The sequence below is a fragment of the Triplophysa rosa genome, linkage group LG20, assembly GCF_024868665.1.
Source record: "Triplophysa rosa linkage group LG20, Trosa_1v2, whole genome shotgun sequence".
In the NCBI taxonomy this organism is placed as follows: Eukaryota; Metazoa; Chordata; class Actinopteri; order Cypriniformes; family Nemacheilidae; genus Triplophysa; species Triplophysa rosa.
Window position 1 is genome coordinate 3542022 of NC_079909.1, and position 144179 is coordinate 3686200.

Consider the following 144179-nt stretch of genomic DNA (forward strand, 5'->3'; position numbering starts at 1 on the left):
ATTTGAACATTCCTATAATGCCAGAAACATTTTAGATAGTAAATTATACAACAGTTCTTTCTGGTTCTGGACTCTGATTGGTTGAGAGCCATGTGATATTACACCAGTATCACCACGGGAACCGCTTCACTGTTTGTATCACTTCGCTACTAAGATAAGTTGGACTTATGAAAGTGAAACTGAAAGTTACACAAGCACATTACCATTGTCTCTTATAGCATTTCACAGCACTCAGGAATGGTTAAAAAATGACACCGCGGGATGCAAGGGTCTTGAGACATGCTTTACTGTAAACAAGTTTACATAAAAAAACAATGGAGAGTGCAATGGGAATAACACATTCTCTGTGAGTGTCCTTTTACAGTCTGTCTCTTTCATTCACACGTACATTCTGTTTCATTATTTCTCACTAATAACTCCACTGAAGCAACACAGTGCAAATTTAAAAGAAGTGATGGTTTGGAATTAGTAAAGGTTTGTTTAACTGTTATGCTGGGCTCAAATTCGTGGCGGAAGAAAGTTCCAGTTTCTTTCAAAACCGGAGGGTTTTAAAGGTCTCATGAACTGGGCTTGTTTATTGTTTTATACTGTTATATGAGGTCTATTTATGACGTTCGCGTGGTTTTTACATTCAAAAACATCAAAATCAATAAGTAATAGTCTATTTTCTAGCCGGGTTTTGAGGCCGGCTCTACAGACGATCGGTTTAAATGGGCGTGCCGCATTGAAGACTTGAAAGTAAACGCCCACTGCTATGATTGGATAGCAGTTTGCGTAGTAAACTTAGTTGGAGCCTTCTTTGAATTTGGTTATACACGTAACGTTAGGTTACACATTAGCACCATTCGCACGAGATTAGCATTATTTGAAGACCTCGTGTGATTTATAAATGACCTCCCCACATCTGTATTTCATGTGACGCATTCGTACGGGATGATTCTACTCAAATTTACTGACTTATTTCCAGGATGTGATGGCAAGGCTTTGCGTATAGTTTCTATAGCCTATAGTTGTATTGCGTTTAATGATATATGACCTTACCTCTCAGCATTTGAGACCCGTGATTGCGAACCGGACAAAAGATCACCGCGATCGAGGGTCTCAAATGTTACGAGAGTTTCCATGATAAATAAACAAATGGGAGACTCCCGGTAATTTATGGATATGACCAAGCACCCGAAATAATACCAAAACACTTCAAAACAGCCTCCATTATTCGCAAACAGTGGATAAAACCTTGAAAAATGATATATGGGCCCGCCAAATCACAGAGATCCCGATTCGCAAGGGATTAAGATCACAGACAACCTCTGCAAGTATTATAAAGGACTAGACGTCCCCAGGTAATACTAATCCCGTGCGAATAGTGCTCAGGGCATATCAAGCGATCTCTAACAAAGCAATAGTGACGCATAGTACAAAAAATGCTGTACTCACATAAATCTAATCCAATAACACAATCACCATGACTTGGCCTGTGATAGTTCATCTATTGTTCATTTGCCAGCATCCCATTCTTTGGCTGACATATTGAATTTATTGTGTAGCATCTTTTTATTAGTGTGCCAAACTTTTTCATTTTCCATTAGACACCATTATCTTTCAGAACAATGCATGCTGGGATGGCACATAGATTCACCCAGCCAAGAAATGACTAGACTACAGTATTTCCTGCAGGAGATGTGACTAAACGAACATTTAAACAATTTACTGGATTATCTTCAGGGACGGACAAACCTTCACACTTGTATGTTAACAGCATAAAGAAAACTTGAATGCACAGCATTTGACTTTCAGATATCTTTTGATATATTTACTATGCATGCCAAAAGCACGTTTTGTTAACTTTTAGGAGTCACTATGATTTTAAAGTTTACAATGCAGTTTTGATGAGACGTTAAAGTGATAGTTCACCCAAAAATGAAATTTCTGTTATCATTTGCTCACCCTCATGTAGGGCTGGGCGATATGGCAAACTCGATAGTTTTTTTCTATATTGATCGATAATGATATTTATTTCAATATATATTTAATTTAAAAACTGTATTTAAAATAATCTATTTTAAATACAGTTTATTAACAAAAGTTAACCTTTAACCAGTTAAAATTCAATTAAATTAATGCACTGTTGCAACACAGAGGATATTAGGCCATAAACAACATGTACCATTTCATTCTGTCTCATTTTGACTCAATTGACTCGTTAAGTAAAGGGAGTGTTCATTCAGTACATTCAACCAATGAAAGGGCTCCGTTACTGTGTACATTCGAACGCTATTGGCTCAGCACCTGCGCACATACATAACGCTACAATAATGTCTTGCTTATTACGGTGGGATTCATTCAATGCATTCAGTGAACCTTAGTCTTTCAAAAAGACATCTCACATAAACTGTAGTACATTTCTTTAATCATGCAAGCATCTTACATACAAGGTTCAATATTTTAATGTGCACACAAACTCACTTCATTACATCTCTAATCTGTACAGGGCATCGCTGGTTTGTTTCATAAGCACCAGCTCATGTTAGCAGATATGTTAACGATGGATATAAAAACGTTTGTGCTTGAGTTTCGAAGTAACTCGCTTGCAATTGTGCCTCAAGTTTGTTTTGTTTAACCGGCGATTGCAAAAAAAATAAGACACTTGATAAACCGCGTGATGACAACTCGAGGTTAGTTTCACCTTTGTTTCCGCTTCCAGTAATGTTTTCCTCCTCATGTTGAGTTTTCTTTGCCAAGTGCAGTATGAAATGGACTTTGTACTTTGACGCGCATGATAAAAGCTGCACGCTGACTGACTGTTGTTGCGTTTATTTCTGCGTTCTGTTAGACTGTAAGATTAATCCATATCGAGTCAAAATGCCAATAGCTTATCATCGTTTTTGAAATACATTCTATCGCGATTCGATATGATATCGTTTATCGGCACAGCCTACCCTCATGTAATTTCATACCTGTATAAATGACTTAGTTCTGATGAACACAGAGAGAAATAATTGGAAGAATTTTAGCCATTTTAACTTCTGGGAAATCATAGTAGGAAAAAATTTAATGGTTGACAAAGGTGCCCCAGAACTGTTTGTTTTCCTAAATTCTTCAAAATATGTAATTTTGTGTTCAACAGAACAAAACAAGATACAATATTTTTTCCTACTATGGTAGTGGATGATGTCCCAGAACTGAAAATTGCTAACATTCTTACAAATATATTTCTCTGTGTTTAGCAGAACAAAGACATTTATACAGGTTTGAAACAACCTGAGGGTGAGTAGATGATGATAGAATTCCCATTTTTGGGTGAACTATCCCTTTAAGAATCTTTATGTTCAATAAGATGTTATTTAAATGTTATCATATTAAATGCATTTTTCCTGACAAAATATTTTTTTGTACCAGAAAAACAAAAATATCCAAACTACTGTTACATAAAAACTGTGTAGTCCCTCCATGCATTTGTTTAAAATTGTACAACCTTAATTCAGAGTTAACCTACATGTAATTCAAAAACCCAGTTTGTGCAGTGACAGAGTTCATCTGCAGTATTCTCTGACAGAAATAAACTCCTCTGAGACTATAGATCACTGCAAAGAAAGAACCAACACTATTTCCGCAAAAAAAAAAACTGGAGATGTTTTTAATGTCACTCATGTAAAATGTTAGCAATAAAATGTTCCTTGACTTTACCTGCCATTAGTGTTAGAGAGAGTAACATTTTAGATTTCAAAAGAATTAAAGTTGACCCCTAAAGAGTTTTTATATATAGGCCACTTTTATTATTGTTTTTTATTATAATTATGTAACTTAGGTTCACCACAAAGGATACAGGCTTCTCTCTCTTAAATTATTTAGCTTGTTCAAAAGATTCCCTTTATGAGGTATATAAAATATAACACAGACAACAAAATATATGCAGAATAAATTAAATGTGAAAATACGCATTTCGTACCGAGTCACAAAATTATGCACTGTATGCATTTCACTATATGCAACGATTTGTGTTTTTGAAGTCACAAGATATGCAATGCAAGAATGCATTAGAGGCAAACTTTATCATTGCAAAGATCAATACTCGAGTATGTCCAGTGACACCTAATCCGGGTTTAAGAACAGTCATGTTAAGGATATTGAAATCATGCCCAGACGCTGTGGGAAAATGCTGAGGTTATTGTTTGTCCATGGATTGTGATCCACTCAAGATCTCCGGAAAGCTTCTTTTTCATCGTATGGCCTATTCTTGTGCTGTTTATATACGCACATGAACTTATAGACCTCCTATAAACAGTAACCAGCAGCATCTCAAGCTCTGGGATTCTTTTTTTAGACTGGAATGCTGAGTTACTTTTATAACTATATATTCTAGGCCATTTGAACCCAAATGCAATAAATGCATCAAAAAACAATCAGAAAGAATTGATAACGGAAATACATAATCCACAGAACATTACCAGTCCACTTCGATTCGCTCTCGTAGCTTATGACAAAACAACCATCACCGACCTTCTCTCCAGTTAAAGATTATTTATGTCCACTCATACGGATAAATAGAAACACTTAAGTTCTGACCAAATTTCTTTAAAACTTCGAATTTATAAAAGTGTTACCGGCTAACTGGCGATTGACACCATTTCATATAATGCTGATTTTTACTTGCATTTTTAATAATTTTATAACCACAAAACATCTACTATATGTTAAATTATAAGCTTGATAAATGTATATGAAGTAATCATATATATGATAACATACCCATAAAAATGAGCATAATAAAATATATTTGTTTAAAGTTATGGGGATTATCTGTTTAGCATGTCAGCTGAGAAATTCAATAACTTGTGGTATTAATGTTTTAGTGGTTACTGTGGTTGAAAACGGTAAGCTCCCAGTGTTGCTGCTCATGGTCATATGTCGAATCAAAGCTTTAAAACACCTTATGTATTGCCCCAATTGGGATCATTTGGATAGAATTGCAATAAATGCGCCGAACAATAAAAAAAAGGATTGAGAAGAAATACCTAAGCCATATAACCGACAACAAGTCAAAACGATGACAGGAAAGTGTCTTTCATAAATGTTCAGGTGAAGGCTCAATTCACTTTAAGAGTGAAACTGCTGCCCCATTTCTTGAAAGATGCTATTGTTTTGATGATACCGTTGTTATAAAATGATACCTTGTGATACAGTATGAATAAAGAACTGACAACAATAAAGACCGATTGCCCTGGACCAGTGTCAAGAGTTCAGCTCGCGTCTGCTTTGTCATTTATCCTAATTCACAAAATCTTAAATTTGTTGATTGTTTACAGGTGTTTTATTTTATGCAAACACAATTTTATAAGGCAATTCATTACAAGATTAATAACAATTACAACTAATAACAATTCATACAATTACAATTTGAATGTATTAGTTTGATATGCTTTTGCATATAAAAAATCATGGGATATTAATACAAAAGTGCCACCTTGTAAATGAGTTGTGTTTCATATGAGATCAGCTCATCTTGCTTCCTTAAATATTAAGCTATCCATGATATATTATAAAACGCCGTCCCCTGATGGTCAAGAGTTCTGGATGCATGAAGGATGCAGCTCTTCTACAGCATTATTCTGAATAGTTTTCAAAATGACTTTTCATATCCATTTCATTTTTCTAATTGGTACTTTGGCCTGAAATCCATCCATTGTTGCCCATTGCATTGCAACTATAGCCGGTTTTCAAAATGAATGAGAAGCATTGTGACAAAATAATAATATACCACTATCACAAACATTCCTAACTGAACAGAACGTCTCGGTTACGTTTGTAACCTCGGTTCCCTGATGGAGGGAACGAGACGTTGTGTCGAACCGACAGATGGGGTTCGTCCCTGAGAACCAATCGCTTCCGACTACTTAGAAAAGGCCAATAAAAATTGGCGAATGAAATTTGCATGCCGGACTCCGCCCCCGGAAATCCGTGTATAAAAGGGAGACGGCGTGCTTCATTCATTCACCTTGGTTCTGAGGAGCCTGAGACCTCTCACGACTGCTGCAGAGGACAGCACGTGTTGTGGCAAGAGGACACAACGTCTCGTTCCCTCCATCAGGGAACCGAGGTTACAAACGTAACCGAGACGTTCCCTTTCTGTCGGTCTCTCGACGTTGTGTCGAACCGACAGATGGGGTTCCAATGGAAAACGCCATAACACGGTGCCCTGTCACAATCTCAACGAAGCGACGGTGACAGGCCTGGGCGTGTCAGCCGTGAACGCTACCGCGAAATTGTAACCTACCAGTGGGTAGGTAGGGGGTCCCAGAGCTTTCTTGAAAGGTGGGAAGGCCCCTACCTTCGGCCTCACAGGCGGCGGCCTTGTTTCTCTAACAGCGAGAAGCCGCCCGGAACCGTAAGGCCACTGGGTAAGCGCTACTTCCTCAAGTGGGGGATGCGCTACAGAGACCACTTCCTACCGCAGGGAGGAGACTAGTGGAGATACCAACATGGTCTCACCGATGGGGGAGAACTCATGGGAAGAAAGTGCGGACTGAAGGAGTTAACCGCGAGGTGGAGGTCCACCTAAGGAGGTCATGGGTTACCAAGGTGGGAACCAGCATGAGGATACATCAGACGGAACCGCCCTACTGGGGGGTTGCAACGTCTGGTAGCACTAGGTCCGGTTAGAGCTATGTTGCGAATAACTCCGGAGATAACCGGCCTAAGGGGCAGGGCTGCTCTGCCCAGCCCGCCCGCAGGAGGTGCTTGCTAGTGATGGATGGAGTGCCTGTTCTTCACTCAGTGGGGGAAGAAGGGAGGCTAGTTAGTACGCTGACCCCCTTAGGAAAAAAGGGGGAAGGTATTGTCATAGGCGTACACCCTACCGGCCGCCAGTCTTGCCTGACTACAAGACTCGAGCCGATACCGGTTTTACGTGGAGGCTGTAGGACCTCGCGAAGGTGATGGGTGTAGCCCAACCTGCAGCTCTGCAGATGTCTGCCAGAGAGGCGCCTCACCAATCTCTGTTTGAGACAGCCCTCCCTGCTGATCTCCAAAACAGACAAAGAGCTGCTCAGAGCTCTGTGGCTCTGCGTGAGGTCTAAGTAAAGGCGCAGCGCATGTACTGGACACAACACGGATGGGGTTGGGTCTTCCTCCCCAGTGGGGAGTGCCTGTAAGTTCACCACCTGGTCCCGAAAGGGAGCGGTGGGAACCTTGGGCACGTGCCGGGCCGAGGTCTCAGGATAACGTGAGAATCCTTGGGTCCGAACTCTAGTCAGTCAGGGGACACGGAGAATGCCTGTATGTCCCCTACCCTCTTGATGGAGGCGAGCTCCATAAGGAGAACCGTCTTCATCGTGAGATGAGGAAGAGAGGCATCCCCTAGGGGCTCGAAGGGGGCCCTGGTGAGACCTGTCAGGACTACATCCAGGTCCCAAGAGGGTATGGAGCGTGGACTAGGCGGATTGCGCCTCCTAGCGCCCTTTAGGAACCTAATGACCAGGTCGTGCTGCCCTAGAGACTTCCCAGCAACTGAGTTGTGATGAGCGGCAATGGCGGCTACATACACTTTCAGTGTGGAGGGGGAGAGGTTAGTCTCGAGTCTCTCTTGTAGGAAGGACAGCACGGACCCGATCGCACAACTCCGTGGGTCTTCTCCTCGAGAAGCACACCAGGTCGAGAAGAGGCGCCACTTGTAGGCGTACAGTCGCCTAGTGGCAGGTGCCCTAGCCTGAGAAATGGTAGCTACCACTGCCGGGGGCAGACCACTCAGGATCTCCTCGTCCCGTCCAGAGGCCAGACATGGAGGTTCCAGAGGTCTGGCCTGGGATGCCATAACGTGCCCTTCCCCTGGGAAAGCAGATCCTTCGTCAGGGGAATCGGCCAGGGGGGAGCTGTCGTCAAGAGCATTAGCTCCGAAAACCAAGTCCGGTTGGGCCAGTGTGGCGCAACGAGTAACACTTGCTGCTCCTCTTCCTTGACCTTGCACAGGGTCTGTGCAATGAGGCTCACTGGGGGGAAGGCGTACTTCCACTTGTCCCGTGGCCAGCTGTGCGCTAGGGCATCCGTGCCGAGGGGACCCTCGGTCAGAGAGTACCAAAGCGGGCAATGGGTGGTTTCGAGGGAGGCGAACAGGTCTACCTGGGCCTGCCCGAACTGCACCCAAATGAGCTGGACTGTGCGGGGGTGGAGTCGCCACTCTCCGCGAGGCGTAGACTGACGAGAGAGCCATCGGCTGTCTGGTTCAGGTCGCCTGGGATATACGTGGCACGCGGGGAGCGGGTCACCTGCTGACTCCACCGGAGGAGGCGTCGGGCAAGTCGTGTTAACTGCAGTGAGCGAACGCCACCCTGACGATTGATATACGCTACTGCCGTAGTGCTGTCCAGCCGGACCAGCACGTGCTTGCCCTGCACGAGAGGTTGCAGCCTCTTCAGTGCGAGTAGCACGGTCCACAACTCTAGGCAATTGATATGCCAGCGGAGGCGGGGGGCCGTCCAAAGCCCCGACACTGCGTGCCCATTGCACACTGCACCCCAACCCTGCAGGGAGGCGTCCGTCGTCACCACGACATGCCTCGTAACCTGCCTTAGGGGTACCCCTGCCCGAAGGAAGGTCATGGAAGACCAAGGGGTTAGGGTGCGTCGGCAGCGAGGCGTAATCACCATCCGCCTACTGCCGGTGTGCCACGCTCTCCAGGGAACTCGACTCCGAAGCCAGTGTTGGAGCGGTCTCATGTGCAACAACCCGAGGGGTATCACCGCCGCCAAGGATGCCATGTGTCCCAGGAGCCTCTGAAATAGTTTCAGGGGAACCGCTGACTGCTTGAAATGATCCAGGCAGTTCAACACCGACTGGGCGCGTGCTGTGGACAGTCGCGCTGTCATGGTGACAGAGTTGAGTTCCATACCAAGATAGAGGATGCTCTGCACAGGGGAGAGCTTGCTCTTCTCTCGGTTGACCTGTAGCCCCCATCGATCTAGGTTCCGGAGCACCAGGTCCCTGTGTGCACACAACAGATCTCGCGAGTGTGCCAAGATAAGCCAGTCGTCGAGTTAGTTGAGTACCCGCACACCCTTCTCCCTGAGGGGAGAGAGGGCGGCTTCCACGATCTTCATAAAGACTCAAGGAGACAGAGACAGACCGAAGAGGAGGACTCTGTACTGATATGCCTGACCCTCGAAAGCGAACCGTAGGAACGGGCGATGACGAGGGAGAATCGAGACATGAAAGTAAGCGTCCTTCAGGTCGATTGCCATGAACCAATCCTGACATCTGCCAGATGTCAGGATGCGCTTCTGCGTGAGCATCTTGAACGGCAGCTTGTGCAGGTGTCTGTTCAGGGTACGCAGATCTAGGATGGGGCGCACCCCCCCGCCTCTTTTGGAGACGATGAAGTAGGGGCTGTAAAACCCCTTGGACATCTCGGCTAGGGGGACGGACTCGATCGCACCCTTCGCCAGAATGCCCTGGAACTTGGGCGGGTTTCTGGCAAACGGGATCGCATAGCCGAGACGGATCGTTTTCCTCAGCCACCGTGACGGTGTGGGAAGCTCGAGCCAAGCTCCCAGGGACCGCGACAGTGGGACTAAGGGTACGATCTGCTTCATCGACCCCCCGGGGGGTGGTTCGATGGCTGGCAGTGCGGGTCTCTCGCCGGGGGCGGGCCCCCGGGAAGAAGACTGGCTCTGCTGGTTCACCTGCCTGGCGATGCAGCTCCACGCACCGTCAATTTGAGAGTGCTGAGGGCTGCAATGTACATTCGATGTTGCGCCTCGCCATGACGCAACGTCGAGTTGCTGAACACCGTCATGTAGAGGGTGAGAGTGGCTGTGATAAACACCCAGAGAGAGAGAGAAAAACCTTTAGAAGTGGGTAGTTGGGACGGGGCAGGAACCGTCCCGGATTGACCAACCAGCAATGGAATGGCTGGGGTCGGGACCAAAAGGTGTTCTCGATCTCCCTCGGGTCTTCCCATGAGGGCCTCTACGGCTTCCGCCGCGGCTGCTGATGGGGTGGTGGTCTCCTCTTCGATGTCTCCCGGGGGGCTGCCGAGTGGGGGCACCAGAACCGGAGTGTCGAAGAGGACCAGGGCTGCTGGGAAGCAGAGGGTGCACGGGATCTCGATGGCCAGGGGGCAGCCGAGTCGAGGCGGGGGAGGATATGCTTGATATCCTCTGTCTGCTTCTTTTACTGTCGAGAACTGTGGCTTGGCAGTATCACCAAACAGCCCCCCCTTGCGAGATGGGTGCGTCGAGAAAGCGGACTTTCTCGCAACCCATCTGTGCAGGGTTTGGCCAGAGGTGTCTCTCCTGGACCACATGTGTGGACATCGCTCGACCCAGGGCCCTCGCGGTCACGTTGGTCGCCCGTAGAGTGAGGTCGGTGACGGCGTGGAGTTCCTGCATAAGCGCTGGGTCGGTCTTACCCTCGTGGAGCTCTCTGAACGCCTTGGCCTCAGGATGGCCATAGCGTGGAGAGAGGGGACAGCTTGGCCCGCAGCAGAGTAAGCTCTCGACATCCTGGATGCCGAAAAGCCTACGTGCTTTGGACGGGAGTCTAGGTCGAGCCCCAGGGGGACGTATCCTCTAGCTGCCCCACCATCGAGGGAAGAAAGGGTGATGGAACTAGTTGACGTGCACGCGCCGAAGGGGGCGTTCCAGGTCGTACTAAGTTCCTCATGCACTTCTGGGGAAACACGGCACTGGGGCAAGTACGGCATGGAGCCGCTCTCAAACTCGAGGTACCATGTATCCAGCCGCGAGTATTGGGAGAGGCAGTGCGGGTACTGCAACCCAACGCCGGCGGCCCGGGAAAGCATGGCTGACATTTCGACGTCCGCTTCTTCCTGATCTTGACCCCCCGAGGGAGGGAGCTTCAAGGAATCGTCAGAGTCTGATGCCAGTAAGTCACCCTCCGATGCTGCAACAGACATCTCATCATCACGTACCGTGTCCGATACGTGATTCAGGAATAAGACAGCGGGCCGTCTCATGGGGAACGGTCAGACGAGCAAGACGAGGTGCGAACGGTCCGCGAGCCAGTGGCTGACGGATTAGTGCTCACAGTAATCCTCATATCACCCTCGCTGCTCTCCGTAGCGGGCGGCAGGGCCGTAGTCCTGCCGTCACGGAACGGGAAGCAGACGAGGTGGTGGCTGAGCCCCGTGGGAACACAGCCACCAGTGACGCAACGTCTGAATCGTCAACCGCCCGCAGTGCGGGCAGGACGTATCTACAAAGGCTGCCCCAGCGTACTGGAAGCAGACCTCGTGTCCCCCCCCTCCTCGATGAGTGTGTTGCACCCATGAGAACAGCGGGACATGCCACACTGGAGAAATTTGCTCTTTTAGAATGCAGACGGTGTGGCACCGTCTGCTAGCTCGAACACCTCTGGAACCGCCGAGACGCCCAGGGGAAGTCTCCGCAGGAAGGGACCGTCCGCTGCACCACGTCGTAGAACCGGCAATCTGGAGTTGCTAAGTAGTAGCGAGAGTTGATCTTCACAAGCGAAGGCTCCGAAGAACAAAAGGTGAATGAATGAAGCACGCCGTCTCCCTTTTATTCCCGGATTTCCGGGGGCGGAGTCCGGCATGCAAATTATATTCGCCAATTTTCATTGGCCTTTTCTAAGTAGTCGGAAGCGATTGGTTCTCAGGGACGAACCCCATCTGTCGGTTCGACACAACGTCGAGAGACCGACAGAAAGGGAACTATATTTCTCAGCAGATCCCTGTTAACGTGGTAAGTCGAGGCTGTAAAGAGAAATAAGGCAAGAATAAATTCTAAAACGGCAAAACTCAAATTTACCTACTGGAGAGGAAATAGCTCTGTCCAAATTAGACTTTATACTGCACCAGAAAATTATAAACAAATCACTGTACTCTATGTTTTCCATTTGTAACTTCAAGAATATGAAAAAATGTTGCTAAAAATATAACATTATTGCCAATTAAAATCTAAAATACAAATACAAACAAGAAACTGCAATGGGTTGGAAAAAACCCTCTTGTTCTTTATTTTAAAAGGCTTTTCAAGATTCCTTTCACAGTTTTTCTCCATTTTCGCCTGTCTCTTGTTTTTCAGCCGACAAGCTTAAATCATAATTAATAAGGGCTTTCATGTTTTGAATTGCACCCTAATGCGCAAAGTACATTGTGAATATATAAGCCTGATTGCTCAGATGTTGATTTCACAATGAACAGCCAGTAAAGTGTGAATCATTTCTCAGTTGGTGCTTACATGCTGGTACAAGCACGCTTAGTAATTATTTGGCATTAAAATGATTTCAAAACGAGCGAATTACAAAGTGAAATGTCCGAATTTCACTTTTGTGTGAACTACGGCATTAAATATATCCTTAACAAACACCATACTGGCAACAATAGGCGATATGCAACCATACACTTTAAATGTTCATTATCCCGCAACGGCTCAAAAGTAAATGATTGTCTTTTGATCATTAAAGGTCCAGTGTATGAAATTTAGCGGCGTCTTGTGGTGAGTTTGAGAATCGCAACCAACGGCTCACTTCACCCCTCCCACCTCCCTTCTGAATCACTACGGTGGCTGACACAGAACTAAGATGTCGTCACGTGTACGCTTCTTTGCTGAGGGAGATAACGTATTTTTGAAACGCTTCTGTAGAGCAGTTTATTCGTTTAGGGCTACTGTAGAAACAACATGATGAATTCTGGGGACCCGTAGATAGAAATAGCTCATTCAACAAAAAAGCTCTAAAGATCCACTGTTATCGGCAAGGGAAGATGCATTAGTTCAACTAGGGCTGGGCGGAATGACGGAATATTCGGTTACCGCGGAATAAAATGTCAACCATAAGAGATTTTTCTATTAAGTGGAATGTAAATACGTAGGCGTGGTTAACTCGGGCGCTCTGCAAATTAGGCGCTATTCTGAAAAAAACTAATGAATTAATCCACCTGTAACAAATGAACGTATCAAACATTCTTTTGACCTTTCAGTCTGTAGTTTAGTGATGCGCTCCAGTCCGGCGCGTTCTCTCTCACCCGCAGTGCTCGTGCAGGGATCTGCGCCAGCGTTTAAAAAAGCTCATTCTCAACACGTATTTCAGAAGTCAGGTTGTTTTGAAAAGCTGTTAATAATTTTATAAAGTTTAACTTCAGGCGAGCCAAGGTGAAACTTGCGTTAAAATGCGCGATGATGTGACGCGCTTCTACCTTCAGTTTTGGGAGACGCGTGAGGAGTCACCAGAGACTCGTAGTGCAAAAACAAGCCCGAGAATAAACAAACCTAAAGACAGAGAGTCGCAACACACTAAAATTGCTCATCTAATAGAGAGTGAAGAGCGATAAAGACCTACAGTACAGACCCCTAGTACATAACACTAGTCATATACTGTACTCTCATTGTTTGTGCATATTCATACTTTATTGTTATATTTGTTGTCTATCTTCCTACTGTATACATATGATATAGCCAGAAGATAAATATGAATAAATAATACATCTGATTATCAGAACTTAATTTGATATCTTTAGTACATTTTCATAACTTGCCTACATTTTAACTATGGTGAGCATTTAAATGAACTGTAATAAATAAATTAGTTAAATCAATCTAAGAAAAATGAGGTATAAAATATAGAATTATAATGGGAGATTGTTTCACGTAATATATCGTTACCGTGAAATAAAATTACTCATTCCGTGAAATAGATTTTTGGCCATTCCGCCCACCTCTAAATTCAACGCAGATTGACTGGACAGGCCAGGAACCTGCATCTAAATCCTCTATTATAGACTGATTTGTGCAAAACACAAAACAATTTTAATTGTAGAAGCGTTTTTTGTTAATGTTAACACTTGAAAACAAAAGGTCAAGTCAACTAAACCTCATTTTGTGCAATTTGACTCAAAACATTGTAATTTAGCACCTCTTATAAGACCTTGTATTCAAACAAAAATAATTTACAGTCCACAACCCTAATAATACAATCTTCCAAAATATTACAAAAATCATCTAAAGTACACGCAGCACACCATGTCAACTCATGTCTATTCCAGCTCAGGTATAGCGAAATGAATGACAAACACTACATTCGTGGATTGCCTATTACGCAATGCTTGATAACTACATTTTAGCCCAAGAAAATGATATCTAAACGGTATATAATGCATACATCACACAAGAAATGAACGTCAACGATGAATTACTGTACAGTCCGAACATGCAACTGTGACGTACAGCACTCCCGCACGCGACTCCAGTGACTCCAGTGATCATATGAGTCGCGCGCTCAATGACATCAACAATCAATAAAGTGAAGGTCCGTTCGCTCCTATTTACATCACTTTACCGTCACACAAAGACATATTTATATATGACTATTTTTAGCATTATTGTGACTGTTTCCTTAAAGTCTGCATCCAGTTCATAATACATCACGATGTTTTTCCCACACACAATCATTCCCAAACTATAAACGAAACATCACCACACGATGATACCTAAACAAATGATAAGATTAACAAATATGCCACAGTACTGCAGAGCTACTGAATGCATTTAATTTCAGCTTTGAAGCTCAATAAAGCAGTTTGATGCCACTTGGGGTATTTTCTATTCGCTGACTGTGTTTTTCTGCCCCTCCGTGTGTTATGATGGTTATTATTGTCTTGTTATTGTAGCAAATGAGCTGCGATGCTCGATCACCTCGCGCTATCTGCAGAAGCGCGCGTCAGTATTTCTCAGCGCTGTCGAGATTAATATACGATCACAAGAGTCCGTATAAAGCCGTGAGCTCGATATAAAGTCACATAAACATACCTCGTGTTGTCCTCTTGCTTGTGTTTAGTGCTCCAGTGCATTGAGTTTGCAGGAGATCCGGGGGGGCTGAGAGTAGATTGAAGTGACTGAGATTTTTCCATTACGTCTCTTATATGTTACCCTGAGGGGCAAAAGCAGCTCTCACTACACATGGCGAAGTTTTCATTCATTCACAGAAAACAAGTGCCCTTCATCTACAACAAGCAGACTGCGAATTACTGTACCGTCTCCCCGTCACATTAAAGTTGTCATTTCAAAATTAGCCTACACAGTAAACTGTTTACATGATACATGATTGTTGAATAAGGATTTACATTAGCACGAAAGTAAAATTCGTTTCATTTAACACAACCAATTAAATTAGAAGTAGCCCACCAAAAAGACGAGGTAACCATAACAAGAGTAATGCGTTGTCATCGCTATGCGGCACATTTTCACTTATGTGAAAACTTATGTATAAAACATTAAAGATTTTAGAAACTAAAATACCCATGAAATTCAAATATATCTTCTAAGTGCACATTAGTTTTGTGCTGAACAATTGTGTGCAAGTAAAATAAATAAACAAATAAATATTCTTTGTAGCCTAATGTTTAATCATAATGTGCCGATCCGTCGCTGATGACGTCAGTTTGGCAATTCGCATTAAAGTCACCATGAGCATCGGATTTGTCAGTAATTATTTTTAATGGATATTGCAGTGTTTAGGCTATTGTAAATTATGTAACCACAGGCAGTGTTTGTGCACCTTGACATATGCAAATTATTACCACATTTCTACACGGAAAAAACACAATGTCATGTGTGTGTGTGTGTGTGTGTGTGTGTGTGAGAATGTTTTTATTGACAGAGGTCATATGACACACATATATATAAATATCTCATTTACATTTTGTCATTTAGCAGACGCTTTTATTCACACATCAGACAATCAGAGCTGTAGAAATCATTTTATTACATACAGAACATAATAACATGAAGGGTCTAAGTATTTGCCTTCAGAAAAGTCTTAATCCCACGCGGAATGCGGTCACTGAACTGTGTGTAGTGGGATAATTTTCGTCTAGAATTAAAGCCTCAGATATTTTGAGATCTGAAGGAGGTGTTAATCTAGAGAGGCCATAAGCATTCGGATTCGTTTCTGAAGCTAAACTCTTCTTAAATGTGTTTTTTTACCCTTAAAATCTAATGTGATGTCAGGCACTACAGAACATGATTGTGACTCATCCCTCAGTCTGAAAAAGGAAATAAAATGTTTTTCAAATAATGCAATTACAATAGGTCTGGGGCAAAGCATTCTGAAAATATGCAGCTCATTTTGTTAAACAGCCGATATAGTTTTATAAAAATGTGTTATTACATCTGAAAAGTCAATGACAAATGAACAAATAAATGAAAGGATAACAAATATAGGCTCATCAAACTATTTCAAGCGAAGAGAAAAGGCGTTTTACTGTTAAATGCTTTGCATCACACTGTACTGGTCGAAATGTGGGTCCAGAGGCAAAACCAGTTGAGAACTGTATTTCTGACATAATCTCATAATCCTTTTTTCTTTGTTTACAGTTAATAGCCATTCGCAGACAAATATGCCACATTCTGTTAAGGAATCATTCCAACAACTTCTGACTGACAAACTGAACTTATGTGGTCATTAAAAAGACACCCAAACGGTTTCATTTGTATTAAACCCAAAACATAATTTATGTGCAGACAATTCAAATGAAAGGATTTGGAGGACACTTGAGAATATTCAACAGACAGCCCAAATGAAGGTCTCATGAAGTGACAGATTTGTGTCCATGCGGGAATCTCTCAATAGTTTCATTATTAGCCGTGAAGACTGATTTTATGTGTGTGTGAGGAGCAGATGGCCGACTGGCCGCGCTCTCCGTTACTCCAGTGACTTCAGAGGGACTGACAGATGGCTGAAGGTTTGTTTAATATTCACTCAGCCACAGTGGCAGCAAAAGACCAAGTCATCGCAATTCAAGGATGTCCTCTTTCAACCGACTGAATGACAGTGAAGTGTTACCAAACACACAGTGACCAGGATCATTTAACAACACGGGTGCCATTTCCATCCCTCTTATTTGTGTTGTATTAGTAAAAGACTGGAGGTTGTGACCCTATATCTTACATGTGTCAACCCTGTTACCATACATTTATTTACAGGTTTAAAGTGAAATGGACTAATTGTGTCCTTATTTCAGAAGCACAAGGCCTTGTATGCCTGTAAGCTTTCTGTGGGAATACTTGTAGGACAACCAGTGGAGAAAACGGTTGTATAATTGTAAATTATTAGTCGTCCTGAGGTCGGGCACCATCCTGTTGAGAACCACTAACTTAACTCAAGGAACACGGAGCAATTTATCAACAATGAACTTCAACGACAAGGGTTCAGTGAATGGAAACAGTCACATCATGGCAGGCACAGAGATTAGTGACGGCTGAAAGACGACGGCATGCTGTGCTTCTACAACAGCACCTCCAGATGAGCACAGGTGGAGCATTGAATTACACTACTGCTGGGTCTACAAATTCAATCAAATCTGCTGCAGAATCATGTCTAAGCAAAGCATACAACAGAACACCAGCAGAGATATGTGGCTTGACAGACAGTGCACATGTTGGATGATTTTACAATAACAACCGTGTAAGACAGTGAAAACTACATAATTATTTTAAAGGAAAGGTTTTTCATTGGAACGCTTTATTCAACGTTTTCCAACAGAAAACCATAAACGTTCGTATTGTAAAGTACGGGGTCATTTGGTTTTGTGTTGTTGTGTGCTTCCTTTGATGATCTAATGGATGAATAAGACACAACAGGAACAGTTCTGGATTGATTTATTTGACATTTCTAATCACCAATACACAGCCCAGAAAGCACGAGTAATGAGAAACCATCATGAGCACAGATGTGGGAAAAAACGAGCTGACGTCGAGTAGATGTAGTATGTGCTTTGCTGTGATTGGTGTTGGGAGAGTGTGACATCACTAGGCTTCTGCTGTTGTGGGCAGAACGTTCACATACAGAGTCTTGGTGTTCAGCGTCTTCAGAGGAAACGTCTCCGTCAATTCTGAAAAAAACAATATTGGATTAGATTGTTAACTCGCTATATTATGACACAAGATGCTACTGGTTGCCTAAAATGAAACATTGACTGATTTCTATTATTTATAATGAGGAAGCCCTATGATTCTGCTGGCCATCTTGTTTTCTGTATGCCAGCAGAGAAGAGGCCTCTGGGATATAACCCACTTTCTTTAAGACGCCAACAAACAAATACATACTCGCGTCTCATCGATTTGGCTCTGGTCAAATAATGCGAGTATATTTGCAGACGAAAAGTGCTTTTCTGGTCTGAGGTGAGAAAACAAACAAGGGAAAAATGGGGAACATCTTTCATTTCCAGAATTCTGGCAGGTATCATCTACCGGGAAAAACACAAAGAGCTCATTCTACAAAATGGGCGTGTCCTTTATATACATGTGTGAAAAATGACATTTGATGAATAATTAATGCCAAATTCACTGTTAAGAAAGTAATGCATTTCAACTAGTTAAAGGGATAGTTCACCCAAAATTGAAAATTCTGTCATGAATTACTCGCCCTCGAGTTGTTCCAAATCTGTATAAATGTCTTTGTTTTGACGAACACGGAGAAAGATATTTGGAAGAATGCTTGTAACCAAACAGTTCTTGACCACCATTGACGCCCATAGTAGGAAAAAATACAATGGTAGTCTAAAGTGCCCCAGAACTGTTTGCTGTCCTACATTCTTCAAAATATCTTCATCTGTGTTCAACAGAACAAAAAAAAGATCAAGTAATTTTTCCTACTATGGGAGTCAATGGGGGACAAAATGTGTCTGGTTATAAGCATTCTTCCAAATATCTTTCTCTGTGTTCATAAGAACAAAGACATTTCTACAGATTTGGAACAACTCGAAGGTGAGTAAATGATGACATGATTTTTATTTTTGGGTGAAGTATCCCTTTAAGAGTGTATAGTACCTTATAGCAATACAACTCACAGTTCCATTCAACAACTTGTGTAATCGATCAGATTTGTGATTTTACACCTGGCAGGTAATAAAACAGAGAGGTGTGTACGGGCTTTTACTGGACCAGTAAGAAACCAGTTATCAGTCATCTAGCACTGCCGTGGCATTGTGAATCGTGTGGTCTTTAGAAAACATACAAATCTATTCTGGTCGTATTGTATTTTTTAACACAACATGTAACCTCGAGAGCCCAATTAGTCAGGCCTGATAAATTAGGGCTTATGGACTAAATCTTTTCCAATACTTGCAGACGCTATAATGCATTCAAGTCCAATCGGGGCTGAAATCCAGCAATGCAGCAAAATAAACATCAATAATGCACATGGCAACTTTCCTCCATGTCTTCATTTAGTTGTGTTATACTGCACAGTTATGGGTTATGTGTCACTGTATGCTGCTCTATGTTTGTAATGAAATTCAGGCTTGGCAAATATCAACCTTCATATTTGATTATCACCTCACTCAAGTTGTTAGACTATGTAACCCGGTCAAGTAAAACCTTATCATGAAGTTCAAATCCCATGTTTCCAATGAAAGAGTAGAGACTGAAATTAGATGCTTCGTACAAACATTTGAATTTCACAATTTCAACATTTTCCAAATCCGTATGGAAAATCTAAAGGTTTGCTCGACCGAAGACCTTCATGACCCTGACCTTTGTCCTCATCTGACTTCTTGAATGCCATTTATCTCTTTGTCCTCACGTCACACTGGAGACCGGACAGGGAGTGGAAGCGTTGTTGTAACCCCGGCCACGGTTAATTGGTTAGGGATTATTTATTGCAGTGGCACTGATCCCAGCTGAAGGTATGTGCTTTAGACTCCGTCTAGAGATTAAGAGTGACGGCTGTTCTTCTGCACAATCACACTTCCACAAATAAATCTGTCCACCATCTCGAAAAACATGACTGATGATTGATGACTGAAGAGCGTAGTCATTTCTCCAGAGCCTCTACATCACATTAAGAATCTCTGGAGGTTAATAGTTTCTCCATATAGTGAGGAATCAAAGAAGCTTGATGTACTGACAAAACACTGTAACTTTCGCAATTTAAAGGGAAAGTTCACCCATCATTGAGTACAATAGTAGGAAAAATTAAAATGGTAGTCGACGTGCCCCAGAACTTTTTGCCTTCTCAAAATTTTGTAAAATATAGATTTTATGTTCTGTTTAACACAAAAGAATATATTTCCTACTATGGTAGTTAGGTGCGTAACGGTTCTCGGTAAAATTTAACCGCACGGTTCTCCACCAACGGTTCGGCACCAGTGTTGTGAGCGCGTGAGTGCAGGTGAGACCTGAACAGCACATGTTGCTGTTTAAACTACACTCATTCAAGCCTTGCCAATTTAAACATTTAAGTGCAAGATGATGCATAAGAAAACTCGCTTTCGTGTTGTGAGAAGATCCGTAGCGCGCATAAGGAAATTCTCAGACATGGCGCATATATTGAGTTGTCTTTGAAGCGCTTAAACGGACAAATTCACACACGAAGTAGGTCAACATGCCCCTCTTGTCAAGTATCTTAACAAACATAGTAGGTTATGTCTTAAGTGAATGGACGAAACGGACGAAAAACAACGCATGTGTACAGTATCAGTGTACTGGATCTGTTGCATTCCTCTTAAAGCGACAGTAGCATGTTCCTGCTGTCTGTTAAAAGTCAAGGAAAACACTCAGAATTTAAATTTTTAGTTGAACTCTCTCTAGAAAATGTAATCCCTTATTTATGAGTTTATTTACTAGAACTGTCAAACGATTGATCACGATTAATCACATCCAGAATAAAAGTTTGTATTTACATAATATGTTTTTGTATATTATTTTTGTATTTATAAACACAAACGCATACACATACATGTATATGTATATTTGTAAATGTTTATATTTTTCTAAAATATATGCATGTATTAAAATGCACAATACACAGACATATATTATGTAAACACAAACTTTTATTCTGGATGCGATTAATCGCAATTAATCGTTTAACAGCCCTAGTATTTACTGAAACAAAGGGGAAAAAATCATCACATTGTTGTCTCATGTTTACAGGACCATGATGCCTATTTAAATGAGGAGAAAAACTCAGTCCGTCAGGGTGATATAGAGGTATGAAGCAGAAAGAAGAACAAATTCATTAATGTGCATTTAGCTGGTGTCGTGTTTGTGTTACTTTAAATTTACCTTCTGTAAGCTCTTGGTTCATGTAGAGCTTCAGCTTTCTGCCTCTCAGTCCAAACACTCGTGCACTTTCATGCAGCAGATCAGGATACTGTAGTCCGTTTTTACCCGCCGGGTTCATTAACAGCAGCGTCCCTACATCTCCGGTCTGACATTCTACAGCAAACACAAAAACACATTCACCCTGTGCTCTGATCATTGATTTTTCCATTGGGAAAATTCCCATAGGATGAATGCCTTTTGAAGAGCATTTTTTTCAACAAAGCTTTAATGAATATGAAAAACATATTCATGCATTTGACATTTTACATGCATTTGTTTCTCCTTAATTACTATGTTTAATTTTAAGAGTGTTGTATTGTTACATTTGCAAATTCAAAATCAACAACATTTTTCAATGTATCGCTGTTGTCAATAATGTCGTCATTTCCACCATGCCAAGCATTGTAGAGATGAATTAAATACATGGATTAAAGTGAAAAAATGTCTTCTGACTGAATTTCTTATGAGGCCAAGTCATATTCCTTTAACCGACACTTTATTTAAATAGTCAAGACCAATAGTGTTTTAAGGGGAGATGTTTTAAATCGCTTTCATATTGCCCGTTTGCGTATTTTAAAAGCTATTTTGAATCTATGAAAACATTATACTTACCTTGACAAATAATCAACCATCTACATAACTTCAGTGCATGTTTTTCAGGGTTTGACATTAAGTGTTGTCATGTGGTTGTCCTTCGGACAAGTAAATTTGTCATTCACTTTGTCATTCCGAGTACAAAAATTACTTGTCCGAACATAAAAAATATATAACTTCATATGAAGTGTCAGTATAATTGTTTCGGATTGCTTCTAAGCGTTTTACCTAGTGTCTGAAGCACAGAACGTGAGCGGAACTTGCGAAATATAGTCGGAGCGCGATCGCTCTCTCTCGCTCCGGTTCGCCAAAAATAGACTAGGCGCCTATCTTCAGCGAAGCGGCGAGGAGAGCCGCTTCTGGGACGCTTTTGAAACGTGCCGCGGTGTGTCTGGTGTAAACACAAGCATAGAATAGAATGACCACTATCAGTTCCGGTAGCCGCGTCGGAGACGTAGATGCGTGCGGTGTAAACGAGGGGTAAGGCTTCGGTTGAAAACGGCAGGTGTTAGGCATGCAGAGGAATTTTAAATTTGAGCGAGCGTGGAGCGATTTCACCGGAGCGGGATGAAATTGTAGGTGAGTGGGTGAGTGTCACCGCTCATCTCCGCTGACATGCTCTGGTCTGAAGTTGGTTATACTCTCCGTGATTGCTATAGAACAAAGGCAAGCAGTAAATATTATTAGTGGCAGGGCTGTACGTTAACTTTTACAAAGCACTGGTGTTACAGAGGTTTTGTAGCACAGGCCAAACAGTCGTAGCTAGTGTTGTAGTCGAGACCACCTAAACCGAGACCAAGACAAGACCAAGACGTTAAGGGGCCGAGACCAAGACAAGACCAAGGCAGACCGAGACCGAGTCAAGATCAAGACCAGTACTCCTAGAAGTCATCTAAAAGATCCACGTAACACTAAAAAGTCATAATTACAGAATCATGCGTTCTAAGCGTTCTTATCTACTATTCAGTAGCAAAATATCACATTTTCAGATCACGTCAGACTTTATAATATAAAGAAACATTATCTAATACAAGTACCTTTTTTGCAATCACATCTTGGATATTGTGGACCTTTGTATTAATTTTGTTGACAGATTTCTTTTAGGACAATCCCCCATTCATCTCTTACCGGCACAACAGTAACAAAATAAATCAAATTTACATTAACATTTACATTCAGTCATTTAGCAGACGCTTTTATCCAAAGCGACTTACAGGTGAAATAAGAAATACAGTAAGTCACTATTTGCTTTTAAAGCTTATGGGCTCAGTTTCACAGACAACGCTTAAGGCTAGTCCTAGACTAAAATGAATGTGAGACCTGTCTGAAAATAACTTGCCCAGAAATATTTTAAAATATACCAGGGCCATCGTTTTGTCTCAAGATGCACACCAGTAATGTTTTTTTCTAAGGCATTTTTATAAAAGTGACATAAATATCTTAATTCAACTAAGGCATAGTCCTGGCTTAATCTAAGCCATGTCTGTGAAACCGGGCCTTGAAGTTTTACATCCAATCACATTAATAATGTTAACACTTAAATCAGACAATGCACCATCATTTTATTGTAATTCCCACAGTTGTGGTCTTGACCGGTCTTGAAAAAAAATCCAGAGACCACTAAGTCTGAGACCAAGGCAAGACTGAGACCAAAGACAGTTGAGACCGAGACAACACCTAGACCATCAAAAAAATGGTCTTGAGACCAGCCTCCAGACCAAGACCGGTAAAAGTGTTTCTGAACTTTACTATAGTATACTATCTGTTTATTCTAGTTTATCAATTTACTACAAGGGCACTACAATTTTCCATAGCAAATACTATAGTACACTACAGTATTTTTTCGTCAGAGTGTTCAGTTGAACAGGACTTTTATTTTGACGACATGTCGGAAAGACGCCCAAGTTCAGAGTAGTTCACTTTCAAAATAAATGTTCATGATAATTTACTCACCCCCATGTCATCCAAGATGTTTATGTATTTGTTTCTTTAGTCGAAAAGAAATTAAGGTTTTTGATGAAAACATTCCAGGATTTTTCTCCATATAGTGGACTTCAATGGACTCCAAACGGTTGAATGTCAAAATGTTGACCCTAACCCTAACCAAATTTTGAAAGTGAACTACTCCTTTAATATGTTTTTGATGATTGCTTCACTCAAACAGTACAATGCTGGTAAAATAAACTCTTAGCAACTCTGGAGATGAAGTTCATGTGTTCATATCCTCATAGAGTGCAGACGCAGACAAATCCTAGACCAACACTTGTGTAGTATGTTAAATTCTGTACCTTATTCCCTCAGACACACAGCCAGATGACATAATTAAATAACAGGATTCCGTGTCCGCAAGTCCGCGAGTGATGCGCTATTGATTAATGTCACACACAAACAAGCACAATGACAAACGCACTTCACACAAACACGCGGCTCTGTCTAATGCACATATTCTTATTATTCTACATATATGTCGCGCTGCACAGCCCTGAGTGTTATTTTTTTCAAGTTACTTGTCCGGTCGGTCGGGCAAGTAAAATGCTCTCTTCTCTCGAGCCCTGGCTTGGTAGCAGGATTGAGTCTGTCTCTGGCTCAGTGCCAGTCAAAGCGCTGAATGTTCTAATCACACCGGTGTGATCGTACAAGGGTTAAAATCATGAAAAGTGAATTTATGACATTAAGGACAGATGGGAACCCTGCAATTAACGGCACAGTAGTGACGGAGAACTTTAATCCATGTAAATATGAAATATTTAGATTAACTACCAGCGAAGATGTTTCAAAAGTGTGCTATACTGTAAAAAAAATCCTTCTGGGATTGAATGTTTTGAAATATTTTTCATCTTTGTTATTAAAATGTAGGAAGAACAAACATCGACATGAAGTGTAAAATACCTGCTGGACTGGTGTTGATAAGCTGCAGGTTAACGTAAGGACACAGGAGAGAGTCTGCGCTGGTCACATCTTTAGGACTCGAACCCGAAGTAACCGTCAGAGTTTTCCCATTCAGAGAAATCAGATCAGCATTGGCTTTCAGCTCTGAAATAAAAAAGCAAATACATTATTAAATAGAAACTGGACAGGAATATTAATAGCACCTTAAGAGGCTCATTTGAATACGTGTAAATGGAAAACCAAGAATATTTCGAAGCATCTTCCCACAGCGTTGCTTTTGGTAACACTTTATTTCACGGTGCCCTTGTTACACATGTTACATGTATTTACTATAAATGATGCATAATTACATGTTACTAACCCTGAATCAAATCCTAACCCTATAGTAAGTACACGTAGTTCATTTTTATTACTCAGTACTTAAATGTATAATTACACTGTAACACGGGCACTGTAAAATAAAGTGTAACCTTGCTTCTCAAGTGCGACTTTTTATCGGTAAAAACCAATAACATCCATGAAATTCTCCCATATCAAACATGATGCAGGTTTGACGTCATGATATATGAGAGGTCATGAGACACGTGAGAGCCAATGACATCTGACCTCCAACCTACGCTACAGTATATTCAATTCTCGAGTTACATAATGAACGGCATGAATAATTGTAGTTGAGAGTGAACAATGACCTTTATTTCTTTCTTTTGCTCACACACAAGGCAAACAGCCAAAATGCCAAAAGATTCTTCAAATTTTTCCTCCAAAGACAACCCAACAGCATACGGGTGTGAGATGACATGAGTAAATAATGACTGAGTCCTCATTCTCTGTTCCTTTAAAACACCTTCAGGAATATCATCAAGATACACCAAGTGTGGGAAAAATTCAGATGTCGCTGGTCTGAATTTAAGAGAACACGCACTCAACACCAAACACACACGCGCACACGCACGCACACACAGCTAAACACATGACTATATGGTGACAGTATTTCAGTCAGTTCATGGACCAGTGATCTAATTGAAAACATACTCAACTGTTTCACAAAACTCCAAACAAAGACAGATGGCCAAATAAATCATCTCTGGCACACAAGTGTTCATCTGACCTCATTTAAACCAAGCTGTTATTTATAATTAATCACAGAGATAATAAGTGTCGATCCGTTTAATGGTCACTGTTCAGAAAGAATGAGAAATGTTTATACACCTACTGTACAAAGTGTTGAGAGGGATGAGGAGGCATTAGCCTCAGTAGCTATAGTTTAGTTTTATTTTCAGAAACACAGATACCAAAGCCAACCCACCAAAAATAGCTTTTTTATTTGTATTAAGATAATACAAATATTAAAATGTTCATGTTGGGTTTCCATGGTTTATGAAGACTTTTCATAGACATAATGATTTTATACTGTATATACGTATTGTATTCCCTCACCCTACCCATAAGCCTAACCATCACACAAACCGTTCTGCATTTTTACATTTTCAAAAAAAAACATCATTTAGTTATTAGATTTATAAGCTGTTTTCCTCATGTCCTGTCTGGACATTTGGTCGCCACACTCACTGTAGGGTTTATCAGGACATCACACACACACTGATAATATTTGTCCCCTGCCTGTTTTTAGCTTAACTGTCTATCAGTTCTTTACCAGCAGTTATGTCGATACATCTATACACTTTTGTGAATTTGAGTAATGATTAGATGGAGCATACGAAATTCATTTGGACGATGTTGCAAAAATGGGCGGGAGCGATTCCTCCATCTTTTACATTTCTGTACCGAGAGGTCACGCCGTGATGTTTTGATCTTCTATTGGTCTCATGCACTCACGTGATGCGAATTCGCAGGTCAGAGTTCACCAAACTTGAATTTTGGTACGCAGCGAAATATCTTTGGACGGGCTTGCGTTTCCGGTCCTTCGCATTCGCATGCATATGAATGGAAGTCAATGGAGCGAAAAGTCAAGTGTGACCGCGGCTTAAATTGTAAATTCATTTCTAAAGCTGCAATCTGTAACTTTCTGTAACTAAAGTAACTCTGTTATTTTACGTGGGTTGACATCAAACTGACACTTCCTGTGAAATAGTACCTGACATTATTATAAGCCTACTGTTGTGAATTGAGAGTTTTTGTTGAAATCATGTTTTGGTCAGTGATTTATATATACATACAGGGGTTGGACAATGAAACTGAAACACTGGCCAATATAGTGTTGTGGGTTTTATGGTTATATTTGCGCAGCCTGGTGGCCATTCTTCACTTATTTCACATTCCACCAGTAAGAGTAGAGTGTGAAGGTTGAATTAGCAAAGCAATAGCACAGCTGTACATCAAATACTGCAAAGCACACAACACAATGTGAGACATGTCTGAAGTCAAAACAGGACAAATTGTTGGTGCGTGTCTCGCTGGCGCATCTGTGACTAGGACAGCAAGTGTTTGTGGTGTATCGAGAGCCACGGTATCCAGGGTAATGTCACCATACCAGCATGAAGGATGAATCACATCCAACAGGAATAACTGTCGACGCAAGAGGATGCTCTCTAAAAGGGATGTCCGGATGATAACCCAGATTGTATCCAAAAAACATAAAACCACAGCTGCCCAACCTACTGCAGAATTAAATGTGTGGCTCAACTCTTCTGTTTGCACCAACTCTACTGTGTGTCTGGAGCTCCACAGGGTCAAAACACACATGGCCAGGCTGCTATAGCCAAACCTTTACTCACGTGGGCCAATGCCAAATGTCGTTTCAATGGTGCCAGCAGCGGAAATCTTGGACTGTTGACAATGTAAAACATGTATTTTTCTCTGATGAGTTCACCTTTTCTCCCACATCCGGGAGAGTTACGGTGTGGAGAAGAACCAAAGAAGCTTACCACCCTGGCTGATGCATGCTCAGAGTGCAGCATAGGGGTGGATCAGTGATGGTTTGGGCTGCAATATCATGGCATTATAATACTTGTGCTAGTCTCTACCAAAGACTACGGAACCATTCTGGAGGACCATGTGTACCCAACGGTTTAAACATTGTACCCTAGAGGTGGTGCCGTGTATCAGGATGATAATGGTTTGAAGAACATGAAAGTGAAGTTGAACATCTCCCTCTCTGGCCACTGTGCAGGACTTGTATCTGTCATTCCTAAAACCAACTGAACCAACACCACACTGATAAAGTATTGTGATCTCAAACGAGGTGTTTCAGTTTCATTGTCCAACCCCTGTATCTATCTCTCTCTCTCTCTATATATATATAAAGAGTTTGTTTCCAAAATGAGAACTCCGTTTTTAAATTTTTTCAAAAATCATGTTTTTTATTATGTTATCATGTTTTTATTGAGTTAGTTAGCTGTAATTTTTTGAGTTATTATTGCTTAAATCAAAACAAACCCACTGCAGTTTTATTGGTATAAATTGGAATGCACAATAAAAAAACATGATTTTTGAAAAAAGATTTAAACTGAGTTATCTCATTTTGGAAATAAACTCTTCATATATAAATTGTCACAGAATAAGAATATGTGAATCACTCAATTTTGACAAAAATGTCAAATAGAACCTTATGACTCCAAGGTGGTGGTATCTACATTCAGTATTATTATAAATATATTGGAAATACATATGATTATTTTACTGACACTTTCTAGATTTGGGTTTCAGAATTGGCCATTTGAAACAAAGTCTTATTATGAATTTAGCATATGACTAAAATATTGAGTGACCCGAAAATCAGACAGGGCGACTGACTGTCTCACATTTTGCCATTTTATGATGATAGCTATGTGTACCAAATATAACAACAAAGTAGTTCAAAACACTATTCCCACTTTTACATTTTTCATTTATCAATCCTACAACTTTTAATTTTGAACATAGACTGTTACTTCTTTGTACAAAAGGTCTGCAGCACTCTTGAGAATTCAGAACTCCTGCTGGGATTATACTGTATGGACCGTTGGGTTTGCAAGAGCCAACTCAATCATGTTGCCATTAAAGCAAATAGTGGACAAATCCAACATCAAGTTCTTCTGAAACGGTGATAGAGTAAAGCATCTATCTCACCTGTCTTCCCATTAAATATGGCCACAGGCGCTCCGTTGAGTCCAAAAACACTACAGCAAACGATCTTCAGCCGCTCCACGTCCTGTTGGTTATCACCCTTGGGATTCTCCAGCAACACTACACCCTCTGAGAAAAAGCATGAATGAAAAACGAATGGCTCGCTTTTAAAGCGCGACAACATGAACATCTGTTCACAGCTCACATCCTAAAACACAGACAGCGATAAGAACCGCCTGCGTCCGTCCACAAACACGGTCAATGTCTATAAACAGGCCCGTAGACAGGTCAAGTGACATCAAGTAAATGTGGTGCCGGTGCAAATAGAGATTCGTCTACATTACAGTTGTACTTGTTTCATTAAAGTGTTTGATGTAGACCATCATCAGGCATGTTTGGGAGTTCGGGCATACCTTGCTGTTTGTCCTTGAGAATTATTTTGAGGTTGACGTAAGCACAGGCAGCGGTGGTCAGAGGAGCCCTGGAGACGGCCACCCCTCTTCCGATAGTTAAATCCAGATCTGAGCCTTTCAACTACCAGACAAGAGAAACAATTACACATTAACCTACAAATATCTTTCCAAATATGCCATTAGATAAGAAAGCATTGCATAGGTGCTCGAACACACGGCCTGTGGAGAGAACAGGAACTGGAGTCACCAAGTGTGTCATAGAAAAAATACTTTATAGTATCTACGTTCAGAGGTGGGTAGTAACGCGCTACATTTACTTCTTTACATTTACTTGAGTAACATTTTGGAAAATATGTACTTTTTAAGTAAAATGAAAAGTGTGTACTTGTACTCTTACTTGAGTAAATTTCTAATAGAAAATCTGTACTTTTACTTCGTTACATAACTTACATTGCGTGACGTTCCTTCATTTTAAAATATGCTTTTTAAAACGCGTTGTTTATTTCAAGGTTGTCTTCTCTTTTTACGGGCATTCCCGAGTGATCGATTCTTTTGAGTCGATTCTTTTGAAAGCATTAATTGAACAATGGGCAAAACCATTTGAATAGGCTAATGAATCAGTTCAAATGATTTGTTCAGTTTGCAGCACGATCTGAATCATCGGAATCAGTATTACTCACTCCTCGTAGCGCGAAATTTAAGAACACGCAGAACACAAAGAGCGTTGGATGAAGTGGATATTAATTTATATCTACACTATCAAAACTGCAAATGTGTCATATTGTTTGCAAGCAATGATAAATGCCCGCCATATGTGCGCACCCGCGCGACCTGTTCGTCAGACACAGCAACATGCGCGTTACCTGTCAGACACAGAGACGTGGGCCTGCAGGAATATACATTTGACGAACAGAAGGAAGAAAACTTGTTGATGGGCGTGTGGTTCACTGTTTACTGTTTGTTTACAAAGAGCGTTTCACAACACACACGTGACACAACACGAGAAAACATGAGCTTTGTTCAAAAATGTGTATTTCATTTAAGAGATCACTGCAGATGTTCTAGATCATCTTAGGAAATGCTCTGAGTTTAGTTCATGCTTTAGTTTGACATGGTCTATTATTCTAAATAAGTTGTGTAAACTACATTGACATCAGGACTAGATGAAATTTACAGAAATGCTTGTCTCTTCTGTGTTTGTCTATTCTTTAGTCTCTGTATATTGCAAAGATATCTGCTTATGATAAGTAAAAATATTGATTAAAATGTAATATTAAAATATTGGCGTTAATATTAATTTTATGTAGTAGGCCTATATAATCAGATACAAAGTAACTAAGTAACTAGCTACTTGAGTAGTTTTTTCATTGCATACTTTTTTACTTTTACTCAAGTAGTTTTTAAATAGTGACTTGTACTTTTACTTGAGTAAAGATTTTGGCTACTCTACCCACCTCTGTCTACGTTTGAGGACGCAAACCTTGAAAAGGTCCACCTGTGAATATTTATAGTTACCTGAGTTTTCTCTTGGACGATCACAATGGTATTCTTGGGCACCGGATAGGGTTTGAGCGGGGCCTTCGTAGTGGCCAAGATGAAGTCGGTGTGTTTTTGGATGACTTTATCCAGGTATTCACCGGCCGGCTCGCTGCTGTAATATACAGTGATCTCATCCGATGGGACCAGATGACCCTGAGAACAGACGTTTGGACATGTTTATTTTGGCTGCATGAACAGTGGCTTTTTCCCTCTATGTAAACATTCTCAATATTCAATTGAAAGAAATCTTCATCATGTCATTTTAAATTGGTTTGAAAGTTAACATGGAATGGCGTTTACATTTTTCATTTTATAAGGCTTTTTGACAAAGAATTTTCATTTATAAACTGGTAAAAAAGCGGGTGTTATAATATTGGATGAGTTTGAGATAAATGGTAGTGTATGGCAACGTCATGAAGAAAAAAAAACTTCATTTTCCCAAAGTATGTTGTGGAAACTGAGCTTGGGCATTCGGTACCTTTAAACAATTACTAAAAAAAAAGGCTTCTCAAAAAAAAGGCTTCTCCATAAACCTTCCTCACATACTTGTGCCCCCTGGTTACCACCTCTCATCTGAGGAAACGTTGAAAAATTAATTCCCTCCCATGGAAAATTCCCTCCGATTTTTTCAGACTTTCAATAAGAGTGGAATTTGGGCCTGGCAGGTGTCCACGCACCCTCCCCGTCACATTTATCCCCCGCGCCGCTTGTGGAATGGAAAAACGTTTGTTTGTTAAGAAAAAAGAGGGGCGAGAAAGGCAAGGGGAGTTTGAGGGAAGGAAATCCGTCCTTCCTGAGTTCCACAGAACATCAAAGTGATGTTTGTCTTAAAGCCGACTGCTCATTAAGCTTTATTATAGCAGTCTGAACACACTCAGAACTTTGGGGTGGAAAGATTTTCCGAATAGCATCTCTCTTGAGCCTGGGAAAAACAAGAGAGCTTGTCCTCGAGAGAGAGAGAGAGAGAGAGAGAGAGAGAGAGCAAGACAAACACATGATGGGAGGAGACGTCAGAGGCATTGAAACAGACCCGACACGAGACAGCGCTGACTGCTTCAATACAGAACAGGAAAATATTACACAACACTTTTACACATAGGTATTTCAATCCAAAATGAAAATGAAAATATGAGAAACAGTTTAAGATGTAAAATCATCTATTTTAAGAACAAGTCTCTTCATGCATAAACATCTCTTTATTCTAGTATTTCCTTCATGTAATACATTAATTATAGCTGTAATGCAGTATTGAGATTCCAATACATGACAGTCATTTTATAAGAGGACCTTATGAAAATTAACCATATTATTATAGAAAAAAACGTTTTGTATTACCATAGTTGTACTACAAACATCACAGTTTAGTTATGGTTCCTCTACACAATGGTAAATTTGTGATTATTACTGTTTTACAAATAGCACAGATAATCTATGATTACTGTAGTAAAACCATGCTTCATTTTCATTTGTACCCAGATTGTTATTAACAGGAACTGAAGCCAAACCTCAAACTGTAGCTATAAAGCGCTGAAAGTGTCTAGATGCAGTCAGATATAACGGGTATAAAGTGGTTTGTGTGTCTGTCCCGGTCCACTTTACAATGTTCAGGGTGTGCTACAGGGAAAACAGACTCAGAAGCGAAACGCTCACCACTGCGTCTGGGCCATTACTGATACACGTTTGTTGTTTTTTTGCCTTGTACACTCTGTCGCATCCCCCTAACAGATGTTAGAGAGAGAAGTGCTCAATCTTAATAAATAAGACATCTCATGCTCAACTCCAACTCTAGTTCAGAACAACCACATTTCAATCGATTCCAGATGAATACAGTTAGAGTCTTGTTCGATATGTTGTTTCACTCAGAAATACAAAATAAAAATCAGTTTATTGCTAAACGAACTCAAAACTCAAATTAAATCTTAATGGTTTTACCCAAAATATTCGTTCTTGTTTTCAATGCGTTTTCATGAAATTATGCCAAAGCTCACCTTTTTGCGTAATTTTTGAATGCGGTTTATGACCTCACGTGCCACACCCTCATCCACCATAGACTGATCTGGGGTGATGTCAAGAAGAACCAGGACCTAGAAAAACAAACAGCACCATATCAAAAACATCTTTATTACTAATTTCTATTATGAACTTAAATACATAGAGTGTGATGCGCCAACAAGTACTAAATAAAGCACAGTTTAGAGCTAATCTAGGTTTGGTTGATCCCAGTTTCATTTTCATTTATAGTTGTGTTTTGCAACTTAAATGGCCGATTTAGGTCTTTCTATGGGATTACTTTTGTGTCAATAAAAATGAACGCAAACTTTAAAAAAACGAACAAAAATATAAAATGAGAAAGAAAAAAAAACACTTTGATAATGAAAACAATAAACTCAATTGCAAGAATGTGACATGATTTTCAAATTAACTGCCATTTTTCTAATCAATTTTCTAAGTTTCGTTTTTGCAAATAATAGTTTTATTCGCTGCTAGATTTTTCATTTACGCTTTCCGATTTCCGTTTACGCTTCTCAAATTTTCGTTCGCCTTTCTGGCACAAATCTCACGTGTAGGCGGGACTTATGGCCGCTTTACGCTGATTGGCTAGTGAGTTTTTGATTGATAGCTCCTTGACAAGGAAGTCGATACTGAAGACAGTACAGTGCAACGAATCTTAGCGAACGATCTGCATGCTGTTATCTTTATTGTTTGTACTTAAAACTACTTTCTTATTTAGTTAGTATATAGTAATTGGTATTTGAAGTTGGTAAGTCATGCGCGGTGTGGATTCAAGCGTCTTCCTCATCATCGTCCTCCTCAGCCTCAGGTAAATGAATGTAATTCAGATAATAAAGAAAATCGCTAAAAGTTTTATTCCTGTACAGTAGCAATCCTGTCTTTACTTAGCTCGTTCATTGTGTGCTTTATATTTTTTGTCAGGTATTATTTTATGGACTATTAAGATTATTTTCTTAAAAAGGAACGAACAACTTGTATTATAACATCCAATAAAGACACGTTACAGATTATTAGGTTGTGAGAAATTAACGTGCTAAATGAAAACATTGCTGCATACTGTAGTTACTGTACAGAGATTAAAACTTTTAGCGATTTTATTATCTCGGTCACATAAATGTACCTGAGGGTGACTTGTGTCCAGTTGAGGAGGAGGATGACAATGTCGCTCTTGCATAGTCGCGTCAAGTAATGCATCTTTCTTTTTAAACTCATGGTGAATGTACAGTATTACACCCCTTTCTTTACATTCACAGAAAGTACACCTCATAAAACACTACCAATACATTCAAATGACATTTAAGTTTTTTAAACGCTACAACAAAACAAATTCATAAGGTGACACAATTAGAGGCCTTTACAATGTTTTATTAATTTAGTCTGCCTCTTGCAAACAACAATTTCATTATGTATTTACACACCTACATAAAACAGGTTGAAGAAAAGCAGAAGAGACTTCTTAAACTATAAACAAACATTTAAAGATAGAAACAATACATAAAATGCCACCACAATTTAAATCTATAAATTAGAAATATGAACTGGAAGCATAACACTTTATTATATATATCCTCAAAACTCACTAGGCATCTCGTTTTCCTGATATCATTGTAATTATAAATTATAGACTTCTGTTTTGACGGCTTCTAAACCCACGTAAAGTTGCATGTGAATATGGCTATCTATCCTGTATTTGCTCGGCTTGTTGTTATGGCGTGATAGAGCCTGGAAGCGTGTCCCACTTTTAAGTGCGTGAAAGTTGGCAACCCTGCTAATATACTAATAAGATAAGCAAGTAATTTAAGTACAAACACTAAAACAATACAATACAGAAAACCGCAAGCAGATTGCTCTCTAATCCGCTGCACTGTCTTGAGTATCGACTTCCTGGTCAGGGAGCTGTCAATCCAAATCTCACTAACCAATGAGAGTAAAGTGGCCATAATTCCCGCCCACACTTGAGATTTGTGCCAGAAAGCCGAACGTAAACTTGAGAAGCGTAAACGAAAACTCGAAAAGCGCAAATGAAAAATCTAGCAGCGAATTCAAAACTATTATTTGCAAAAACGAAACTTAGAAAATTGTTAAGAAAAATAGCAGTTTATTTGAAAATCATGTCACATTCTCGCAACTTTTTATGAGTTTATTGTTTTCATTATCAAAGTGTTTTTTTTTCTTTCTCATTGTATATTTTTGTTCGTTTTTTTAAAGTTTGCGTTCATTTTTATTGACACAAAAGTATCCCCATACTGATCCACCACAAACACATTTCACAAGTCATAAAATAAAATGAACAGAGCGACGGAACAGCATACATTGCGAATGACAATTAATGTGATCAAATCAACAAGATGATGCAGTTTACAATAAACATGACGGCTATGGTGTCTGTTTCTGATCACACATTTAATTGTAGATATTTGTTTTGATGACTTAAACCTCCTTTATAGCACTATAAAGCAACAGAATTCAAGTTAATCTAGGTTTACTGTAAAATCAAATCTAAATCAAATGATGGTTCAAATATAACCCTGATCATTTTAAACAAGGTTTAAAGTTTGGTCCTACAATGTTTTCAAATAAACCTTGATTTCATCTGGATTCAAGCCTTGTTGGTGCACCAGACCCATCATGTCTTCTACACGGTGAATGATACAGTATATAAAAAGTGAGTACCTGTGCATCTGAATGAGCCTCGTACTGTGACGATGTTCCTGAGGTCTGATCAAATGTGTACATCAGACGCAGATCCTCCTCGTGTAGCTCATGACCTTCCACAACTATGGATCCTGAAAAACAGTTCGTATTTTACATATTGCTCTTAAATTGAATCACTCCTAAGTGTCAGAGTTCACAGTAAAGAATCATACAGTCATAATTATAAATAATGAAATATAATAATCAAATCATTATTTCCCAACATACACTGCAGACACTGGAGGAAAAATCAACCTTTTTTTTAAATACAGAAGCAGAGCACCGTGTATTTATTTCGTAAAAGTAATCGTCCGTGTCATCAGCCATTATTTAATAATTATTTTAGTGTTTTTATAGTCACATGGCATTTAGAACTGAAAACGATTAGAGATCACGTGGCACACCTCCACGCTGTCTGTCAGGTAACTGCCACAGGGCTAAGAATGCAGACGGATAGCTTTCTCTAAATACGATGCAGACAACGTTGGTGTTGACCCAGAAATTGCACAGCAGTGATTGGCTCCAGAATGCTCCAGAGGGATTGTTCCTGCAACTCTAGATCTGTCTGGATGAAAAAACCTGCTAAACAACCGTTTCCTTCCTGAGAACCCAAACTGCTCACATCACCATCATCCTACACCACCTTTGTGCTCCAAACGGAGCTTTTATCCAGGTCTGATCTATTCAAGCCCCATTTCTTGGTCTTATCCAGCTTTCCGGTGATTAGAGCATCAATGATATGTATAAAAGGCATGAAAATGCTTTAGTAGGGTAAGCGTGGAGCACAACTATCCGATCAGTGCACTCTAATCTGATATTTGCACGCTTGGTTTAGCTCTTCCCCTCCAACGCCCAGGGCGTACGGCTATCAAACGCACAGGTAACGGCTTATGCCGCCCACTTCAAACCCAGAAAACTGCCGTGCCTACACAAAGGGGCACATTAAAGGTCCTGCTGCAGTAACTCGCTCATGACTCTGAGTCTGATATAAGGAATGTTTCTTTTCATGAGGATATTTAGTTATATAGCTGCTTGGTTTACATCAGTGAGAAACACAGATGATCTGATTTCTAATTATACACATGGACTTAACGGTATTGATTTCATTTGATTTGATTTACATATCACATTATACTGACTATATATATTATGATCTATATTTGTTCAAGAGATGCATCTACTTATACTTCAATCTAAAATAAAAAGTTTTTTGTGCATGACAATTCTCACTACTGTTACTTTTTTCTTACATTATGGTAATGAGAATGTGATTTTTTCTTCCACATCATGGTAATGAGAATGTGATTTTTTTCTTCCACATTATGGTAATGAGAATGTTATTGTTTCTTCCACATTATGGTAATGAGAAAATGATTTTTTCCTCCACATCATGGTAATGAGAATGTGATTTTTTTCTTCCACATTATGGTAATGAGAATGTGATTTTTTCTTCCACATTATGGTAATGAGAATGTGATTTTTCCTTCCACATTATGGTAATGAGAATGTTATTTTTTCTTCCACATCATGGTAATGAGAATGTGATTTTTTTTCTTCCACATTATGGTAATGAGAATGTGATTTTTTTCCTTCCACATTATGGTAATTTTCTTTCCTGCAGGAAACAGGCTTCCTGTTTCCTGCATCGCTGCCGGCAGCTTGTTTGTATCAGTGCGCTTACCACTTCGCTCTAATATTAGTGTATTTTATTATCGTTAATTATTATTGTCGTTGCTAACTTATCCTGATATCTCAATAACCCTGTTCCTGTTATTTACTTGGAAGAGTCTAAACCAAAAGTGATAGTTAACTTAACGCCGTTAGCATAGCAATAGCGTGTTAGCTTGCTTTCTGTTCACACTGTGGAATATCATCTTGCCTCTGGTTTGTTTTGTGTGCTAACTGTTTCTCTTTTTAAGCGAGTATACTACGATCCATCGAGCAACCTTGGTAAGTTGGAATTGCACTTCAAATCCGGTGAGTTATGGCTTCTATTCCTATTATTGTTACTTGCACCTCATGTCATATGTTTAGCTTAGCCTTCTCTGTCAGCTGCGAGGGCTTTATATGCGATAAATGCAGGGAAATAGTTAGGCTGACAGAGAAGATCTTAGAATTAGAGTCTCGCATCCAATCCTTATCTGAGGATAGTAAGAGTTTAACGACGATAGAAAACACTTTGGATGCGAGCAACATTAGCGCACACAGCTCGGTTCCGGTTGAAAATCCTCCGCAGCTGGGAAACTTCGTGACTGTGAGACGGCGTAGTCGCAGGACAAAACATCACTCGACCGTTCCGATTACAGTCTCGAACAGGTTTGCCCCGCTCAGTGACGCACCGACTGAGAAACCTGCTGAAAGTGCCCTAGTTATCGGTGATTCTATTGTTCGGAACGTTAACATAGAGGCACCAGCCACCATAGTCCAATGTTTACCGGGAGCCAGAGCGCCTGACATCAAGTCAAATTTAAATGTGCTGGCTAAGGCTAATCGTAAATTCAGTAAGATTGTCATTCACGTCGGCACAAATGATGTTCGACTCCGTCAATCGGAGATCACAAAAGATAACATTAAAGAGGTGTGTGAGCTCGCAAGCATGATGTCAGACACTGTAATATTCTCTGGCCCCCTCAATGCTTATCGTGGTGATGAGATTTATAGCAGATTATCATCACTAAATGGCTGGTTGTCTGAGTGGTGCCTGCAGAATGATATAGTTTTTATAAATAACTGGAAGAGTTTTGAGGGCAGACCTGACCTGTTGAAACGAGATGGTCTCCATCCCTCCTGGGCTGGGACTTCCATCCTGTCTAGAAATATGGCAAAAAGTCTTAATGCTAATGCTAAAACTTGACTCGCTGGGGCCCAGGTCAGGGAGCAGACAGTATGGCTTAACCAACTGTCTGCTTGCCGTCTCACGTCGCAGAATACACAAAATGTACAACATGTAGTAATCCGTTCTCCCAAACATCACAAAATAGAGACTGTGTCTGTCCCCCGGATTAGCAAACATAAAATAATGCGTAAACCTCTTGAAAGTAATTTAATAAACGTTAAACAAACTAAACATGAACAAAATACAGATAATCAACTGTTACGACTCGGATTGCTAAATATTAGATCTCTCTCTAATAAAGCACTTTTTGTTAACGATATGATAACAGATCATAAAATAGACATGCTCTGTTTGACAGAAACATGGCTAAAACCAGATGATTATATTGCTTTAAATGAATCTGTCCCCCAAGATTATTATTATAAACACGAGCCTCGTCTAAAAGGCAGAGGGGGAGGTGTCGCAGCACTTTACAATAACTCTCTTAGCATTTCCCAGAAGTCGAACTCTAAATATAATTCTTTTGAAGTCATGGTTCTTCATGTTTCAACACCTAATACTAAAGATAAAACACTTTTTAAATTGATTCTAGCTATTGTATATAGGCCTCCAGGGCACCACACAGATTTTATTAAAGAATTTGGTGGGTTCTTATCAGAACTAGTACTGGCCGCAGATAGACTCCTTGTCGTTGGTGACTTTAACATCCACGTAGATAACGTTACAGATGCCTTAGGAATGGCTTTCAAAGACACTCTTAACTCCATGGGCATTAGTCAACATGTGTCAGGACCCACTCACCTTCGTAATCATACTTTAGATTTAATACTGTCTTACGGTATAAATGTGGACGACGTTAAAATCCTTCAGCAGAGTGAAGACATTTCGGATCATTATCTGGTATTATGTTTGCTTCACTGGCCTACGGCTGCAAATAAAACTCATTGTTACAAATATGGTAGAACAATAACTTCAACTACCAAAGATGCGTTTCTCGATAATCTGCCCGAATTGTCTCAAATCATGAGAAATAACGTTGAAGATCTTGACATTACCACTGAAAATTTTAATTCCACCTTCTCGGTAACGCTAGACAAAGTTGCTCCACTACGTTTAAAGAAGATTAAAAATGGCAGCCCCACACCGTGGTATAATGAACACACTCAGGCTCTAAAGAAAGCGGCCCGAAAAATGGAGCGCAACTTTAAGAAAACTAAATTAGAGGTATTTCGTACAGCATGGAAGGATAGTATTCGAAAATACAGGAAAGCCCTAATAACTTCTAGATCCGCCTACTTTTCATCACTAATAGAAGAAAACCAGCACAACCCTAGGTTTTTATTTAACACGGTGGCTAAATTAACAAAAAATAAATCGTCAGTGACTTCTGATCCTGTATATCAGCATAGCAGTGATGAATTTATGAACTACTTCACATATAAAATCCAAGATATTAGAGAAAAAATTATAACAATGCAATCAGAAGTGAAACCCGCTGAACAAACTAACTACAGCGCCCTTAAGGAGAAAATGCAATTATTTTATACCGTAGATCAAGATGAGCTGTCTAAAATTATTAGATCATCTAAATCAACAACATGCATACTAGACCCTATACCTACAAATCTACTGAAAGAGATGCTCCCAGAAATTATAGATCCTCTTCTTGGTATTATTAACTCATCTCTGACATTAGGACATGTGCCTAAAGCATATAAGGTGGCTGTTATAAGGCCCCTTGTCAAAAAACCCCAACTCGACCCTAGAGAACTAAGGAACTACAGGCCTATATCGAATCTACCTTTCATATCTAAAGTTCTGGAAAAAGTAGTTTCAACTCAATTATGCTCCTTCCTCCAAAGGAATGACATCAATGAAGAATTCCAGTCTGGATTTAGAGCATGTCACAGTACAGAGACTGCTTTGATCAGAGTTACAAATGATCTGCTATTGGCGTCTGACCGAGGTTGTATCTCGTTATTGGTGCTGCTAGACCTTAGTGCTGCATTCGATACCATTGACCACAGCACACTCCTACATAGACTCGAAAATTATGTCGGCATTAAGGGAATAGCTTTGAAATGGTTTAAATCTTATTTATCCGACCGTTTTCAATTTGTAGCAATAAACAATGAGGTGTCACGCAAATCGCAAGTCCAGTACGGTGTACCACAGGGCTCAGTCTTAGGGCCTCTGCTCTTCGCATTATACATGCTACCTCTAGGAGATATAATAAAGCGACACGGAGTTAGCTTTCACTGTTATGCTGATGATACTCAACTTTATATTTCCTCGAAGCCTCATGAAACACAGCAGTTCCATCGAATAATGGAATGCATAGTCGATATAAAAAACTGGATGAGTAACAACTTTTTATTACTGAACTCGGACAAAACGGAAGTGTTACTTATTGGACCGAAAACTGCTATAAGTAACAACCAAGAATACTGTTTAACTATTGACGGATGTTCCATAAAACCCTCGTCGTCAGCAAAGAATCTTGGCGTTCTATTCGATAGTAATCTGTCATTTGAGAGCCACGTCGCCAACACCTGTAAAATTGCGTTTTTCCATCTTAAGAATATATCTAAACTACGTCATATGCTGTCAATCTCAGATGCAGAGAAGTTAATTCATGCATTCATGACATCAAGACTAGATTACTGTAATGCACTGTTAGGTGGTTGCCCTGCAGGCTTATTACAAAAACTCCAATTGGTCCAAAACGCGGCAGCTCGAGTTCTTACACGTACAAAAAAGTATGAACATATTAGCCCGGTTCTGTCAACCTTGCACTGGTTACCTATAAAGCATCGCGTTAACTTTAAAATCTTGCTTATTACCTATAAAGCCTTACATGGTTTAGCTCCTCAGTACTTGAATGAACTCCTTTTGTATTACAGTCCTTCACGTGCATTACGCTCTCAGGCGTCCTGTCAGTTGGTAATACCTAGAATTTCAAAATCAAGTGCAGGTGGTAGATCCTTTTCCTATCTAGCGCCTAAACTTTGGAATAGTCTTCCCTGCACTGTCCGGGAGGCAGACACACTCTGTCAGTTTAAATCTAGACTAAAGACGCATCTTTTTAATCTTGCATACACTACTCTTCCATAATATAAATCTTCAGAGGGTTTAGGCTGCATTAGTTAGATCAACCGGAACCAAAAACACAACTGATGTACTTGTTGCATCAAAGAGTACAGAACAGTACTCTACTCTCAGCCAGTCTTGTCTCATTGTTCCAAGGTTACCACAGCGAGCAGGATGCAGTTCATGGCCTGACCTGATGGTAGAGCGGAGAATGGGAAGTGGGGACCTGACAAGAGCTGAGATGATAGAGCTGGATAAAGAAGGACGCGGTCTCTTGACATGTCTTCACCACAAAATTTCAAATGCTATTAGATTATTAATGATAATCTTAAACTATAATTTATTTTATTATTAAGTTTATTTATTTTATTTAGCCTTGTTGTGCAAGCTCTCTGGAGCTTGTGCAGAGGCAGCAGCTTTTGACAGAGGGGAACTGGAATCCCCTGGTTGGGCCTGGGTTCTCCCCTGGTTGGGCCTGGGAGCGTGTGTGTGTGTGTGTGTGCGTACTTGTCTGTGTACGTACGTGTGTGTGTGTGTGTGTGTGTGTGTTTGTGTCTCCGTGTCTGTGTGTGTTGGTGCGTGTGCGTGTTGTGTGTGTGGAGTGTTTTGTGTGTGGGTGTGTCTGTCTTCTGTGTTTTCAACCTTTTCTTGTTTTTGCAGGTACAACTTTAATTATTTTGCTTATAGTCAATATGTCTCATGTACAGCTGCTTTGTAACAATGAAAATTGTAAATGCGCTATATAAATAAAGTTGAGTTGAGTTGAGTAATGAGAATGTGATTTTTTTCTTACACATTATGGTAATGAGAATGTGATTTTTTTCTTCCACATTATGGTAATGAGAATGTGTTTTCTTTCTTGCACATTATGGGAATGATATTGTGATTTTTTCCCTTTACACTATGGAAATGAGAATGTGTTTTTTACTTTACATTATGGTAATGAGAATGTGTCTTTCCTTTACATTATGGTAATGAGAATGCGTCTTTCCTTTACATTATGGTAATATAAATGTGTTTTTCCTTTACATTATGGTAATGAGAATGCGTTTTTCCTTTACATTATGGTAATGAGAATGCGTCTTTCCTTTACATTATGGTAATGAGAATGCGTTTTTCCTTTACATTATGGTAATGAGAATGTGATCTTTACATTATGGTAATGACAAAGTGTTTATTCTTTACATAATGGAAATGAGAATTTATTCTTTGACATTATGTTAATGGAATGAGATTTTTTTTCTTCCAACATTACGGTATTGAGAATGTGATTTTTATCTTTACATTGTAGTAATGACAAAGTTTTTTTTTTCTTCCACATTAAGGTAATAAGAAAGTATTTTTTCTTCCAGAATAAATCAATGAGAATGCGATTCTAGTTTATGGAAATGAGAGTGCGATTTTCCTTTACATCATGGTAATGAGAATGTGATCTTCCTTTACATTGTGGTAATGACCTAGTATTTCTTTCTTTACATTTCAGTAATGAGAATGTGATTTTTTCTTCCACATTATGGCAATAAGGATATATTTTTTTCTTTCACATTATAGTAATGAGAAAGTGTAACCATGAGGTTAAGTCACTTGGTCAAGGGCTACACCACATTTGGCTACACCACTAATGGTCATTATGCCATTAAACCACATCAATGCTTTATGACAATCTTTAGTACCTCCAGAGATGTTGGCAACAGATCTCAATGACTTTGGAGGTTGTTACAGCTTTTACAAATGTATACATTTCACAGGTGATACATGCCTGTCCTCTGGAAAGCCTCCAGCTCTTCACTCTTCAGCTCTTTGATGGATGCAGTAACAGATTTAAATGCTCCTTTCAGACGTTTGCCCAGCACCATGTGATCAGGTTCGGCCCTCAGACGGATTCCGTACTTGTCCTTGTCTGTGGACAGAGTGAGCTGGCGAACATTCAGCTCCTGGTAAAAAAATCATACATATGAATCATATACAAGAAAAAATCCCATTTCATTCTACTTGACCACTATTTTTTCCACTAATGGGTAACATTCCTTAAATTCAAATAATTACTGGTACACATAAATGCATAAAATCTGCTGTGATACTAGCATCCCTTAGCATGCTTTTGACCTATGCAGAGCAGATCTGTCTGTACTGCTGCACATCATATTTCATGTGGACAGTCACAGAACCATCAGTCATTTAAATAAAACATGGCAAATGATGAACCCATGCATTTGGAGGCTTTGGATACCACCCGGCAGACAGATCTTTTATTCTCCCTCCCCAAACAAATGTATGAATTTAAGAATTCAAGAACTTCTGTTGTGTTGCACTAGCAGATACTTATGGATAAAAACTAGAGAAATAGAAAGTTCAACAGAAGCGTGAGAATACCAGCACACTTGACAGTTCACAGGATAACTACTGATGCCCATGGGTGCGGGCTGCTTGCGCCAGTGAACGGCTAAAACACCATCACCTCTGTTATTACTGCATAAAAACGCATTCAAATAGCTCATCATCTCATACTAAATAATGCAAAGCCAGACTCGCTAAGACTCCAAAAACCGCCCGTTTCATCATCTTCTGTGAATAATAATGCTTCTTTCTCATGAATATATTTGCGAGTGGGTCACGGTGACTGCTGAGTGTGTTGTGTGTGTTCAGAGCTATCGGTCTGATCAATGGCAGGCGTGTGGCGTGTGCCACCCACTGCTTTCTCCACGGGGCTGTTTAACAATGGAGCGTGGAAGAAGCAGAGACAGAGCGGCTAATTTTAGCTCGGAGACCCGGCCTCCCCATAAATCACGGCGGCAGGGCCTGCGGATGAAGGACACAGGTTGAGTGTGTCTGCTCGCACATGGCAACTACACGACCTGCGTTAGTGTGCACTGGAGGACAACTGCCCAGTTAAGCATCCCTAACAATCAGCTGTTTGGAAACTGTGCTCACGATCTGTATTTTCAAGTCATTCAATAACTACTGCATTAAGGAATCATGGAAGCTTTACCCCCAGTCAACCACGAATATTTCATGTTGATCTGTTATTAACATCATAAACACTGAACTAATGAACATATGGGGCCTCATATGCAAGAATGCTGCAATTAATAACTTTTGTCTCTCTATCGACATCTCTGTTTGAAACACAAAATTGCAGGTTATTTACGTACTTATCTTCACGTGGGCTCAAGTCAAATGACGTCAAACTCACATTTCCCACAAAATAATAATCGACAGCTCAATTTATAAAACATAACTATAAGCATACCATTCTGAATTAGGGGAAGATAAAGAGACAGTTTCTGTACAACAACAGACTTTTTATTTATTAGATATTATTTATTAGAATGATCTTGCTTGGTCTATAAACACCATGCACTGTGCTGTGTTTTACCTTTCTGTGTTTTTCTTATTTGCTCCTGTAAAGCTGCTTTGGAACAATGCACATTGTGAAAAGCGCTATATAAATAAATTGAATTGAATTGAATTGAATTTTTATGTACTTGCTTAATAAGCAATTTTTCTTTATTCTTAACAAAAAAGTGAATTGCAGTTTTAATTAAAGTATTTCATGTTTCAAAACATGTTGTTCTACAACTTTTTTTCAAGAAAAAATAGTTTAAAAACGACAAAGAAAATGATTTAGTTTTGTAAATTGTAAATCTACAGTAGTTTGTCAGATTGAAAAACGATTCTAGTCAAGTCAGTACACTGTCTGTTTTATTTCTATATAACTGTACTTAATTTGCATGACAGGACATATAGACTGAACCTGTAATGTATGCGCCTGACGTCACAATTTTCACAAATTTGTGTTTTTAAAAGTTTGCATTTTTAGGCCGCCACACAGAAGTTGTGAAAACAGTTGAAAACGGTGTTCTTTAAACTAGTGATAGACCGATATATTGCCATGGCCGATATATATCGGCTGATATTTGGAAGTTTTTCACTATCGGCATCGGCCGATATATTTTTACAAATGGGTGATATTTTTTTCAGTTTGGCCGCCATACAGCACATCAGCATTTTATTCATAAAAATGTCACTAAGATGTAAAGCAGGCATTTGCCACTTAGTAATGTAATATAACCAGAGTAAAATGGGTTGTGTACAAAAATTGTAAGGAAAGTATCAATAACTTGTTTAAATTGATTTATTTTATTCATTTTAAGCCATGTTTAGCTGCCCATATGTTATATTAATCAATAAACCTCTTAATGTCTGTTACTAACTAGGCTCAGTGCTTTCTTAATATCGGTATCGGCCATTAAAAACCCATATCGGTCGACCACTAGTGTAAACCCACAAACAGGGGTTTTCCTGCATAGAGAAATTGGAGGCGGCTGCCTCCGTCAAATGTCGTGCCGCCTCAGGCTCTCGCCAAAATTATGTTGCAAGTCTTCACAAGAAATGCTGCATGCATTTATCCTGCACTGTCATTTGTAACTGCAGTTGCAACATTACGCCACAGTGGAGGCGCTGTTTCGTTATCAGCACACTGAGGCGCTAAAAAGAATTGCAGAACAAGAGCTGGCTGTGTTTCACAGCTGTTTGTTTTGCATCAAAGTACGTTCAATTTCTTGAAATTTACTAAATTAACATGACGTACATCATTGCAATGTCTTTAGCTGTGCAGTCGGATCGTTGAATCAGCGTATACTGTACACAGCGAGTTCGCCAGTATGAACGCACATTGCGTTCAGAACGACTCGCACTCGAATGACTCATTTGAACTGATTCATTTAAACTATTGAACTTTTCAGTCCCTAGCGAATATAAGAGATCATTGAATCATTTAAAGTGAACCACAGAGAATGCAAGATGTGAATGAGCTTTGCTCATTTTGAAATACTGGTTAATTCAGTTAGCTATTGTGGGCTGAAAAGTTAATTGAAAACGATAAAAAAGCTTTATTTGATTAAAAAAAACTTTTATTTTTGGTTGAATAAAAGTAATGTTTTATATAACTTAATAATTGTCATTTTTATCTAATTTTATTAGACCTTTTAATATGTCAAACTCAAAGTCACTTTGGTTAAGCCACTTAAAGGTACGGTAGGCCTCAATGTGTGTACAAGATCAGGATGGCACCACCTCCGCCTCATTTTGAGCCAGGAAAAACCCTGACAAAGGTCAGAAAACTCAATCTGTTTTTTTGCCAGATTGTATACAAACAACTACTCATTTTTCTATCCCATTACACACATTCTTGGTAATGTATAAGGTCATCTGCTGGACGATGATGAATCTCATCTTAAGCTGAAATCATGGGATGAGAGAAGTGAAGTAACTCCTACCTCCAGAATATACTTCTGCAGAGACTGGATGTCCTTCAGAGCTTCTGGATCCTGATGGATCACCACCACTTCTTTCAGCGGATACTGAAAAACACCAATAACCCACGCAGTGAGATCATTCAGTGTAGTTTGTATGGAAATTAAATGCATGTAAATCAAGTTAAGGTCACTAGCATGGGGCAAGATGAGGAACATGCATGTAAAATCATGATGCTGAGGTTGTTTGTGTGTCTGAACTGCAGGACATTCTTAGGTCATCTTTATGAAAGGGAGGCTTCATAAAAAACACATTTATAAAACATAAAACAATAATAATGTGGGTTGCACCTTGACTGGGAGAGTCTTTCTGTCTCTGATGACGCGACCCAACTCGATGACCGACTGCGTCTGTGCCACAGCGTTCTCAATGCGCTTGTCAATCAGAGACTCTCTGTCAATCACATACACAAAATAAAGTTAGCCTATGACAACCCTTAAAGTCCCAGTGAAATTAAAAATAACAATGCCTATTTTTTCATGAAATGTTGCAGCGTTTATTGTAAATAGTTTATCAATGTGGGTCATTCTATTTTTAAAATTTGTGTGCCATCACAATCTTTAGTTAAAATCTAAAATTCCACTTCCTTCCTGTAATGACTATCCATCTTAAATGATGTTTGTTAGACAGCTTGGGCGGAGCATCCGTTAACTCCTCCCCTTCAACTGTCAGTCTGCTGCCAGTTTCATTTCAAAATGCAACAGCTGTTTTTATACATCCAATCAAATTGCAGAGAAAGATGAAAGCCACGCCCATATTTTCTCATTAGAAATTCCATTTCACTAGGAAATGCGTCAAAATATGGAAGTAAAAACGATCGCAACTTCCGGTTCACGGTGACTTTAAAATACCTTGAATACACGAAATGTCTAGTTCTGCAGTATTTCTAGTAAATGGTTAAGCGTATATATAAAGTACAAAAATTTATATTATTTTGTAAACCAATTTTTTTCCCGGAGGTATTTTTGGCATTGTGACCACATCTATATCACTTTTATAGAGTAGACTATTCATTTTGTTTCTAAATCTTTCAATCTCTGATTGTTTTCCTGATAATAAAAATTATGTTTCATGTAATTTATTCTTGTACATAGCATAAACGTTATTGCCACTAAAAATGCCATTTCAAAACCCCCACTGCAAGTTTTACATCATCTTTACTGCAGAAAAGCACCCTTATTTAGCTCTTTCCTGCTTAATTTTTAATGCGACTGCAGCCTGCAATCCCAAAACAAAAAATACAGCCCACAGTCTGCAGCAGTGATTCTGAAATAATGAGAATAAACTACTTCCTCCTAGTCTGATCTCTAAAAAAAGAAGACTGAAGAGATGAGAAATCAAAGCAGCAGCAGCAGCAGAACATGTTTAATTTGCTAATGACTGGAGTCTCCTCTGGACGGCCTCTGTGTCTCTATCTGCAGGTCACCTCTGTGCTTATTAATACACACGAGCCATAACGTGAATTTCTGAAGGAGACAGAGACGGACTGAAGGGGAAAATATCTTCCGAGCGTCTCACAGCGCTGGGCTGCATGTAAACGACTGCGGGGTCATCTGAGGTATTCTGCTAAATGTGTTTACAGACGGAAATTAAAGGCACAGTAAATCACTACAGTTGAACGCAAGGACGCCTAAGGATTTTTCAGCCCAGAGTGCGAAGCATTCATCAAAGTGTGCTTGAGTTCAAAATGTTACATTTTCATGTAATATTGCGTCATGTTAAAGCTAAGGTCATAGGTTTGACTCCTTGAAAACATAGACACTACTAATAAATCAATGCCTTGAATACACTAAGTACAGTTTTTCATAATACATCGGTTTCCCGTACAAGCTACAATAAGCAACAGAACACTGTTTATATTTTTGTATGTTGCCAGTTATAATGCATTGTGCAATGTCACTGGTCTAAAATCCCATCCCATCTCATACCGACTAATCCTCAAAAATAAGCATTTACTATATTACACTGTTAAAATGTACTTGTCATTTTCTGACATGATATCATCCATGAATTATATGCAAAATTCAAAATACAGGTGAAAATGCTGTAAAAATCCAATACAGAGAATTTCTCCATATTAAAGGGATAGTTCACCCAAAAATGAAAAATCTGTCATCATTTATTCACCTTCGAGTTGTTCCAAATCTGTATAAATGTCTTTGTTCTAATCAACACAGAGAAAGATATTTGGAAGAATGCTTATCACCAGACAGATTTTCCCCCCCATTGACTCCCATAGTAGAAACAAATACAATGGTAGTCAAAAGTGCCCCAGAACTGTTTGCTGTCCTGCATTCTTCAACAGAACAAAAAAAAAGATAAAGTATTTTTTCCTACAATGGGAGTCAATGGGGGGCAAAATCTGTCTGGTTCCAAATATCTTTCTCTGTGTTCATCAAAACAAAGACATTTATACAGATTTGAAACAACTCGAAGGTGAGTAAATAATGACATGATTTTCATTTTTGGGTGAACTATCCATTTAATATAGTACATTGTGCTCTATTTGTATGGCTTGTGTTTTACGTAGGGATGTAACGATTCACCGTGAGCCGGTTGAAAATCGGTTATAATGAGCAACGATTCAAATCGGTTGAGGCTTGAACTGAATCGCAATACATTTTTTGAACAGCAGGGGCCGCTATTTTCACTGCAAACCTAAACGTGGATGCTGATATTTCTTAAATGCAAAAAAATCCAAGAAAAGCACATACAGTATTAGTTTGTTTATATTAAAGAGACTTTTTCTATTATTAATTTGTTATAAAATTGCAGCTTAGTTTTGTTATTTGAAATAAAACATTATTTTATCATACAAAGAAACGTGAAGCATTTAAGAAATAATGCAAGGGAAGTTGTTCATTTCTAATTTGTTTCAACTCATTTTTTCAAAATAAATCGTGAGTAAATCGTGACAAAATCGCATCGTGAGATCAGAATCGTGACTCGCATCGCATCGTGAGCTGAGTGAATCGTTACATCCCTAGTTTTACGTTTGTGTATTAATCTTGCAAAAAGATTTGTGTTATAGATTTGACATTGTATGACCAACAACTGTACAGTAGAAGTCTCAAAGATGGGCTATTCTATCTACAAAAAAATCTCTTTTAATTTCTTAACATTACCAGGAAAGCTGTAATAGTATATGTAAACTAAACTAACCTTAGGGCAGACTAAATTAATTTCTAATTGCATATACATTCTTCATGTTGGACATCTTGAAACAAAGATTCAGTGGGAATCACCCCTGTAGTGTCATGTGACGTTGTGTACCTGACTTGTGGCAGCATGAGGTAGTGAATACTCCCAGTGTCCTTCTCTTCTACTGACGTTGGATCAATCAGGTGACGTAGATTCTGATACATCAACTCTGTTATGAAAGGAGTGAACGGGGCCTATTCACAACAAAAGACAAAAATCATTGAGTATCTTACTTTTCTATCTCAACATCAGACAGCAAACTGTATGAATATTATAATGAATACTCAAAGTCGGGGTTAACTGTGAACATCATATTCATATCCAGCATTCATAAAGAGACTTTTCTGGTTTCTTATGGCCTTTCATCACGTGCTTAATCTCCATAACATTGAAGTTCTTGTTCTTATAAGGATTCATTCCAACATTAAACACTTTCTGAAAAATCACTGGCCAGGAAAATGAGGCATTGACTGTTTTTTAAGACATTGCTTATCTATCAAATTACTTTTTGGGTCAACGATTAATTACTGCAGTAAGCTAGCTCTGCCCTCATACGTCTGAACGGACCTGACCAGCTTTAGAGATGTGGAGAGCCGTTACTCCAAAAACAAAACTACAACCAATAAAGGCTCAAGAGACAATTATCAAGGTCTAAATTCATTGGAAAATTCTATTTTATCTAACATAATAGAATACTTTTTTCATGTAAATGTGGTTTGTTTAAATTTCTTAAATAAACAACTGCAAATTTTTCACTTTAAGTGACCCCTATTAAAGTAATATGCAAATAATAATTTGGGGTCTACCCAAAAATGAACTCCACAAATAATTGCATACCGAGCTTCATGAAGACTCTAGTCAATAAACTGCGGTACTATGAAGAAGAACTAAGCAACACGACAATCTCTAATGAGCAGCTAAGAGGAGGGACTCCAATATGGCATGGATGATGTTTTTGAAAATTTCTAGTTGCTAGGCAACCATACACACATCCACCCCATAATAACATAATGCAATTAGCCACAGAAACTTCATGCATGCAAAATCTGGTGATATTGCACCATGAAAATTACAGATTGTTTCGGAATGGAAAAAGTTAATTTCAGTATTGCATCATTCTTCCTCAAGCATTGCTTTAAACTTCTATATACTCAATCATTTCATCACTACCCGCTGAGAAACAGCCTGTTCTGTTGCCTCCTTCTGCAACAGGAACATTTTTTTCTAAACGCGTCTTTATTTAAGAAACAGATGCAGGACCAGCATTACAGTGACTCACCATCAGTCTGCACATTGAGAACAGCACGCTGAAGAGGGTCTCCAAAGCACGCATACAGTCCTCAGTGCCACTCTCACCCTGACAAAGAAAGAGATGCTTACAACTACAAGCAATGTTGACTCCTCCTGTAAAACCACATAACACACAACATGTGCTTACTGCACTGCAGTCTTACAGTATGCCATCATGTTTAGGCCTGTGGTATTACAATACATGAGGTGACAGCTAAGCATTCTTCATTTGAGTAGAATAAATTGAAAGGCGAAATAAAACTGATTATAGAGGTATATTATGATGAAAAATTCATGATGTGGTTTTCCTTGTATCAGAATAAAGTCGGGATCAAGACAGACACCTGCGGCACACCATCATTTTATTTTAATGTGTACATGCAATTAAAAAACTAAACAAATCTCCGTAATGTCACAAAAACATATTGGAACATGTCTGGATTATCTCAAAATCACACTATTTTACATTTAAAAAATCATGAAAAAATATTTGTTGCACATTTGACAATTTTTTTACATTACGAAAAGCAGAATTCAGCAAAGAATCTGTCAAAAAAAATCCTTTTTGCTAAGCAAAGTGCAATTTCTTACTTTTTATTTATATTTTGGGGTGCCATGAGAAGCAGACATGTTCTTGACAAGTTTTGGGATGTTTTCCCAATAACAAAAGAAAGGCTGCTCTGGACAGTGTTTGAGCATGAGTCACATTTCAGCCTACCTTCAGTCGCCTGCGGTTCATCCGCACATACCAGTTGGTGAGCATATCCACAAATTTGACAAGCTTGGGAACCACAGTATAGAGCCTGTAGGCTGGAAATACAAGCACATAAAAACAGACACCATCTATTTCAGACCATCTGTGTTGTCAGATCGCTTTCAGGTTGTCACGGCTTTTACATGGAGGAGTTACACATCATTATCTGGTGTGGTGAGAATCTGTGTGTGATCTCAGACCTACAGCTGGTCTCACTCACCTCCCATCTCATCTTTGAAGAATTGTATTAGTGATTGAGTGAAAGACTGGATCCATTTGTCCATGATGTTGTCGCTCAAGCTGGCAGTCCTCTCGTTGTACAGGAACTCTATGGCCTCTTCCTAATGTGTACAGTAACCAGACAGAGTAAGTTGGATTCATACAGTCCATCTATCTGTGCATGCTGGTAGACACTGAACAACTCATGCACTGTATGTAAAATCTTCAAAAGTCAAATGACAGCTCTGTTTGAAGACAGGACCAAAATGTAAGTAATTACTTATCATGTAGAAACCATAAGGAATGGATGGAAGTCTAAGTATTGTTTTTTAAACTGTCAGTGTATCAAAAACCATCTGAAGACATTGAAGAGATGCTATGGATCAGATCTTGTACCTTTTGCAGTCTTTGGATGTTCTGCACCAGGAAGCGATATGCGTTGTACCAGGGTAGGAAGACATCTTTAAGCACATCTCTCACCCCCTCTTCTTTGAAGCGAAGGTTTTCAGCACGGACCACAGGAGAGTTGATCAGATACAGTCTAGTGGGAAAGACACAGTGGGAATTCTTCATTCTCCAGATAAATAAGACCAGAGAAATCAAGACTAAAAGAGAATAAGGAAAACCTCTGCACTGCATGAGCATCTTAGCTACTTTATATCAAAGAAGATTTTTGTCAAAAAAATATGTTAAAATTCAATTCAATTCAATTTTATTTATATAGCGCTTTTCACAATGTGCATTGTTCCAAAGCAGCTTTACAGGAGAAAATAAGAAAAACTGAAAAAAACAAAAAAGGTAAAACACAGCACAGTGCATGATGTTTATAGAACAAGCAAGAATATTCTAGTAAATAATATCTAATAAATGCAGTCTCCCGGTGGTTTATTTAGCATATTTTGCATTAAGTGAATGCTTGGCTGAAGAGATGTGTCTTTAATCTAGATTTAAATTGGGAGAGTGTCTGACCCTCGAATAGTATCGGGTAGGCTATTCCAGAGTTTAGGTGCTACGTATGAGAAAGCTCTTCCCCCTTTGGTGGATTTAGTTATTCTAGGTGTTATCAAAAGTCTAGAGGTCTAGAGTTTTGAGATCTTAGATAGCGTGATGGGTTGTAGTGTGGTAGAAGCTCTTTTATGTAGGTAGGGGCTAAACCGTTTAACGCTTTATAAGTGATTAATAGAACTTTAAAGTCAATACGATACTTAATGGGTAACCAGTGAAGGCTTGATAACATTGGGGTTATGTGATCGTATTTTCTGGACCTGGTTAGAACTCTGGCAGCTGCATTCTGAACTAACTGTAGTTTGTTTATTGATGATGCAGGACAATCACTAAGCAGTGCATTACAGTAGTCAAGTCTTGAGGTCACACATGCATGAATAAGCTTTTCTGTGTCAACAACACAGAATATTTCGCAATTTGGCAACATTTCTAAGGTGGAAGAAGGCTGTTTTGTAACATTTGAGATGTGATTTCTAAATGACAGGTTGCTGTCTAATATAACACCTAGGTCTTTAACTGTATTTGTTGGAGTAACAATGCAGCCTTCAATTTGCAGGTTGTAATCCGAAATGTTCTTCTGACGTGTCTTTGGTCCGATAAGTAATATTTCTGTTTTATTAGAATTTAAAAGAAGGAAATTACAAGTCATCCAATGTTTTATATCTTCGATGCACTATTCCAATTTGATAGCTGGAAGGAATCATCTGGTCTTGATGAGATATACGTATAGCTGAGTATCATCTGCATAACAGTGGAAGCTAATTCCATGTTTTCTAATAATGTTTCCAAGGGGCAGCATGTATATGGAGAATAGCAAGGGTCCTAAAATCGATCCCTGAGGTAATCCATAATTTACTTGCGTTAGATTTGATGATTCCCCATTTAAATGGACAAATTGATGTCTGTCTGATAAGTAAGATCTGAACCATTGTAGTGCCTGTCCCTGAATACCGGTATAATTGTGTAAGCGATCTAGAAGTATTTTATGGTCTACAGTATCAAACGCAGCACTAAGGTCAAGTAGGACTAGGAGTGAGATGTTACCTTTAAGCAGGTCGTTTGTAATTTTAACGAGCGCAGTTTCAGTACTATGATGCGGTCAATTGCAACGGGTAATATCTATTTTAATAATTTAGTTGGTATGGGGTCTAATAAGCATGTTGTAGGTTTAGATGTTGCAATAAGTTTAATTCAATCTTCCTGTTTTAATATAAAACATGTTTAAAATAACATGTGGCCAAAAAAAGATGGAAAATTTAAAAAATACAAAATTGAGTAAATGGCACTGTTAAACCATGCCTTAAATGTATTTTGCTATTGCACTTTCAGCTGCCTTACATATAGATCTTATTGTTGTACCCTTGTCCTGTGACCCTGACTTTCCAAGAGCCGGACTTTCAGTCTTGAAATAAAAATCAATAATAAAATTAACTTTTTAAATTAACAGATTTGTCAAGCAACAACTGGGTCAAAAAGTGTGAAAATCTTACTTACTACTACATTTAATGCAAAAAAATGAAAACTACAGATTTCAATATAAAAATAAATTCTATACTGATGTAAGACATCATAACAAATTACACATGTTAAGTTATAACAAACAACAAATCAAATAACTATTTTTTTTCTCGCTTCCTTGTAAAGATGATTATGAATTACACCCACAACATAAAGATTTGCCATCGACTGTGAAGTCAGGTGTGACTTCACCTCTATTGTGTCATTATGATGTAAACCCTGCTGAGGTCAGAACAGCACATATGAGTTACAGGAAAAGCTGCTCAATGCTTGGAAGTCATTCAAGCAAACTGTATGGTACTATTTCTATCCAATATTAATCAAAAGGTGAGCTTCTGCCCCCACAAAACTCATAATTACAGATAAAACCCTCTAGTGATGTCAAAAATACTGTAACTTGTAATATTACCGGAAGTACCATAGTACCAAATTGGTATTCAAATTGCTAAAACATAATTTGTGATCGTTTTGACTTCAGTATTTTGACACATTTCCGAGTGAAACAGAATTTTGAATAATGTAAATAGTGGCAAAAAAAAAAGTTTTTTCACTGTAAATTGACAGCCATTGCATTTTGAAATGGAATTGGCAGCAGACGGTCAGTTGAAAGGGAGGAGTTAACGGATGCTCCGCCCAAGACACCTAAATTAGGTCATTTGAGATTGATAGTCACGGATTGGGATTGCATTTTCAGATTTTAATTGAAGATTATGAGTATTATGAATATTAAAAAGAGAATGACCCACATTGACAAACTATTTACAATAAACACTGCAATATTTCATGAAAAAATAGGAATTGTAATTTTTTATTTCACTGTGACTTTAAGCTCTATGATAAGCATTTACTTTCACTTGAAACTGCTGATTTGCTTTTTTAAATTAATCCAAGAATCAATTCTAACAAATCCTAAAATAGTTGTGGTGTTAGCTTCTGTCACTCTGTATATGTACGGAAAATATACAGTACTGTACATATACATAATTGTAAACTAATGTAAACAAATCTCTCACTGAATGACTTCTGTAATGTCCATTAGAGGCGCATTTTTTAATGGTTTCGGGGTAATTTGTCACATGGGTCAATACTGCTTGAACTGTATTCTGTTGTGTGTTTGGATCAATACACACTTCTTGCATTTAGTCACCAGATAAACAAAAGCAAAAAAGGGGACGTAAAAGGGGAGCCTTATGTGTCGATGTCACCGTTTTCTGTGTGTTCTGCACCATATGGACGGACGGATGTAGAGTAAATCATTTTTTATTTATTATCCATACGACCAGGTCACAAGCTTGCTTCAGGGGGTCTATTTAAAATGGCACATCGATTCATATACTGAGGTATAGTTACGAACAACTAGAAATAACTAGATGTGATGTTATTTTGTGGTGTGCTGTGTTTACCGGAGTGCATCAGCGCCGTAGTTCTGCACAACCAGATTTGGATCGGGGTAATTTTTCTTTCGTTTGCTCATTTTCTGCCCATCACTGCATACACAAAACACATGGACAAAAACATTCAGAGTGTTTCCCAGTCACTGGATCATTAACACACATCCTGTCCTGATTTTCTGCCTCAGGACAGGCTAAACATTATAAAACCCAACATTACAGAATTACCTTGCAAGAACAAGACCGTTGACAATCACGTTCTTGAACGGAGGTTTTCCAAACAGGGCGGTTGAAAGCACAAGTAAAGTGTAGAACCTAAACAAACAAACACAATTATTGAACTGACAGAAACCTTTGCAAAGATAAAGCCACATGCTGAATGGTAGCGGATCAGCCATTTTGACTTTAAAACCCATTGTCTACATTCATATTTGCACTTCAAGTGATGACCACCCCAAAATAAAAATTCTGTCATCATTTATTCACCCTCGTGTGGTTCAAAATCTGTATATGACTGTATATGTGTGGATCGCAAAAGAAGATATTTCGAGAAATGTCTCAATGGCTTTATGTTCATACAATGGAAGTCGATGGGGGTCAGTGTTGTTTAGTTACCGACATTCTTCAAAATATCTTCTTTTGTGCTCTGAAGAAGAAAGAAACTCATGCAGATTTGGAAAGACATGAAGGTGAATAAATGATGAAATCATTTTCATTTTTGGATGTACTGTATATCATCACAAAATTTCCCATAACTGCTGGTTCCTCACCATCCTCTTGTCTGATCGATGCCTTCAGCGATGAAATCTGCCGGGAAGGTGTCCTCAAACTCCCGCCTGTTCTCAAACGGGTAGTGCACCTGGGCGTACGGCATGCTGCCGCTCTCGAACCAACAGTCGAACACTTCCGAGACCCTCTTGAGCTGACCCTTTCCACAGCGAGATGGGATAGTTAGACTGTCGATGCTAAAACACACACATCGACATCCCATCAATCACCTTCAGCCTTAAAGAAAACTACAGAAACACGTCTCATAGGATCTGAGGATGACAACGTGTTATAATCTCTTAGATGAATTTTAGGAGAACAACTCATGTGTTGCGAGATGTGTTTTTATAGAGAATCGGGTGTGGATGGAGGTGTAAGGTGACTCACTTCTCTCTGTGAAGATCAGTAACTTTGGTTCCCGTCAGTTCTTCGAGCTCAGCCATGGAGCCCACACACACCACCTAAACCAAAACAGCCAAAAACAGAACAGCCGAATGACAGTCAGAGAGATGTTCGGAAGCAAAAAAGATAGACGCGATGCTGTGCTTCAGTTCAAAAGACCAAGATTTTAAGGTCTAGATATAATTTGTGGCTGTAGTTTAATCATCAATGTGTTTATCACCTAGCAGATGAAAAGCATACATAAAGGGGTCATATGACACGGCTAAAATTAAAACAATTACATTAAAACATTAAAACAATAGCAATTGTGAAAACGAAACTAAAAAGATTCATGTTGCATGACCTTAAAAACATGCAATACATACATTTTTGTAAAACTGTCCAGTGGTCACAAAGCAGGACAACCTTGGCTTTCACCAGGTGGCCAGTGAAGTTTCCTACAAAAGTGTGTTACTAAAAGTGAGTGGCAAGGTTGGACTGCTGTCCCCGTTTTACACCGGGCTCAGGTAATATGGCCCAGATAGAGGCACCTCGGCAGAGAGCAAGAGAGCTGCGCATTCTGCCCCCGTGACGCTCGGGGAGTCAGCGGCACTCCAGAGAAACAACTCATTATGCTATTTTCAGGAAACAGGTCGTCGTCCTTCTTATAGAGAAGCGCGTCTCTGCGGGCAAAGACGCCAACAACCCAATTCTGACTTCCCTCAAGTAAAACACACTAACAAGTGCATTTGATACCGCTCTCAATCTTTCAGACGGTCGTCCTTCCAAGAAGATCAAAAGGGTAACTCAATCAAAAATGCATTTTGTCATCACGTCCTTTCGAAAGCAAGTGACGTCAGGGTTATATCTATAGTATATAAGAACATTCACAATAAGCGGAAACTATATTATTAAAATATTATATTATTATTCAAAAACATGTTACATTTAAAAAGGAAATAAAACGTTGCCATAGTTCTCATGCCTGCCCTATAAAAGACTCCTCGATCCATCACTGACCTCTTCATAGTCATCGCTGACCCACAGCGGGATGGGCGTCCCCCAGTAGCGGTTCCGAGAGACGGCCCAGTCTCGTGCGTCCCTCAGCCAGTTGCCGAAACGCTTCTCTTTCACAAACTCCGGAACCCTGGGTACAAAACAGAGGCCAAAAGTGAATCATACAAATTACAGCCGGAGAATAAAATTAGGAGATCATTTCAAAATTATTTTGTTTTTTTCTGAATTTACTATTTATAGGTATGTGTTTAGGTCAAATGAGTATTTTGGCTTTATTCTGTGAACAACTAAGTATATTTCTCTCAAATTTCAAATAAAAAAATTGTTTCTATGTGCATTTATTTGCAGAAATGAACACCGGTCAAAATAAGAGAAAAGATGCTCTGTATTTTTTTTTCAGATCTCAAATACTGCAAAGAAGTTAATGTTCACTTTTAAACTATACAGCAGTCATATTTCTACATGTATTTGGGAAAAACAGTTTTTATCTGATAACCTGGATTTTATCACAGTTTTCATGTGTCATGCTGTCTATCACATTTCTGTTGGATGACTTTATGTCACCCCTGAGGTTTAATTTGGTTGAAATTTAACAGACACTGAACTGGAATGACCACAATACATCTAGAAATGCTGATTAAATGAACATTTTCAATGGTCTCTTCATTTCCCCCCGTGGCTATATATAATATTACAAAATACAAGGATTTTACAACACGTCTGGAATCTTTAACTGGCACCTCACATGGGTAATACCCAGGATGTAATCTATTACAGCAAAAACTATATCTATATCAGAAATATGCTGCTTAAATTTTTCATGGACCTTGACTCATAGGCAAGATATGAAATATTGAGCATGACAAACTCAAGACACCATCACTTGTTCTTTATTCTGATACAATGTTTCAGCAACAATGTAGACGACGGCCTGCCTGAACTGCCACATGTTACACTTCATCATTTACACAACACTGTCTCACAGCCCAAACCTGAACCTACAACTCAATCAGCTCTGACTTTATTCATTTATAGTCACATTTATTTAGTGGCTCAGCATCCTTGTATTTGATTTGATGAAACTCCGAAAACAGGACCCATGGACAATTTTAGTGCACAACAGTAAATGACGTTCACTTGCAACATAAACTAATTTATAATGATAACCTATACATCTTTTCAAACAGATTTAAAAATACATTTTTAAGTCTACCAAACTCAGTTACGAAGATTGTTGGAACCTTGATAATAACAACATTGCTACTATTATTAGAAGGGTAGGACAACTAAATAATTCAATTTACTGGTTTTTTTCTTGAGTAATAAAATGACTTGAAGGGATACTCCACCCAAAAAAGAAAATTCTGTCATCCTTTATTCACTTTCGAGTTGTTCCAAATCTGTATAAATGTCTTTGTTCTGATGAACACAGAGAAAGATATTTGGAAGAATGCTTATAACCAGACACATTTTGCCCCACATTGACTCCCATAGTAGGAAAAAATACAACGGTAGTCAAAAGTGCCCCAGAACTGTTTGCTGTCCTACATTCTTCAAAATATCTTCTTTTGTGTTCAACAGAACAAAAAAAAATGATAAAGTGATTTTTCCTACTATGGGAGTCAATGTGGGGCAAAATGTGGCTGGTTATAAGCATTCTTCCAAATATCTTTCTCTGTGTTGATTAGAACAAAGACATTTATACAGATTTGGAACAACTCGAAGGTGAATAAATGATGACAGAATTTTCATTTTTGGGTGAAGTATCCCTTTAAAATAACCCATCTCCAAATACATCTGAAGGTCTAATGTCCTCTTGGGCGTCGTCCTGCTGTCTCTCTCACAGACACGGCTCCTGGAGAACACTGTTCAGTACGAATCGCAGTGAAGTTTCATCAGACCACCACTGACTTCATCAATTCTCATCGAGAAGAGGCATTTCTATTTAGGTTCCATCTCGGCACCCAATACATCAATTTAATGATTCCTCTGCTCCTCTGTTCTCTCTTATCTCTGCACTAAATGTAGCTAAATTATAACAGCCTTGTCTAGCGCTAGATTTAAGATTATTTCACATCATCCACCTTTCTAGAATAAGCCAAAGGAAGAAAGCTATTAAAACAGTTCAGCTGTTGTGTGGAGCGCTGAGGTCAGATCGGGGCAGGTGTGATAACTCTGAAGTCTGTCACATCTAATATGAAACATCTTTGGTAAAATAATGCGTTAATGAAAAATATTCATGAAATGAAAATCTCTGAAGGAGGTTATCAGCAATAATGCTTCCCTGTGGCATTGAGGTGAGCGACGCAATGAGAGACATTACACAATGAATCGCAGTCGACCACACACAAACCATTACGAAATAATGAAGAAGGTTATTAGCTTTAAAGTAGTTCATTAGTACGGAAGAACGCAGATTAAGAGGTCCTGAAAAAACTCTCTCACCATCCACAAATCTAAAGCAACGTAAAAGTGAACCGTACAGCTGCACACACCACAAGAGACCCCCGGACTCAAGAGCCCCTGACACACAGAATATTTACTAACCGTCCAGCATTTTCCCTGTGTTTCTATACTGCGCAGGATATGATGGACGACTTTAAAGTAATTGTGCTCTCAGAAAACCATTAGCAGCGCTGGCTGACTCACACACACAGCCTGAAAAAACTATTCAGTAAATCTGATATCCAACTATTTCATTAATATTTCACATTCTACATTAACATTTATTTTGGTGGGAATCTTTGTAAGTATTCACAGTATGCAGTATTTGCACATTCTTATAATAAAGCATAAGGCTTCTGTTAAACATGCAGAACACTTCTCTGTGTATTCATGTGGAGCATCTTAACAGTTGAGAAATTGAGAGGTGCAGATTTGCTGTCTGGTGCAGTAAGGTGACTCTAGGGTGTCGAGTGCACAGGTGATTTATCAGAGACTGACACATCACACACGTGCTGCTGTGTAAGGGGCGATTCACATTTCGCGCGCGCAAGTTCATTACTTGTAAATGTACTAGACAAATAGGGAGCGACGCGGTCGCGACGCGGATACGTTGCGGCGCGTTTTCGGAGTGCCGCGCACGCACCGCGGGTCATTTAACTAGAGAAAGCGACGCGGCTCGCGTTTTCCGTGTGGTTTTAGACGTGAAATGTGAATCGCCCCTAACACCTGTACTGTCCCATCAGCCTCTGAAGAGCACACACTATAAAGTCACCATGTAATCAAAGTGTTTTATATATTTTTTTATATATATTATAAATTATTTATATGTGCACTGCACACCTTTTTTTTTTAAATTAATTTTGTAATCTTTAATCAAAAACATAAACACCGTGTCTACACCAGACGCGACCGGCACGATGCGACGCGACGCGACACGACACGACAAAAGACGTTAGAAACGCATTAGAACCCATTATAATTTTACATTTTGTTCGCACTGGATGCGGCGCGATGCGACAAACCCATTAAGAACAAGCAGGTTGTCATGTCGCGCCTGTCGCATCCAGTGTTGCCAACTATTTTCAATGGAAAGTAGCTAAAGCCTGCCCGAAAAGTGGCTAAATGTCTCCAGATGACGTCACGCGCTAATTTGCATATCAGTGACGTCATCACGTAGTATCTGATAAGCTAAGCGCTTCAGGTCTGCTTCAAATCTCTACCCTCTGAGCTGTTGTACTGTATACAGTATTATATTAAAACAATACACCCAAATGCACAATAAATAGGTTCTTAATGACTTATTTTTCTGTTTCTGTCGGCAGACAACAAAAACTATGTAATAGTGAGTGAACTCGACCACTTAAAAATACACACCAGCAGTCACTTTCATTGAACAGAGCTGGACTCCGTCTGTGTTCATGTTTATGCGTCCATACAGTCATCGCGTTTTAAATCATAAATGCTCAAACAAGGTCAATAAGTGATATTTCTTGGAAACACTGTTTGTACATGCATTTCTCATTCACGCGTCAGCTGCAGTCTGAACCGAATGTGCTGCTTCTCCTGCCGCTCACTGAACTGAACAGAGTAGATAGAGAGAGGCGGTGCTGCGCTGAGAAAGCAAAAACTCGTTCTAGTGGGGCAGTAGAAGTGAAGCAGAATGTTTCGCTAAGTCACCAAAGCTTATTCAGAAAGTAGCTAGATTTGTCGATAGTCGCTTTTTTTTTTTTAAGTTGCTAAAGGGGTCTGAAAGGTCGCCAAATCTAGCGACAAAGTCGCCAAAGTTGGCAACACTGGTAGACACGGTGTAAGCTCCTCTCCCCCTCTCAACAACTCTTCACCACATGACGTAAGCAACAAAAATGTGGTAGGACTATACTGACTAATGGCCAGGCATTTTCAGCCCTCCCCTCCAGGCCCAAAACACGTGCATTTACAAGCACCTATCATTGTTACTGACTGGACATATGAACATAAACATTTGTCTGTAATTATTATTTTATGTCTGACAACAGAAACATTAAATATATAAAGGAATATAAACAAGAACGGCTTTATTGGGCATAAAATACAGTAAGTTCAGAGAGTAAACGTAAGTACAGCGTGATGACGTCACGAACATGCTAATTAGCACGTAACTCCAGTTTGCACCATAGTGACGTGTAATAATAGATTATGACGGATTTTTTACGAGCCTGCCCGTCAAAATGACAGGCAATAAAAAAGTATATCGCAACCTCTCGTCATGATACGGAAAATAAGTCAATCGCCACATCCGTTTCATGGTGACTTTAAACAAAGTTCTGTCTTACTATTATTTCAGTGTTCAGACTTTTTTACTGATGTGGTAGATTATGCACATACATTAATTATGACACTTTTACGAACACAATTTTGCGAATAAGGTCACAAGCATCAATTATTAAAATAAAGCTGTCATTAAGTGTGCCGAGTTTATATGATGAGAAGAGCTTTCGTTTTTAGTATTTCATTCAATTTTGTGCACGTCCTAAATAAATAAAAAACACATTTAAATAAAAATAGCAAATACGAGATTAGATAAAAATCCACAACATCACTCAAATTTTAAAGGATTTTTAAATAAACATGTTCCGGATAGTTCCACAAACTTCCACCTAGTGGCTTGTGTATGTGAAAACTGTGAGATTTGTAATACTTCGGAGATTAGTGTTTGTTTAATGACCTGGCATCTTCAAGATCCAACACTTTTTACAAAATGATTCTCATTGTAAACTTCCAGCATTTGGGCTCCTGATAATTTCTGGTCAACCCAATAACTCTGAACAGCTTCATTTAAGAAATCCACACATAAACACTTCTATTACGCAAAATACACAGACAACTGAATTCTGCATTAAAATTTGTGAGAAAACATTAAAGGTGCAGTGTATGAAATTTAGCGGCATCTAGCGGTGAGATTGGGAATTGCAACCAACGGCTCACTCCAGCTCTCCCTTTCAGAGCACTACGGAGGCTGACACAGGACTAAGATGTCGTCACATTTTGCTTCTTTGCTGAAGGAGATAATGTATTTAGGAAAGGCGCTCTGTGGAGCAGTTTGTCCGTTTAGGGCTACTGTAGAAACAACACGGTGAATTCCATGTAAGGAGGTCCCTGCAGGATTTTGCGATCGCAGAATTTAACACATAATCAAACATACTCCGGCAACTTGCAAAATTTAGAGATTGTCGCAGATTTTCTGCATAATTTGGCCGTAGATGCTCCATGTGACGTCATCACATCGCGCATTCCATCAAAACCTGCTACAAAAGTCAAGCAGAGATACTATAGAAGGGAGATAGAAAGGTCTGTAACACTTAAAATTTACTAACAACATCCATTGTCATCTATTTAAAAAAAACTAGCCTCTGGTCTCCTTTCCTTCGCTACGCTGAAGGCGTTAGCATTAGCCATTACCATTTTTTGGCTAAAGGTTGCAGGCTAATGGCTTTGAGTCAAGTCAGCCTCACCGATGAGTGCGTCACGTTCTTAAACAACACACCTGGAAACAACATAAAGCCTTCTGATCTATGAAAAAAGCTGTAATGTTTGTTTCGGTGTCAATGAACATTTATCACCATCAACTAAACGCTGATTTCTTAAAAGTATGCGAGGTTCATGGCATAAAATCATAAACGTTATTGCAGAGACATTTCCACAACCATAAACATGATGCGGCATTAAACGAAACGTGATTGGTTGCTTGACATGTCAGTGAACTTAAAGCGGCCAAGGTTTCCAGACCTTCAGTATGAATCTGCTGCATGCCTTTTAATCATAGGAAATGCATAAATAATGTTTTCACAGGTGGTAGTTTTAAAGAAGAACCATATTTGCCAATTCAAGTAGTATTTTTTACTTTTTCTGTAAAAAAAACCCCGCAATTCTTATCGCAAAATTTGGATAAAGCCCTGCAAAATTAAGCATTTTTGGCCGCAGATATAAAAAAATCTCTGCTCAATCCTGTGGGGACTGGTGAGGGGACCTGCGTGTGTGTAGATGGAAATAGCTCATTGTAAAAACATAACACTTCATTATGTAAGCTCTTATTACACCTCTGAAGAAGTAATTATATATATTATATTGCATATTGGACCTGTAAATATGGCTTTGATGAGTTTGTCCAGTCAAGCACTATGCAAGTCAAAAACATGTTCGTCTACTCAATATACAGGTCACGTCAGATTTAAAACAGAAAGCATGATGAATTTTACCAGTAACATTTGCTGTTGTTGTCCAGAAGTTTCTCCACCATGTGTTCCACCCTCACAAACCAGCTGGGCACTGCTTTATAGATCAGAGGCGTGTCCGACCTGTGACGGGTCAAAACATCAATAACCATCATCAGTGTCCGTCAAAGTCAGGGGAGGCTATCATTTTTTTTTTTCACTTTTCAAAAAGACCTGCTTTTAATAATTAAGTTTCAAAAAGGTAAACACTTTGAAAACAACATTTAGAAATACAATTTAGTGTGGCCAGCTTGAGTTTTCTCTGCTCAAGTTAAACGCTACGTTTCACTGACCATGTGTTAAAAATGAAAAAAGCTAGCATTAGTGCAACAGATTCTACGATCCGTGCTGCTCGGTGATCTGAAAAAACACCGAGGAAGTTTCTAGAAGCATATTGACGTATCCATGCTATGATTATAAACCATGAGTGTGTCTGACCCCACGTCTGCATTTTAGCTGTGAAGGCAAGAAAAGACGCTCAAGCCTCTCAGCATCGATGTTCTGAATCTCCACGGACGGGCCGTCAATATCCGCAGCCCATTTCTACCTTCAATATCCATAATCACCCCTGTCGATTCGCAGCAACGTGGTGAGAGAGTCCGAGCTCATAAGAGTCGATGAGCCAGTGATTTATAGATGGAATAAGCGCTGCATGAGTTTCTCTTCTTCAGAGGGGTTCATGAGGCTTTGCTGTGACCTCTGTCTGTAAACTCATGGTCATCTGAGGTGCTGAAACAGCAGAGCTTCTATTGAGCACAATATGTTAATGTCCCTGCCCTGTCACGCCCCTCTCTATAGACCACACTATCGATTTAACGCTGTCCCATCCAGGAGAGCCACGATACCTGAATAATGCCAGAATCGCCCTGAAACTTGACAATGTGTTTGAATAGTCTCTAAGAACACTACGCAGATGTTGACTCCTTTCTTCAGATGACTGCGATATCTGATCTGTATCACTCACCTCCAGCAGAATGGATAGCTGTGTTTGAAAGAGCTGGCGTTCACCAGACGCCCGTTCTCCTTCAACCACTTCATGATGTTCTTGTCTGCGTCCTGAAAGCATCAAGGTCACAAACAATGAGGTCTCGCGATGAATACAGCACGACACTTAAAGAATCCCATATTTCTATAGACCATGAGTTGGCACTGAGCCCTGCTGCGGATAATGCTGTAAAATGAGCTCAGCTGAGGGAATCTAGTCTCTTTAACCCAGGACATGTTTCTGAACTTCCTCTCGTGTAGCCGTCAGTGTGTCTTTCTACAGTATAAAAGTCATAATAATTCACTTTAATGGAAACGTGTCCACTGTGTCCTTGCGGTTGAACTGGCGTCCTGTCTCATGCAGAATTGATTTCGGGAACCTTTTCTTAAAGGGAAAGTTCACCCAAAAATGAAAATTCTGTCATCATTTAATCGCCCTCTTCTCATTTCCAAGCTGTATGGCTTTCCTTCATCTGCAGAACACAAAAGAAGATATTTTGAAGAATTTTGATAAGTGAACAGCGATGGCAGCCATCGACTTTTGTATGGACACAAAACCAATGCTAGTGAATGGCTGCCATCGCTGTTCGGTCAACAACATTCTTTAAAATCTCTTCTTTTGTGTTCTGCGGAAGGAAGGAAGTCATACAGGTTTGAAATGACAAGAGGGCAATTAAATGATGACAGAATCTTCATTTTGGGGTGAACTATCACTTTAACCTGCAAAGCTGAATGGGCATCTGTGGTCCTGCTGGGAAACACTGTAACCAGGAGTCTGACATGCGCCAGCAATTCCTCATCATATTCATCCAAATGTGTAGAGTAGAAATGAATAAAAATGGTTGTAGTGCATTCTGGGATTGTTCCATCCATAAATGGAAATTCTACTTAGATTTGGCCTAAATAAGGTAGTCTGGGATAGTGGTTGAAACTATGCATCCTTTATGTTTGGGAATGTTGTCTGGATGAGGTTTTGAAACGGAGAGTATGAATTACACTATGGCCCTGCCACTCAAGCAGGGTGCTGTTGCTATGGTTACCTCATCCGGCATACGCCACTTCTGTTCATCATTAGCTTCTATTCACCATCAAGTGAAAACATGATCTCTGAATCACTTGAATATGCAAAGCTTGTAGTTTTGAAAATTATGTGAAATTATTACATCGCTCCTTAGGTACTATTTAAAATAATTAGATAAAAATGACTACATAAAATAAATAGATAAAAAGGACTACGTAAAATAAATAAGATAAAAATGACTACGTAAAATAAATAGATAAAAATGATAAAAATGACTACGTAAAATATATAGATAAAAATGACTAGATAAAAATGACTAGATAAAAATGACTACGTAAAATATATAGATAAAAATGACTAGATAAAAATGACTACGTAAAATAAATAGATAAAAAAAGACTACGTAAAATAAATAGATAAAAATGACTACGTAAAATAAATAGATAAAAAAAGACTACGTAAAATAAATAGATAAAAATGACTACGTAAAATAAATAGATAAAAATGACTATACAAAAAATAGATAAAAATGACTACGTAAAATAAATAGATAAAAATGACTACATAAAATAAATAGATAAAAATGACTACGTAAAATAAATAGATAAAAATGACTACATAAAATAAATAGATAAAAATGACTACGTAAAATAAATAGATAAAAATGACTACCTAAAATAAATAGATAAAAATGACTATGTAAAAGAAATAAATAAATATTACAAACAATGTTGAAATACATGTACTTCCATAAATCTGGTTTTGACCAGTTTAAGGGGAATTCAAACCTTAAAGTGATAGTTCACCCAAAAATGAAAATTCTGTCATCATTTAATCACTCTCCTGTCATTTCCAACCTGAATTACTTTCTTTCTTCCGCAAAACACAAAAGAAGATATTTTGAAGAAAGCTGGTAACCAAACAGCACTGATCCCCATTCACTTCTATTGTATGGACACAAAATCAATGCAAGTGAAAGGGGGCCAGTTAACAACATTCTTCAAAATATCTTCTTTTGTGTTCTGTGGAAGAAAGAAACTCATACAGGTTGGAAATGATAGTAAATGTGAGTGAGTAAATTATGACAGAATTTTCATTTCGGGTGAACTATCACTTTAAGGCCAGGTTTCACAGACAAGGCTTAGCTTAAGCCAGGACTAGACCTTACTTAAATTAGAATATTTTAGGCACTTTTATAAAAATGCCTTAGAAAAAACAATACTGGTTTGCATCTTGAGACAAAACAATGTCACTGACATATTTTAAGATATGTCAGGGCAAGTTATTTTCTGTTTAGACAGGTCAAACATTCATTTTAGTCTGGGACTAGTCTAAGCCTTGTCTGTGAAACCGGGCATAAATGAAAAACCACTCAGTACAACAAGCTTTCATTTGAAATATTTACACAGTAAATGTACGAAATGATGTCAGAACTGTCACTGGGACAGTAACTACCGGCTCCTTTTTTACAGACACAGGTGGCAATCTGTTTCCTCTGAGATGAGTTACCGCTGTGAGATGGCGTAATGAGCGTTTAGGGGAAGGGAAACCAAGTGAAAATGTAAGATGACAGCAGAACTGATGGAAGTTACTGTCAGGAAACGGCGTCGTGTTCCTCCGTTAAATCTCGCCCGCTGGACTAAACTCCTGATATCAGCATTCCTGTCACCTCATTCCACCTCAACACAAGCTTCCGAATGTCACGCTTGAGAAATGAAATTCACTTTCAGAGCGCTGTACGTTTTTACAGATTCTTCTGAAGCTTCAGCATTACAGTTTACTTGAAAAAGGTGAACAAACAGCCGCTCAGTATCACTCTTCCTATAATCATTTCCATTTTCTTGAGAATAACATGATTAAAAAAAAAAAGTTCATTCTCTCCTTTGCTTACTCCAGCTTTAATCCTCCTAGTAGCATGGCCTTGTAAACTAACGGTACTGTTTAGCGTGTTGACAAAATGTTTATATTCTCTCCTACTCGTAAGTCGCTTTGGATAAAAGCGTCTGCCAAATGAATAAATGTAAATGTAACATTTAAGAGGAAATGCTAAACTTATGATATTCAGAGATGCACAAGTAGGGGTGTTCGATTCTGGGTTTTTTGGAGTCGACTCCGATTCTCCACTCCCACTTTTGGAGTCGCGACACTTCGACTTTTTACTGTCATTCAAAACGGGGCAAACAAAATAAATGAATGCAACTTCACAAGTTTGGGAACTTTTGGTTGGCATGCAGCACAAGGACATGACGGCCCAAGTCTATATCAGTCGAGGTAATGAGAAAACATTCAAAGGTTTCTGAGAAGTCAATCATTTTGCATGAGGACAGCCACCTCAAACCCAAGGTGCATCCCAAATTGGAATGGGGTTTAGTTTTCCATTTGGGACAATGCTACCCTTCTAAAATCCATACACTACTGTTGAGAGCATAGTATGTCATTTGGGACACAGCTCTACATTTTGGTTGGTATTCTACATTTGCTATTCGCAGTCTATATAGCAAACACAAAAGAAGATATTTTGAAGAATGTAAAAAACTGTTGGTCTCCATTGATTTTGTGTCCATACAATAGAAGTCAAAGGGGACCAATAGTTTTCTGTTACTACAATTTTTCAAAAGATCTTCTTTCGTGTTCTGGAGAAAAAGAAAGTCATACAGGTTTGACATGACAAGAGGGTGAGTAAATGATGATTTTTTTGAATACTTCGAAGAGGACAGCATCCGTACCTTGACATATTGACCAGCAAAGTGAGTGACATCAGAAGTGAACACACCGGACGCGTCCACGGGGCAAACAGGAACCGAGTCCCTCTGGATGATGTTGTAGTCCATGCAGACACGGTAATCATCCTGTGAACAGAGAAACAACATCCGAACAACACCTCAGTCAACGGGGATTTACCTGAGAGACTTCAAATTCTAAGAAAATAAAGACAGGACAGCCATGGGACAATGTGTGTGTGGGTCTTCTCTGGATTCACCAGAAATGTGCTAACAAGAGATACCAGAAACAGAACATCTGTATATGAGCATATAAGAAAAACGATGAGATATATTCTGAGTCAAATGACGTCACACCGGCGTTTATCGTGAAATACCCAGCAGCTCTTATATATCATGCTAATAAGCTTATTGTTGTGAATCAGGATACGGTACGGAGACAGTTTTCAACACTGTTTTGGGGTATTTGGTTAAAAACGCCATTGCTACTGTTCTGGGAGATGTTCTCCTGTTATGTTATAAACATCCATAAATGTAAGCACTTAAACTCTTTATTGTGAAGATGTTAAGTATATTCCTTTTTTCTTTCCATCTTTGTGAATTTGGCCATCTCTGCTGCTAAGGAGATGTGATGCCGGTCTGCTTCAAACGTTATGTGGAAATGAAGAGCAAAGTTCAGTTTGGTCACAGCAGACGTGGAATTGTCTGAGCTTCTCGCAAGCCTTCGGGCAAACAGCAGATGAAAAGCGATATTAGTTTTTCACCAAAAGCTTTCTTCTTGTGACTCTTTTTAATAATTCACTTCACTGCTTCAGGTGACCCTCACGTTTTCTTATATGACTGATACTGTTCAAGGCCATCTTCATGCTTAGACTGCTTTGTAGTCTTCATAATATTTCTTGGAAATGAACTTACAAAATCTAAAAGGTATCTCACGACTGATTCCATGAGTCATCATGTGATTGTTAAAAACAATACAATGCAATGCATCTCAATGATTGGTGAGGGGGCATTAATCGCGATAAAAAGTGTGATTACATTTTGATATTTAGAATCAGAAACTTTCACAAAAGAATTTGCGTGCAAATAGACAAAAATATGATGTAAAAATAATAACGGACGCGTGAGATTTGAATGCGTAACTTACAGCTCCGAAGTACGGGGCCTGATGTACGACTCCTGTACCATCATCATCACGCACATAGTTATCCACCACCACAGAGAACGCTCCATTCTCTTTACACTGAACGAGAGAGAAGATAAACAAACAACTAATGTGAAGCTTTTATAAGAGAAGTCTTTGTGTGTGTCACATCTTAACTAAGACTAAAAGACAAGGCTTTAAAACAAAGATTTGGGTCTGAACTATGTTTTGAACAGATTTGTGATTCAAGTGAAGGATGGCATTACAGTGTTTACCTTGATGAAATACTCAAAGAGAGGTTTGTATTTCTTGCCCTTCAGGGTCTTGCCAGGAAATCTATAAGAAAAAACAAACATCACTGACCTACAACAACGGAGCGAGTAGAGAAGGAACCTGATCTTTCAGCTTTATAAAATATCAAAGCTTCTTTACAAGGGTCTACATCCCATAAATACAAACAACAAAAACAGGAATTGACGTTTTTTTTTTATTTATTTCTAGATAAAAGACAAAAACGAATGGCGAACATAGTGAAAACATCTTTGAGAACGTGTTAGGAATGACCAGCATTCATTTCTTTTACTTTTACAATGTTTACGTATTTTATAATGTTTATATACGGGTCAAAGACGGAAAAGGGTTAAAGCATAAAAACAATAAGTGCAATACTGTTTTAAATTGTTGTTTCTGTTTAATTGCATTCTTGTTTTTCTGAGCAAAAATTAAATCATACATTTTTCCCTGATTTACTATGGAAGGTAAATCCTGCCAAATTTAAATAAATTAATTAAACGATGAAAATGAAAAGCAGATTAACAATTTCATTATACATAACTGCGCGCACAATATGTGCCAAAATAAAAAATAAAATGAAATTATTTTATTGTCATTTTCATTTTCATTTTTACACTGACAATGCGTTGTCCCTGTCAAAGTGAAAAAGAAAATGCAATTGGTGATTTGACATTTCATTTTCACTAAAATCTAGAGGCAAGACTGCCAATATGAAATTGAAAAGGCAAATGTGAACAAGAAATTGCAAAAACATTTTTACAAAGCTTTTTATTAATGCTCACGCCATAATACTGACACAATTCAAATAAAAAGTTAAGTTTGATCTTCCTTTTATTTTCTCTTTTATTTCATTTTCTTTTTCGTTTTCATTTTCAAAGTCATGCAAATTACATGTTAATCAGTGGGTGTGGATGAGCGTCTGCATTAATGGAAACGCCCACAAAAACGTCATTGTAACAATGTTCGTATAAAAAGAGGAAGGAGGCGGGAGCCGGCGAACATTAAATAAGCTTTTTAATACAATAAACAAACAAACAAAGCATAAACCAAAGTAAAAGGCTACACAAACATAACTAAAACTTAACAATGTCCATGGCTGGTCCTCTCTCGTTGTGCCTTCCTGTCGCTCCTCCTCTTATGCTTCCGGAGCTCCTCCGTGAGAGATGCGAGACCGGTGTAACGCACAGCTGACACTCATTATCACTCGTGCCACCGGCCTCGCTTCGTTCTCTCACGACTCTCGTCCCGCCTCCCTCGTCACAGTCACATATCCATTTATTCGAATGAACATGTGTAGACCTTGTTAGGGGATTGGTCTTAGCTCTTTGTAATGATTACGACTGACTGTGCCTGGTGCAATACCGAAAAGTTGCAGTGTGGTGTTCTGCATCTCTGATAAGTTAACAGACGTCTGATCAGACGAACAAACTAAAGCATTGGAGAGCCCTGCATCTATAGCGGGTGCCGCGTCCGGTGAAGACACAGTGTCAGACAGCACAACATAAACATGAAATCTTACATATTTTAATCGAATGTTTCCCTAAAATAACTAACACTATCGCACAAGAAGTGCAGTGGAAATAAAGTCTGTCATTGCAGTCGCAGTATCTCGTGCAGAAGAGTCGAGGAACATTAATCACAGATACAGAGACATCTTCATCAACAAGAGGAGGTCAGGGATTAATCCCACAATACTTCAGCACAGTGTTATCTACCCGCTGCACAGCAAACCTCTCTCACAACCCTCCCAAACACAGCCAAATAAAGCCAAAGACAACTCCAGCACTTACACAACACTAATGAATCACTTCAGGACACAGAAACATTTCATGGATGAAGACCAGGCGGGACTTTCTTGTCTACACCTGCCATATAAAACCAGTGTTTCCGCTATATTCACAGTGGTAAAATGTCATCAGTATTGCCTCGCTTGCAGGAGGTTTCGCTTTCCTGGTGCAGGAAACACGTCTGTGAGTGAGCGGCAGACAGCAGAGAGAAGCCAAAGACGCTAAATGGAAAGCCTAGAACCTTTAGCCAAAAAAGTGTACGGCTAATGCTAATGACCTTGCTTTCGCTCTTTAAGGTGTGTGTGGGGTGATTTTATCCGACGATGTGTCTTGCTTATAAAACAGAACTGACAACTGAAATAAAAAATATGTAAATGACAACGGCTTTATTGGGCAATAAGCTGTATGTAATGTTCAGAGAGTAAAATCGAAACGGGTCTGAAGTTGCAACTTTTACTGGCTTCATGCGCTCTCGGAAATTCGATAATTCCCACTTCAACCTGGAAATAATTCATGGAACGGTGCTCTTTTAATGTTAAAAGATACTTCTAATGTTTTAATGCTATACTTAATCATTAGTAAAATTAATGTTCCTAAATACTTTTAATGTTAGTAAATCCAGACGTTACTTTCAGGTTTGTGGTGGGAAATATCCCACTTCCGAGTCTTGAACGCCGTATTAAAACTATGTGATGACGTCACGAATATGTTAATCGTCATCAAGCGCCACAGTTTCAAAAAATCCTAGTGAAAAGTTTGTATAAAAAATGAATTCCTCACATTTACATTTACATCACTGCTGTCTCTGCTTCAATCAATGCTTCAAAACAAATAAACAGTCAATAGCCTCCATCAATAATAATTCACTAAACACTTTACAGCCTGAGATTTAATCAGACGCTTTGAAGCGTGTTTGTGTTTGCACAGCATTCCCCCACAATCTGGACACGACATGTGCAGCAAACTCACCTGTCCAGGATGGTGTATTCACTGTCAGATTTGAAGAGAGCGATCAGCCTGGCCTCCATCATGATGTAGATCTTCTCTGAGCTGTTATCTGAATCACAAAGAGGAAAACTATTTAACAATTCGAACTTTAAAGCAACTCTTCTTTTATTTATGCCCTCAGCAGCCTGTTGTTTAATGCAATATACTGTATGTATTTGTTCAAACTATAAATGATTTGTTAACATTTGTGAATGCAACATAACAATGAACAATACTACAGTATTTTTAGTTTCTAAGTATCTTCATGTTAGTTCATGTTATTTTCACTACTTACTAATTTGCGTTTAAAATTAAAAGTTGTAACCGTTTAATGGATTTACTAATGTTAACAACAAATGCAACCTTATTGTAACCCTATAAAGTACTTATTGTTACCGATTAAGTACAACACAACAAAATGTGTCATTCATTTATTCAAGCATGCATATATATATATATATATATATATATATACAGGTGCTGGTCATATAATTAGAATATCATCAAAAAGTTGATTTATTTCACTAATCCCATTCAAAAAGTGAAACTTGTGTATTATATTCATTCATTACACACAGACTGATATATTTCAAATGTTTATTTCTTTTAATTTGATGATTATAACTGACAACTAATGAAAATCCCAAATTCAGTATCTCAGAAAATTAGAATATTACTTAAGACCAATACAAAGAAAGGATTTTTAGAAATGGAGTTGCAGATTTCATTTTCCAACAGGACTTGGCACCTGCACACAGTGCCAAAGCTACCAGTACCTGGTTTAAGGACCATGGTATCCCTGTTCTTAATTGGCCAGCAAACTCGCCTGACCTTAACCCCATAGAAAATCTATGGGGTATTGTGAAGAGGAAGATGCGATATGCCAGACCCAACAAGCAGAAGAGCTGAAGGCCACTATCAGAGCAACCTGGTCTCTCATAACACCTGAGCAGTGCCACAGACTGATCGACTCCATTCCATGCCGCATTGCTGCAGTAATTCAGGCAAAAGGAGCCCCAACTAAGTATTGAGTGCTGTACATGCTCTTACTTTTCATGTTCATACTTTTCAGTTGGCCAAGATTTCTAAAAATCCTTTCTTTGTATTGGTCTTAAGTAATATTCTAATTTTCTGAGATACTGAATTTGGGATTTTCATTAGTTGTCAGTTATAATCATCAAATTAAAAGAAATAAACATTTGAAATATATCAGTCTGTGTGTAATGAATGAATATAATATACAAGTTTCACTTTTTGAATGGAATTAGTGAAATAAATCAACTTTTTGATGATATTCTAATTATATGACCAGCACCTGTACATACTGTATATATATGAAGAGTTTATGAGATTGTGAGATATCTTAAGATAAATTGAGATAAAAAAATGATTTTTTTATTGTGCATTCCAATTAATATCAATCAAACTGCAGTTGGTTTGTTTTGATTTAGGCCATAATAACACAAAAATACAGCTAACTAACACAATAAAAACATGATAACATAGTAAAAATATGATTTTGGAAAAAGTTTCTTTTTGGCAGTATACTCTTCATATATTTTATATTTAATGTAGTCTATATTGTATGTGTATTCCTGTTTCTCAATTGGCAGAGCATTGTGTTAGGGTCATGGGTGACAATCAGTGTTGTGTTCTTTGTGTTTCACTGGAGATTCAGAACCAGTGTCACTGAAAAACAGTGCATGAATCAATCTCCTTCTCTCTCCAACTACCTACACATCCATCTACTTACACATACTGTATATGAACCCATCGAGCTACACATGCATTCATCCATCCATTTATCCACCTACCTACAGCCATCCCCAAGCACAGCAGCTGTTTATCACCAAACCTCTTTACAGTTGATTTTTTTAATACATCAAACCCAGGCAGGATATTTAACAAAAGTCATTTGCATTCTCTGTATGGAGAAGTTCGCCCATGAGTGTCAGTATTTATATGTATCTAAGAAAAGTCTTCATGTAAAGACTCGGCGACAAAAGCATCTTTACACTTGCAAGATAACGTCATAAAGAAAAACTGTGCATTCATACTGCAGTTCGGCGTTTGCATTTTTCATGCATGATGGATTCTGAGAAATACAGAATCTAATGACTATATTTGTTATTTCATTATAGAGGAACTAAATGCGTTAATTCCGTATTAAGTCTGAGGCTTACAACTGTCCATCATAAACTAACCTACCACTCTCCATAAACATAAAAACAGATATTTATATGGTCTGTTAAATAGCAAGCAAAGCTTAAACATCAGAGATATACAGGAGAGAGCGAATACATCATTAAAAGATGGCACTTCCCCAATGGCACGCTGGGAAATGATGGGGAGGAAATGACGGGGAGGAAATGTTGAGGTACTGATGCTGCATTGGTATTCTGCGCGTCTCTCTCATGCAGCAGAAGCTGGTGATGGAGACGTGAGCGGCTTCACAGCGCCCCCTGTCAGCCGCTGCAGGACACTACGTCCTGAGGACAAACTGGGTCAAGCTTTTAGTCAGGGATCTTTAGAGGAGATCCAAAGCTACGCATGTTAAAAAAAAGACCACAAAGAGCTATTTTTACAGACATGGCTCTTTTTAAGTGACCTGATTTGAAATTTCTCGTCAACCCATATTTAGTGCTGAAGCGTAGACGCAGGACAACTTATGTACTCTGTGACCCCTTTAGTAGCGTATTCTACATTCAATGACCAAATAGCATTGAATTTATCACAGCGAAACCCGAGAATAAAACACAGCAGTCACTCAACGGCACCATATACTGTCGTGACACTCACAAAGTGAAAATATTTTAAAGGATTTTAGTTTTATGCTTGGAATATTTACACTAATACGGTTAAATAGTTATTGCTACTGATAGCAGACAGCATGCCTTTAGACAACAGAACCTTACACTAGCATCAAATACACAAAATTTCAATTTCATTCAGGCCAGAAGCATCGTCATAAAAATAAGAAAACCAAAAAGAAAGCAAAAAAATGTGTAATATAGTGTAATATATTTTAATGATTAACAATGCAACCAAAAATGTATAGCAATATAGAGAATGTGAAGCTGATGTCACGCCCTATGTTGCATTTTGCAGTGGCGCCGCCATCTTGGGAGGATCATACTCCACTGCTATTATTGTTTTGATATTTACCGTTACTTGTTTTGTTTGATATATGGAGAAATCGATGGTGAATGAACCATGGGATTTTCCTGAACGATCTGCGTAATGCTATTGCAGTTTTTTAACACAGCAAGACCAACCTTCCATAGTTATATTTCCTAATCAAACAAGAAAAAACAAAAACGTCATTGAACGCACTAGCAGCCTTCCTCCAAAGATGGCGCAACATTCAACACGGCGTGACGTCGATTAACAATCTCTATAGATCGTTTCATTGGATGCGCGCGCGCCTGACCCTCAGTTAACTTCCGGATTGTGTTTGGCTAGTGTCTAATAATAGAACTATTTATATTTAATTTAATTTATGTTGATGTTGATTTGTATTATAATTTTACTGCATAATAGATGTATTTAATAAACGATTTGTTGAATTTTGTTGTACTTTAATTATATTACATAAACAATTTATTGTCACAAATAAAGAAACTGTATGGTACACTGACATCTAGCGGTTGAGCTTGGTATCGCAGTCTAAATTCAAAATATTGGAGAGACATGTTTAGCCAAGTAAAGGTTCTCCTTTTTCTTTTGATTGTTATCAGACATAATCTACAGGCACTCTATTGTTTGTGAATGTGTACCGGAAGTTAAGGTGGGGTCACAAAAGTGCGCATGCGCAATAACGGTTTTTTATGTTGTTAAGATAAAACCGTCTATAATCACCTATAGAAGTTGGTCACCTGAATTTACACCACACGATTTTCAGATATTTATGATAAAGTTGTTAAAACTACTGAAAATGTTTAAGATCAGTATCTCAGTGAAAAGAGGATTAGCAGTGGCTCCGTTTATCTCTTCCGTATTTTAGTTATATTCGCAAAACAAAAAATACTATCATTTCCAGCAGTTAAAGTGATGGTTCACCCAAAAAGTCTGTCATGATTTACTCACCCTCTTGTCATTACAAACCTGTCTCACTTGCTTTCTTCCACAGAACACAAAAGAAGATATTCTGAAGAAAGTTGGTAACCAAACAGCACTGGACCCCATTCACTTCTATTGTATGTAAAAAACCAATGCAAGTCAATGGGTGCCAGTTAACAACATTCTTCAAAATATCTTCTTTTGTGTTCTGTGGAAGAAAGTAAGTTATTCAGGTTTGAAATGACACAAGAGTAAGTAAATGATGACAGAATTTTCTATCCCTTTAACAGTTTTCAACTGTTTTATAATTTCATTACCCATCCTTGGATCATTTAGTTATTATGTGTCAAACATTTAGTGACCAATGACAAAACTGTGTATTGATCTACGATAACAATACAATAATAATTTGTCGATCTTTACCTTTGACCTTGACGTAGATGAAGTCAGGGTTGACACAGAGAGCCATGTTGCTGGGCAGAGTCCATGGTGTGGTGGTCCATGCGATAAAGCTCACCTTCTCATCCTCCAGCAGAGGGAAGTTCACGATCACAGATGGGTCCTGGACATCCTGTCGATCAATTTATAACACTTTAGAAATCGGCAAAAAAGTTATAACAATTTTCACTTGAGCAGTATGTAAAAGCTCTGACCTTGTAGTTTTGATTAGCCTCAAAGTTAGAGAGAGGTGTGTTGCAGGCGGTGGAGAAGGGCATAACCTTCACCCCTCTGTACACCATCCCTTTATCATACAGCTGCTTAAAAACCCACCTGAAACACAATATTTAATCAATATTTTGTCATGTCATTTATTCAGATTAGTCTATTTACTAATAACGTTTTCAAAAATGCATAAACATATGCAAACATATGAAAAGTTCATTTGCAAAAGCAGATAATGTTTTTTAATTATTTTAATTTTAATTTGTTTTTTAAATTATTTTTTAATAATGTTTTTATTAATTTTCTTATACGTAGAGAATGTGAAGCAACGTCATGCCGTGTTGAATGTTGCGCCATCTTGGGAGGATGGCTGCTAGTGCATTCAATGCAGTGTTTTGTTTTTCTTTTTTTCTAATAACTTTATTTATGGCATTTTTTCCTTGAACATAACAAAACCATTGAAGACACAATGGAAGACAACATATATTATTTACAATGTATATGAAAAGAAAAATAAATGTAAAAAAAATATATATATATATATATTAAAATAATAATAATAATAATAAATAAATAAAAATAAAAAGAGAGAAAATAAAAATAAAAGCAGGGACAAACACCAGTTGACCATATACAGTATGTAAAACAAAAGTGTAGGGGGTCTTAGCCCACTAAATAACTTAATAATTCCGTCCTCTTTTCATGTTGCTTACTGATATATTTTGAGTGGGTCATTTTAACTGCTTTAAAAAGAATTGATGACATTAAAGTAATCTATAAAAGGTTGCCATATGTAATAAAAATGTTCTTCTTTGTCTTTCAGAGAGAATCTAATTTTCTCTAGCAATAAATTTCATTAGTTTCATTATATCCCTCATCAGATTTACATATGTGGGGGCAGCTTTCTGTTGCCAGTTTAGCAATATTAATCTTCGTGCTAAAAGACAAACAAATTAAATTATATTTTGTTCATCACTATTTTTTAGCTATCTCAGGTTCACCTATACCTAAAACTGCCATTAGGGGATCTGGTTCAATAGGCCTTTGTAATATTTTTGACAATGTTCGAAAAATACTACTCCAGTAGGTTGACAATTTTGGGCAGCTCCAGAACATATGGGCCAGTGATGCTGGTACACCCCACAACGGTTACATGAAGGATCTACATCTGGAAATATCTTACTGAGCTTTTGTTTGGACCAGTGTAATCGATGTATTACTTTGAATTGTATGAGTCTGTGCCTCGCACACACTGATAAGCCGTGAATTTGTTCAAGGGCCGCTTTCCACTGCTCCTCTGTGATTTCAATGCCTAAGTCTTCCTCCCAGGAGGATTTGAAATGTTGTAGAGTTGACGTACTTGTCAGCTGGAATAGCATTTCATATATATATATATATATATATATATACAGTATATATATATATATGAGATACCGCTTTTTTTGTGGGGATCGCGTAAAAGTATTGTTCCATTTCAGATTGATTTGGACAGTTCGGGTATGAAGGGTTATTTTGTTTAACAAAGTTACGTATTTGTAAATATTTATAAAAGTGCGATTTAGATATGGTATATATTTTTTGAAGCTGTTCGAATGATGGAAATACATTATCAATAAATATGTCTATAAAGCCATGTTTTGTTTGTCTTGTTTGATTAGGAAATACTGTATAACTATGGTAGGTCGGTCTTGCTGTGTTAAAAAACTGCAATAGCATTACGCAGAGTCGATCAGGAAAAGCCCATGCTTCTTTCATTTTCGATTTCTCCATATATCAAACAAAACAAGTAACGGTACATACTAGGGGTGTAACGATACACTCAGCTCACGATTCGGTACACATCTCGAATGCTGGGTTCACGATACCCTACACATTTCGATATTTTGAAAAAATTCAAAAATGAAACTGAAATTCAAATAACATTTATTTTCAAAATATTAACAATTTCAGGAACTTATTTTGTTGCACATACAACATAATAAAGAATTTTAACATTTTAAGGCTTACTGAAATTAGAATTAAGATCAGTGTCAATTTTGACATCAAATTTTGATTTAGTTTTAGTCCTAGTCTTTTGACTAAAATGCAATTTAGTTTTAAGTCATCCCAATTTATCATAGTTTTAGTCGACGAAATCTACATTATATTAGTCTACTAAAATCTATCTGGATTAACTCATTTAATTTGTGTAATTAAATGTTCCATACAAAGATTTAACTGTTTCGACATAATTTACATTACCTTGGAATTAAATTAAACCAGGTCATTAACTTTATTTTTCAGAAAAATTGAGAAACTACTGGATATGCATTGTTATAACACAGAGAATATTCATTCAGCAGTTCTTTCAGTCTCATTTTGACTCAATTGACTCGTTCGTTCAGTGAAGGGCGTGTTCATTCAGTACATTCAACCAATGAAACGCTCTGACAGAGCTCACACTCAAACGCTATTGGCTCATGTCTCTGTGAAGCTGCGCTGGCTTTGCTTGAGACAGTAATGAATGAGAAAAATCTTTCAAAAAGACATATTACATAAACTGTATTACATTTCTTCAATCATGCAAATCACATACTTGTTTTTTAGCATGTCATTCGATCTTTTAATATACAGTACGACTCACTTCATCGCTTCTCTGATCGGAACAGCGCTAGTTTCTTTTGGCTTACTTTATGTGGCATATCACGTTATGCAGCAGCTCACGTTAGCGGATAAATTAACATTGGCACATAAAAACGTTTGTGCTGCCTTTGTAATGAGTTTCGGGGTGACTCGCCTGCAGTCACGCTTCAAGTTTGCTGTGTTTTAATGGCGATTGTGAAGGAAAATATGACGCTTTGTAAACCACTTGGAGACACAGATTGTGTCTTGTGTTTCTCTCTCTACCGCATATGTGAGAAAAGCACACGTGACGCGCAGAGTAGGTAGCGTCTTGACCGCTGAACGAATAGAATTAAACATATTGTAAAATATCCCCATCTCTCTACGATGCGCATCGTAACATTTTTGCATTGCGAAATATCATAATACGAAGTATCATTACACCCCTAGTACATATCAAAACAATAATAACAGTGGAGTATGATCCTCCCAAGATGGTGGCGCCACTGCAACATGCAACATAGGGCGTGACATCAGCTTCACATTCTCTTTATCATGTTTTTTTTATTGTGCATTCAGTAGACACAATGACTGAGCATTCATAGCTGTTTCAGGTGATATAATGTGAATATAAAACAGGACCGTGACAGAGCTTACCAGACTGTCTCCATGAACCACGGGTACAGAGTCTTATAGTCGTTCTTGAAGTCAATCCAACGGCCCATTCTCCTCACCGATGTCTGATGTGTGCAAACAACAGACACCAAAAAGATTACAGTGTGTATGAGATGTTCACTAGACGGTTTCAAATAGTTCTGAATCCTGTCGGTTCTAAACCATATGATGACTTTTTCCATCTTTCTTACAGACATGGTTCATAGTTCAGACAGACTGTTCTTCAACATTTCTTTTTTGTTTTCTACAAAGAACAACAATAAGGGTTTAGAAGACCCAATAAAGTTTAAATGATGTCAGAATTCTCTTTTTTTGTAAACAGCCCCTTTAAGCAAAAAAGAAAGATGGTAGACCAGTCATGATCTTTAGACGGTAACACAATCTGACGTCTATGACTGGAAGGTTACTGAGATGATATTCTGTCTCCTATCACTATTGTGCCCTGGAGCAAAACACAGATGCCCGCTGTGCTGCAGGCACAGACTGCCACCATAATACTGTCCTCAGATTTACTTAGAATAATACCAGCATGACTCAGCTAACAGTCGACAGGGATCAGAACGAATGTGTCTGAAACATCAGAATAGACATCGCTAACAGATGATGCAGTCAGAGAGTGATTATCTCATAGAAATCCCTCAAAACTCTATTTACTACACAGATTTTGTGATAAAAGACAAACAACATCTTGAAAGCCTAATTGATTCAGTACTGAAACATTAACAACACAAACATCTGGTTACAAATAAGCATTGCTTGCCTAGGGAAAACCTGCTATTATGCTCTTATAGTGTGTGTGGCTGGCCAGGCATTGCTTTGTGTTTGCTATGATAAGATGGTGAGAGGTTTTAGACACATTTCTAGGATTTTTTTGTGTATAGACAGAGGCGTTAAAATCCGATAAAATCTCTTACTGGAATAACCATCCATTTGATATTTTTGGAGTATTTAGTTTAACTAACATTCCTGAGATAGTGTGAGGTTATCTTTTTTTAAATAGTGGACATGGAAGGAGATTGCAAGTACTCTGTGGAGCTGCTAAAGAGAACTAATCAACCTACCCACCTGAGTGCCTGGCTGAGAAAGATCCCAAGGAAAGAAAGGATCACACAGAATTCAACTTGTTTTTAATAATGGAAGATATGGAATCGGTTTACAAGTACCATGTTGAAGTTTTAAAGAGATTCAAACAATCTGCTCCCCCACCGAATTTTTGGTTGAAAAGGATTTTAAGCAAAGAAGGGATGCCAACAAGGAAAAGAGGGTGTAGAGGAGGTGAGAAGACCTTGCACAAGATTAAGACTGTTGTTGGCAGAAGACCTCAGTTTTCTAGACCTCAACTGTTTGGATTTGGGAATGAAGACAGATCACAATCAAACCTAATACAAGTCAAGACAGAGCATTTCAGGCCATCTAATTATACTATGCTACCAACTTTTTTTGTCAAATCCCAGATCCTTGGTAAACAAAATTGATGAGCTTCAGTCTGTTTTGATAAAAAATCAAGTGGATGTGGCTGCAATCTCTGAGACGTGGTTTACTCCCCAAAAGGCAGACGATGTATTGAATATTGACGGATATAACTTGTACTCAAATTGTAGACCTAGCCAGCGTGGAGGAGGCATTGCATTATATATACGACACAGCGTTCCATCATATGCTTTGACTCCAATTAAAGTTCCTGACCATCTTGAATGGGATTGTGGGTGAAAGTGAGACCAGTAAGGTTCCCACGGCATATATCTGCAAATGCTGTGTGTGTAGTGTATTCACCACTAGAGCTGAAGATCTTTGCCCGAACCCGACGGACCCGACGGGTTCGGGCTTAATTTCTATCATTTTACACGGGCCGGGCTCGGGCTTGCGCGGTAAATGAGCGGTCATGTGATGCGTTCCGATTAGCGTGAGAAAGATGCGAAAATGGATGCTGAGGAGGTGAAACGGAGGCTTGCCTCTGGCGATTACGTTTTGGTTGCACCAGCAACTAAAGCAAAGTCTGAGGTGAGGAAAAGTTTTGACCATGTGCATAATGAGAATAATGAGCCAGTGGGATATGTGAGATGTTACGATGTTACAGAGGACTTATTTTATTTCTTTGTTCCAACTTCCAAGTGGCCTATAGCCTACGTTAGTCATTAATAAATTATGTTAAAACATGTATAAATGTCTCATTCTTGACAAAATCTGTGTGCGTGCGTACATTTGAATAGCCTAATGTCGGCCTGTAAACGGGTTCGGGCGTTTAAAAAGCTGTCAAACAAAATGTACTTGTCGGGCTCGGGCCGAATTCTGTCGGGCTCGGACCCTGTCGGGCCTAACTTTTAAAGCCCGATTACAGCTCTATTCACCACCACCACATCAGGATGAACTCATAGAGTACTTAATATCTTCATCTGACTGGTTACGGACTACATACCCAGACATTGGCCTTGTCATTCTAGGAGACTTTAATCATCTGACAACCCATGACATTTGCTTAGATGATAAACTCTGCCAGGTGGTTAAGAATAATACTAGAGGGAATGTGATTCTTGACATCATTATCACCAACATAAAATCAGTATATCTGAAACCTATGATTTACCCATATGATTAAGCGACCATAACTGCGTCCTTTGGAGTCCGAATATACAATTAGGTCCTCCTCAGTGTATTAAACAAGAGGTAATGGGTCCTACTTCCTACAGCCTCTCAATCGCTCAGCCGTACCTTCTTGCATACCGTCATTTCCCATGCCTACTATATCAGTGTGGGATGTGTTTAACAGATTGTCTTCTATTAACTGTAACAAATCTCCAGGCCCTGACATGATCCCACCAAAAATACTGAAGGAGTTTGCATGTGAAATTAGGACCCCTCTTTGTGATAGCATTAATAGTTCATTCAAGGAAGGGGTTATCCCTAGGCAATTGAAAGAGGTTATTGTAGTCCCTATTCCAAAAACTTCTCCAAACTTTGAGTAATTGAGACCAATCTCATTAACAGCTCTGCTTTCAAAGATTTGTGAGCAGTTCGCTGCACATTGGATTCTGAATGATATTACACCAGATCTAGACCCTATGCAGTGTGTGGCAGTCGAAAACATCATTCTACAACTCATAGTTTCATCAGTTTAATGGATTATATGTACAAAGCCAGCGATGTTCTGGGCTGTGGACCATACGGTGTCAGTACAATCCCTCCTGGACCTGGAATATGACACTTACACCAGCTTGGCCAACTTTCACCATCGCTCACAAGACCTTGGAAGTCTGCAACATAAAGTCTTGGGTGTCTTTATTCAAAGTAATTTAAAATGGGACAGTCAAGAAGACCATATGCTGACTTCAGCCAACAGGAAGCACTTTGCCCTTCATCGTTTGAAAAGATTTGGTGTTCAAGATCCTGAAATGGTTTCCATTTATACAGGTTGTGTGCGACCAATATTGGAGTGTGCAGCTCCAGTCTGGCATAGTTCATTGACAGTAAATCAGTATAGAAGGTTGGAGCGTGAGCAGAAACGGGCCTGTAGAATTAAACTTGGTCAAAGATACTCAGAATATTCAACAGCCCTTTGTACCTTAGGCTTGTGTACTCTTGCAGAAAGACAAACCCAAATATGTCTTGACTTTGCTAGAAGATCGTATAAGTCCAACTTCCATAACTGGCTACACCCTCTACGAGAAAACCTTAGGTCACCATACAAGGAATTTGGACTGAGAAATATAAAAATTACCAATTCCTTATATGTGTAAACTCCTAAATGATTATGGATTTTAGAGGATTTTTTTAGCATTTAAATTGTATAATTTTAGAGTATTAATGTGTATATTGTTTATATGTGTTGTTGTTCTTTTTAAACTATTTTTAGTGATGTCACACAAAACAATTCAGTGTTTTTTATGACAACTCTCCTTTAAAACCTGTAACACTGCTGAATGGTAATAAACTTTAAGATACATGTAAAAAGCTTAATACTTAAGAGGTTGTTTAAACCACTTACTCCAAGAGCGACTAAAAGTGAAACCGATAATGATACAACCCAAGGCTCATGTCTCAAAGATAATAACAATTACACTGTAAATGTGTTATGACCCGTTATTCATTTCTGAATATTGGAAAAAGTGTGAACATAATGAACTAGACATACTGCACTAAACCCACTGGAAAATGGGCCTTAAATGTTATTGACTTAAAAATTTTGCAACAAGTTCAATAACTTTTAGCAGGTCAGTCTTATGTTCTCCGATTCCCATTTATTCTCTTCCCTTCTACTATAACGAAACCTATAAATCGACCTAAGATCTTAGAAATTCAGCTGGGACATCTAAAACCCGTTAAGAAATTTCTAATGAGCACATTTAAACCACATCTAAAAAATGAGATGCTGTCAACACAAAGGCCTGGAATCCAGTCATTTGGGAATTTAAATAAACGCATCATTTCTGATGTTATTACAGACACACATACCTCCCATTCATTGGCATATCTCATGACGATGCTCCTGCATTGTTTGTTATATTCTTTTATCCCCATCTTAGCAACATCTTCAGGTCCTTTGATGTTCAGTGATTTATCAATCTCATATTCCTGAAAAACATCAACAATGACATTACTTTCGCATGTTATGCTTATGGCAGACCGCAGGGGTCTTGCTAATACTATTGAAAACCATGGTACTCTTTCTGGGACTTTTGTTTTTACATATTTTCAATTTCCAACAAAACAGTTTTGAGAAACCAAAATTATTAACTTTAGGAATTAAAAGCAAAGTTTTCGTGAAGTACAACAGTTTTGCCGTCTTAAATATATAATTCATGGCATCGGTCAATATTGGAGTCAAATGTGACGGAGGGGATCAATTCTTACCACGGGCAGCCCGTGACAGTCCCAGCCAAACCTTCTGTCCACATGAAAGCCGCTCTGATGGGCAAACCTGGTCACAATGTCCTTGATGGTTCCGGCCAGGATATGACCATAGTGAGGGAGGCCAGTGGCAAAGGGCGGCCCGTCATAAAACGTGTACCTGAATAACAAACATCACATGTTCTGTCTTGCTTTCTCTGTCTAAAGACAATACCATATAAACAACATGAACATTGTTGTGGTTGAAACCGTGCGAATGGGCGGAAAGTGAAACAGCATTCCAACACATCTAAAGACACTCCTCGATTAAACATGGAAGATAGGAACTCCATAAGAAACAGCTGACATGTCACAGCTACAGTATTCAAATCAAGATGCACATTCACTCTTTTTCTTTCTAAAATGAGTATATTTAAAAATTCAAAAGAAATGAATTCTAGCTTAAATCAGCCTTGTTTAATGAGCATTTATCTAACTATCTATCTTCAGCACAAATATCCACTATACAGTGCCCTATACGGCAGGTGTCACCTTGTCCGGTTTTTGGACTGCCTGAGACACTCCTGGAAACAGTCTTTCTCCTCCCAGAACTTCAGGATGTGCTCTTCCTCCGTGGGGAAGTCGATGGTTTCTTGGACTGCTTCCACCATTCTGACTACACACTGACACAACAACATCATATTGGCCTATCAGTGTCAGAAATGTACTTCTCACATTAGTTTGCCCCATTTATGACCAACAACAAATGCAATAGTAGCTGTAAATAACGCAAAAGATGTCAAACCCAATGCATGATTGAATTCTGATTGAATACATTTGAATTACAAAGTTTTTTCTTAACATACAACATTTTAACACAACAGTATACATATTAAACAACATTCTCTTCTGAGTAGGGATGTAACGATTCACCGTGAGCCGGTTGAAAATCGGTTATAATGAGTGACGATTCAAATCGGTTGAGGTGCGAACTGAATCGCAATACATTTTTTGAACAGCAGGGGCCGCTATTTTCACTGCAAATCTAAACGTGGACATGCTGATATTTCTTAAATGCAAAAAAATCCAAGAAAAGCTCAGACAGTATTAGTTTGTTTATATTAAAGAGACTTTTTCTATTATTAATTTGTTATAAAATTGCAGTTTAGTTTTGTTATTTGAAATAAAACATTATTTTACTATACAAAGAAACGTGAAGCATTTAATAAATAATGCAAGTTGTTCATTTCTAATTTGTTTCAACTCATTTTGTAAAAATAAATCGTGAGTAAATCGTGAATAAATCGCATCGCGAGATCAGAATCGTGACTCGCATCGCGAGCTGAGTGAATCATTACATCCCTACTTCTGAGACAGTAAACACTTCTATCTGAGAGATTCAGGCCACTTCAGTGTTTGCAGAGACAATAAAGGCATATTATGAAAAACATTAAATGAGAAAAAAACGTTCACTGTCATTTATATGGCAAGTGTCTGGTGGCAGGAAAATAAATAACCACTTTGTCAAAACAGACAAGCTAAACTAGTCTGCTTAGTACAAAACTGTTTTCAACAAGAAAATGTTTTAAGCATCACTGCAACTGTTATGAAAGGATGAAATGCACAACGGTTACTGTTATCAATAGTGTGAGTCATTACAGAATGAAAGACACTGATCTATCAACACCTCATTATTCAAACACATCTCAACATCTACAGTTTGTGTTTATACACGGAACTATTAACGGCAGATATCAGTGATAATATATGTTAGTGTAAACAATAATATATGAGGAGTAAAGTGACAACTCCACACTCACATGCGAATCCTGACCGGTGAGCAGAGAGAGGGAGGAAATGATGCAACTCAGCGAAACATTACCGATCCGGAAGCTTTCACAATAAAAGTCTCGATTATCTCAGTTGCATACTTAAAAATCTTTGGCTGTAAGCGTTATGTAATGGCGACAAATAAAAATGCCCTTAATTTTGTGTCTATGTTGGTTATGTTTTTGTTATTAGATTAGGACCCTTATTTATATATATATATTTGTTACTCTTTTACTTTTTTTCTCTCAAAGAGTGAAGCATTTTTTAGAAATGCTGTATCAACACTAATACACCTGTTAAGAATTGTATTGTGCTATGGCATAAATGTATTGAACTTTGTACTTTGTAATAAAAAAAGCAATAATATGTGATGGGATTTAATTTTAGCACAAACCACACGAAAACCATGTTCAAGCATTTTTATAATAAACTGCAGTATTTGGTTTGCTGTGTACTTTATAGTTTTGACTTCTGTAATCTGTATATTAAAAAACTTTCCGATTTTTTTACATTCATAATTTAAAATGATTTTTTACAATCATTATAGTTCCTGTGATTTATGGGTGTTTTTTATGTTTATAAGATATAAAAATATTAATTAAATAAATATAATTAATTAAAATTTAACCTAAATATATTAGTTGAGATGTAAACATACTGTGTGTAGATAAAACATTTCTAAAACTCTTGAGAACACGTGCTTTCATTAGCAGTGTGCGCAACATTTCATTCTGGCATGAACTCACAGAGAGCAACTGGAAGATGTCAAATTTGAGGTAATTAAGATGCTTTACATCTTTGATCCATGTATGAAGCTCAATTACTGTCCAGAGGGATAAACAACAGCACGTTTGAGGCTTGAGCTGCTTATAAAACCTCATGCATTCAGCCGCACTGAACTCTTTAACTCTGTTCTTCATCTCTCATAATGGGTGACATCTATAAAGCAGTGGTAAGACACACTATGAGTTCAGTACTGTGGCGATAATAAATTATTATGATAGGCATTGTGTGTGACATAACCTTGTGTGTCCAAATTTGCTGTTTTTCAGGAAATGGAAAAAACACTGTACTTTTTCAAAGATTGCACTGTGTTGTCAAAGTTGACTAGCACTTTTGAATTTTTATTGGTTAAATACTTGCAAAACCCAGTGACAAACATAACTAACAGGGTGACTAATAATAATAATCACAAAATACGGAGATACAAGGTTTCCGAATGACATCAGTGATATAATTTTTTTAAATTAAATAAAATGTATCATTACCAAGAAATGTCAAAAATTCTTACACATTTAAACATTTTACATGTTGGATGAATATAAAAACGTATCTGATTTTTTGTGTTTCGTTGAATGATATTGATGAACTTTGCCTAGATTAATTCCCATGTAAGTATTTATTAGTATTAAATGATTGTTCAGCCAAAAATAAAAAAAATCTGTCATCATTTTTCCTTGTTGTAACTCTTTCTTCTGTGAAACACAAGAGAAGAAGATATTTTGAGAAATGTCTCCGTGGTTTTGTGTCCATACTATGGAAGTCAATGGGGGTCATTACTCAAAATATCTTGTTGTGTTCTCTGCAGAAGAAACTCATACAGGTTAGAAATGACATGAGGGTGAAGAAATAATAAAAGTATTTTCATTTTGGGGTGAACTATCCCTAAGTACTAGTTTAGTTTACCTATTTATCATGTACAGTGCTCGCAGTTGTTTACCAACTTTCTGAAAGGGATAGTTCACCCAAAAATGAAAATTCTCTCGTGAATTACTCACTCTAGTTGTTCCAAACTTGTATAAAGTTCTTTGTTTGGTTGAATGCAGAGAAATATATTTGGAAGAATGCTTGTAACCAAACAGTTCTTGGACCCCATTGACTAGGAAATAGTTTAGTGCATTATTCACAACATAGCTTTTACCTTAACTTGTTTTGCTTAATAATAACGTGATTTTGCTCTGCTTTATTCAAGGGAAAATTGAACAGCCACAGAGGGGGACAGGCTGAAGAGGAAGATTCTGACTGATCCGACAGAGGACGACCTACAAATAAAGAGGAGGATGTTGAGTTGATGGAGGAATCATCAAGACGCAACTCCGACAACATGCAGCAGATAAATACAAACATTGCTAATATAACCGGGGTGGTATTCCAGAAAGCTGGTTATGTGACATACCCGGGTAATTTTAAGGGTTAGTTAGCTGATAACCTCAACTTTCGGTTCCAAAAACGTAGATAACTTTCAGGGTATGTAAGTATCCATATCAATTTACTCTCTGAAGATAACCTACACCGGAGCAGATTATGTCCCAGGATTAGTTCATTTGAAGGAAATGTTACTGTTGTCTGCGCATTTGTGCGCTTTTGATGAGCGTCAAGTGGGCGTGAAAGCACAGATTACGTATAATATATTATAATTTTACAGCAATATTACAATTACATTTCCAATCTCACCCATCGCAATTCAGCATTCACAATTAATTTTATTATTAACTTTATTATTTAACCTTTTAAATTGAAATAATCTTTAAGTAGAATAATGTAAGTTGCTATTGTTCAACTTTATGTATTTATATTGAATACAGTATATACTTTGAATTAGGTTTATTAAAACATCTCCAAATATCACTGGATCAATATACACACCTTACAATTTCCAAGTATAACTGCAGAGAAATTGCATATCATTACTCTTGTCCACTTATTATGCAATATTTGATGTGTTGGGTCAAAGATAGTTGTGGCCTGAGAGAGACTTAAAACTCAAAGGTTGCAAGTTCGATTCCCAGGCTGGCAGGTTTCCAAGGCTTTATTAGGTGACCCCCCCAATGGGTTCACCATGGCATATTGTTTACATATTTAAATTTCTTATTATAATTTTAAATCCATTTACATTACAAAAACTTAAGACTTAGGGTTTTTCATACTGACTGTATTCCTTAAAAATGTCTTTCTTATCCTGAGCCTCCTCCTACAGTTTAGTATTGTAAGGCCTTTCTCCAAATTACAATTAGCCTTTCAGGATAGGCCGTTCCCACCTCTTTTAACATTTGGAAAGCCATGTCCTTTTAGCAAACAAAGTCAAAAGAAATAAACAAAATGTATGTGTATTTGAAAGTGATATTTATAGGCTACATGATATATTGGACATGTGACTGGGCCTAACATTTTAAACCTCTACCTCATGTCACAGCAGACCTTCATCCTCTGCTGCAAATTAATTATCATAGTGTAGTGTACTGAAAAGCATTGCACATTTTTTTTCCAAAATTATGACCAATGTAGTAGTTTCTAGAATTAAAAGAGTCTCCATTAATATAAATACATCTGCAACTGTTGCAAATAAAGCTGACACAATGCAAAGTCAGTTTTCAGAGAACCAAATAAAGGTAGATTTTTTAAGGAACATACAGAGAAAGAACAAATAATAGGTTTAATACTGCCTTCAAAATTAGCAATGTGATCAAATACATATACACAACACAATTTTGGTAAAATACAATGGTAGACACGTTAAAATAACAGCTACAAACATCTCAACAAATCTACACTTTATGTAACAAAGATAGCCATGATGAGTATATATTATTATAGTATAAAAATAGTGCATATATTTAAAATAGTGCTGTCAATCGATTAAAAAAATTAATTGGATTAATCACACAATTTCTGTGATTAATCACGATTAATCACACATAACAATAATATTTTAAAATGTACTTTTACATTTGAATAATTTCACATTTAATCTTCAAATTGATGTAGAAACAACATATTTCTTTAACAGCGTCATTTTATGAATGAAAGAAAACATTTTGATATTAGTACTGTAACTGATGTCTCTATTAAATTGATTATTTTAACATTAATTATAGCCATTCAACAATATAATTGAGAGCTATCATGAAATATACAGAAATTGAAGGAAGTTCTCAAACACTTTACAGTCCTTAATGCTAAATTATAAATTAAATGCAGAAGAATTCTCATTAAAGCTACAAAATCACATTGATTTCTTTTATTTTGTTCTTTGATTAACATTAGTGACAGGAGTCACAGCAGCACGTTTTAGAACGCGGCCCCTTTAAGAGCTGTCTCAGTACGCAGATCTGACCGTCACCGCACTCCCATTTTCACAACTCTTTGCATTCATTTACGATTTTATTTTACACTTTGAAGTCTTGCTTAAGAAAATGCTCGACAAAACGGGCTTTCTGACATAATCTTGTATGGTTTTATCCATTCAAGCACGAAAGAGAACTTAACACGGATGCGCTGTCTGACAGAGATTCACCGACGCAGCCTTCAGCCCATGACCGTTTACACCAGACTGGACTTCGCGTTGCGTTTTGCCGCGTGCCACAGTTTAGAACAGTGGTCGCCAACCCGTCGATCGCGATCGACTGGTCGATCTTTGACACGTTACCTGTCGATCCCCGAAAGTAGGCTAATAGGAAAATTAATAGACAAATATATTGTGCCTGATCAATGTTCAGTTTTGCAAGCGCATCTCTCTTTCTCTTCATTCAGCGGTTGTATTTTTTTAAGTTCTGCATTAATCTTTTCACGGCTGTGTAAATAATGATTCCCTGCGTGAGTTTTTAATGCGACCGTTATCATTAATCACATTTCATTGTGATGCGCGACTGCGCGTGATCGCTCTTCAGCGTTTCTAATGCGGTGGTCAGTCATCAAACGCAAAATGACTGGCGCATGCAGTGGCGTAACTGTCATTTGGAGGTCACTGTTGCTGTGCATTACACTTAAAAACTTTTTATTCATATGACATTAAAATGCCACTTGTTCGTTGGTGTACGCGTTTTTGTGCTTTGACACTGGATGCGCAAGCAAGCGCCGCGAGTGTGGATGATGCACGCTTTTCATACTGTCCGCGTATCAGGAGTCGCGGCTCTCTGTCTTCCGCGAATATAACATCAATAATATAACATTAAAAGCCGCGCATTTTAATGTTGAGTTTGTCTGAAAGACAACATCAGTCTATTCACAAAGTTGTAATTGTGAATGATGGTAAACTACAGTTTTCAGTACAATCTCATGCAGGAGATGACATCTGCTGACATCCTATTTATGTTTTCAATTAGCCTAATATGATCGCCCATTCCATACTACATTGTCAGACCTTTAGCTATTTTGTGAAACAGATACTTATTACCAAGACATTATTAGATGGGTAAAAGTAAATAGATAAATGATTTAACATAAATAATTGACCTTGTTGTTATTATTAGGGCCTATTTATAACATTTCCATCCATATGCTGTATTTACTTAATAAAAGTAAACCAAATAAATGCATCATAAATAACAAATCTTTATACAGTAAATACCTAAATAATTAGGGTCTTGTTAAACTTATTCTTAACCACGTTTTAATGTCAAGCTGTCATGTGTGAATTAGTCCTTGAGCTGGTGTTTGAATTGGTGTTTTTCACCTCATTTTGGCACACTTAAAGTGGCAACTCTACATGTTACAGAGTTTGCTTAGTTGCATCTGAAAAGTGGAACAAAGAATTTCAGGTAATTCAAATAGACCCACAATTATAAGATAAATAAAAGGCCATAAACTGGAGGTTCAATCTCGGCTGTTTTTATTTTCAACTTTTTGAGTGGTAGATCTTGCCTTTCAACAATTCCGAGGTCGGGGATCATGGGCCCAAAAAGGTTGGTGACCACTGGTTTATCTTCATTGAACGCGTCAAAGCAACTGTTTAAAATCGCGCTTAAGTGGTTTAAAAGCCTGTACACGAATAAGAGCGTGATTACATAATGTAACGCTAGTCAAGGGATGTCAAAACAAACGGATGCTGAGTTAATTGCGATAAATATTTTTCACGCGTTAATTTGAAAAATTTAATCGCATGCGTCAACGCGTTAACGTTGACAGCCCTAATTTAAAATATTTATATACTTAATTAAATAATTAATTTGCAGCGTTTATAGTTTTATAAACACATAACTTAAATAATTTAATTTTATGATTTTTAATCCCGCACTTTATACAATGATGCAGATTCTGTGTCGTCTGTGAAAAAAACCTCTGATTTATAATGTTGTTTTACAGTCAAAAACTTTAAGCTTCCTGGCCGTTTCCATGGTGACTCGTGAAATCTATGATCCATTGACAATGTCTTCATGTTGTTTCTGTGAGCGCGCTCTAACTCTGGGTATCTTTCGGGAGGTTGATTGAACTAACTAACTCTTATCAGGTGTTTTGGAACCGACTTGATCAGGGTAAGCAGGTTTTGGGTTAATCAACAGAAAGTTCCAGGTTAAGCTTGTGGTTAGTTAACCCTGCTTTCTGGAATACACCCCAACACCATTCAGGACGGTTTTTCCTTGATGAGGGAGTTGTTGTTCCAGCGCCACTTTGCACACCCCCACAGCAGCAGTGGACAATTTCGAGGGCGTCCACCATCCGTTTTATATAGTTCTTTAACCTGAAGCTTTATTTTCTAATAAAAACATTTCTGGAAGTGGTTGCAGTAATTAGTTAATTTACACTGGACACAACAACATTTAGCAGACGCTTTTATCCAAAGCGACTTACAAATGAGGTAAACAATAGAAGCAATTGGAACAACATAAGGACAACACAAAGCATAACTGCAGTAAAAAACTGGTCTTATATAGCCTACCACATAAAATTCACATTTGGAGAATGTACTAACATACTTGTAACAAAAGTCCCGTTGTTGCTCTTCTTGGCCACTCTGTGTTAACTCTGTGAGCACTCTCCTTTAACCCAAAGATTTGTTGTCGGATAAAAAAAAAAGAGTTCTGGAAAAAGAGTCGCAATCCTTTGTTTATTTACACTGGACAGTGGACACACATTCCACAGTCACAAAACACTTTCAAAATAATAAGCATTATAAAATTCACATTTGGAGAATTATACAAAAGAACAATCGGTCCCGTTGGCCAGTCTTTGCTAAGGGTCAAGGTACTTTGTGAGAACTCTCCTCACTCTCTCTCCCTCATTACAGTCTGTGAGGTAGTTGTTGCATAATGTAGGAGGCTGCGAGTCTTCGTCACCTTGTATTGCTCCCAACACAGAGTGCTCAGCCACATTCTCCTCACTGTCCTCACACAAATTGTGAAGCACAAAGCAGGCGTAAATGACATGGGGCAGGTCCTGCAAGTTGATGTCCATAGGCCTTTTCAGTGCAGCAAATCTGGCTTTGAGGCGACCAAAAGCACGCTCGATAACCATCCGTGCCCTACACAAACATTGCCCAAAGTACTGTTCTTGAGGTGTGGAGCCACCGTTGGAATATTCCTTCATCAAGTAAGGCAGAAGAGGATAAGCTGGGTCACCAAGAACAACAATTGGTACAGCATCCTCGTGGTCCACAATCTGCTTTTTCAGACCAGGGATCTTGCCGGTCTTAAAGTACAAGTTGAGCTTTGAATGAGCAAAAATCTGTGCATCGTGTACACTCCCAGGCCACTTTATCACAACATCAATAAATCTGTACTTGTGATCACAGACCGCCTGTACATTAAGGGAGTGTTTACCTTTCCCATTGATATAGTCCATTGAGTTGCTAACGTTAGATGGCTGCTTGATTTCGATGTGGGTGCCGTCCACCGCTCCCAAACACTGTGGCATGCCATGAGCGCGATGGAAGCCCAAAACCAGATCCTCAGCCTCGGCCTCCGTAAAAGGCAACTTGATGTATTTTGGACCCAGGTGGATAGCGATCGCTTTGCATGTGTGCCTGACAACAACGGACACAGCCTGTCGCGACACGCCAAAGGCGTGAGCAGTCTTCTGTAGCTGTCCCACGTCGCTCAAGTAATAAAGCGTTAACGCAACCTTTTTCAGCGTCTCAATCGGTGCCCTCATGTTTGTTGTTTGCCCTTCAATATACGGACTAAGTTCTTCGCTCAGGGCGACCAGAGATGCTTTGGACATGCGAAAGTTCTCCCTCCATTCATCTTCCACAACAACGCTATTAACAAAGCTGTCCCACCAACTGCTGCTTCTGCCAGGTCTTACCCAAAATCTTCTCCTGGTTGCTCTCCTCGTTATCCTCCGCGGTGGACCTAAAAGCATGTGGCGTATGTTGTTGTCCATAAGCATTTGTTGCTCGCCGCAGTAGCAAAGAAGCTGAAGGTTTTGCTGTAGTAAAGCTAATAAGCTCAGTAGCTTCTGCAAAACGAACACAAGCACGTCGTCCGCCATTGTTGTTGTGGGTGTGACGTAGCGGTGTCAGACTAGGGTCGAGACGCGGGGTGATGACGTCAGTTTGCGAAAAAATATATGGATCCTTGCCTGTACCAGTGTTGCCAACTTGGCGATTTTGTTGCTAGATTTAGCAACTTAAAAAGCATCTAGCAACAAATTTAGCAATTTTTAAAATTTTATTTGGCAACTTCTAGCAACTTTTGAAAAGTGACTCAAATAAAAAAGCAAGCATTTTCTCTCAAAATTACACTGATCTTCTCTGTCACACACTGTTACTTGTATGCTTGGCTGCAAAAGACTATAGACAACTGAAAAAAAACTGTTCAGAGAAATCTCCTCAGATAATACATTCAATTCAATTTATTTATATAGCGCTTTTCACTATGTGCATTGTTTCAAAGCAGCTTTACACAAGCAAATAAGAAAAACACAGAAAGGTAAAGCACAGCACAGTGCATGGTGTTTATAGACCAAGCAAGATCATTCTAATAAATAATATCTAATAAATAAATGCAGTCTCCCGGTGAGCAAGCCAACACTGCACTGCTGTGGCGAGGAACCCAAACTCCATTGACGAATAAATGGAGAAAAGAAAGCCTCGGGAGAAACCAGGCTCAGCCGGGAGGGCCAGATCTCCTCTGACGTGTCATAGCTGCACTCAATGACCCCGACCAAAAGCCACCGAGCAAACGTCCATGAAGAACAGGGAGAGCCCACCAGCCGCGACCCAGGAAGCCCCACCCGCCGAAGCCGTGCAGGTCCAACCAGGTCCCATTCCGCGATCGACACCAGACAACAGAGGAACAACCAAGGAAAAATAGGAGTCAGATAGTCTTACACCTGATCAGAAAAACCTACAAAACAAACTAAACCAGTTAGAATCGATAATTAAAAACAACCAAACTCCTTTAGACTATCCGATTAGTTTGAAAGATTTAAACGAAGCACGAAAAAAAGAGTTCAGAGAACACCAACTAATGCATGCAGGGCTGAATTAGGTTGAGACCTTATAATACACATCCAAAAACATTCCCTCAAATTCTGGACACACCTTAAAGGGGGTTAAAAAATATGGCGTGAATACATGTTTTTCTGTGTCTTTGGTGTGTTATAAGTTGCCCATGCACGTAAATGCATTGCCCATGCATTAGACACGTAAAATTGCACAAATGAAAGTGTCGGAACAAAATATGCATTCTATCTAAAAGCGAATGCTCACCCAGACCTGCCTGAAACGCCTCGTGTAACCACACCCCCACAAATCTACGTCAGTTCGTGGTATGATTTGACTAAGACCGCCCAAATGTACAAGCAAGTAAGGTGGGCGTACCTGTCAGTACAATTGAAGAGGAACCTGATGTTCCAAATATGGTAAGAGGCGTTACATTTTCGTCACACGCTTGCAGTATTCCACCAATCACTACGCACTGGTTAACTGGCCAATCATAGCACACCTCGCTTTTCAGAGCATGGTATGTGGAAAATACATCGCTTTTGAACCTTAAATCGTGTATACACATTGCATTACATATTAATCAAACGATAATATTCATTTTAGCCGTGTCATATGACCCCTTTAATTCAAGTCCACCTAACACACTTCAATATGAAGCACTTAAAACCCAAGAGCTGAGACCTAAAGCCAGTCCCATCTGCCAGCTGCGCTCTGAAACTTCATATACCAATAAATCAAATTATCAAAGAAAGTAAAAAGTCATATTTCGACCATTGGGAAAAGGAAAGTAAAAACCAAATTAAACTAGAATGTTATCGGACCCTAAACAGTAAATACAATGTGTCAGATTATCTCTACACTGTTGGAGATGTGAAACAGAGACGGTTCCTGAGCAAATACAGACTCAGTGATCACCGTCTGTCCATAGACAAAGGCAGACACAGACAAACATGGCTTCCAAAGGATGAACGAGTCTGTGCCCACTGTGGCACTGGTGAGGTTGAGACAGAGACACACTTTCTCCTTCATTGTGATCAATGAATTATAAAACAGTCAGTTGTGGTCCTTGATTCTGATTAGTTGAGACCAGCTCTAAGCTGTTATGAAATACCCTGATTTATAGCTGCTGACATAGCCTAAATATCACTTTACTTTATGAAACCTTGCTACACATATGGAATAACCGTTTTATAAAAGCCCCAAGACGCAGTGGATTACAAGTGCATTTTATAACAGCTAAGGGGGGTTTTAGGCACTCCGCTTCGTGTCATGCAACAACGTCCTTAGCCGTTAAAAAATGCACCGTAACCAGTGTTGGGTAAGTTACTCTCAAAAAGTAATTAATTACTAGTTACTAATTACATATTCAAAAATGTAATCAGATTACTGTACAAATTACTCTCTCCAAAAAGTATTTAGTTACTTATTACTAATTACTTTCTATATCCTATATCAACCTTGATTAGTTAAGTGATTCAAGGATAGGCATGTAAGGGCTCTTTTAATTTATTCAAATAAATAATATTAAACTACATAAAGTAGTATTATTAACTGTCCAAATTATTACAAATGTGAGAATTATACATTAAAGCACAGATTTTAAAGTTAGACTCTGAATTTTGATGTCAATTCCACTATTACACACACATATATTACACAAAGTATATAGTTTAATTACATCAAAAGTAACTAATTAAATTACAGAAAAAAAGAGTAATCCCTTACTTTACTTTTTCAAGGGGAAAGTAATTAAATTACAGTAACTAATTACTTAGTAACTAGTTACACCCAACACTGACCGTAACCCACTGCTTCTTTGGGCTTATTGCTTTATTACAGCTGCATACAACCTTAAATATTTGTTTTGAAGTATAGCCCATGTATGTGACAAAACACGTATAGAAAAACTGTATAACAGGACAGAGTATCACATGTGAATGATATGTGCAGAAACAGACGGATACATTGACAGAAGAACTCAGGAGGATGCTGAGCTCCACTGAAGAATTCATCACACGTGATGAAGAGGAACTCATGAAAGATGGAGACGAGAACAATGAAGGCAAAATTGACTATGACAGTAATGATTGTTTTGCTTTATAAGATACATTGACACATTAGATTGTGGCATCATACTGCTGGCTGCCAACATGAGTTACACGTAAAATGCAGCTCAGTGTCCATGAAATGATCAATAGTTTTATTTTAGGAGCTACAAGCTCGTGTAACCTTAGTTTGAATTTCTCTGATGACTCTGCACTTCAATTCCTTTGAAACCTTTTTTCCCCAGAGTTCATGAAAGGAGTTGAATACACTTAGAATGCATGTAAAGCAAAGAAACAGTTCTGTCAGTGTTTTTTTTATTAAGATATTGCATAAACCCAGTTTTACTATTATTATTACTGCCATTTCTATTTTGAGATTAAAGCAGACCATCACTGACAATCTTCTCAAACCCTGCACTGATCCTCAGTTGGCTATACTTTAGTCATCACACTATTTTTGCAGATCTCTTGAGTCTCATTGAACTGGGCATCAGCCCTGGACAGAAATGCCAGCGTTATAAAGTCTTTCAGAGCAGAAAGCAACCTTTACGTTTCACTTGCACTATTCAGCTCAGCTGCACAGAAACAAAAAGGTTTGGTCTATGTTGACCCAGCAGTAAACATTACCGTGGCTAAACCACATCACTGTCGTACAAATGTCTGGATCTCCATATTGTTGTATAGCAAAACAAGCGAACTATTAAAAAATCCCTTCAATTTTTGTGCAGATCACAGATTGCAATAACAGACCCTGAGCAGCCATCACCCAAAACTGAACCATAATCTTGTACCAGACTATAAACCAACTCAACATGACCACTGATAAACTAGAACAAGTTTATAGCACAGTGAACCCAGCAAAGGGTTAAAGTAATCAAAATGAGAGAGAGAGAGTAATGTTTCATTAACAAAGCATGGCTTTATTTTGATGGTATAAAGTCCTTTTTCAGAACATCTGTACATCATTTACTCTTGAGGGGTCTGTCATCTATTTAGGAGCCTCTTTCTTTGCGATAGTCTTCATCCCCATAGCCTTCATCCCCTTCTTATTGTGTTTTTTAGCGAAGCGCATGTTCCTCAGAAACTTGGGGTCAATCTGTTGACGAGAACAAAAACATTAATACATATAAACGTACAATACGATAAATAAACTAAAGTGAAATGGTGCCAAACAGATGAGATGCAATGTTTTTAAATTCGTCAAAATGACACCTTGTGTTGGACTTTAAAGATTTACAAAGAACAAAATCAACATGGAAGAGACCTTAAAATATGCTGCATACACAAAATGCAAATGCTGTTGTAAAAAAACAACAGAAGCAGTAAAAACATGGGCAAGGAACAGCTGAAACTCCAGTAGTAATTTAGGGGCAAAGTAAAATAAAAATGGGGAATTTCAATAAGCCTTTTAGCAAGAATGAACTTGATAGTAATCATTTTTGAGAGACAAAAAAATACATGGATGAAGAATTAATAGATCCACTGCAGTATGACCCCAATGTATCACCCAAAAATGAAAATTGTCATTTATTCACCCTCTTGTCATTTTGAACCTGTATGATTTTCTTCCGCAGAACACAAAAGATGATATTTCAAATGAATTTGGTAACCGAACAGCACTGGCCGCCATGCACTTCTATTGTATGGACACAAAAACAATGCAAGTGAATGGGTGGCAGTTAGCAACATTCTTCAAAATATCTTCTTTTGTGTTCTGCTGAAGGAAGGAAGTCACAGGTTTGAAATGACAAGAGGGTGAGTAAATTACAAACTTTTCATTTTTGGGTGAACTGTTCCTTTAACTTCCTTTAACAAGCAAGCCCATATGTGGAATAATTATGCCCTTATCCTCATAATTGTGTTTTCTACCCACAAAATATTTCTACACACAATGATACTTATTTTAACAGCATGACATTATTCTTGCAACATTACAATTGAAAGTCAAAATCTTTGAAAGTTTTAAAAGGTACTTGTAGTACATGTAGTGGTATGAGCTACATAGACGTTTATTGTGTGTACAAGGAAACCATAGAACACAAAACAACAACTGCTGAAGGATCTAGCACATACCAGAAAAACTCAAAACTATGAAACAAAATATCAACAACTGTCTGATGACATTACAGACATGCATATCACAGTGCAGCAGAGTTTGTTTCATCAGATTCAGTCAAAGCTAACCACAGCATTGGTTGGAATTTTCCATTAAAGATCAATGAATTAAAAACGAGTGCTCATAGAAGACGGAGTGAATGAGTTCTGTTCAGACACTTACCCCCTTCAGAGACTCATAGCGATCAGTTCTGGGCTTCTTGATGCCATTTCTGTGCCACTTACGAGCTGCACATAAAAACCGACAAAGTTAGAAAACAATACACGACCTAAACCACAATGTATTGAGGAAAACATGAAGGTTCACGCTTACACTGGTTGTGTGTGGTGTGGTTCTTTGACTTTGCCATTTCTGATCACTGTCTGCTAACACAAGAAAACAAATAACAGATCAGATTAATCGGACGGCGTCGCACTGGTTAATATCATGCTTTATTGATCCTCTAACGTTAGTTATTTACACAAGCACATCCGCTCACAACACCCATAGCAACCGAAGCTAATATTATGCACTCAGAATTCCTCATTATTATCAACAATAATAGTGTTAAACTACTTAGCATGTATCATTGTGTTTATGAGTGTTTTAACAGACTAAACGTGCTTCTATTTTTTTTTTAATTCACTGAACCCAGCGCGCGACGCTACCAGCTACATCAGATGCTATTGAACTACAAACTATTTATTGCAAAACTATTCACTGCTCATCCAAAATATTATACATTTGTTGCTTAAAATGGGACATCAAACACGTCATAGAATTGATGTTTAAATAATAATGTACATATTTGGAGGATTGCATTAGATTTGATTACTATACGGAGATAAATTCAATACCTGCCACATGAAGCGCACGACAACCGGAAGAGAAAGAAAGAGCAAAGCATTGTGGGAAATAAAAGTCACCTTGACGGGATGTGAAGCGAAACACAACACGACTTTTTCAGAAGACGTAAACAGTAAATATTTTAATGTCGTCAAGATGGATATAAAATTAATCTTTTTATAGCACAGCAGCATGTAACAAAACATTTTAGTACAAAAAAACCCTACACTCAACCCTACACAATTTTACGTGAAACAATTTACACAAAAAAAGAGTAAATTTTAAAGCTGTGAATCAATAAATGTGAAATATACTGTTTAAATTGTGTAAATGTAAGTAAAAAAACTGAGTAAATCTGAGTAACTCAAATATTTCTGTTAGAATTCACCAAAAATATTACGTGTATAATGCAAATATAATTTGTTCTTTCCATTAAATAAACTTAAATAATATAAGTACATTTTAGATAAATTAACTGTTGGATTTTTAATCACCCTTTTACTACTGAAAAAATCAGTTAAATGATTTTAAAAGATTTTATGAAGTAAATATAACTATTTATTTTGTGATATTTACTAAACCACATGAATTATTTTTTAGAATGTAAACACCACTCAAGCTTAAATTATTGGTGCTTATACACTGTTTACAGGAGAACCCATATTTACTAATTCATTATTTAAAGATTATTTAATAATTGTTTTACAAGGGTGACAATCAATACAGTAACTAGAGTAGTTAATCAAATTATTAAAAAATAATTAATAAAAATTAATATCGAGTTACATGTGGATGATGCAGTACTGACCATATCCAGGAGATGTCAGTGTTGTTTAGATAATATTCAACAGGCAGCGGAATGATGGAGAAAAATCTGAATCCGAAAAAGCTTGCACTGCAGAGATTCAAATCTAACAAGACTCATTTTAATAAAATAACTAAATTAAATTATTCATTAATATTTGTCATAAATAAATACAAACTATAAAGACTGTACAGAATAAATATATTCTATGAAAATACACATTCGCAGATGCTATGTACACACCTGTGCAAGGTGTAATAATTACAGGCCTAAGGTAATTATAAACAAGATGTACATTTCTGTAATAACCTGATCATACAGTAATGGCAAGCTGACTGTACAGGTATACACCTTTTTTTTGTATCTGAATTCTTTAAGGTAATTGGGGTTATTTCAGTGTGAAAATTTCAGTCAAATATAGCAACAGCACTGATGGTGAATAAATAAGAGATGCTTTCACAAGCATTTACAGTATTGAGTCAATACTTCCCGTTGAATGGTTTGTGTGTAATATAGAATAGTTTTCACAGAACTATGACTTTACCTGCAATATCTGCTAAACCCCCCCCCATCCCCCCCCCCAAAGCTCAGCCATGAACTCCAGTGAAGCTGAAACAATCATTCTTCTACTCGCTGCTATTTATAGCGTCTCGCTCCAGCTCAGGCCTGGCTCACATTGCCTTCTATAATGATATGCGGGACTTCACTGGTCTAAATTTAGACCACCGAGCAACCCTGCTCAGCAGAGCGACAAATCTCCCTCTTTTTTAAAAATTCCACTGTTTCTCACTGAAAGAGGCCTGATCGAAAATGCTTTCATATCTGAAAATACTGAAGGCAAACTAGCATCATAGCAACTGATTCCAAATACCATTCGTAATGTGCAATGCTTGCTTTAACTCTCAATTACCTTTTTATCTGTACTGACATAAAACACCTTATCATCAATGATGTCATAAGGATTCATAAAACATTAAGTGAGCGTTTAAGACCTTTAGCATTTAGAGTGGAGTCCACTTAAAGTCCACATTAAGCACACTGAATACAGTTGAAATCCTTTTAACTGAATGTTACAGACACATGTTCTTGTCTATTTAGATTTCTGCTGTTCTTGATCAAAATATGGCACCAGGATGCAAACAGTTTTAAGAATCAATTCTTAAAGTCAAGACGGCCATTAATAAAAAAGCTCTGCAGCTAAACAAAGCAGTCCAGTTCCCAGTATAGCATCACAATCTCATCTTCCTTTTACATAAGAGTTCCCTTGAGAGAAACGCCTGGCGTCACATGGTCTCTTCGCCACTACCATACAGCAGAAATCCCAGAACCCCCCCCACACACACACACTAACACTGTGCTTTCATCTATACAATACCACAAATAGCCCATAATCCTTTGTTGCTGCTGCCGCATTGATTTCACTCTATCCATTAAAAGGATACTTCACTGGAATGATATTATCACATAACCGCTTCTCTGCCATCCCACAAGTGGCGACTTTGCAGGATTTGTGCAGTAATTCAGCGCTTGGCTGAAAATTAGGGATGCACGATAAATTATCAACCATATCGGTTTCGGACGATAAATGGTCATTTTTAATGTTATCGGTATCAAATCAAATTTAGGCCGATATATTATAGCTGATAAATTCTGAATCATTTCCTCTGGTTAAACTTCTTCAGGTGCACGCTGCTCACAGTTAAGATCCAGTACAGTACTGTCTTTCTGTCTTGATCATTCACTTACCGCTATTAGCAAAACATTGTTGATGCGGTACAGTGTGTAAATGTGTAAATTATAGGAACAAAAGCACATTGTTTGAAGCAGACCGCTGTCTGAATGCTTTCTGTCTTGCGACCTGTTAGACTTGTGGCTATTGAGAACACTTCTGGGTTGCTCTGGGAGAACATCTTTAATTTCTTTATTAAATAAACATTATACCAGAAAAGTTTAAAAGTTAAAGAATCTTGAATTACTGTGTAAAGTAGGCTTGGTACAAAAAATAATGTTCAGTCTCAGAAAATGTTATATATCGGCCAATATATCGGTTATCGACTTCCAGTGTTCAAGAATGATCGTTTATCGATATCGGACAAAATTGACATATCGGTGCATCCCTAAAATGAAAGTGTTTGAATGATTCAAAGCGATCGGACGGGCTGTTGTGATGAGGTGCGTTTTTAAATAAAGAAATACACATGGGATATTTCAAGGGAATGATAGGGGGTTACTGATGGTTATAGTTACAGTGCGCTGTATGACAACAACAAAATAAAGTCCGCAAACACTGAAATAGTCAAACTTTAATCATTCGAACCACATAATCGTACATGCTGCAATGCATGCTGGGAACTTTCAGATGTAAAATAGTTTGGATAAACACTTCAGTCCAGTAAGTGTCCAGTAAAGTCCAGTATAATTCTTGGATCCTTGGATCATATTATTTATATAACAATTGAGGACTAATATATAACAAAATAACACATTAGATGTTCATAGTAACTGAACTTTAAGTATGCACTATTTAAAGCATGCAATATAAGTAGGATTAAACATTAATTTCTCCCATAATATCAAAACAGTGCTGTTTTAATGAATGTATTTCATTAATGTAGGTACTTGTAAAAATGATTCTTATGTTGTAAGCGTAATTAACATGAATAAAACAGTAATGTTCAAATGTTGTGATCATTTACTAGTTAGTTACCTAAAGCCAACATATCAGTGCACACTGCTCACTGTACAAAGGTACAGTATGATGATGGCCTTTATAAAGTCCAAATCTTTTGCTCTTTAACTGTGTGTATGCTTTGTTTAAATATTTGCCAACGTGCCAGATGAGAGATTTGTGATTTGTCAAGGTTACAACATGCATAGGCATTATTTTGTAAAAGGCAGGGATGTTTCATGGATATGAAACAGTTTATTAGAATATGAAACAGTTTTTCTATGCATTTTAAACAGAGAATAAATGACTCAAAATGATTAAACAAATGATTAAAGTGTTAGCATTCAGAAAGAATAATCTGAGGAGGCACATTTATTGTCAGAGTGAAAGATGATGGGTAATTGTCTGCATCTTTTTATTAAACTGTAGTTACAAAGCTGCCAAAGGAACTGACAACAATGTCAGAGTCTATCTGGAGTCACAGACCATGAAACCCCTCTGCTCTCGCTCTCAATGATATCTTCACACAGTAGCTGCTTCCGCTGAGACCGGTATGTCACCAAAAGAAAGAAGGCACAGATGACACATCTGATCTCACACTAGGCCATCACAACACAATTTGTGGTGTCTGCCAAGTCGTGCATCAATATAACGAGTAGTGATTAAAAAAAGTGATTTAAACAAAATTTATGAAAGTATTAAATAAGGATACCCCAATATGTACATTTAGGCTGATAACGATAACTGATAATTCTTTGACATTGGAAGCTGATAACCGATATATTGTCTGATATTTTATTATTAATATAAAATTTTTCTGAGACTGAAACAAAAGGCAAAACGTGGACATATGCTTTGATGTTTTGAGGGGTTACCAATGTGCTGCCAAGTGTTTTTGAGTTGTGTTTCTGGTGCTGCAAAGCATTTGAGTGGATATTCTGGTGTTGCGAGGTATTTTTGGAGTGTTTAGTTGTGAGTTGAATAAAACTTCTATCAGCATTGAACAACCACTCAAAACGGCCAAGAAAAACACATACCAGCACGACAAGAACCTCTCAAAACAACCCAGAAACGCTTACCAAAAACACAACAAATAACTGAAATACTCCAACAAATAATCGAAACCCTCCAAAAACACTTAGCAACAACAGAACAACCCACCAAAACGACCCCAAAACACATAGCAACACCGCAACAAATGATCAAAACACCCCCAAAACACTTAGCAACACATCAACGGATGATCAAAACACCCCCAAAACACTTAGCAACACCTCAACGAATGATCAAAACACACACACAACACTTAGCAACACCTCAACGAATGATCAAAACACACCCAAAACACTTAGCAACACATCAACGAATGATCAAAACACCCCCATAACACTTAGCAACACCTCAACGAATGATCAAAACACACACACAACACTTAGCAACACCTCAACGAATGATCAAAACACACCCAAAACACTTAGCAACACCTCAACGAATGATCAAAACACACCCAAAACACTTAGCAACACATCAACGAATGATCAAAACACCCCCATAACACTTAGTAACACCTCAACGAATGATCAAAACACACACACAACACTTAGCAACACCTCAACGAATGATCAAAACACACCCAAAACACTTAGCAACACCTCAACGAATGATCAAAACACACCCAAAACACTTAGCAACACATCAACGAATGATCAAAACACCCCCATAACACTTAGTAACACCTCAACGAATGATCAAAACACACACACAACACTTAGCAACACCTCAACGAATGATCAAAACACACACACAACACTTAGCAACACCTCAACGAATGATCAAAACACACCCAAAACACTTAGCAACACCTCAACGAATGATCAAAACACACCCAAAACACTTAGCAACACATCAACGAATGATCAAAACACCCCCATAACACTTAGCAACACCTCAACGAATGATCAAAACACACACACAACACTTAGCAACACCTCAACGAATGATCAAAACACACCCAAAACACTTAGCAACACCTCAACGAATGATCAAAACACACCCAAAACACTTAGCAACACATCAACGAATGATCAAAACACCCCCATAACACTTAGCAACACCTCAACGAATGATCAAAACACACACACAACACTTAGCAACACCTCAACGAATGATCAAAACACACCCAAAACACTTAGCAACACCTCAACGAATGATCAAAACACACCCAAAACACTTAGCAACACATCAACGAATGATCAAAACACCCCCATAACACTTAGCAACACCTCAACGAATGATCAAAACACACACACAACACTTAGCAACACCTCAACGAATGATCAAAACACACCCAAAACACTTAGCAACACCTCAACGAATGATCAAAACACACCCAAAACACTTAGCAACACATCAACGAATGATCAAAACACCCCCATAACACTTAGCAACACCTCAACGAATGATCAAAACACACACACAACACTTAGCAACACCTCAACGAATGATCAAAACACACCCAAAACACTTAGCAACACCTCAACGAATGATCAAAACACACCCAAAACACTTAGCAACACATCAACGAATGATCAAAACACCCCCATAACACTTAGCAACACCTCAACGAATGATCAAAACACACACACAACACTTAGCAACACCTCAACGAATGATCAAAACACACCCAAAACACTTAGCAACACCTCAACGAATGATCAAAACACACCCAAAACACTTAGCAACACATCAACGAATGATCAAAACACCCCCATAACACTTAGCAACACCTCAACGAATGATCAAAACACACACACAACACTTAGCAACACCTCAACGAATGATCAAAACACACCCAAAACACTTAGCAACACCTCAACGAATGATCAAAACACACCCAAAACACTTAGCAACACATCAACGAATGATCAAAACACCCCCATAACACTTAGCAACACCTCAACGAATGATCAAAACACACACACAACACTTAGCAACACCTCAACGAATGATCAAAACACACCCAAAACACTTAGCAACACCTCAACGAATGATCAAAACACACCCAAAACACTTAGCAACACATCAACGAATGATCAAAACACCCCCAAAACACTTAGCAACACCTCAACGAATGATCAAAACACCCCCAAAACATTTAGCAACACTGCAACGAATGATCAAAACACCCCCAAAACATTTAACAACACCTCAAGGAATGATCAAAGCACCCCCAAAACACTTAGCAACACCTCAATGCTTGATCAAAACACCCCCAAAACACTTAGCAACACCTCGACGAATGATCAAAACACCCCCAAAACAATAGAACAACCCATCAAAAACACCTAGCAACACTAGAATAACCACTCAAAACACCCCCAAAACACATAGCAACACCAGAACAACCTCTGAAAATAACTCCCAAACACCTATCAACACCAGAAAAACCACTCAAAACACCCCAGAAAACACCTAGCAACAACAGAAAGACCACTCAAAACACTAAGCAGCACTCCGATAAGCACTCAAAACACCTTAGTAACCACATAACAATACTCTAGCAACCATCAACAACATTGTAGCCTTTCTCACTTTTTCTTCCAAAAATCTAAAAACCTACAAGTCTACAGCACAGACATACACATCCTCCATCAAGATTCAGTCAACAGAATGCAGCACTGCTGGAGTCTCAGTCTACACATCTGGCTTATGTTAAAGAGATGCAGTTGTGAGTTGCGGGTCATATTACAGTCTGTCTCTAGAGGGGTTTTGAGCTGTGGCTGTTGGAGGCAGTGGTTAGAGAGGCACATTTGGATGTCATTAAAGCGCAGGGCTATACTGTAATTAAGCCCGCGTTTCCTTTTCTTCTTTAATCAAAGCCTTGTTAAAGTTGCACCTCCGCACAACCTCAGTGACATGTCTGAAGGAAACTCTGCCACAAACACATGCTGCTGCGAGTCAACTCTTGCGTATGCGTGCACACATGCGCCCTTCGCCATTCAGGCCGGGGAAATAGGGCAGATCAGGTCTCTTGGGTGGCTGTTTACCCCTTTGAGTCCCCTCCCATGTCCTTGACATTCATGTCGGAATCCCTGCCAACCCACATGTAGCACACCAGACATGTTTTGTGTGCCAGGCGCTGAGTGTTAAAGGGCTGTTCAATGGCACTCTGTCCTGCATGCTGATAGACTCACGCTCCAACGCTCTGAATCCAACACCCATGCATTGTCAAGCTCACATACCTGTCTCTGATTGGCCGGCTGCTAACGTTCCATTGACAGGGAGTGGCACGGGACCAATCAGAATGCAGTTTGAGTGCATCAGCAGATGATGCGCTGTGATTGGATAAGAGGCAGAATGAATGAAAACAGTTGATCTGAATGTATGCCATTTGTATCTGCAGCCAGGGACCGCCATGCATCCGACCGATGCAGGGTGTGACGGTCACCACCCCTCCAAGGCTCAGTCAGACAGTCATGCATGATATAGATCTGCATTGTTTGGATGTCATCCTATTGACCTAGTTAATGACATAATTCACAACAATAATTTTATCCAAAGCGACTTTCATTGCATTATACTACACACTTGCTTTTTATGTGCAATCCCTGAGATCGAATCCATGACCTTGGCATTGCTAGTGCCATGCTCTAACCACTGAGCTACAGGAAATTATTTCCAATACATTCATATGGCGTTGAATGACATGCTTGAGATGCAGTTCTTCTCCGTTTTTGGTGAGCTATTCTTTTAATCTTTTAATGGGTCCTGTTGTGATTGTAAGTCCCTTCGACAAAAAGCACTTTTGTGCTATTGTCACTCTAACAGACAAAAGCAAGAGACGTGGGACACATTCGATGTCGGTACAATCAGTGCACGGGTAGAGAAATTAAGTTATGTAAGGAGCGGCTGATGACTCATGCTTTGTGCCACACTCATGCACGTACACACACGGGCGTAGTATTTTTAACCAGCCTTTATTGAGCAATTCGAGTCCCACTCCCAGTTACAGCCGGTGACCTGCTTTTCCTTCCGATAAGAACGTGGCAGATTGGTCCATGCGGTCTCAAAAGCGTATAAAAAATAAACCCTGTGTTAAACACCTCTATTGATCGATACTCTCAATCTGAACCACGTGTGATGTCTTTGTGTGCTAACACAACTGAGAAATCAAAATGATATTGAACTGATTATTTTTTGTAATTACACTTTGTGTTGCCGGCGTAGTGAATTCACTCAGGTGGCAGTTCATTCATCAAACACACACAGATAACCGAGCGTGTGAGGCTGTGAAACAGGTTCAGACTGATTTATCACTAGTTGTCTTTCAATGCTGATGCTTTCTGAAAATCTAATAGGAGGTCCGTTGATTTCTACATTTCTGATTTCTAGGTCATGAGTTCAAAACCTATTGAACACACCGATGTATAGCGTGAATGCACTTGCTTTTACAAAAAGCATCAGGCAAATGCATACATGTCAATGTAAATATTACACTTTAAAAAATATGCTGGGTTGTTTTCAATCCATGGTTGGGTTAAATACTGTATGTACTGTAGCTACAAAACCAACCGCTGGGTTATAAATTAACAGTTAATGGTTGGGTAACATCATCCCAGCATAGGTTAATGTATAACCCAGCGGTTGGTTTTGTCCATATTTTACCCAACCATAGATTGAACACTACCTAGCATGCTTTAGGGTGTATGAAATGTTAGACGAAAAAGGTTCTTCTATATAGCATTATGACGCTTCATTATTTTTAAGAGCGTTGAAAAAGGTTGGTTGCTAGGGCGTCGTTATGCGACTGATTTGAAAGTTTTCAACCTGTTGATTTTCGGTTGCTATGGTGTTCTGGATAGGTGACTTCTTACTGGCTTAAAGCCAAATGATCCTACGCCCAATTGATAGATGATATTCTCGGTTCTAAAGAAACCTACTTTCGGTTTGACTCAGGTTCCTTCTTCAATGTAAGTCAATGACTATTTGTTTACCATCAGAGGAAACTGATACGCTGAATGCGAGTTCAAACAAGTACTAGCACATCTCTCCTTAAAGACTTTAATACAGTTTATTGAAAAGTTGAATGACGATATTTTCAGACGCTAACTGTAGGAGCCAGAGTACAAATGATGCTTGATTTAACAAACACACGGTGACCCAATGCTTAAAATCAACACAATGACAGATTATCCTTTCCAGAAAATCTCAATGTCGAATCAACTATTACTCATGCTCGTATCCACCTACACAGAGGAGAAAGATTACGTGCGGTCTAGTAAAGATGATGCTTGCATTAACAAACACCACCAATTACCTTCCTGTAGTCTTGTCATGCCTTGTCAGGGAAACAATTGCGGGAGCATTTCATGAAAAGGCCTAGAGATGTTCAGATACTAACAGATAATGGTCAACAGTGAAACAGACACAGAGGTGACCTGGGAAACTATGCTGGCCGTTTATCCCGAGATTTGTTTTTTCGTGTTTGAACTACATTGAAATGGATCTTACTGTTGCTCTTAGATGGGGAGTGTTGAAGCTTTTAACCATCAGGTTAGACTAAAAACTCAGACGAGTACAAACGTGTACTAAACCGCTGGCCTGACTTTACTTAAAGCGTGGAAAATTCGTCAGTCACTGTAATGAACAGGATATGATGTCATGCTGTAATAGGTACTACAAAAAATGAAATGTGAAAAACTACTTTGTGTTCTTTGAATTTAGTGAAAAGGTCAATCTGTGACGTTCAGATTCTGTATGAGTCAACCAACTGATGTACCAGACTTTTTTGGCCAAGCAAGTCCATGATTTTGGCAGTTTACATGCACACATTCATGTCCGTTTTATTGAAGGAAAACTAAACAACACACGTTTGTGAAATAGGTTGTTGGATCATCTCTGAATGAAATACACTACACTCTTGAAAATGTGTTAAACAATACCATAGAAGAACCAGTTTTGCTTATAAAGAACTTTTAACATCTACAAAACCATTTCTCTTTCACAAAAGGTTCATAGCAGAAAAGGGTTTTTTAGACTATAAAAACTGTAATATACTGTATAATACATAAAAATATACAATCAATTAAAAGAAATGGTTCTTTCAAGATGTAATCAACCCTAATGTTCTGTCATAAAAAAAATAATTAGATGTTAAATAAATAAATAATTAGTCTGTTTCAAGTATATTTTACTACTATTTTACCACTATGTATGTTACTACTGTCTATACAGTATGTAAAGCTGTTTTGCAACAATGCAAAGCAAAAACCAAAGAAACAAAGAAACAAAACAGACCAACCTGGTCAGTCAGGGAGACCAACTACAGTATGACCAGCAGTTTATTTTTCATAGGGAAAACACCAAAGGTGTTATTAATCAAAAACATCTGCTCCTCAATATAAAAGTACAGTAAGAAAACCCAAGAAAAAGGAACAGCGTATTCTTCAGGGATTACCAGTGTGTCATTGTAAAACTGAAAGCACGGGCAATCACCCTATCCCTGCCAAAACCAACCACAACATTCAGAAAATCGCTTTTTTTTCTTGGAGTACTTTGGCTCAGACTTCGCCCATATCCGTCCAACTGCTAAACTGGCCTGTAATTTGATTGTTTTAACAAGCGCACAATGCCAATCATTGCATTCGCTCCACGTCCTTTTTTAAAGTTGTCAAACAGTCAGCTGAGGATCTATCTGGCAACCGAAAATATCTGCCCGTCTTTATCGGGCCTTCAGCAGCACGATGTGCTATCACAACGCCTACCCACTTGTGTTGGATCCCGCTGAAGAGTGAGCAGAGGAACGGATGGGTGCGGGAAGGCGAGGGGTTCTCTGGAGAGACGTGTTGTTGGTATGACTCAGAGGTACAGCGATGAAAGAAACGGTAGATTATAGGGTTTAGACCTGCACTTGCCTTCACACAGCGAGCGTCGCCCACGCTGGGTGTGTGGGCTCTGACAACTCTAAAAATGGAGTCCTGGTTTCCTGGTTTTCCCTGAAGGTGAAATCAGTTCATGCGTTGTTTCTCTGGTGGAAGAATACGCTTGAAAAATGTCTTAAATCAAAAGTCAAAATGATTGAAGATCTCAATACGAACTCAAACATTTTCATCAGATCTCACCTCACCCAGATATTGTGCATCTCATACAAAGGTGGTTGAAACAATTTGGCAAAAGTAAGATATTCGTGGCATCTCATATGAAGACCTTGCAACAGGACAGATTTGATCTTCATTATGGTTAAAAACGTTCAGTTACTTAAGAAAGATGTTACCTGGAATTTATAGGACACCGCAACATTTACCGATAGCCTAGTTATTACGCATCTGCAGTTTGGATTTTCCAATGTGGAAGTGACCAGAGGAAGTTTACCCAGAAAGTCACTTATTATTTCACAAGAAAATCTTGAATCATTTCTTTTTATCGTAACACGTTCATTCTTTATATAATTTATGTACATTTACAGCACAACCCATTCCTTCAACGATCAATATTTACAATGTAATGACAACACACTTCAAAATCATCATCATGTGATCATTTCAGCAAATATACTCAACAAAGACCTGACACATTTTATAGCTTAATACATCTACTCTTCGTCAGCATTTGATTTATTTGTGTTTTTATTTCTCTTAAGGGAAACATTTGAAACAAAACTATTGCTAGCATGAAACATATCTGAGAACCCCATTGAGTTTCCTGAGCTATCCCGTCATGTCTGTCAGCAACAAACTTCTGCTTCAACGGATATTTTTCTCATGTCTGCGCAGATTTGGTTTTGTCATATTGCTGATGGTGCAGACGTTGATACTAAATCTGAGTCAGAAACACTCAAATAGAGAGCCGCAATGTTTCTTCCCGATTTCATCTGTTTCTGTTTGGTTTACAATTGTTTTTATTTGGAAAAAACCCTGAAATTCGAAACCTTATAAAGTATGATGCAACATCTTAAGGCTAAAATACACTACAAGACTTTTGCTCAGATTTTCAGTCTGTGCCAGTCTGCAGATTTGATCCGTTAGTGTGTTTCTATCTGAAACTTTCAGAAAGTCTGCAAGTGTATGATGTCTAGTTTAAAAAAAATCTGTTCAGATTAGTGTATTCCAGCCATTATTTTATCAAAGTCCACTGATGATACTAGATGATACAGAAAAGCTGTTATCAGTTTCTGGTGGTTTTCTTGTAAATACAGCAGAAAATTAGTGTGTCCAAAAAGTTTGAGGTCACTTTGTGGCTATTTATCATAAAGAAATCATCTTCGTGATATCAGGAGGAATTGAGTATAATTACAGGATGTCGAAATGGAGAACCTTTCTCGGAAAACCTTCCTTAAAAAGACCAATAAATAAAGATTTTTTTGCACACCTAAGGCTCTCTGAATAATTAAGTTTCTCTATATTTCGTGGTAATTTGAATGTCTTTGTAATTTAATATCATTTGAAAGCATGCATTTATAATTGTTTCCATGTAAACAAACAAACAAACCAAAACCTTATCTGCAGTGTGTTCGCTTTGTACATCTTATTTACTGACAAACACGTCAGTGTGTTCTGTGCATTGTTTATTTCTCCTGCACATCATATAAATAAAGAGCAAACATTAACAAAGCGTGCAGGCCTCGGCCCCCAGGTACACGCTGTCAGCTGCCAAACATAGCTTGAATCTAAAAGTGATGCCATGTGTGGAAGAAATGTTCTGCCATGCAGCGAAGAGAACGGGAGGTGGAATCCACTGGAGAAGCACCTGTGCATATAAATACACCATTTACAAACTAAACTTGAAACTAAACTAAAGTTTTTTTTAGAGATTTATATTATTTATAATTCCTCTACATATTACTTAGAAGCTGATGCTGTATTATCAAATTGAAGACTTCAGCTTGTAAAGAAAGGGTACTCCCCAAGTGACAAAAAGCTACATATTTTGACCATTTTTTCTTGCTGCAGTTTTGTACCGATTGTATGAAGTCACTAAATTGTATAATGTTCGTACAATAATTTACTGTATAAAAAAGCATTCCTGAAGCCCACCCCTAAACCTTAACCTTCATTTTTTTTAAATATGAGTTAGTCACCTGTAAATATTTGAGATGGATTATGATGAAATATAAGCAGCAGGATGAGTAGCGAGTAGTGTTGGGTAAAGGGTGGACGGAGTAAAAGACTGACGAATGAATCTCACTGCGGTAGAGTTAGTCATATGGCACTGCAGTGAACCCATTGAACGCGTCGCACAACCGGAAACCATTCAGAGAGACAAACAGCGGGCCTTCATTACGTCACCACAGACAGAACATTCAGAGAGGTTCAAACGCATTAGTGAGGACACGAGACAAAACCCAACAACACGGGAGAAAGAAGAGCGTAATGGTAGCGCGCAGGACAGAGCTGTGATCAACGCATGCGTTTCCGCCCCATTTATCCTCCTGCTATGAATGGAGTCACATGAGCAGACTTATGCTCCTGGAGAACAGCCCACTATCATTATAGGGCAATCACGCCGCTGGGTTTGTGGCAGAAAGCTCATCCCGCCGCAGAAACTAGATCTAACTGGTTTGTGCCCACCGGGGATTCAGATGCAGTGAATGGAGTAAAACCATTTGCAGAGATTAAAGTGACAGTTCTGTCATTACTGGGTAATCCTCATGTTGCTTCAGACCTATACAGTATGACTTTCTCCTGTGGCACACAAACGACAAGAACACACAAACTTCACGAATGCTTTTGCCATGTAATGAAAGTGGGGACGGGGGCTGTCATTTCAGATTTATTTTACAAAATGATTGCGATCAAAATATTCACAAGAGGGATTTCAATTGCAATATTCATAAAAAAAGGTTTAGTTTGTGTTTTCCTTTTCTTTTGGTCAATTGAATTACACTTTCAGTGTATGGAGGCAGTGAGGGAGTTTGTAACCATTGTGCCTCTAAAGACAAAATGTTAAATGGGTGCAAAACCACCACCTTCTATGTTAAATGGTCAATCAGATACTAGCACCGGATTATTTATGATATTAAACATAGTATTACTACAATAATCATGGTTATATAATATCACTTTTTTTGTTAACACCAGTCTGTTGTGATACCAGTTGTAAGTAAACAGTTTTATGTTTCAAACAGTGTCACATGTAGCCGTGTATATTAACGTGCACGACAAGGAGTAACATCCATACAGGTATTTAATGAAGAATCCAGGAGAACGAGAGCAAGGCTAATCCAAACACAGTTAAACATAAACATAAGCAATAACCGACAACCAAGTGAACAGAAAATGAATAATATATAGCTAACGAGTAACTAAAATCGGTGAACTAAATAACTAATCAGAGGAACACAGGAAACTAGGTAAAACAGAACCAAGGAAAACCACAACTAAAAGTCCATGATTGTTAAGCCTGAAGTATAGTTCCCTTTTTACGCGTACGCGAGGGACAGCATACAGTGCGCGTGACGCAAATTTTGTCATCAGAATAGTACGCGCACCGCCGGAATTTTGTTACCCCGCGTGAAGTACACTCAGGCAGCACATGCGCATTCCATTTCTTGCAGTTATTAGGTTAACTATCAGGTAGCAACCATATCCTGCGAGCATCGATTCAAGGTAGTAGAGGAAAACCTGACCCCTGTAGGCCCGGAGAGGTATTGCAATATGTCGTAATGCGCATGCGTCAAAACCTGTGTATACGTGTATGATTTGAAGGAAGTACTTTGCATGGCTGTGCGTTCGGCTGTAAAAAAGAAGTATACCACGGGCATTACACAGAGATGGCGGTATTGCGAGATATAATATACAGACTGCAGCTTTAAAGAGTTCAATTCTACTTGACTTGAAATACAGCGTACATGCGGTATATGAACCGCTTTTACATTATATTCGTTCCTTTTATATCATTTTGAAGCTTGCCAACCTTAGTCCTCATTTGATTTCATTGTATGAGTGGCCAGAAAGACCATATGCAGATAGAAAACATGAGTGTGAGCAAATTATGAATTGTAATTTTTAGGAGATCTTTCCCTTTAAATAAAGGAGAATGGTATGACATATACAGAATTCCTTTCAATGCTGAACATACTTACGGTTGAGCACATCAGCAGAGGGAATGTGAATGGTGCTCATTGAGTGTAGGGTGGGAAAGGATAGAGTAATGAGATGGGTGCCTGCGGGTGGTCTTTACTGTAGACTTTTACAGGCAGAAGGCTTACAGGGGAAATAGAGAAAAGCACCTGTTTTCTTTCAGCGTGACCCACAGTCCCACCACTCCATTATATGACACAATGACAAGCTAATTGGGTGTTGGAGAGAAAGTGTTTGTCATTTACTGTGTGTGTGGGGGGGGTGGGGGGGTGGTCTTTTTCCAGTAAAGTATTGATTCTGCCATCCTTTGATCATCAATTAAAACTGAAAACTGCAGTTTGACACTCTAGAGTCCAATTCAAAGACAGTAACCATGACATTGCTTGGCATGTAAATAATAAAATTAATATGAATGTACAGTATGTGGGTCATTAACAGGAAACGCCACGATTTTGCCTAAAAATTTAAGGACTTTTTAATGCAATTAAAAAGTCACTGCTGAATGCATAGTGTGTAAAAATACAGTGCTGAAGGTCACTGCAGAAATCTCTAATAACATCCTTCCTCATAAATATCATTGCAACACACTACATCATTTACAATCAGTGTTCTTGTGCCTTCTACCAAGAGCAGTATGTGTTTTTATAAGAAATGAATCATTTAGATTTTCTACGTAATATAGTCGGAGCTTGGGGAAGCTGAGTGTAGAAAAAAGACTGTACTAAACGTTTATTTCTGTCTGAACTATAAAGTTAAAGCTATTGCACAATGTTTGATGATCATGATTTTTTTAAATAGGAAATGTTACCGGGCTGAACAGGAAAAGGGAAAAGACAGAACATATAGAAACCATTAAAAACACACAAAATAAACAGTGAAAACATGAGGACATGCATTCTGGCTGATAAAACAAACACGAAAAATAAAATGTCAAAATCTTAGACACTAAACATCTGGCTGTTCTGGTGTCCTATTTACAGCAGGAATGGCGAAACTTATTGCACATAAATTAATGGAATGTATCAATAATAGAAATATTTTAAAACGTTTTTGACTAGGAGCCAAAATACCTTATAAAGGACCAATGTAAATCCACAATCCTGTACCTGCTTTAAGAAAAGTTCAGGACTGCTATGATGTAAATTATTAAGTTGTGTGAACTTTTAAACCAGGAAATGAAACATGTGTAAACCTGAACGTGCAATCCAACACATAAAATATGAAGTCAAGCTTTCCGTTTCAGTTCATGTTTTTTAAAAGCACACTGTGTTACGATCACGTCACATGCCCAAGTGTATTACTTCACCACTACTGTAGTGTACCATGCCACATAAAGGAACCTGCAGGCATCTGTCAGGTTGCTTTTCTTCTCGCTCTAAATTACACTGGGTTGTTGTCAATGCATGGTTGGGTAAAATATGAATAAAACCAACTATTGGGTAATATATTAACCTATGTTGGGTGGCTGTTATTCAACCAACACTGTAAAAAAAACTTAAAAACTTAAGTTAAACAGCTTCAAAACTGTTAAACGTAAAGTACATTGAACTGACTTAAAAAATCTAATTGTGTTTTACAACTCCAGAAGTTAGTTGAATATAATTAAGTTTAACTGACTCATAAAGCTAACTTGATTAAACGTAAAAATTTAAGTCAGCCGAAATTGGCTAATTTATAATGCAGTGGTTGGTTCTGTCCATATTTTACCCATCCCAGCATGTATAATTATTAGACAAAATATGAATAAAGAATGAAGCAAATCATACTAAAATATTTGAATGTATAAAACTTAATTCTCACATTGTCAGTGGAACGTTTAAAGACATTCAGAATTAAAAGTTTTCATAACTTAATGGGATTGATAGCAAAACGTTCTTAGGGCAACCACTTTTCAACACTTTAGCAACCATTTAAAATAACCTAGCAGGGCTGGGGAGTAACGAAATACATGTAAATTAGTTATGTATTTAAAATACAAAATTTGAGTAACTGTATTTCATTACAGTTACTTTTAAATGGGTGGTAATCAAATTACAGTTACATCCAAAAAGTATTTTAGATTACCACAGTGATTACTTGGAATTTTTATGTCATTTATTTCATTTAAACATTCACATACACTGTAACAGGCAATTAAAGTAAACAGCAATCTGTGATTCTCTGACTGATGCAAATGCATCCTAAACTAGTTATGCCCATAAATTTCATACCCCTTGCCGAATATGCAAAATCGGAAAATTCATAGGAATTTCATGTTAATTTTATTTAGTACTGTCCTGAATAGGCTATTTCACACAATAGAAGTTTACATATAGCCAACTCAGAAGACAAACTGACTAAATTTATACTGATTGCCACATTAAAAAAATGGGTTGCACTTTATTTTACAGTACGTGTACCTATAGTGTACTTACAGTGTACTTACCTAAGAAAGTACTGAGTAGTGTAAGGTAACTACATGGTATAAATTTAGGTTTACACCGTGTCTACACCGGATGCGGCGCGATGCTATTGTTGTGCCGCATCGCGCCACGTCCGGTGTGGCAAATTTTTTAATTATAATGGGTTCTAATTTGTTCTTTTGTCTCTTGTCGAATCGCGCCGCATCTGGTGTAGACATGGTGTTAGGGGTAGGTTCAGGGTTAGTACCTAGTTATTACGCAATCATTATATTTACTGTAATAAGTACATAGTTTGTACATGGGAAACAGGACTATAAAATAAAGTGCTTCTAAAAATGTACAAAGCCTTGAATCTTTATTGTCTATTGTTACCTGAATGATCAACACTGTTTTCATGTTTTGTGATAGTTGTTTGTGAGTGCATTGTTTAAGTATTTTTTTTTGTGAGTTTTTAACTCACAATTCTGACTTCTTTTCTTAGAATTGTGAGGCATATACTCACAATTGTGGACCATAATGTCCAATGGGGGAAAACTGTAAAACTTCTGTTGTTTAAAATAATATGCAGTGGAAAGCCAAGTCCTCAGTTTGGTGATCCCTTTGTTTTATGTACCATATTAGTATTTCAAAGTATTCTAAAGTATTTAGATTAAGTTACAAAACCTGTGTAATCTAACGAAATACATTACAGATTACTTTTTAAAGCATGTATTTTGTAATCTGTAATGAAATACATTTTAAAAGTAACCTTCCCAGCCCTGCCTAGCAACCACATAGCAACATATTAAAAATCACTCAGGAAACTTTAGCAACTGGACAGCAAGTATACCTACAGAACCCTACCAATGGCTCACTTACTGTTTATGAAGATATTTAAATCTTTTCTCTTTTATATTCTGACGGCATTAGAGCAGAAAATAAAAACTCATGTTAGTGTCCGGAAGGCTATTCACTATGAGTGAAAGGAAGCGCACAAAGGAAGTGTTTAATATAGTGTCACCCAATAACAGCTGCTATACATAGACGTCCCTGTGAAAGAAGATTTTGATTAACGTGAACTACTTAGTCATGTGCCATTTTTCAAGTGGATTATTTTTAACCATCTAAAGCCTCTGTTTTTTTCTTTATCTCACTATCTTTATCTCTTCTAGAATGTCTCTCATCTTTTCTGCCACACATAGCAGCTGAAATCTAATCAAAGCCACTCGAGTTGCTCTGTGTGTCTTGCTGGCTTTCAGTGGCACTGCAGTAATTGGAAAACAGATCCGGTTTACAGCACTAACACACATTATCATGGCATTTGGAAGAAGGGGCTCTCTAATGTTGTGGTGGGCAGCGTTAGGTGTGAGGATCTGAAGCTTAGAAAAACAAAGGAAAATGAAAACCGTTCTTATTTGCATGCTATTCAAACTCCATATGAACACAAAAAGGGGTGTATTCAATACTTGAGACACTTTTTTTCTCACCCACATGATGTTTTACACGTTTCAAGACCTCCCAGCGTCTTCGGAACATGAATTAAGATATTTCTGATGACATCCAAAAGCTTCCAGGCCTCCTCATAGACATCATGGGAATTTTCATTGCCATGGTCCAGAAAAGTAATAACTTTCCAAATACTGCAATAAGATGAAAAAACATTTTATGTTATTATGTTATTTCACAGTAAAATAGTCCCTGACTATCTGCACCTTAAAATCACAGAAAAAACTTTATTTTTATGTGTCAGTCAGCCATGTTTCTTCCTTATAGTGCTTGATGCTTAGCCAGAATATGCTGTAAAGTGGACCAGACTTAATGGCCTCTTAGTTCATATTTGTAGTTCGGTTCTTTCGGTTATTTTGGTCCGGACCAAAAAAGAAAAAAAATTGTAGTCCAGGGGCCCGTTCTTCGTACATCGTTTACTACATCCAGAGGTGGACAAAGTACACAACTTCCTTACTTGAGTGAAAGTACAGATACTACTGGTCAAATATTACTCCACTACAAGTAAAAGTTGTAAAGACAGATTCTTACTTGAGTAAAAGTACAGAAGTACGTGCTTTTAAAAGTACTCAAGTATTAAAAGTAAATTTCCTTTATGTCAGTTGTGCATTGTTTTATTGTCGTATACCTTATGCCTCTGAAGCAACCTACTGAATACACGCTCACAGTATCAGTTGTATTAAAGGAGTAGTTCACTTCAAAATTTGCTCCCATTGACTTTCCATAGTCATTTTTATTCCTACTATGGAAAGTCAATGGGGGCAAATCTTGCAGTGAGCAACTCCTTTAAGAGCTTTATATGTTTAGCACACATATGTTTAGTTTAGATATAATCCATTTAGCCTAATTATCCTCATTAGCCCCCTAGGCCTATATATGTTTATGAGCAGTGTTCTTTTATTTTGTATATTCCCTTTACCAGTTTTAGCAGCAATTTACCAGTAAGTAGTAAGGTTCTTGTAAATAGTAAAGTGTAGAAGCCATGTGTTTGTTGGATTTATTACCATAATTTAACTACAAACATAAACTATAGCTAGTATAATGAATATAATTAAACTATGGTATGTTTAGTTGCTGTGGTTTTACTAAAGATTATTAATTGGAGTATGGTTCCTATATTTAGAAAATGGTCAATTTGTGGATACTGTGGTTTTACTGCAAATACCATCCCTGCTGAAAAAAACAATGAATTTTTTAATCAGAATGAGATTTTTAAATTAAATTCCTCTTTGTAGTGTGTTTGGGGTTTTATTCCAATATGATTTACCATCCCACCAATAGAATCCATCACATACAAGTAGACAACAAGTATCCATAGTACAATTCCCATTATAACCATTAAATCCATTACATTTTATGTTGTATTTTGGGCAGGGTTCTATTGTTTTTATACAGATATACAGGAATACTTCAACTATAGTTACTTCAGTAAAAACAGCATTCATTTTACAAATCGCTTTAAATGATATAGCAGCAGATCAGAAGTTAACACGCACGCGTAGCTCAAGGTGTATGTGATGCTTATTTACCGTTTAGCCGTTATGCCGATCATTTTCATGACAATGTTTCAACGATCTTTTTTCAACGATCTTTAATGTTCTATTTGCCTTTTTAGAGCACTATCAATGGTGTAGCAGCGCCTACGTTTACATTAGTTTAGCGGGGAAGATCCCAGAGTTGCCAGATTTCCGTTAAAAAAATCTGCCAAATGGCCATTCAAAGTTTGCCGGAAAACCGCGAGCTTAGAAACAGCATATATCGATAGAAGAACTAGTTATCAGCAATGCTGCTATTGGCTGGTTGTTACGTCAAAAGACGCAGTTACATCCATAGTTTTTTTACCGCTGCTTAAAGATTATGACCAATTTTAAAACCTTATTAAAATGTCAGGAACACTTCAAACGATGCACAGACAGATTACTTTAAGAGATATGTATTACATTTTGAAGCAGTTGTAAACTGAAGTTGTATATTTTGATAAACTAACTTTAAGTTCTTTTTTTTATAAATTATCTTTTTTAATGGTTAATTGCAATGAGATGGTGTTTTCCCCACAAAATAAAGTGTTTTATACCCATTGTTCACTGCATGGGATACTGAGGAAAGTGTCTGGAGGACTGTCCGTTTCAATAACATTTCTTAAATTGGATGAACTCAGTAGCAGTTGCTGGAGTTCACATCATCTGAACGGCTTTTACATCTGCTGAGTCTGCACAGAAAAGTGGTATAGATAGTGGAAAATATGGTTTTATTGTGCTATTTTATTGCTTTTAATGTATTGTGAATTATTTATTTCACTCCACAAAAGGCACAAGGCACATCCATGTATAAACTTTTTAAAGTCTTTAACGGTTGAATATATGCAAATTCAAAAGCCAAAACTTCAAAATATTGACCTTGACAATATAAAGAACACAAACCTTAAACTGGAGATTTAATTTAAAAAAGATTGGAGATCTAAGTAACTATTTCTATATTGTTTACCTAACATCTCTTATTGCAGGTAAAAGATGACACTGATGCCTGCCTATTATCCATGGAGATTAAAAGTAAAATGCATGTGGGCATAATGCATGTTTGTGTTGCTTTTTATATAAGAATAATAAAAAACTGTATAGCAAAAGTGATATCTCATGAAGCTCAGTCTGTAGTGGTTTAGAGATCATCATCAGGCTGTACCTCCCTCACAGGTCTCCTCTGTTTTCTGATGATGTATGTAGTGTAGCACATGACACAGTACAGGCCCTGTCAGGCACTTTTGATACACTGAAATCCTTCATTCCTATCAGTTTCCCAAAGGTCATTTCATGATCCTGTCTTGGCTAGGGCTGCAGTGTAACAGGTTTGGGTCAGGGAATGGTGTCTTCAACACAGTCCCATCATAAATGTGACTGAAGATTGTTGACTCGTGCAGGTTCAGGTCATTTTGCTTCAGTGCTGGTGATACTGTATAGGTGCACATTAGGTCACACACCATCTAAGAGATTATTCAGTCAGCTTCCTTATTGATTCAATTACTTTTTGCTTAATACCATTACTAATATTAAAATGAATATTACCTGCAAATATCATAATTTATTTTCAGAAAATAACACGAGGCCTCAGAGGCCTACGATGCAATCTATGACATCAATCAAGACACATAATGCTCATTGACATGATCATGACTGCAGAATCTTTATTAATATTAATAAAAATGGGGTCTTAAGAGACTGAAATACCACAAATTTGCAAATGGCAAGACAGACTGCATTTTTTATAAATCCCCCATATCATATGCACTGTCTGAGCTTTTATATCTCTTTTTTATGTTTTTATATTATATGCGAATATCTCCTTTACAGGAAAAAAAACAATATTTTATTTATTCATTCATTTATTTCGGTCCTCACCGAAGACTTTTCACAGTAAATGAGAAACAAGAATTGTTCTAAATATATCATATTACATTACAATAAATAATGTTCTAAAAGCAAAACATTGAGTTAATTACATGTTAAATTCGCAAAGCTCTGTCTATTAATCATGTACCTTATACAACAAGTTGCTTTTGTATGAATGAAGCCGATTTGACTGCATCATGACCGCGTTCTAATCCTGTTTACATGAAATAAGCCTGCTCCCGAGCAGGTTTAAGCTAACGGACCTGTTGCCAAGACAACAAGTCCAGGATGAGAGACGAAGAACCGAACAATCCAAGATCATGTGAAATTGTCAACAATCAAATCCAGCTAACTGAGTTAGCGAGGTACGAGGAACCTCCTTATATTATTACTTCCTATTTATGGTTTGGTTCGATGCCTTTGGTCCGTGTAGCGTTCATATTTCAATCAAACCGTGCCAGAGTTCATTAGAAAGAGGACCAAGACCCATCTTTTCAGCGGCCTTGGTCCGCTTGTTTGGTGTGCACCAGGGTTCGGGTGGCAGCGTTCACACTTACACAAATAAACCGCACTAACAGATCAATCGCACCAGAGGTTTTAATCGAACCAAACATGGCATATGTGAACAGACGCTTAATCTGCATCAGTAGTCATAATGAGTAAATGACCGTTGAGAAGAGACAACTGATGCTAATGAAAGCACATTCTGAGATTTCTGTTTCATCTGTGTGGGTTGCCTGAATGATTCCTTAAAATGGCAGTGTCATCAGTCATCTAATATGTGGAAAATGTCAAATAATATGTCATCAAAAATATCATCTAATATATACACAGAAAGTGATTTAGAAATAAAGGACAGACCAGTCAACAGCATAACATCAGTATGAGTGCTACCGGAATTAGGAAATGAATGGACAAAAATCAGGATGTGACTTGTTACATACAGTACATGCACACGCACACACACACTCAAACACACACAAACACACTCGCACACACGCATACACCCCACACACACACACACTTGCGCTGGAGTTAAGCCAATGTGGAAACACATTCACTCTTGAAGACAACATTGATGGACTCTTTGGTTGACTGGGTGTGGTGGTGGTTTTGCAGGTCTGTTCATGTCCGAAAAAAGATTAACTTTAAAAACTCAAAAGTGATACTTTGCCAAAAAATGAAAACTCTGTCATTATTTACTCACCATCTTGTCATTTTATGACTATCTTTCCTCTGCGGAACACAGAAGAAGATATTTTAAAGAATGTTGTTAACTGTCGCCCATTCACTGGTTTTGTGTCCATACAATAGAAGTGAATGGGTGCCAGCACTGTTCGGCTACCAACTTTCTTCAAAATATCTTCTGTTGTGTTCTGAAAAAAAGTCAAACAGGTTTGAAATGACAAGTCGGTGAATAAATGATGACAGAACTTTTATTTTTGGGTGAACTATCCCTTTAAGATCTTTAGATCTAATCACTAAAATGTGAGAAGGGATGTTTGTGCCACATCAAATGAATCCCGCTGCAGATTCTTATAAACAGCACATTGCATCACATGTCAAAGCAAGGATGTAGATACAAAGATAATGCTTTTAGATTTAATTACGTGAAAGCTACACCAATAGTTACAATGACAACTGAATGCTTATTTTATTATTCCTTGTGTCCTCACCAGAAACAGTTTCATAAGGTTGACATAAGGATTCAAAAATAAGGGGCACAAAATATTCAAATCGATGTTGTATTTCATTATAACTTGCCCTTCGGCTCCAAAAATAATCTGGAGATGTGCATAAAATCATTTTTGTGTACTAGCAAGCATGTGACTGTTGAGAAATGTCTTCCTTTGAAAGTGGTGCTGTGAGATAGACATTACACACTGACTCATCTGTGGTTTAGCTCACATTGCTTTAGGACATGCAATGCTTGCTCATCTAGCACCTCTGTTTAAGATAAGATTTCATTTAACTTGGGGTTTGTGCAATAGATGATGAAAAACAAAAGATAGTTTAGAAATCCAGTCTAAGGAATGTGTCGAGTTGTTCGTTACATAATATTTCTGCTTATATTTATTTGGTTTAAAGAACTCTTGCAGTTTTCAACAAATGTTTCAAGTTCAACCAAGTTCAACCAAAAAGAAGAAAATCCTGTCATCATTTATTCACCCTCATGTGATTCCAAACCTTTTATCAGAACAAAAATGAAGATATTTTGAAGAACGTTGCTAACCAAACAACACTTGTCCCCATTGACTTCTATTGTATACACCATTGAATCATTTCTCAGAATATCTCCATTGACAAAAGAGTCACTTTCACATGAGGGTGAATAAATTATGAAAGAACTTTCATTTTTTGGTGAACTCTCTTCTAATATTTTCCTTACACCTAAAAATATTCAAACAAGTTAAGAGTATTTATCAAGAATCTTCTAATACGATCTTTCTTCAACTATAACCAAACACACATTTAAGAGGGCGTCCGGGGTCTGTGACATCATTTCATCTTTATAGTTTACTTGTCACATCACAATAAATGGCTTCTTGAATGTAGCTTATTTAACCATTATTCACATAACAGTAACTTGATCAATTTGCTTGAATGTATTATTGCAATTATTGACTTTAACTAGAACATACAACTGACTAAACATAGAAATTATAAATGCAGTATTTGTAGTAAAAGTGACGTTCACTAACCGTTCCATTTGATACGGCACCTTCTATCATTTATCATATAAAACCAATATATAAAGAGATTTTGTTTTTGTCAAGGTTCCAACACCCTTCCTCCAGTTCTTTCATCCACACGTCACGAGAAACCACATTTCTCTTGAGCCCTCCATCATTTCTCCAAAAATCACTACTCAGGGTTCGAGAGTAACTGGAGCCTATTGATTTTTCCTGCATTGTCTCATTAGGATGATGTTTATTACGCCCTGGTTATGTGCAATGTTGTTTTAAAGGCAAATTTCATTTCATGTCAGCCCTATAAAGCGGCGAGATGGACTTCATGCTCCGTTTAATCGATGGCAGGCAGGATTACATCACTGTTTTGCTGCTGTAATTGGACTTGATGGCTGGCATTCTGACAGTAAGTGTTAGAAACCAGAGAGCTTTTCAATTATTGATGGATGGCAGAATAACGTTACAGCAGAAGCTACTGCAGGCCCACACAACAAAAACACACATTCAAGGACAAAAGAGCTCACGTTGTGCTTGTCCATTTTAATGCACAGGACTGATATTATTATCCTGATAAAAGACATATGTAACTATAACCTTTTTAAACTGGAGAATTCTGGATCTAATAATATTAGTTCTTTATTTGTCAATAAAAATAATATCATATTTTAACCTTTTCTTAACCTTTAGCATTTTGTAGTATAAATAGTGTGAGTAGTGCGTTCACATTGAAAATTCTCTAAAAGGAAGTGCACTTTAATACTGGGTTCACACCAAACGCGAATTAAGCGTTTTAATTCTTTAAATTACATACAAAGTCAATGCATAGACGCGTACAGACGCGAACGCGCGTCAACCTCGTCTTCCGCTAAGGTTGAAAATATTTGTCATATCGCGTCACTCACGCGAAAATAACGATCTTTTCCCGCGAGTAATGAAAAGCGAGGAACGCGATTGTTCCCGTTTAGTGTGAACCCAGCATAAGTACCCGGACGATGCACTCATTCAATGGAAAATATGCGGTGTGGACCTGTGGACACTCAACGGTCGCAGTTTCGCTTACGTAGTGCAAGGGAGGCGGGGCTATCAGACGCTTCTCGAGCAAAGTTCCCCTGAGGAGTGATAACGCTTCAATTTGATGATGACTGAAGTGATGCTGGACAAAACAGATGAGAACTACATTAAATGTACAATGTATCAATTGATTTTATTGACACACATTGTGCCGTGCGATTGACGTCATTTGCCCCCGTCTGGGAAACCGATATACTTCCGGTTAGTATAAAACCGTTTAGTATTCCATTTGGGACCATGCTACCCTTCTAAAATTCTTACACTAGATGGTTGAATGCATAGTGCATAGTTTAAGTGCATAGTGTATAGTAAAGCAATAAGCCCCAAGAAGCAGTGACAGTGCATTTTATAACAGCTAAGGGCGTTGTGGCACGACGCGAAGCGGAGTATTATAACCCCGTAGCTGTTATAAAATGCACTGTAACCCACTGCTTCGCGGGGCTTATTGCTTTTATAAAACGGTTATTCCATATGCTTAGCAAGGTTTCATAAAATAAAGTAAATAAAGTGATATTTAGGCTATGTGGTGCGGTCAGCCGTTATATATTGAGGTATTTTATAACGGCTTAGAACTCCGCTCAGCCAATCAGAATCAAGGACCAGAACTGACCGTTTTATAATATGTCATTTGGGACACAACTATTGTTTCGGGCTCTTTGCATTGACCCCCGAGTAACTTTAAATATGGTTCTCAGTCCATTAGTAATAGTAGTTAATCACAGGGTTGAGGGGTAGCTAACCGCTGCCATTTCAAAAGTCTCTTCTTCAGGTGATCAGATGTTAACCATCACTAAAACAGTCCAGAAGATCAGATCCCATAGCCCTTTCTTATTATTCAAGGGACTCATGCATAAACCAAGTTCTAATGACTTTTGGACTATTAATGGGTTTAGGTGCAAGACTGGCACCCAATTTAGTGTATTAATGGACTGGAAGAGCCCAGCGCAACCTGACTCCATGGCCCTTATTAAGTTTAATAGTGTGTAGATGGCCTGCTCTTACCAGCGCTTCCTGAGCTGTAACTGCACACCGATGTGACTGGATTCATCTTATGAACAGAGCTGCTGTATCACTCAGAAAGTGCTAAGACTACTTGATCTTTATCTGTCCAAGAGGGGTAGAGAAGTGTTAGCATGTAGTCAAGATGTGTACACTATTGACATGACAACTTTAACGAGACAGTTCACCCAAACTCAGTCATCTTTTCTTCACCCTCAAAATGTGTATGAGATATGTCTCAGTGGTTTTGTGTTCATACAATGGAAGTCAATAGGGGGCAATGCTGTTTGGTTACCAACATTCTTCAAAGTATGTTATCTTGTGTTCTGCAGAAGAAAGAAAGTAGGGGTTGAATGACCTCTGATTTTTTGAAGTTGACTATTATGTGATAAAAGTGGCGTCGACTAGTCGATGACTTCATTAATAAATAAAACAAGAGAAAGGGAATGTCACTGGTTTGAATGTTTTTGATGGGTGTGGGCAGTAAGACACTTGTGTGTGCGGGGCTGCAGGAGAATGGCGGGACTCCCACAAAATAGCCTCTAAATATATAGTATCTAAATAAAAATAAATTGTTGTTCATCTAGCTAGTATAAAACTATTTTAAAGTGCGAGGTCGGTGGTAGCGGGGCTATGGAGTAAAAGAGCAGCAGGTGGATCTCTACAGCAGCCTAACGCTACTTCAGATCTGCAGCGTCATGTGTATAGGGATTCACCGATATGTATATTTTGGCCGATAATGATAATTCTTTAACATTGAAAGCCGATAACCAATATATTGGCCGATATACAGTACCTAAATATAATATAACATTTTCTGAGACTGAACATTATTTTTTGTACCAAGCCTACTTTACACTAATTCAAGATTCTTTAACTTTTAAACTTTTCTGGTATAATGTTTATTTAATAAACAAATTAAGATGTTCTTCCAGAGCAACCCAGAAGTGTTCTCAATAGCCACAAGTCTAACAGGTCTCAAGAAAGAAAGCATTCAGACAGCAGTCAATTCAAACAATGTGCTTGTGTTACTAAAGTTTACACATTCATAAATATCTACATACTACATCAACAATGTTTTGCTAATAGCAGTAAGGGAATGATCACGACAGAAAGACAGTACTGTACTGGACTTTAACTGTGAGCAGCATGCTCCAGAAGTGGTTCAGCTAGAGGCAATTATTCATAATTTATCGGCTATAATATATCGGCCTAAATTTTATTATTGGCCGATACCGATAACTTAAAAAATGACAATTTATCGGCTGATACCGATATGGTCGATAATTTATCGTGCATCCCTAGTCAGAACAAATCGTGAATGTTGCGGACGAAAACAGGACACATTGTGAATGATGCGTGCGGAAGCAGGACAAGATAACAATACTATTGCCGGGAGTGTGACAGAATCCTGCTGAACCGGGTGGGAATGACATCCGTCCCGCACACAGGTCTTTTGTAACAGTCAGCCGTCTTCTTAAAGGTACAGTGTCAAAAAATCACATGACCCGCAACTAGTCGACATCAAGCTTTAAATGTCGCGTCAGAGCATTGATGTTGACTAGTCAACAAGTTCGTGCAACCCCTCGTCTGCACTATTCCTAAACTTGACAATTTAACTGAACTGTGCATCATTTGACTAAACGTTATACCAAATTCCTTCATCCTGTGTCATTTTTCTCCATTGAGAATTGTCAAGGCAATTCAGGAAGTGTTGCAACAGCTTCCTTTAAGAGCCAAGCGGATGACCCATGTTCCGTCTTCTGCTTTCACAAGACACCGATCTGGAATCTGATATAGCGTCTCTAATTGGCCGATGTGTTTCTGTGAGGAAAGCCAAGGCCGAGCTGTCCTTCTGACGAGACGGAGGAATCCGAGACATGTGACCCAGAGCCGACTCTTCAGGTCCTTGGAGAGCACTTCCGCTGGATGACATCACCTCCATGGCATGACGTTCCAGAGATCGGGCTCCCACGGTCTCAAATCCAGAACATCAGCTGCGTGTCCAAATTCATTCCGCTGCTGGCAATAAATCCAGGTTATTAATGGATCAACATGGTTTCACTGTTGCACTTTTTATGACTTACATTTGGCCAAGCATACCAGACGGATGAAGCTGGGTTTGTGAACCGTAGTGTGTTTGAGGTGAAGAAATCTTAAAACTTATCGATTTAATTTCCAAATTTTGGGTATCTTACGTATTTGTATTTACCTAAATACAAATCCACCTTTGTACCCTATTCTCGCCACGAATGGTGAATAACCAACCACAGGTCATTTAAACAGAAAATATTTTAGGAAATTAATCTTATCCAGTACACAACTTTGACTTGTTTCACAATGGTTTTGGTGTGTGGTCTTTAGATGTACAAACTATTTAAAGTAAACATGAATCTGATGCGCAAAAGGGAAAACATTCAGATTATTAAATGTAATCCAAATCCATTTGTGTCAATGATTTTTTTTACAAGTCTTTGCACATGAATGGGGGATAGGTGGTGCAAAAGATCCACCAGGACCCACAAATTGTTGTCTGCTGTCCTTGGCGAATGGATGGAAAATTCCATTAACTATGCTGAAGGTGGACACTATTTTCCTGGTCATGCTTTGGCCTTGCACATATGGAATCCATAACACGTGTTTGCAGTGTTTAAATAGCTTGATGTTAAGACGGAACACAAATAAACTCGAAACTTCCACGGCTTCACTCTTGACTGTCTTTGAGAGAGAGCTTGTTAATGCACTCAATGCACGGCCGCTTCCGTGTTTACACTCAGGGGGAGAAAACACATCCGCTGCCCCACTGGAAGCCATTCATCTCTACCTAGAGCTGTGAACATGACAGAGGAGAAGATGAATATTTGTACTCGTTGCTTACACATAGTTCGCTGGATTACAATAAATGATGTTCGTCAGCATTGTGATACTGTCAGCTGCCCCCCTGTCAAGTAAAGAAGTAGGCTACTTTAAACTATCCGTTTAAAAATACATGGACAGCTTGGACGCTATTGCTATTAGCATGTAGCACGTAACGTTAAGGCTGGATAACACTGAATGACATCATCTTTACACCGAGTTTATCAATGATTTTCAGCCCTTAAATATCTTTACCTTTAAACAACAAATTTGTATGAATCTGACCAGATATCAATAACACAGTTCCCGGTAAGACACATCTGTCATATGGCTCTAATATGCAGGTTTGCTGTAAAGAAACAGACATAGCTTGGCCTTTGAAGGGTATAAATTTTGTTTAAATACTGAATTGGTTTTTAATTTGTTACACAATTCACCTTAATTTTATGTCATTTATTTTTTTTATAAATGATAACGTTCTCACTTACCTCCCATTGTTATGTTACGAGTGTGATTTTCAAATCATTAATACTAGGCTATATGTATTTTCTCAGCGCCCAGTCAGAATCAGATGACAGGAGATCAGGGGGAGAGGACGACATGTTTCAGAATTATGATGAAGACACAAAGTTTAGGAGCAGGACACACCAAAGGATAGCTGTGACCTAAAGCTTCAATTTATTGTTTAAATTTTGTGAAGTTTTCTAAGGATCACAGACAAAGTCGTACTGTTAACCACAAGAAATATGAGAAATAGTTCAGAGCCGGGATAACACGAGAAGAACAGGGACATCTTTTGAAATAGTAGTGAGCATTTTTACTGTGTATTGTGAGAATTTCATAGTCCATTCATTTTAATCATTTTAAATATTTTACTTTACAATATTCCAATATGAAGCCTTATTTAAATCAAAAGCATTTTTTTGACGTATTTAATAGTTTTTGTATTTGCATTTTACCTGACAATTTCTGTGTATCTGTTATTATATACAAGCTTACATTAATGGATCACATTTTGAAAATAGAATATCTTTATTGTCATGTCACAGCTGGATACAAAGACATTTTAGTGTCTTTTTTACACACAAAAAAGCACACACTAAGAACTAAGATATGGATGACTGCACAAGCACATATAATGCATATTACGTACAGTACAGAAATGTCATAAGTAGCCTATATATTTACGTTATTTTTATTTACATTACAATTTGTACAAATAAAACCAAATTATTGTATCCAGTGTTACGTTCATTCTTTAGCATTAGCTAACGCTAGCGCTTTCACCAATAGACCATAATCAGTAGCTGACGTGCTGTGGCTCAATCACATCTGCCCTCTTAACGTGATGACAACAAACTGTAGTACCAGTTAAGGTTTAAATCCTTACGTGTAATAAAGTAAATCCATGCTCGGAACATTATTAAATCTCTGTGAAGCTTCATAAAACGGGACACAGCCATGCCTGACGGAACAACAGTCACGTGTGTATTTAAACGCTGCAGGTCATGACTAAACTAAAGTTTTGTAGCACCCATTACATGGTTAAAATATAGTATTTTAACAATACGATGTTTTTCACTAATCTATATTACACGTTAATTCCCCCCAAAACGAGCGCTGGTAAAGCACATGTGCTATGGGTGAATACAACCCGGAAGCTTTCCCGCCCCCTGAGATTTTACCGGAAATACGTAGGCAGCACTCCATGCATTGAGTGAATTGCTGTCAGCCGAGCAGAGCAACTCCCTCGCCTGCAGAAGTGCCACCTTCATGTACACGTGTGGTCTCGCTGACACGCTCCCCTCATTACAGAAACACAGGTGAAGTCACCGTGAGAACATAAGGAGACGATGGAAAAGACAGAAGATGGGAAGTTACAAAGCTGTGTATTTGGTATCACACAGTGGACAATGTCTTGATCATGTCATGTGACATTACATAGTAATTGTTCAGAGAAATACAAAAAGAAACAAACCTTGTGTATACAATCGTACACTAATTAAACATCAGTAAGGACAAACCCAACTTCTCAAAACTTTGGCAACATTCTCTCAAAGTTCTCAGAAAACATTCCTGAGGGTTAAAAGAGCATTTTGCTAAACATTCTAAAAATGTTGGTATGGTTGATTGTGATTGGCCATTCGCAACATTTACAGGTTCGTTAATCCCAGATAACAACCACTCAAAACTAATAACACACTGTAACCCGGATGCAACAAACCAATTAAATGTAAATATATCTTTTAATAACATATATGACATTATATTTACAAAAGATTAAAGCAAATTGCCTGTTCATGACATCTGAACGTCGTTTCTTATCTTAAAACCGAAAGTAAACGGCTTTTCCTCGCGGAAGGTCTACATTCGGTAAAAATGAGCTAATAAAATATTTCAAATTCACATTTCACGTCCAGTTTTTTTCTCATATGGCAAGTAGGCGTTGTAATAAGCGGGATAATGTACAAACAGCCGGCTGTTATCGCGAAATAAGCCCCTTCAGTGTGATGCAAGATGACACTGATCACACTGTCGAGGCTTATTTCTGCGATTACAACCGGCTGCCTGTACATTATCCCTTACTTGTTAGTGGAACATTAAAAAAAATCAGAAATAACATTTGGAATGCAATGTTAGCTAAATGTTCTTACAATGCATGTTATTAACTGGGGACACATTTGCACCCATCCAAATTCCGTTGCTACAAAAGTATTTATTCGTATGTTAATCTTGAGATGTTCTCAATTTTCACGCAGTTTCGAGTTAACCGTACGGTAAGGTCATGGCCCCCTATATAAAACAGTGACAAAACCTCACAGATTCTGTGTTAATATAACAGGGCTATTCATAGCACTTGACCTTCACAGCGTACCCTTTCCCAACATGAATGAATGGCTCAGTGGAAAGACTTAGCATGTGACAGACAGATGAAACAGTGACAGGCTGAGAAGGAAGTCTGGATTCATGTTTCAGCTCAGCTGAGGTTAGCTAGCCGTCCATGGTGTCATGACCAACACTCCATAATTAAACACGTTCAATGAACGCCACATTCTCACCTCTGCTTTCACTCAGCTCATGGCTAGCATGTCAGTCTTGCAAGTCTGTCTCAGTGTGCTCTAATTCAGTGCGTGTCATCTGGCTTTACTTCAGAAAACAAGATTTTACTGACTTATTACAGTATCAAAGTTGTGCGTTGTACAACAGTAAAAAAATAATATATTTTTTAATATGACTTGTTTCAATAATGAAAAAAACCAGTATGGATTTCATAATGATCTACACACATAGACACATAAATATTGGACATGTTACTACCATACCATAGGTCAAAAGTGCCCCAGAATTGTTTGCTTTCCTACATTCTTCAAAATGTCTTCTTTTGTGTTCTACAGAACAAAGATTATTTATAAAGCAATTTTTGTACTATGTACTAGCCATGGGGTCCAAGAAGACAGAAAAAGCATTCTTCCAAATATCTTCCTCTGTGTTCATCAAAACAAAGAAATTTATATAGATTTGGAACAACTTGAGGGTGAATAAATGAAGACAGAATTTTCATTTTTGGGTGAAGTATCACTTTAAGGGATACTTTTAAACGGTGTATAAACAGTAGTTGCTAGAGCGGTCCACAGAACGGATGAGGTGCCACGATGGTATGGATTCTTTCTTTAAAGGCAATGGGCTGCAATTTGGAACAGAGCTGTCATGTGACATTTATGTAAATGTTCTTGGTTTTTCTCTGCTTTATGTGGTTCAAGACATACTTACACAATAAACGCCGCACTTGTGTTTCAGGTAAGACATTTTATTTAGGCTCTCTCTGCATGTGTCAGCGCAGTTGTGTTCAGATAATGAATGTCTCTCAGTTTTAGTTTGTGGCTGATGGTCGTGACTCATCTCACTGAGCAGCTGTGTCCCTCATTCTGCTGCTGCTGCTGTCACAGGCTGATGCTTTTAACACACCCATTCTCAAACTGATCATTAATTTCAACACTTACATGCTTACAAAATGCACACACACACACACACACATACAGTATGTTTGTTCACACCTCAAGAAGACACCAGGAGTCAGAGATAAACCAAAGACGAGGGTAAATACAGATTCATTAATACAGATGACGTTTTCAAATTGTGAACAAGAAGCTTCCCTCCGTCTCATAAGTGTGAAAACGCGTGAATCAATGAACAAGTGACATTTTTAGTCATAGGAATGAACTGTTTTTAAATGTAATGCACCGCAACAGCCAAGTGACCTTCCCCAAATGACAGTTTGGGAACCACATACTGTCTGTGAGAGCTGGATTAAAAAAGCGCAGTAGCCAATGGACTACTATGTATGATAAATATTTCCAACGAGTTATTACAGAAACAATTTATTGAAGTATTGATTTTGTCCCCACCACTTACCAGATATTTTCAAAAGTATTTATTTGATTATTTTGAGGGCTTAATTCATTCTAATTAAAAGGTAACACCGATAAAGCTAAAACAGATTTGATTAACCTTTGTGTGGTGTTCAGGTCTGTGCGACCCTTCTTGTTTACCAAATTATTTTTAACCTTTTTTTAGTATAGTATAGATTTTAATATTTGAAACAAAAAATAAATAGCACCTTTTTTATACATGTGAATTAACAGAAGTAAATTACAAACATCCAGCCGTGGAAAAATTAAGGGATCATTCCAAATTTTGAAAATATGTGAAAAGTATTTAATTCAGTGGATTATTAAAACAGACATTATTACATGGTTACAAAATCTATGAAAATATATTTGTGGAATTCTCTAACAACAACAACTTTTCCTAATGATTTAGGAATGTGACTATGAAACCTGCTTTGTGCTTGCTGAGCTTTCCAAATCAGGCCTAACAAAATATCACTCTTAATTGTGCCATTGTTTTTTTTAACATTCATTAGACTTTATCCCCATTGTACCCAAAAATATGAAATTGTCTCCTTAAATTTTACAAACTAAAGCATATTCATTAGCACTTGACTTTTTACGCCGTCAGCCGGTCCTGAACATGACATTATCACTGTCATCTTCTACATAATGTGTCTATCTCTTCTCCTTTGATGAGTTTATCGCCAGTCCCAGTACATCTCACAGAATCACCCCCACATCACACATTTCAACAGTCTCAGACGAGAGCCGTCTCACCCTTTAATTCCACTTCCTCTCGCTGTAATGTGCATAATAAGAGTCGCCCCCGCTTGGGCTTTTGTCGGGACTCTCTTCTTCTCATAACAGCTTGACAAGACGAGGGATGTGAAACTGATAATCAGGCGCCTGTGTGTGTTCTGTGAGATGAATTGTGGAAGAGAGGGAGTGGATGAACGTGTTCAGGTGTGTATGAGAGAACATATGTGTTTGCCAGTGTGGGTGACACAACGATTAGATGGGATTTAATCAGACGGAAGAGACGCTTGTCGTGAGGGAAACGGCTCTGCGTGTGTGGCAACATATTAGGGTTCGAAGTCCAAATTTTAGTTAATAACCAAATCTGTAAAACGAAAAAATAGAAAAGTACATGATAACGTGCATAAAAGAGGTGATATTCAGATTTACAATGGATTTGTCATGTTGCCCCTTTATTCACAGAACAAGTGTTTGTTTTATGTGATATTAATAGAAACAGCAGACGGCAGCTCTCCTGACAGGGTCAGATTCTGTGTTCCCGTTCACAGATGTGACACTTATTACAAACAGAGGAAAGAGATCAAATAAAAAGCATCGAGGAGCCATAAAAAGAATTAAAATAAAGAAACGACAGTTTCAGTTCTGTAATGCAGCTTCCCAATAAGCAAATTTAACGTTAGCCCAAATACTATTTTCGAAGAAACATATTAATGTAATATATTGTCATGTTTTTCAGGACAGCAGTTATACGTCAAGATATGTTTCCCTAGAACACTTTTCAGTCATAAATGATGAGTAATACAACTAAAGAAAAGAGTACAATTACACCTAATAAATGTAACGTCAATAGCAACACTATAACACAAAGTTGGCATTTCAGGACAGTTTCACTTACCTAAGATGTGAATATAAAATCATAATGATGGCAGATAATGATAGCTGATATGTTAAATATGTCTCAAATATATCTAAAAAAATCAATCAAACATCTTAATGTTCACCTCAAAAGCTTCTCTTCTCTTCTCTGGGGCCAGTGTTTGTCATTACAACATTTCTTTATGTCATTAATGAATCCTGTGGTCATTCACGAGGTAAAATAATTTTTGGATAAGTATCCCGTCTTTCAGCGCACAGCACTGTGTCTGGTTGCACGCCCGAGGCCAAATATAGCACTTGCAATAAAATTCAGCATGTCAAGCAGCTATTTCCTGCTCGCTCGGACTGCAGCGCGTCAGGTTACTGAAACGGACCTCTGTTGTTGTGTTCAGGTCCAGCCCGTTGAGGACATCCAGCAGAGACTGCGGTCTGTCTAAAAGACTTTTGGAGGACAGACTCAAGTTTCTAATGTTAAGTGGTTATCAATCATGGATCGTGTGTTGTGTATTGGTTACTCAGGAAAATCAGTCATTCTTTACTCACGGTAGCCATTCAAATATGGTGGTACATAGTCAAATCAATAATGTCACATCAGTAGCGTCGACACATGAGAATCAATGAGATTTGTGTTATCGATATGCCGCCATATTTAAATTGACTATGCAGATCAATATGTTTTACGTGGCTTATCGATAATTACATAAGCTTAAAATATTAATGGTTTTCTTTCACGAACATATTGTTTCACCTCAGAAGACATTTATTAACCCACCGAAGTCGTAATAATTACTTTAATGAAAGATTTATTTAAGCAGTAAGGTACGAGAGGCTGCGGTTTATTCGGAATAAGTCGCGGCTGAAGGGCGTTGTTAGGCACGATGAAAAGCGGTTGCTTTTATAAAACGATTCCACACAATACAAGTATTAAAGCCGAAAAATATGCATTAATACAACATTCAATAAGTCTAAGTACTTAAAGCCTTCCTTCCGCTGGGGACAGTGTCCACCGAGGTGTTTCTGCCGGCGTACGTTGTGCTTTTTCAATTTTTCAATTGTTTCCGCAGGCTCAGCATATCATAGTAACCAACGTGCCTCTGCTTGGAAGAAATGCCGTTCAGCCGCGTAAAAGTGCCTCGGTGGATCTGGAGCCTAACTGTGAACAGCAACAGAATGTTTTGTTTACATTGCTAAGGGTGCGTAGTGATACACAGAGTAGTCATAGCTGTGTGTTTATTGCGAATAAAGCACAGTTATTGACCAATCAGAATCAAGGACTGGAACTAACTGTTTTATAAGCACTTTTTTAGTATAATGAAAGATAACATGATGGCATTTTGACATTACAGTATGTTGTTTGTTTACATTCAGGAGAAGAAAGAAAATCACATACAGTAAATATGCAATAACAGATGAGAGAATTTTCATATTGGGTCAACTATTCCTTTAAACTGGATAATATTTTGCAACTGTACCTTTATGGCTTATATAAATAAACTATATAATAAGTAGCTAAATTCTTTAATCATGACATGAGTGAATGACATTACAAATGTGCCGCAGGTCAGGTCAAATGATGCAATAATAATTAAGAAAACGTATTATTACCTTACTGTGACTGGGCAGGTCAACTGTTTTTGAATTAGATTGACGTGTAGAACGTAATTAATATGCAACAATGGCATTAATAGGCTTTGTTGATACATAAATATGGGTGGTTGTGTGTTAATGTGTGCAACTGCATTCCTGTGATGTCACAAGTTGTGAAAAGTCTTAATTTTTGCCAAGTGAACACTGCACAACAAGCAGTGGTACTGTACATTTAAATTTAGTCATTTAGCAGACGCTTTTATCCAAAGCGACTTACAAATGAGGTAAACAACGGAAGCAATTGGAACAACATAAGGACAACAAAAAGCATAAGTGCAATAAAACTGGTCTCATACAGCCTACCACAGTATGCAAAGCTACGATTTTTTTTTGAAAGAGTAGAAAAGAGATAGAAGTCAGAACTGATCAGTCAGGTGTTGATGGAAGAGCGTTTTCAGCCAATTCTTAAAGATGGATACAGAATCTGCTGATCTTGTAGCAGTGGGCAGATCATTCCATAAATGTGGAACCGATCCAGAGAAGGTACATGAGAGAGATCTTTTACCTTTTTGGGATGGCTATACAAGACGTCGTTCATTTGCAGAGCGTAGGGATCTGGCGGGTCTGCATTAGCGAGTGAAAATAAGGGGCTGTCAAGTCAGTGGTGGTCTTGTAGGCCAGGAGCAGAGTCTTGAATTTGATGCGAGCGACTATAGGGAGCCAATGTAACTTAATGAAAAGAGGAGTGACGTGTGCGCTCTTCGGTTCATTGAAGACCACTCTTGCCGCTGCATTCTGGATCATCTGTAGAGGTTTGGTTGTGCAAGCTGGAAGTCCAGCCTGTAGTGCATTGCAGTAGTCCAGTCTGGACTATGTCCAGACATCTAGAAGATGTGATGGTTGATGAGCCCAGTTGAATGGAGAAGTTGTGATGAATCTTTGTGTCGGCCGGGATTACAAGCAGTTCTGTTTTAGCAAGGTTCAGCTGCAGGTGATGGTCATTCATCCAGAGTGAAATGTTGCCTAGGCATGCTGAAATGTGTGCAGAAACAGTCGGATCGTCAGGCTGAAATGACAGGTGGAGTTGTCTTTCATCCGAATAGCAGTGATAGGAAAAGCCATGTTTCCGAATGACAGAGCCTAGGGATGTCATGTATATAGAAAAGAGCAACGGTCCAAGCACTGAGCCCTGAGGCACCCCTGTATCGAGATGTTGGGACTCCGAGACCTCATCTCTCCATGATACTCTAAATGACCTACCTGAGAGGTGAGTCCTGAACCATTGTAGCACCATTCTAGAGACACCCATAGCCTTGAGGGTCGACAGGAGTATGTGGTGGTTATCGGTGTCAAAGGCATCCAGTAGGATGAGTACAGATGAGTTAGAGGTGGCTCTTGCCAGTCTCAGGGCTTCAATGACAGAGATCAGCACAGTCTCAGTGGAATGACCACTCTTGAAACCAGACTAGTTGGGCGTGGCGGCGGCGCAGTGAACTGACTGCTGATGGTGGTTGTATTCTTTATGAAGAAAGATGCAAAATAATCAGCTGTTAAGTCTGATGGAGGTGAGTGGGCAGGCGGACAAAGCAGAGAAGGTTTTAAAGAGAGTACGAGAGTCAGGCGAGTTGTTGATTTTAGTGTGGTAGTACTGAGTTTTCGCAGTGGAGACATCAGCAGAGAAAGAAGAGAAGAGAGACTGATAGAGACAGAGGTAAGCAGGAGGTTAGTGTGGAGCAAAGAGTGTCAGTGGTGCTGTTAGTGTCCAAGAGAGAGAGCTGTTCAGAGGGAGGGAGCGTGGCGGAGACTCCAGAGGATAAGCCAAAGGGAGAGAGTGTTCGTATGTTGCGCCGGAATGTGACCAGTGGGGAAGCATGTGTACTGTATGGAGAAGTTATGTTGAAATCAAGAGTGATGAGGAAATGATCAGACGTGTGCAGTGGGGTGACCTGTGAGTGATGAGTGGAGCAGTATCATGTGTAGATAAGATCTAGTTGATTACCAGACTTATGGTCTGCTGAAGTGGGGACTCGCTTGAGGTCAAACGACTCAGGCAGGTTGTTGAAGTCGGCAGCCTGTGGTTTTTCAAGGTGGATGTTGAAGTCTCCAAGTACCACCAGAGGAGTACCATTCTCGAGGAAGGATGACAAAAAAATCCAACTCCTCCAAGAAATGTCCAAGCTGACCTCGGGGACCATAGATAACTACAACATGAGTTTTAACAGGGTGGACGACAGTAACAGCATGTTACTCGAAGGAGATGTTGTCACATGAGGGTGCCAGCTGTTTGAATTTCCAGTCATTAGAGATAAGTAGACCGGTTCCTCCACCCCTCCCTGATATGCGTGGGTGTGGGAGAAAGCGTTAATTATAGGAGAGGGCAGCCGGTGTGGCACTGTCCTCTGGCTTGATCCAGGTTTCAGTAAGTGCTAAAAGAGAAACACCAGAGTGTTTGGCAATAGCTGTAATGAAATCTGCTTTGTTTACAGCAGATTGGTAGTTCCATAGACCAATGGGAATTGTAATTGAGGTAGTTGTGGATCCGGAAAGAGTGCACAGATTATTAGCATTGTGTGGCCTTCTACGTGATGCCGGTCATTTACTAGTTGCATTGACAGTAGGGATTTGAAAAAACATAGTCAAAAGCGGAGAATAAGGAATGTACAAGACAAATAACAAGAAGAGAATAAATAGAAGTGCAAAAAGTTAATACTGAAGTGCAATACTCAAGTGCCTTGTCGGTGTCCTTGCTCGGGAGTCGCGCAGGTAGAGTCGATGGTCTTTACTGTACACTCTTCGGTCTTCACGCGATTAGGCTGCCACGGTGTTAATCGCACTTATATACCCGTCTGAATCACACAATTGAATTCAGCAGGACACGCCTTACAATATCTCACAATAACAAATGAAACCAGCACGAGACTAGACGAGAACAAGCGCGACTTCAACACGTGACACGGCAGTAGTAAACAAAGCAACGACACTGCGTTTAAACTCAATAAGACAAGATTAATCAATTCCACTTACGCGCTTCTGTTGACTTCTGCTGCAACAAACTTCTTCTCCCACAAACTGGGCCGAGTGCACCGTTTAAATACTTTACCTAGCGTTGGACATGCCTTCCAATATCTCACAATAAACAAGCGAAACCAGCACGAGAACAATTGCGACTTCAACACGTGACATGGCGGTAGTAAACAAAGCAACAAAACTGTGTTTAAACTCAATAAGACAAGCTTAATCAATTACACTTATGTGCTTCTGTTGACTTCTGCTGCAACAAAATGCTGTAGCTCACACCACATCCCAATGATGAAGCCTGAGAACGTCTCAGACTAAGGGTGTCACAATATACCGGTATTGACAAAAGTCATGGCATTAATATTTGTGATTATTTATATTATGTCAATACTATACATACAGTATATGATAACAAAATACCTCAGTGGTTCACATTCAGGATTTATATTCAGTTTTTCATTATTTCCCTGAGGCCCTGTCCACACAAACATGGGTATTTTCAAAACCTGCTGTTTGACTGTTCGTCCACACGCAAACGCACTACTCGGTCACTGAAGTCGAATTTTTTTGAAAACTCCTGCCAGGGTGAAGATTTGGCGTATGACGTTGAAA

At 38.4% G+C, this 144179-nt stretch overlaps 4 protein-coding genes across 5 annotated transcripts in view; all 4 read right to left on the reverse strand.

Annotated features, from left to right (window-relative positions):
• The window catches only part of atp2b2 (ATPase plasma membrane Ca2+ transporting 2), a 176908-nt gene extending 162006 nt beyond the window's left edge, over positions 1-14902 (reverse strand). Inside the window, exon 1 of the mRNA XM_057361621.1 lies at positions 14781-14902. The gene's annotated coding sequence lies outside the window, so the exon portion shown is untranslated. The remainder of the gene's footprint in view (positions 1-14780) is intronic.
• A 2711-nt stretch (positions 14903-17613) lies between these two features.
• Positions 17614-88399, reverse strand: iars1 (isoleucyl-tRNA synthetase 1). Its single transcript, XM_057361807.1, has 34 exons — positions 88345-88399; positions 87077-87207; positions 86549-86705; positions 86150-86269; positions 81683-81765; positions 78415-78532; positions 78185-78332; positions 73685-73772; positions 70910-70970; positions 70638-70733; positions 69497-69619; positions 65730-65821; positions 64751-64849; positions 58074-58200; positions 57060-57133; positions 56675-56869; positions 56133-56219; positions 55917-56000; positions 52387-52531; positions 51992-52112; positions 51736-51827; positions 51007-51084; positions 49800-49921; positions 46817-46919; positions 46490-46573; positions 42970-43144; positions 35264-35376; positions 32566-32661; positions 30554-30730; positions 29039-29159; positions 28629-28754; positions 24561-24704; positions 21039-21191; positions 17614-17863 (listed from the first exon to the last, which is right to left on the reverse strand). The coding sequence occupies exons 2-34, from the start codon at positions 87193-87195 to the stop codon at positions 17781-17783; spliced, it is 3804 nt and encodes a 1267-aa protein (XP_057217790.1). The 5' UTR covers positions 87196-87207; positions 88345-88399; the 3' UTR covers positions 17614-17780.
• Positions 88400-95302: 6903 nt separating this feature from the next.
• On the reverse strand, positions 95303-96559 carry LOC130571626 (putative nuclease HARBI1). Its single transcript, XM_057362751.1, has one exon. The coding sequence runs from the start codon at positions 96557-96559 to the stop codon at positions 95303-95305; it is 1257 nt and encodes a 418-aa protein (XP_057218734.1).
• Positions 96560-100461: 3902 nt separating this feature from the next.
• On the reverse strand, positions 100462-102587 carry rpl29 (ribosomal protein L29). 2 transcript variants are annotated; one of them, XM_057362078.1, is made up of 4 exons: positions 102515-102587; positions 101991-102040; positions 101841-101905; positions 100462-100658 (listed from the first exon to the last, which is right to left on the reverse strand). In XM_057362078.1, the coding sequence occupies exons 2-4, from the start codon at positions 102025-102027 to the stop codon at positions 100551-100553; spliced, it is 210 nt and encodes a 69-aa protein (XP_057218061.1). In that variant the 5' UTR covers positions 102028-102040; positions 102515-102587; the 3' UTR covers positions 100462-100550. The 2 variants fall into 2 exon arrangements, with proteins under 2 accessions (XP_057218061.1, XP_057218060.1); XM_057362077.1 differs by having other exon boundaries at positions 101991-102043; positions 102515-102583.
• Between the last annotated feature and the right edge of the window lie 41592 nt (positions 102588-144179).

Excerpts from the sequence above, each read along its gene's own strand:
- iars1 (XM_057361807.1), bottom strand. The coding sequence starts at position 87,195 with ATGGTGGAAGCAGTCCAAGAAACCATCGACTTCCCCACGGAGGAAGAG. Across the intron at positions 58,201-64,750 it reads AACAACAGCAAATGTTACTG|GGTTCCGGAGTTTGTGAAAG; the intron begins GTAAAATTCATC and ends TTTTGTACCCAG. Across the intron at positions 57,134-58,073 it reads TCAGCGATGACTATGAAGAG|GTGGTGTGTGTGGGCTCCAT; the intron begins GTCAGTGATGGA and ends GTTTTGGTTTAG.
- rpl29 (XM_057362078.1), bottom strand. The coding sequence starts at position 102,027 with ATGGCAAAGTCAAAGAACCACACCACACACAACCAGT. Across the intron at positions 101,906-101,990 it reads CCACACCACACACAACCAGT|CTCGTAAGTGGCACAGAAAT; the intron begins GTAAGCGTGAAC and ends TTTTATGTGCAG. Across the intron at positions 100,659-101,840 it reads GCTATGAGTCTCTGAAGGGG|ATTGACCCCAAGTTTCTGAG; the intron begins GTAAGTGTCTGA and ends TCTCGTCAACAG.
- LOC130571626 (XM_057362751.1), bottom strand. The coding sequence starts at position 96,559 with ATGGCGGACGACGTGCTTGTGTTCGTTTTGCAGAAGCTACTGAGCTTA.